Source organism: Brachypodium distachyon, chromosome 3 (genome assembly GCF_000005505.3).
Source record: "Brachypodium distachyon strain Bd21 chromosome 3, Brachypodium_distachyon_v3.0, whole genome shotgun sequence".
Classification (NCBI taxonomy): domain Eukaryota; kingdom Viridiplantae; phylum Streptophyta; class Magnoliopsida; order Poales; family Poaceae; genus Brachypodium; species Brachypodium distachyon.
Window position 1 is genome coordinate 43,527,110 of NC_016133.3, and position 128,412 is coordinate 43,655,521.

The window sequence follows — 128,412 nt, forward strand, 5'->3', positions numbered from 1 at the left end:
TACCCAGTTAGGAGCTAGCTACGAGCTTCCACCCACCATACGCGTACGCACAGTTTGAATTCGATCTAATCAATATGCGATAGGTACGTATATACGGACGGACGTAGCGGCCGCTCTTCAAGTACATGCTACGTACGTACATATATGATATATTCATGTACAAGTTCGAGTTCACAACGTGGGTGTCATCTGTTCTAAGTCTTTAATGGTGTTCTTTAGCACCAGAAAAGCGATCTTTCGTGTTTCCGTCCAAAAAAAAAAACAGTGCATCTCAACGCCATGGGAAAAAAGATCACAAAGCCTTTCAATTTTTGAAATACTTCCTAGGAGTAACATAAAGTATATTAATGGGATTATATAAGTTCTAATTGCGAAATTTTAGAGCATATATGTATGTATATGTGCATGGTTATTTTATCTGGTGAAAAGGTGTTTAATTAAGATTTCTATGCATGTCTCTTATTTGGCACCACTTATACACACAATTTATCGCTACCACTAATTTGTAGGGTTATTCATGACTTAATTTGTTGTACACGTCTTCCCTTAACTTGGTCTTTCTTTTTCATGTGCTTAATCACCTGTTAATTGGATGTGATGGCTGAACTACTAATAATCTTTCGGAACGGAGACATTTGCAATCATTTTCGCCCGATCTAGCATCTATTCAGGACCTATTATGTCGCTAACACGTACATTGCCTGTTGTCGAAAATACATAGGAAGCTCATCAGTTAAAGACCTATATATAGTTCGTGGCAACGTTTTGTTTGGTCGACTCAATCCTTCTGGAAAGAATATCTATATATAGCTCATATAGGGGTGCACATGCATATAATTTTTCTGGTTTTCCTCGGTAGCCTAGAGCTAGCTAGTATCATTAATTGTAAGTTGACCAAAAGTTCGCATGCACATCATATATAAAATATAAACTTGCAAAAAGATAAATAAATTTGTGCATAATTTTAGGTGAATGCATAATATATGGCATGCATGTCTACATACACACGTTTGTCACCTACAAACGTACTTTTTAAGAAAAGAAAAAAGGTTTTACATTGTCATGCCAGTTGAGAGATGAAAGTATATTTTTCGTGAAAAGCGAAAAGATTGAACGTACTGTAGTTCAAAAAAAGAAATGTCCGACCTGTCTATTCTGTCGATCTATTGGAGCCACACCATAAATGTTGCCCATTCAAGGATTAATTTCTTGTACTACTGATCACTGGTACTCCGTATTAATTTGTCATGTATCCTCTTGGAGTGTGTACAGGTGCAGAGTCCGGCCAGCCGGTGATTTAATTGAAGGAGAGACTACACGTTAGGCAAAGCATGGCTCCCTCCTGATGTGTCGTTTCTTATGGCTGCAGTCTGCAGAAGGATCGCACCACTTGGTCACTCCGGAGTGTACAGTGATTAAGGAGATCGACAATAAGAGAGTTATGTATTCTGCTGCATAGATATCCTTATCAAGTGAAGTAAATTACAGTGCTACTTTATGTAGAACAGCAGAAGAGTTGAGGGGGAGAGGCAACGGGGAAAAAGAAAAGAACAATAATGATGAATAGTCCATTTCATGAAGAGATGGTAGTATCTCAGTAATCCAATCATGGGTCTCGTATTCCTCAATCCTAATTAACTATTGAGAGCCTTCTTGATCGTATAGACATATCCCTTGAACATCGACCCGTAATTTCCCTACTCGATCCAAATTGAGCTTGTCTCCTATTTCTTCCATTTTTCAAGTACGGAAATATTCAAATTAACAACAAGAAGAAGAATTTTCCTAGATGCTAATGCAATGCACATGCATCAGTCTCTCTCGTCTAATCATCGTGCCACGTAGCATAAATGGAGTGGGTTTGCCGACACGGAGGAGCGAAAGAAAACATACTATTGCAAGAGAGACAAGACAAGGGCATTAAGTCCTCCCAGCTGTACTACACGAGACGAAAGAAAACTTACTCCATTGTTTTGACACATCAGCAATTAATTAACTTCAATCGACACTAGTAGTACTATGGATTTTGGAGTTACATTACAATAATTTGGGGATCGATTGGATTGGATAGATTTTTTTTTTCGAGGAGGATTGGATGGATGGATGGATCGATCGATTGCTAATTTGGGGACTACGTATATATTTGGGGAGTACATGCACTGGGTGAAAGAAGTGCTGATTTCGATGTATTGATGATTCAGAGATCGAATCAGGGCCATGCATGCACTGCATCGAAACCAGGCTAGCTAAGCTAGCATTGATGCACCGGCCGGCATGGCATGGCCAGCTGGTCAGGGTGCAACGATATATGTTCCGTTATTGCCACATGCATGCAGTGCAGTTATATCTCTTAACCGTCAAAAGATAAGGTTAGGATAACGTTTTTTTTCCTTTCGGGGACGAAAAAAAAAAACCCCCAAAAAAACAGATTTGGTTTCAAATTAAAGTTTAATTTCTACGATTATCCTATTTCTATCTCTTTGCAAAGCAAGATAATTTTGATCCAAAATGACTGTCACCATGTCATATGGATACATCCACGTCGACCAAAACAAGATTTAGCATGGATCCGATCTCAGATCCTGTCCAATATTATTTTTTTGAAGGGTTTCTTTTCTCTGCCCGAAAATTAAGCAGTCGTCGCACAACCAAAAAAATGATTAACATGGGACGATGATGAGGCAGCTATATACGCACATATCTCATCTCATCTCATCTCGACTTGTCTCATGCGTAGTAATGGCCGGCCGGTGTGGCGTTGGGCCGTAGAACTCCTGGCTATATATACTCAAGCTAGAGATCACGCTACTCCTCATTTAAACGCACATACATTACTCACGTATATATCTCTTCCTCGTCTCGTTTGGTTCCTAGGCAGCTACGAACTACTCCATGGACAAAGCTTAGCTATAGCTTGTCACCCACCACCGTTGCTCGACCGATAATCGCCGCTTAATTCACACGCCGGAGGCGAGGACGAGGACGAGGACGACGACGATTGATATGGAGAAGCAGCAGATTAGCCTGCAGGAGCCGTCGGCAGAAGATCAGCAGCCTCCGGTCCCGGTGCCGGTGATGACGGCATCAGGGCGGCTGTGGGCGCCGCCGCTGACCCACGAGGACAACCGCGGGTTCCTCCACATGCTCCGGGAGAAGAAGGAAAGGTATGCATACATACGTACTCCCTCCGTTTTTAAATTATTGTCGTTGTTTTAGTTCAAAATTTGCACTAAAACAGCGATAAAAATTTAGGAACGGAGGAAGTACATACGTATTGATTGTGATTTCTATGCATGCATGTCTCGATCTGTCATGCATTTGATTCATGCGAGTTGCATGAGTGCTAGTTTCAGCTCTCGCTACCAGGCTCTGCTCAAAAGAGTGTTTCGAGACGAAAGGTTTTACGTACGCCCGACCTGTTAATTTGATTCCGTCGTGCAAGAAGCTACATACATATATGCTACTTCAACTGAAGATGAGTAACTAGTTATAGACTGCTGTTAGAATAAAATTGTGAACTGGTGAATTGCGTATCTGCATATGTCTATGACTCTATGTTGTACTGTAGTACTAAACAGTACTCAGGTGTTTCTAAAACAAGAAAATAACACCTCATGTCCGGTGCTGTTAGATTGGGGGTAGGCGCGGTGAAGGTGGAGGTGCAGTTCAAGGATCTGACCGTGGAGGCGGACGTCCGCGTCGGACGCCGGGCGCTGCCCACGCTGCTCAACTCCGCCCTCAACGCTGCCCAGGTACACTAACTGCAATTTAATCTTCTTCCTTTTTCGTTTGTTTTACTCAAGTGTTTTGTCCGAATCATTCCTCTGTTCATCTCCTGCTCCGATCGAGATCGAGGCATGCGTTCATTCCTTCTTGGCCGACCGACAACATTCGGTGATGCATTCACAGATCGATCCATCCATTTTTGGGTTTTGTTCACTGAGAGAACACCAGTATATGAGTTGGCAGGTGCCCTAATGGGTGCAGCTCTTCTTTTACAAATTACAATTCTTTCTTTTGGAATCAGGAGGGCTCCTGGATCTGCCGCTAAATATGGATTGGTAGGTGTAGACAAGTCATCCATAAAAAGAAAAAAGAACAGTATCTAATTAATACTATAAGGTTGTCCTTCACTCTCTAGCTAGTCGTGAGTTACTTTTAATACTACTCGTAGTTACTTAGACTAAATTGAAAGGTGATGATTCAGGTAACTAAGTCTTCTCCTTATTTTATCAGACAATCGAGAGAGACAGGCCTACCTTAGACTGAGCAGTGTCATTCCACCAGGTCTCTGAAAAATCGACCAGGAACAAAATCTTCTTTTTCATTTTTGATGATCTTTGTTTTCCAACTCCAGCCAACAGCCCACGGGCGCCGCTTGCAAGCAAGCTTCGCCGACACCGCAGTAGGAGAGAGGCCTGGGCCAAAAGTACACATGATTCATTAGAGAGATCGAGAAATTAATTAAAGCTTTTGCCGGTAGCTTTCAGAAATCCAGCCACTAGGATGATCATATAGCACACAGATTAAGGATCCCTTAGATGTAGTGACAGCGCCAATACAGCAGTTATAGATATATACCTTGGTGGGCATTTTCCTTTTCTGAAGGGGATCGATATCTTCCCCCCAATTTTGCATTAATTAATGTAGTCCGCGCCTACTATTCACAACCGATGATCGATAGCAGCAACGACGCCGGAGTGCCTCTAGACGATGATTGATGACGGCACCAGCTTTTAATATGATCTTGTTCTTTTGCTGCATATGACAAAAACAGCTCAACACTGGCCACATGTACACTACACGCTCTTGATCTGATCTTTTTTGACTGAACTCGTGATCTGATCTCATCTGATCACATCAGGTCTTCTCACTCAATATTGTAGTGGTGTGCGACCACTTAGCCGCCTTGTGTAGTCAGTTGACTTGAGAGTTAACGCTACTTAACTAATTGCCTGCTTTAGCTTAACCGGGGCTTGTTGAAGAATTAGCCTTTTTTTTTTGTCAAGAACGTCCAGGCTGCAGTTATTAATTGGGAGTAGTTGGCACGTACAAATAATTACAAAAGGTATCATAGCACATCAGATCTGGTCTTTCATAACTAAGATCAAATTCTCTTTGGTGCTAAAATTTCTTGTTCCTATCCAAATCCAGGTTGCATCGGTAAAGTAATTAAATCCAAATTCCAGTTGCTACAGCTATTTAGAGCAGCATTAACTACCTAACTATAATTAAGAAGGTCCGACTCCTATAACCCCAGTTTTATCCAATCGTGTTTGTGTAGACTCTGACAAAGTATGCATGGCATGGCCTAGCTGTGTCAAGCAGTTTAGCCAAAGATTCATTTTGATTGCAGCTGAAAATTACCTAAGCAGATCCGGTATATATGACCATGTTTTTACCTTGTTAGCAGTTGATTTCTCAGGACAAGTAATCCTCTGCCTCATCCTTCGTACATAGAGTACACCTGGGTGCGCATCTGGTACACCCAAACATTAATGAGTCTGAGACACGCGCCTAACACAGCCCCAATAGTGCACGGTTACCTGCACATCAGGTTCAGAAGTTTGGAAATTGCACTGCAAAACGACAAGCAGATATATTGATTGCTTGCAAGCCAGAGCATCCCAAACTCGAAGAAAGAAAAACGACCGGATATGCATGACAATTGATAGAGAAAAAGAAAGAGAGTGCAACACTTGTTCTCAGGTTAGGATGAATGGCATAATAAAATGCTAAGCAAGATGATAGAGATTAGTATCTTAGGTTAATCCAGTTCAAATTGATAAAAATAAATTAACAATGATGGGGAGGAAACTACATCTCTGGCCTCTGCATTCCAGGAACTAAACCTAATGCTTTTGAGTTGATTTGTTTCCAGAACCAAAACGACAATGTATGTCGCCATGCAGTTTAACAATCTCTAAAGCGTGCATATATTGTTTGGCAAGCCACATTCAAAACGATCTCCCTAAATTATGTTATGCAGGAACTGGCAGCATCTTCGCACATGTGTAGTACAAGGAAAAGACCCATCAAAATTATAAATGGAGCAAGCGGGACAATTCAACCATCAAGGTAAGCAGTCTACTTTTTACTAAATGGGGGATGATTCTTTTTTAGACCCCATTTCTCGCATATTAAGTGTTTCGCTGGAACACACATAACTAAGTAAAGTGCGACAACCACAAGTTCATCGTTCATTAATTTGCATACCTAATATACTGAAACTGTGTGACCCCATTTGTAATCAGGATGACACTTCTTCTAGGAGCACCTGGTTCCGGGAAAACAACCTTTTTAAAGGCATTGGCAGGAAAGTTGGATTCTTCGCTGAAGGTAGACTGAGTTATCTACATGCCACCAAAAGCAATTACTAACAAGAAAAGCATTGGCTAACCAAAAATTGCACTTTTCTTGATGTAACGTCTCTTAATAGCTCAAAGGAAAGGTCATGTACAACGGAGAAGAAGTGAATCCCTGGACACCTCAATACCTGCATGCTTACATTAGCCAGTATGATCTTCACCATGCTGAGATGACCGTCAGAGAGACTATTGATTTTTCTTCCAAGATGTTGGGAACCAATAATGAATTTGGTAAGGCACCCTCTGGTGTATGGTGTGGATGTGATATTGCTCTACTTCCATGAGCTAATTTACGACAAAAAAGACGTTGTAACTCAAGAAACCCTCATGGAGATATTCAAGGTGTCCTTTTTTGTGTGACATGAATACTAATACAAAGTTCTGTTTGGATTGAACACCTTAGAGATGCTGGGAGAAGCAATAGGAAGAAAAAAGGGTGCCATCAACAAAGTGGACCAAGATCTTGACTCATTTATTAAGGTGGTTAATGTTATTTTTCCTCCAAATTTGCTAAAACTGGATTCCATTCCCCCACATTCACTTAAGTCTGTTTTTTTGCAGGCTACGACCTTTGGAGAAGGAGGCAACCTTACAACAAACTATATTATCAAGGTAACTTTGCAGCTTTTCAGTTTACCACTTGTCTTGACTCTTGACAACATAATCACAAAATTTAGGTAAATGCAGATACTTGGTTTGTCCGAGTGTGCTGATACCTTAGTGGGGGATGAGATGAGAAGAGGCATATCAGGAGGACAAAAGAAAAGGGCCACAATTGGTAAGCAATTTATCCTTTCTACCATGTATCTTGTTCTCATCGCCCCCTATTCTCACTTCCTAGACGAGTGCATTTTCTAATCAGACTATATGCCATAATGCATAGCGCCACTAAAATTTTAGCACCTCAAGAACTTCCCTGTTGTATGTAATTGCTCGACAAAACAAAAATCTAGTTTGTACACCATGCATGTGAACATTCTGGAGTAATAAAATGTCAAATACGACCACAGTTGTTGGACATATTCAATTAAATGACCATGAAAACATTGCATTTTGTATTCCCCGCAAAAAAAAAGAAGTAAAACTGTGCATTCTGTGAGCCAGTGAAAATACTATAGAATGTTCTCTTACTGTTTTACTCTGTTGTTCTCCAGAATAATAAATTCCATATTAGGTTGGCACTTGATTTTTTTTCTACTCAATCAGAGCAACCTCAACTTGTTAGATGTAAGCACGAATTATGTAGACTACAGATCAACATTTTTTTTGTCAATTCATCAATGTTGCTGTATTAAAGATTAATTCCTTCATGCAGGAGAGATGCTAGTTGGTCTAGCAAGATGCTTCTTTATGGATGATATATCAACAGGTCTAGATAGTTCCACCACATACGAGATTGTAAAGTTTGTCCAACAGATGGCTCATTTGATGGATCTCACAGTGGTTATTTCCTTGCTGCAACCACCTCCCGAGACATTGGAATTATTTGATGACATAATCCTTTTATGTGAGGGGCAAATTGTATATCATGGTCCTCGAGAAAAAGCTACCGATTTCTTTGAAATTATGGGATTCAAATGCCCCAGCAGGAAGAATGTAGCTGATTTCCTTCAAGAGGTACTAGTACTACATTACCAGCTCTAGTAAGAAGGAAAAATTAAATAAAACAATAGGATAACAACTGATTGTGCTTACCAAATTACTGCTCTGAAATCACCGAAGTAGCATGCAGTAGATGAGTCTCAACTCGTCCACAGAAATCATTATTCTATAATGTGTACTTGCCTGTTCAAAATAATGTAACAAAACAATTGTTCTCCAATTGGTCAGGTGACCTCAAAGATGGACCAAAAGCAATACTGGATTGGTGATGAAAATAAGTATCAATACCGTCCAATTGAAAAATTTGCAGAATCCTTCCGTTCATCGTACCTCCCTCGGCTTGTAGAAGACAATCTCTGCAGGTCAAACAATACAGAAAAGAGCAAGCAGGCAAAAACAAGCGCAAGCCGCAGGATCTCCAGATGGAATATTTTCAAGGCATGCTTTTCAAGAGAAGTACTGCTTCTGAAAAGAAACTCCCCAGTGCATATATTCAAGACTGTACAGATAACTCTTCTTGCTTTGGTGATCTCAACGGTTTTCCTTCGAACAAATATGAAGCATGGTTCTGTACTTGATGCCAACAAGTATATGGGAGCACTCTTCATGGCTGTTGTCATAGTAAATTTCAATGGCATGACTGAAATTGCAATGACAATAAAGCGACTCCCCACTTTCTACAAGCAAAGAGAGTTGCTAGCATTGCCAGGTTGGGCACTGCTTTGTTCAGTTTACCTTATCAGCCTCCCGATGTCACTTGTAGAGACAGGTCTTTGGACTAGCTTAACCTACTTTGTGATTGGCTATGCACCTTCGGTTATCAGGTACTCCTCTTGTTCAATTAGATATCTAAAGATCATAGTAGTTGAATGAGCTGGAGTAACAGAAAAGTGTTGCCTTGCTTCTTGCAGATTCATCCAGCACTTCTTGGTACTCTTTACCATGCATCAAATGTCAATGGGCTTGTATCGCTTTTTAGCAGCAATAGGAAGGACACAAGTAATGGCCAACATGCTAGGCACTGCAGCTCTTATAGCAATCTACATATTTGGAGGCTTTGTCATATCAAAAGGTTAGATGATTTAGTTCAGAATAACACAAGCTATATGACAAACCTGTAACACCCAGGACATGTTTTACAACTTGTGTGCAGCTAAAAGCCTAAAAACGCTCACCAATTTTGTACATTGAAACAGATGACCTCCAACCATGGTTGCGCTGGGGATATTGGACATCCCCATTCACCTACGCTCAGAATGCAGTCAGCCTAAATGAGTTCCTTGACGAAAGATGGGCTACAGTAAGCAATCGTTTCAACCAATATTCTTGAACAAATGTATAAACCACTAGTAAAGACCTAATGATGATAATCTTGGATGCTAATAGGAATTCCATTACGCAAATGCTAATACCGTTGGTGAAGCTATCCTCAAGATTAGGGGGATGCTCACAGAGTGGCACTGGTACTGGATTTGTGTCTGCGTTTTATTTGGATTCTCGCTGGCCTTCAACATCCTCAGTATCTTTGCATTGGAGTTCATGAACTGTATGTATACGAAGCTATCAAAAACCTGATAAGCATTGAAAATAAATACAGTCAATGTTTATCCTGCTTGTGTATCATTTGCAGCTCCACACAAGCACCAAGTTAACATCAACACTACGAAGATGATGACAGAGTGCAAGAACAAGAAAGCTGGAACTGGAAAGGTGTCTACTGCTCCAGCTGTCCTCCCATTTCGGCCTCTTTCCCTTGTATTTGATCATATCAACTATTTTGTCGACATGCCTAAGGTAAGCTCTTCAGAACACAGTACCTTACTAAATAGTTGCAGACTTGCATCCATTCCAGTCACTTGTTGACCAAAACTATGCATGACTTCCACCAGGAAATGATGAAGCATGGAGTAACAGAGAAAAAGCTTCAGCTGCTACAAGATGTCAGTGGCGCTTTCAGGCCAGGGGTGCTAACAGCTCTGATGGGGATCACTGGTGCTGGAAAGACAACATTGCTCGATGTTTTGGCAGGAAGAAAAACTGGAGGATATATTGAAGGTACTATTAAGGTAGCAGGATACCCAAAGAAGCAGGAGACATTCTCAAGGATCTCAGGCTACTGTGAACAGAGTGACATTCACTCCCCTAACCTCACTGTGTATGAGTCACTGCAGTTCTCTGCATGGCTTCGCCTGCCTTCAAACATCAAATCACGCCAAAGAGATGTATGTGCATTGACTTCTTTATCAATGTTGGAAGCTAATATGTGATACAAGATCTCACGCGATTTCTCTTCAAACATGTTTCAGATGTTTATAGACGAAGTCATGGACCTAGTTGAACTAACTGGGCTAAAGAATGCCATGGTGGGTCTGGCAGGAGCAACTGGCCTGTCAGCTGAGCAGCGAAAAAGGCTAACAATAGCTGTGGAACTGGTAGCTAGTCCTTCCATAATATTTATGGACGAACCGACCACTGGCTTGGATGCCCGTGCTGCAGCAATTGTCATGAGAACAGTACGGAAAACAGTAGACACTGGGCGAACTGTTGTCTGCACAATTCATCAGCCAAGCATTGAGATATTTGAATCCTTTGATGAGGTACGAGTAAGTGTAGATCTTAAATAGGTAAGAAATTACCGGAACAAGCAAGAAAGAAAACAAAATAGTCATGCAGTATCAAGATCAGGCTCAAAACAACACAAAACTATCAATTAAGTAGCATGCTTTTCGCCGAAATGAAACATCAAAAAGAGTTGGCACTCAGATTCCTTTTGCGTTTTTAATACTCCCTCCGTCCCATATTACGTGACTCAAATTTGCTCAAATATGGATGTATCTATACCCAAAAAATGTAGATACATGTAATATTTTGTCACTTAATATGGGACGGAGGGAGTAGTAGCTTTCAAATAATTGCTAACGATAGTCGATTGGCCTTCTAGATTATGGGCAAGTACTACAAAATTACCTTTCTCAACTTGAAATCAATTTGACTATTGCAGCTTCTACTTATGAAAAGAGGCGGCCAGATCATATACAGTGGTTCACTAGGTCCGCTATCTAGCAACATGCTAAAGTATTTTGAGGTAAGATTGCCTGATATAGAATGTCTATTTACCAGCTGGAGACGAAATTTTAAATTTGCTTTGTCACAGGCTATACCTGGTGTTCCTAGAATAAAAGAGGGACAAAACCCAGCAGCATGGATGTTGGATATCAGTTCACAGACAACAGAATATGAGATTGAAGTGGACTACGCAGAAATTTATCGGAGCTCCTCCCTATACAGGTAAGCATGATGCAATCATGAAGCTATAGCTACTGTACTGTTAAGTGTTAACTGGTTTGAGTAATAAGAAAAGGATAAACATAGTGAATTCATACTGCCTTTCTGCAGGGAGAACCTGCTTCTGATTGATGAGATGGGGAAACCTGCACCAAACACTGAGGATCTACATTTTCCTCCAAGATACTGGCAGAACTTTAGGGCACAATGCATGGCTTGCCTCTGGAAACAAAGATGCGCATATTGGAAAAATTCAGAACACAATGTTGTTAGGTTCCTAAACACATTTGCTGTGTCAATTATGTTTGGAATTGTATTCTGGAAAATTGGCTCAACCATGTAAGTAGGAATGATAACAGTAATGATTTTCTATAATGAAAACTTATCATGCCTCAATTAGATCACAACTCAGTTTTCCTGTGCAACAGAAAAAAGGAGCAAGATGTATTCAACATACTAGGAGTTGTGTATGGATCAGCGCTGTTTCTGGGCTTCATGAACTGCAGCATCTTACAGCCAGTTGTAGCAATGGAGAGGGTTGTTCTCTACCGAGAAAAGGCAGCAGGCATGTACTCTACCTTGGCCTATGCCATAGCTCAGGTAATAAATATTACACTAACAGCATGTTCAAAAATAAAATAAACAATCTGTGCCAGTATTACTTTAGCGGTTTGGCATGTTTTTTAAACACCAACGCTGGATATCTGTTTGCAGGTGGCAATTGAATTGCCTTACATGCTTGTCCAAGTGTTCGTTTTCGCAGCAATTGTATACCCAATGATTGGGTTTCAGATGACAGCCAGCAAGTTCTTTTGGTTTGTCCTTTATATGGCGCTAAGCTTCATGTACTACACACTCTACGGGATGATGACAGTGGCGCTAACACCTAGCACTGAGATAGCTGCCGGATTGTCCTTCCTTATCTTCATTTTTTGGAACGTCTTCTCTGGCTTCATCATCGGAAGAGAGGTATTACTCTCACTCTGCCGATTAACCCATTAATCTTCATCACTTTAATTACAATGCTGACTTGAGAGAACACATGCAAACTAGGCTCATGAAAATATCTAAATTGACCCCTCATAGATTGCATATTTAATTTAGATTTTGCTTTTTTCTCAAAAGAAATAAATTAGCAAAAAAGGGAGATGTATTGTGCATGATTAACCTGATATATGATCAACAACAATGTGGCAATGTGGATGCAGCTGATCCCGGTGTGGTGGAGGTGGGTGTACTGGGCAAACCCAGCAGCGTGGACAGTGTACGGGCTCATGTTCTCGCAGCTGGGAGACCAGACTGAGCTGATCCTTGTGGCAGGGCAGCCAGACCAGACAGTACGGGAGTTCCTCGAGGGCTACCTTGGCCTCGAGGACCGCTACTTCAACCTTGTTACCTGCCTACACTTTGCCATCATCGCCCTCTTCGCCTTTCTCTTCTTCATCTCCCTCAAGCACCTCAAATTCCAGCGGAGGTAGCAAAAAACAATTGAATGACGTCATGTGGACTGCAAATACGCTAATCAGTAAATCACTTAACTGTATACAGCTAAGGGAAAAGCAACACCCAGCTATAAATAAGCACAAGGATTCTGATGCAAGAGAAAGCGTGTAAGTAATCAAATGATGTGTGTGAGCATGTGTATATGTAATACTAGTACAGCCTTACAGGACTGTTATTACTGCAGGGATGATGAAACAATTACATTCCAAAGTGTACATGTTATTGGAATGTGTAAAAGCATACCGAAATTTATTAAATTCAAGTGGCAGTGGCAATGCAGCATATCAAGCCGATGAGTAAATGCTTACCGACTACCGAGTTGCAGTCTTCGGTTTCCATCCATGCCACGTCCAACCAGCCCTGTTCGAAACTCAGGAATGTAATCACACAGGATTTATTTATTTTTGGAAGTTCTATCCATGGAACAAGAATGATAGCATTTGATAAGCCTCGACACCGAAAGCAGATGATACTGATTTGGCAAACACACAAATGTCCAGATTCGCCTACAACTCCATGTTTCCACCTGACCCCAGAGGCTACAGAACGATTATTAATAAACCCATGGACCAGCTATACATTGCTACTGCTGCTCCCCATCCCCATCCCACCATCCCCATGGAGTGGTGGCGGTGACTGATCCCCATCCCCATCCCCATCCCCATGGGATGGTGGTGGTGGTTCTAACTGGATCGTGCGGAACAGGTCGAACGCGCGGCCCTGGCGGCGGAGCGCGTCGTGGAGGCCGATGTCGTGCTCGATCATGTCGCCGAAGACGCTTTCCAGGAACATCATGACCACGGAGTAGGTCTGGTCGAGGGCCGGCAGCGACAGGTGCTGCACCCCGGCGAACCGACACATCGTCCACAACGCGAGCATGCGCAGGCCCATGCGTATCGGGCACACGCACGCGGAGGAGGGCGTCGCCTCGACGTCCTCGGCGCCGCCCCCGCCGCGGCCGTTGATGCCCTGGGAGACGTCGCCGGTGCCCTGGGTGAAGTCCCCGCCGATGCCCTGGGTGTTGACGTCGACGCGCGGGGCCTTCCGGTGGCGCTTCTTCGCTCCCCCGCCGCGCGCCGGCAGGGCTGCTCCTGCGGCGCGCTTCTTCCCGAGCCAGAACCTCGCGGTGGTGGTGATGGCGGCGCCCTGGGGCGGCTGGGAGCTGCCGCGCCGCCCGCGCACGGACATGGCTGCTTGCGGGGGAGATTAGAGACGAGAGGAAGCCTGCGCCGAAATGCGAGATGAGTATTTAGATCGATGGAAGAGGGGATTTGTTCTAGCGAATTTGGATGCGTTGGCGGGAGTCGAGAGCGGCAAGGAACGAGGGGAAATTTTGGATCGGAAAATATTTATGTTTAGCCATCTGGGTGTTCAGTTTTTCTTTTTTACCAAAATCAGGACAAAAGAATTTAGGATCGGAGAAAGTACCCCTCTAATACTAAATTTTTGATTCAAATTTGTTCAAATATGGATGCATGTATTCTTAAAAAGCGTCTAGATACATGTAATATTTCGATAACAATTTAGAATCGGAGTGAGTATATGGCAACGCATGAATACCTAAAGCCTTCTTAAGTGGAACTACCTATCCGCACGTAATTCGGATTCCTCTGACGGATACGCCAATCCCACGCATGCAAAAAAACCGTCCGCAATCCCACGCATGCAAAAAAAAGAACGTCCCATAATATAACCGTTACATTTTAGCGGAACTACCTATCCGCATGGAATCCGGACTCCTTGAGTCTATTCATTTGAGTTGATATATCCAGGCGGAGAACCCCACCCCCACGCGCTCAAAAAAAACGTTCCATAATATAGCCGTTACCCTTTAGCGGAACTGACTATCCTCGTTTAATTCGGATTCCTTGAGTTGATATATTGGGACCGAAAAAAGAAAATATCCGGAGCAATAAAACCTTCGGAGAAAGAAGGAACAAGGTTGGGTATTAGTAGTAAAGTCATATCAAAATTAGTTTTGAATTTAAACACCAACAAATACTTGTCTTCTAAACAAAGGCTCGAGCGTTTTGAATGTCGTTTTTTACGTACCCTAGTTTATGTCATCGAATTCACGTTTTGCAAGTTAGTACTTTAGATCTCACAATGATGGAAATAATTGCAATTCATTTTTTGTCAGTAAAGTGTCAGATCATGACATGACACCATGCATTCTTCCAGCCTAAGCAGCAACAGAGATACTACTCCTACAGGAGGAGACGGTTACAACTTTTTCTTTTAGGACAAGGAGACGGTTACAACTTGCCAGGACATACAACAAGAATAAAAATAACCCAGCTTCCTCGTCCTTGTCAAGGAGTTTATAGTCAACACAACACAGAGAATGGCGGTTCAGGAAAAAAATACAGAGAGTACAGACGAACGCGATGATTTGGGCTGGACGGAAAGCGCGCGGCCCATCGACGCGTGGATCAATCGAAGTTGGGCCGTGAGCCACCGAAACCCGGGTTAGTTTAGTTTAGTTATTAACCCGCAAAGGCAAATGGCGGACACGAATCGGACCAGTTGGGCTGCAGTATGAATGATTCGATACTGGCTAGCCTAAAAGAAAGATTTCCCTAAAAAAAAAAGAGACCGATATGCTACCGCCTACCAGCATACCAGTACGTCCGGATCGTTCTTGGTCAAAAATAAATAAATAGCGTGGCTGAGTTTTTTCGACGGCCGACGACTTGGCTGCGTTGACGACTTGACGCCGTAGAAATTAATAGGCGTGGGGGATGATGATCAAAGGAAGCAAAAACACCCACCAACATGGCCATGTCCTGTGGGCTGTGGTACACTGGTACGGTAAGCCCGTATGTACCAATCGAGAGATAGCCGCTGATTACCTACCGGGTCGCGTTTTCACGTGTATTACCGATCGCCGTCGCCGGCTGCATATATTCCTCCGGGTCCGGGGCGGCCGGCGGATACAGAGGAAGCGCGTTGACGGGACGGGAGAGAGGGACGGCCGTCGTTGAACCGGTCCGCTCGTCTCGTGGTACTTGTGCTTTGGGGTCGCCTCGTTTTCTGCCCTGTCCACTTCACTTCTGTTCTGTGTCTGTCTGCTACCCTCTGGTCAGTTGCTCAATCGCGCTACCACGATTGCTAGTCCAATATTCAGTCGTCACGAGACAAGGGAGTGCAAGCAGCAGGAGTGGGGATATGGACGTGCACTGTTTTGTTTTGTAAATGACCTCCCCACACGTACCACTGAGATGCATCCTCCACACATTTGTTGATGTTGCAATCTGTCTGAATATTACGGATGGATTTTGAATTATATCCCGAGTAAATAATGGTACTCTGTAGTAGTACTAGTACAATCGAGACTTGTGTGTCTCGAGTGTCGACGTCAAGAGCGATTGGTATTTGGATTCGGTGCAAGCGATCGGCGATTTTGTGTCAAGAAGCGCGCAATTAATCACTCAAGTAAATTACGGGGCGCCGTAATTCCGTACGGTTCACACACGCGTATAGACGGCGACACGAAAGCGGGCCGATAGGGATGGGTGCTTCTTATTTTACGCGGGCGTTTACAGACAATTTACCCCGTAGTAACTTCACCGGTTGAATACTCCACTCTGTATACCGGCCGGTCAGCCGTAAAGCGCCGTCGCCGTAAATGGCGGAAGGACCAAACAGCGCAATATCCACGAATCCTTGCGAAAAGTAACCATTTGGTCAGCCCTGTTGAGCACGGTACTGTATTTTTTTTTCCTTTCTCTAAACCTAGTCCGATTATCTGGGACCGTTTGATTGCTGTCCGTTTCGTAGCGGCACCGGGCGGTCATCTCCAACACCGGCTTGGCGTTTCTCGACGCCATCAGCCTAAGCGCAGTCCAATCCACTCTGGCCAAGTGATTTCGACCGAGCTTTTATACGTTGATGCTGCATCATCTCTAGATTGGAGCAACAGCGACGATTCATCGGTCGGGTAATTTCACACGGGCGGTGAAATTGCTACTACCATTTCCTTCCAGAAGACAATTACTTCTCTTGGGTCAGCCGCATGTCATTGACTGGACCCAGATGGCTGGATGGATGGTTGCTTCTCCCCTCCCCGCTCGCTTGCCTACAACGTTGATGTTGCTGTCAGTAGCTAGCTAGCTATAGCTCAAGGAAATTAAACAAAGCTTTTCCCCGGCAGCAGGAGAGCCACTGGCGCGCGCGCACAGCACAATCACATCTTCTCGTTGTTGTTGAGCTCCAGCTACCTCGGCCGCGAAGCAAACAAGGCAAGGCCACTGGCCGCCCAGCGCCGGCCGCCCGCCCTGTCGCTGTCCGGCCGCCGACGACCGCGCCCACACGCAAAGGAAAGAAGATGCGACGAGCTCAGAAACAGAGTTATCATCATCGATCCACTTGAGACCTTTCCATGAGGCAACCATGCTCTTCCTCATCGCCAAGTACTTATCGTCATCCTCATCAAGACGCCGCGGCAGCAGCAAGCACACGGCGGCGGCACCCGGCGACAACAACAGGGAGATGCCGGCGGCGGCGGCGGTGGAGCGAGAGCGAGAGCAGGGGTGCATGGCGGGCTGCGTGCCGGTGGCTATGCGATACAAGCGGACGGGGGCGTCGGCGAAGGTGGTGACCGTGACGGCGTCGTCGGCGAGGACGTCGAGGCACGGCTTCGTGAGGTCGGCGGCGTCGGGGCTGTTCCGGGACGGCGCGGCGGCGCGGGGGCGATACTTCACCAACCACGAGTCGCTCCCGCCGCTGCCGGAGGCACGCGCCGAGTTCGCCGCCGCGTTCCCGCAGTACTCCGCCGGCGCCGGGGACGGAGAAGAGGCCGCCGCGGCGGCGGACGCCATCAGGGCCCGCGAGTACCCGCACCTCGCCCGCCACGCGTGCCTCGACTACACCGGCGTCAACCTCTTCTCCCACGCCCAGATGGACTCTTCCTCTTCTTCCCTGCCGTCCACGTCGTCGTCGTCCCCGGCGCCGGCGCCGTGGCAGCCTCCCTTCTTCGACGTGGCCTACAGGTCCGCGACCCTGCGGTCGCAGGTGGAGCAATGCGATTCCGGCGGCATCGGCGGCGGAATCGGCCGCGCGGTGGCGAGGCGCATCATGGCGTCGATGAAGATGCCGGAGGAGGAGTACGTCATGGTGTGCGCGGCCAACCGGACGAGCGCCTTCCGCCTCCTGGCCGAGTCCTACGCCTTCTCCTCCCCCAACTCCGGCGGCCGGAAGAAAAAAAAGCTCCTGGCCGTGTACGACTACGAGAGCGAGGCGGTGGGCGCGATGTCCGCGGCCGCCCGCCGGCGCGGCGCGGAGGTGCTGCACGCGACCTTCACCTGGCCCGGTCTCCGCCTCCACGCCGCCGACCTCCGCAAGAAGCTCCTCCGCCGCCACCAGGGGCTCATGGTGTTCCCGCTGGTGTCGCGGATGACGGGCGCGCGGCACCCGTACCTGTGGATGAGCGCGGCCGCGGAGCGAGGCTGGCACGTGGCGCTGGACGCGTCCGCCATGGGCGCCAAGGACCTCGACACGCTGGGCCTCTCCCTCCTCCGCCCCGACTTCGTCGTCTGCAACTTCTTCAAGGTCTTCGGCGAGAACCCCTCGGGCTTCGCCGGGATCTTCGTCAAGAAGGCCAGCCTCGCCGCTCTCGTAGAGGATTCCCCCGCCGCCGTGGCACGCAGCATCGGCGTCGTCTCCCTCGTCCCGCCCCGCCGCTGGTCGCTCCGGGACGATTACTCCACCGACCTCGACCTCTCCCGCAGCTTCACCAACCCCGATCCGCCGCCGCCGCAATCGGCCGAGATCGACATCACGTGCTCCTTCTCCGGCCCCCTCAGCACCGCCGCCGCCGCTGCCACGCCAGAGATCTGCGAGGAGGAAGAAGCCCCTGCCCCACCACCGCCGCCGCCGCTGCCGGAAGCAGAGGAGAAGGAGGTGGCGGTGGAGCTTCGGGGGCTGGACCACGCGGACGCCCTGGGGCTGATCGCGATCGGGAACAGGCTGCGGTGCATCAGCAACTGGCTGGTGATCGCGATGCAGAAGCTGAAGCACCCGCACCCGGAGGACACCGCCGCCATTGGCGGGGGCGGGGGGCAGCAGCTGGTGAGGATATACGGGCCGCGGGTGAGCTTCTCGAGGGGCCCGGCGGTGGCGTTCAACGTGTACGACTGGAAAGGGGAGAAGGTGGCGCCGGGGATGGTGCAGAAGCTCGCCGACCGCCACGCCGTCTCCCTCACCTGCGGCTTCCTCCGCAACGTCTCCTTCGCCGATAAGTACGACGCCGACCGGACCGCCGTCCTCGAGCGGCGGCGGAGCAACGAAGGGGAGGAGGAGGTGTGGGGGATCCACGTGGTGAACGCGTCGCTGGGGTTCCTGAGCAGCTTCGAGGACGCCTACAGGCTGTGGGCGTTCGTGGCCAAGTTCCTCGACGCCGACTTCGTCGAGAAGGAGCGCTGGAGGTACACGGCGCTCAACCAGAAGACCGTCGAGGTCTAGCACGCTAGCAGGCCACGCTACACCTGGCCGCCATTGCTTCTGTTTCTGTTTCTGGTCTCATTCGTCTCCAGCTTCACTCCCCTTTCCATTCTTTGTCTCGAGAGAGATTGTAATTGTTGTAGCTCCTGCCTGCCTGCTTCTGTGAGTGAACTGTAAAATGTTGTAGACACTGTCTGCTGCTTCCTTGGCAACAAGAAATGCGCACGTCTTGGGAATGAATCCTGACCTGTGCCCAATGTTCAACATTGGTGTCCCATAGATGAAAGTTCTTCTGTACTGCAATTTGGTAATAATGCAGAATCAGCAGGCTTTGGTCGATGGAAAGGGGAGCTCAGAGCAGCCAGGCATAGAATGCACACGAGTGCTCAATGCTTTCTGCGGCACAATTGGTTGATTCAATGATAAAATATCACAGAGCAGCATGTTGTTCACTAACAACAAAGCAATTAACCAAAGGTACCAATGCTAGAGGAGAAGAAGGCTGCTTGTTCTACACAAAGGGTTTTTTCAGTTCAGCTCAGCCCAAAATAAATAAGCTGAGAGTACATGGGGGAAAACAGCTTCAGAGAATGATGGCTCTTATTTGAAAGATAACTAAGACTGCGGATTCTAGACATAAATAAATACAGCAAATTTCAAGGATGATGGTTGCTAAATAAATCGCAAGGTGAACGAACTAACTGTATCTGACACTAGTGTCCGTTTGCGATGCCGTTGCTGCACTTGGTTTTGTCATCGGCGGCTGCTTTCTTTTCATAGAACCTCCTGTACATTGAATCGACTTTCGTAAGGTAGAACGTTCCGGGTGGCAACAAGGCTGTGTCTTTGTTTGTTTCAAAGTCTTTTGCTCCATATCGGTGCTCCATCAGCTTCAGCGTCGCGATGAACTTCTCAGGCGAGGTCTGGTAACATGTGTAAAAGAACACGTCAGCCTGCTCTAAAGAAATTACAGGGCAAATCAAGGTATTTTCATGATAGCAACCAATGCCTAATCTCACACAAACTACAGTTCAATCAATATGCACAGCAAATAGATTAATTAATAATGGTATGTAGCTATCCTCGAGAAAGGCTATTTTCAGAAGGACATCATAAGTAAAATTAAAGAAACTAGACCCCTTTTCTTCAAAATAAGCTTAGCGAAGTCCCTAGACCCTGATTTTCTTGGTGAGTGATGCTCATATAATGAGGACTGAGTAATCACTGTAGATTTCTTTTCTTTTATTAGGTGCAGAGCTTGCTGACAAAATAAACTAGGAATAGTCCAGTTACTACTACCAAAAATCCAATCCCGAGGAGTTCCCCACCCGTAACCATTTAATATTAAACACAGAAGGTTTTAATCTTCAATCCTGAGGAGTTCCCCACCAGTAACCATTTAACATTTAAGTTGTTCCTGGCAGCAGTAAGCTGGAAATGTGTAGTAATATTCCATCAGGCTGGCTGAGGGTTGTAAGAATGAAAGACCATACCACATGTCTTGACTCAAGCTTCGCCGTCACATCAAGCACAGAGGCAATGTTTGTTAAGCTAAAGGGATGCTGACCCTCATTAAGTCTGAATGAGAACATAGTGGATGTCAAGCCACTGCCATACGAGAACATGACAATTCGTTGGCCGCTCTGCGAGAGTACAGAAGTTAATTAGTTACAAATAATGAAAAGAGATACAAAGACTTACAATGGAGATATAAAACCATATCCTCACCAGGCTAGCATGCTTGTTGTAGAGTACAGATGCCAAGGCAGCATAAAGAGATGCAGTATACATGTTACCAATTTGTTTTGGAAGCAAAGTTGACGGTTGAACTTTGATGTCATACAAATGCTTTGCAAGTTGTTGAGAGCCCTGAAACATTAGTAGAATTGATATAATGCTTACATCAGTCAAGAAATTAAGCACTGTAAGAACTACTATCCACCTAACAAGAAAGAACCTTTTCCAAGTCACGGTTTTGGTAGCTTTCTTCACTTGTCAAGTTTGCAAAAGGCTGAAGCTTCTCTTTAGCATCGTTATCAACCGAACTGACATAAAATAAAATAAAATAAATAAGTATCTCAGTCCGGGGACTAAAGAGTGCCAGATGGGTATCATATAACTATAACCAGAGAAAGGGGCCAGTCTTTCAGAACTACAGAACATTATTGGTCGACAGATTAAAATGTTACTTCTTAAGAAACAATAGGGGCAGAAGAGAGAGATCACAGACCTGCAATTGCGCATGAAATCATTGAAGTAAAGTCGAGCAAAACTCTTCTGTACGAGCTGTGGTAATAAAAGGGAAATGTTTATATTCTCCAGAAGTTAAGAGAATAGAATGAACAGAATTGATGAACTGCGAAATCTTATTCATTCCTGTGGAAGCGTGCAGTCATCATACCTTATTGTATGGAGAATGAAACACACAGTAATCTGCATCGGAAAGTGAGAATTGTTCTCCCACTAGCTTTTCATACCTGATTCATGATCATAGTGTATGAAGTTATTGGTTGAGAAAAAAAATATGCTAGTACTACAATTCAGTGTGTAAATAATGGCAGTGAGCTCACTTGGCACAATACTGTCTATAGCATGAATCCAGAGCCATCAGATAGCATGTTTGAGACAGTTTTCCATCAACAACCTACAATGGTCCAGGAGGAAAAAATGTAGAGGATATGATACAATGGGGTAAAGGCATGGTATTTAATAAGAGAAATTGTTAATTAACATGCCTAACTGAAGCAATAAATTTAGCAACACAAGTATAAATTCTAACCGGATATTCACTTGCAAGATCAGGCTTGTAGAAATCATAAACATGAGCCATGTGAGAAGCTCTATATTTACTTTCAAAAGAAATAGGTGCATTTGGGCCAATAAGCATCGCAATAGCAGCAGCTCCCCCTGTAGGACGAGCTGGTCCTTCGGCATAAACCTGAAAACATTTGCATAAGATGGGCCGGCAAATGAGTACTGCACAGGGACAAAAGGGGGAGAAACTGAATTTACTTAGTGCCAAAACTAGAAAGTGATATTGGGTGACAAACCGCGCTATCTGTGCAGACAACAAGGCCATAGCGTCCATCCCAGCATTTACTTTCCACCCAATTCACACAATTCAACAGGGCAGCTGTTCCACCATAGCAAGCGTTACTCGAGTCAACTCCTTCTATGTCAGTATTACCACTTTCCTGCATTTGCCGCAAATGTTGACAATAACAAGTTATTGGGTGGGAGTGAAACAGAGCTAACAAAACAACTAAACGTTGAAACTTGCAGATTCATCGAGATCCAGGTTTACATGAAAAGGTAAGAAATAGTGAAAGAACGTTGAAAATACTGAACAACTAGGTTAGGTGGGATCCTACTTTGTGATTTACCCAAGTCAGTAGGACAAACCTCGAAAATTTGCATCAGCCACGTTTTGATGGATTTGCTTTTGTCTATCACTGTCTCGCTACCAACCTCCAGGCGGCCAATTAGCTTCGGATCGATGTGGTACTTTTCCAGCAGGGATTTGACAACTGTCAAGCTGAAACAACTTTTCTTCTTGAGCAATCACATACCAAAGAGAGCATTGCATGAAAATAATAATACAGAATGAAGCTAATTGCTTAGTAAATTCTAGCCATTATGAAGTTCAATCCCAATAAAAGGATTCCGTGCTGCGGCATCTTGGTATATGGGTGCACTCTGCACTCGATGGTTATCGGCTGGTGTTTGTGGATATTTGGTGTGAGCAGCAAGGGGAGCGGTGAGGTGTGGTGGTGCAACATTCAGGACAGGAGCGGCCTGAGGCCTCCGAAACCGACAAGACGCCTTGCAGGCTTGCTTTGAGGATTTCGCGAGGCCGGCGGGCCATGGCACCGTCGGCCTGCTGTCTCCAAAGCGGGAACGGCCCAACATTTTAGAGTTGGATTCTCGTTTCCTTCAGCGGAGTTGTAGGGTTGTCGCGCCATGTACGTTTGTCGGTTTGTGTGGTTGACATCTAGGCCTGGGGTTCTCTGGTGGCGCCGGTTGTGATGTCTGTCTGGCAACCGTTGGTCATGGTCATGTCTTGAGTGGTCGGTAATCTCAGCCTGGTCTTCGTCTTGCAGTTACATTCTTTCCATCAATGCATCGAGGCACAAGATTTGCATTTTTCTCCAAAAAACATAAAAGAAGGTGCTGATTGACAAGGCTGTAGTCGAAGCAATTAATGGTTACAACAGATATACCTCATGGATATGACATCTTCCACTTCGCTGCAAAAGGCCATGCAGTCTTGCCCTAGACCAATCGTGTACTTCCCCTTGCTGGCTCCGTCATGAGCCTCCAGCGCCTCCTGCATCCATTAGTCAGTTCAACGCATCAGCATTGCACTTTGAGCCCAGTAGCACCGAACAGATAAAACAAATTATCCCCGTCCTTAAACCCTCTAATTCCACTCCAGATTTCACTCGCATACTCGTCCTCTCAGAGACGAAACACAATACTATACAAGGGAAGGGATATACAACATCTGGCAGCAGGGGTGGAACGAATTCAAAATACTCCCCAACAACAAAAATTCAGCGCCTGTGATCCACAAATCAGCACAGCGACGATAGCACCTCAGAAGTCAGAACCGAGGTCTCTTTGACCGGAAACAATTCCCCTTGTAGCGATCTCACCCATACTTCCTAAACCCGAAACCCCACGCGTCCGGCGGCTAAACCCCCCGGCGGCGATCCCGAAGAAACTGGCCGAAACCACCCGAATCGTCCGTGATCTCGACGCAGGGACGCCCGGAGGCTCAGATCAGCCCCGCTCCCGACCTGCCCCGACACGCCGCCACCCCCACCCCGTGAACAAATCGAACGCAGGACGGCGGATACAGAAACAACAGCTGAGGAACGAGACTAGAGAGCCAGGCGGGCGGCTGACCTGCTGGACGCAGGTGGGAGGGAAGTAGATGTCCATGGCGAGGATCCCGACATCCTTGCACTCCATCTCGCGATCTCCGGCCTGGAGCTGGACTGGAGGCGCTTCCGCGGGCTGACGGCCTCGCTCTGTGGGGGGTGTGTGTGTGTGGGTGGCGTGAAAGACAGAGAGAGGGGAGTTCGTGTGACTTTGGCAACGTCGGGACGGTAATATACGAGTTTTTTTTTCCTTTTCTTTTTCATTGAGGGAATATACGAGCCCTGCTGTCTCGTGGAACCGGTCCTTGTGATTCTGTGGGCTGCGTCCGGCCTGACTGCCACGCTGGCCTGGCCCAAGGGCCCACATGGCCGTATTTTACTACTACCAGAGATCTTGGTTTTCTAAAAAAAAAAAAAACCCAGAGATCTTGGTTTTTCGATACATCAGATTCAGACATGCTTCTCGTCCTCGTTTTTTTTTTCAAGAACGGGTCAAGATGCTACATACGGAGTATATGCTTGCGGTACACTCATAGACGGCGGTTCACTGTTTTTTTTTTGTTCACTGTTATACCGTCTGTTCTGGAAGAGCAGAACAAAAAAAGCCCGGAGCCAGGTACACTCGCGTGTACATGTAGCATTGAACCTTGGTGCAGATCGTGGCGAGATTCCTGCACGTGAGGAGCCATGGCAGGCAGGCCAGCGGGGAGTGTGGCCCATTATCTTCAGACTTGGGCCCCTCATTAATATTATTTCTTTTTTGTGAATCTTGGAATTTCTTTCTGCGCGGAGAGCGAGAGAATCGTGTGGACAGGGAATCCGTTTCTTCTCGGTTCCGCTGGGCCGAACCGGTCGTTCTGGTCAACCGCCGCCGGCCTCTTCTGACGGGCCGCGGGCCTCTGAAACATCATGGCAAAAACGATAAGACCGTTTTAGGTTGCATTTGGCCCAGCTGCGCAGAAGTACAGGCTCAACTAGCGGATCTCTCGGCGAGCGCTTGCATGGAGTCGGCCCATGGACCTGCGGGTTAATCTGGCAGGTGAGCGACCCATTACAATCGACTGCCGCAGGCTGGACACGGGCCCCACTGTCCGACAGCAGTTAGAACGACTCGGGCCCAGTGGCCCACGGAGTCATGCGTAGGAGTAAAGACAAAGCGAAGAAAAAAAAGGAGGCTCAGGTCGCTGTACTGACTGCTCCCCCACCTCAAACCTCCGAGAGCGACGGACGGAGGAGAGGGACAGAGCTGCGCGCTCCCTCCCAACGCAATGGCCGCGCCGAGATCTCCGCGCCGCTGAGCAAACAGCCCCCCGCGCGCCTACTGGGTTGCTCACACGCTCGCTCGCCCGCCCGGCCGACCGCCGACACGGAGTTGCCGCCGCCGTCTGGATCTCTGCCCCGAAGGAGAGCAAATGCACAATTCCTGACGGAGGTTTTTGGTCGGTGGCTGTGAAGCTAGGCGCGGCGGACGGCGAGAGTGCCACAGGCGGGGGAAAGGTCTAGCGCCAGCAGCTCTGTAGTCTCTAGTCTCTACCCAGGGGGCATTATTCATGGCGCACGTCTCGTTCAAGGCCAAGGAGGCGGACAGCAGCGCGCCCAGGTGGGCGGAGTACCTTGCAGCCGACGCTTCCTCCTCCTCGCCGTCTCCCGCGACATCAGTGACCTGGAGGACCATGGGCATCGACGGGGCTCAAGCCTCCGCGGGCGGCGGCGGGCAGAAGCACCTGCAGATGGAGCCCGTGGTGCAGCTCACCAAGGTCGCCGAGGGGTTGCTGGCCAAGATGTACAGGCTCAACAGCGTCCTCGACTACCCAGATCCGAACGCGCACTCGTTCTCGGAAGCCTTCTGGAAAGCCGGCGTCATGCCGAATTTCCCCAAGGTCTGCATCACCTTGTCCAAGAAGTTTCCCGAGCATCCCAACAAGCTGCAGCTCGAAAAGGTGAAAAAAGATTTCGTTTGCTATGCCTGCGTATGGCATTGCCTTTCTCCGACCTGGAATTTTGCTTAATCTTAGGGGACTCTGCTTTGCAGGTGGATAAGTTTGCTCTTGATGCTTTGAATGAAAACGCCGAAGGCTACATGCAAAACCTAGAGCAATGGATCATGGTATGTGCCAACTGCAAGATTATCACTTAAGTGTACCTGCAGGGTAAAACTTCTGCTGGCTAATTTAGTCATGTGCTGCAATCCACTGGATAAATTCTGGTTTATATATGAACTGACGCTGCGCCAACTCATGAAATGTGGGATTACTTTGATATAGGGCCAAAGGGCTCTATTACTGTATTCTGCACTCCTGTAATTAAGCATCCTTGTCGGGACTTATATGATATAATATCCAGCTTCTTATTTCAAATCGCGGGTTCATGTGAATTTATTTTTTACTGTATTAACCAGATAATATCAATGTTGCCCCTCTGGAGAGTTAATTTGTACCGTAGCTATGTTGGTTGTCCTAAATCTTCCTGACCTTCAATCATCTAGAATATTAAGCAGGAAGAAAAATGAAGCTATGTTGATGATTTCTGAAAGACTTGCAAAATACTAGCCAAACTTTCGTTGTTTCTGTAACTGGAATGATAGCTTAAACATGGTGCTAGGTTCTTTTGATTATTTTGTGTATCCAGGGGCAATTGATCTTTAGTACTATACAATACTAATACTATATTGCATTACATTTCTTTATATTGAAAATATGCAGCATACTTATATTCTCGTTTCCAGATTTGGTTAATTATATTTTGATTTTCATACTGTTAGTTGCTTCTTGATTTGCTGGAATTTCGTGAACAAGTTCTTCGACTAATTTTGGATTTGAGCAGTACGGTCATAACATTGCTGGTACGGAAACACTGTCTTGGCTGAACTTACTGCCTACCATTTTTTGCATCTGTGAATAATGCCATTTCCACTATTTTTCACAGCCACATCAGAACTCTTTAATTCTCCATGCTTTTATGGATCTAATTTGTTCATTTGTGCGAGTCAACCTTTTCTCCGACAAGGTAATTACATCCTTTATCTCATCTTTTGAAAATGTGATTGTGTGGCTGCTCCTCTATGTACGGATTTCTTTTGTACTAACATAATCTCATGCCTGATGTTCCAATTCGCAGATACCAAGAAAAATGATCCTCCAGGTTTACAACATCTTGCACATCATGCTAAAGGGTGGACGTGATTGTGAGCTTTATAATCGGTAAGGTGGTAAGGCTACCAAGTTCCACAATATACCAGTGCTCTCCACCTTTCAAAACCATTTTTTTACTATGGTGTACTTTTGCTATTAACATAAAATTATTCTTCAGGTGCTAATGTCTAGTAGTATTATATAGAGAACACATATAAACCCTCTTTTAGTCCTCAACCAACCGTGTGAGTTTATGATAACTGATTATTTCTCGAAGGAAAACAAACACGTCGGCAATTCAAAATTTGAAGCCAGAATGTACTGCCTTGAGTTCTTGACAACTACCTTAGCTTATCCACAAATATACACATTTGAATCTATTGTTATGAAACTTAAAAGTCATTAGCGATGCTTGTTTTTAACATATTAGTCTGCTATTGAACTGGATCCCATCACTACTAGTTGTTCTAACCAGTAACCTCACCAATTCTATCATGCTAACCGAACAAATTCCTGCTATATAACTCTTTTTTTTGCGGGGATGCTATATAACTCTCTTTAGTTTCTTATTCCATTATTTTGTTTGCTGTTATGAACAGATTGGTTCAGTTTGTAGATTCTTATGATCCACCTGTCAAGGGATTGCACGAGGATCTAAATTTTGTGAGCCCGCGTATTGGAGAGGTGATACTATCTCCTATGTTTCAATAGTAATAACTAGGAAGTGAAGCTTCTGACTTACTATAAGTGTTCACCCTAAGTTGCTAGCCGTACGAGTCTACTTGCTAAATACTTAATGCTACAAATATACACTGTGAAAGGCATTGCAGAAGCTGTTCTTGGAGTCACAGCCAGGTTGCCGAGAATATATCTGTAATGGATCTTATTTTGTTTGATTAGGTTCTTCTGTGACCCTTTCATGTTAGCTGTCATTCTTTCCATCAAATGTGTTCAGCATTTAATTCCATGTCTCTTCGCTATTGAACATTTGTTGCACATGCCTTACTTTGTGTTGATGCTTTTTATGTGCTTTGACTAAAATATTTTGCCATTCAGGTTCTAGAGGCTGTTGGACCAATTATCTTTCTTTCAACCGATACAAAAAAGTTAAGAAATGAAGGGTTCCTCAGTCCATTTCATCCGCGGTATCCTGACATCCTTACGAACTCTGCTCATCCAATGGTTAGTTGTTTCATTGACACCGCCTAAAGATGAATCATAGTGACATCTGGATGTGGTTCCACTGTTTTGCCAAATACCATAATGCAAGAGATGTTTAAATTCAGAAGCTTAACACGATTCTGTTTCCCCCCAGAGGGCCCAAGACTTGGCTAACGTGACATCATATCGTGAATGGGTTCTTCTTGGATATCTTGTTTGTCCCGATGAACTACTTCGTGTGACTAGTATAGATGTCGCGATGGTACGTTCTGTGCTTTTTTTTCTTCAGTTATTTGCTGTGTTCCTGAAATGTGTAGGGCACATGCAAAACTCAATAATTGATATGATTTTCACCTTACATTAAACTCACACTGGCACATACCTGGTCTTGCTTTTTTAGAGAACTTTATCATGATAATACTTATTATGTTGGTATATTTTAATTCCTTTATTTTGTTGTGTTCTTCAGGTTGTTCTTAAAGAGAACTTAGTACTCCCGCTGTTCAGAGATGAGGTAAAATTAAAGCTCATGTGATGGCATCTGTTAATTTTTGTCGTTTACTAATACTGATTAGGGAATTTTTTTTTGTTTATGCAGTACATCTTACTTCATGAGAATTATCAACATTATGTCCTTCCGAAGGTCTTAGAATCAAAGAGAATGGCCAAATCTGGACGTGCTAAGCAAAAGGAAGCTGACATGGAATACAATATTGCAAAGCAGGTTGAGAAGATGTTAACGTATGTCGTTCTTCACAACCTCATCTCCTCTACTTTGACCTCTGCTCTGAGATAGCTCGGAACAAAATGTGATTGGCCTTTTTGCTGTTTTTGAGCCATCTACCCTTTACCTTCAACAACTTACAAGCTTTCTGCATAATCCTGTTTTTTTTTGGGTCTGCCAGTCTGCCATAAATTCAGATATCCTCTTTGCGTTGGAGGAAAATTATTTTATGGGGGTTGTTTTGATCTTCCTTCACGAGGAATTATTCAACTCTTTCCGAATAAGATTTCCTCTCATGTAGCATTATAGATCTCCTCCGTCATGTAGCAAGTAGCATCTCCTTTTTCCTCACACCTATCTCTGTGTTGTATCGACTTGCTGCAGGGAAGTGCATGAGCAAGCATTGGTAGCATGCGATTCTATACATCATGAAAGGAGAATTCTTCTTAAGCAGGAAGTTGGAAGGATGGTTTTATTTTTCACTGATCAACCTAGCCTCCTGGCACCCAATATTCAGGTTTGGTGCAACATATCTCTGTCCTAACATATAAGCTCGAAAAAGCTATATATCATATTTCTGATTAATACTTGAATGTTGATGCTTTACACTATTTTTATATTAGTTTCTTTGAGTCTTAACGTTTCTATATCTAGTGATTGAAAAAGAAGCAAAAAATTATCGCTTATTCAGGGGTAAAAGACATACATGAATTATCTGGAGCTATAAATAATTAGTTTATCGATAATGGGCCGTACAAACTTTCAGCTAAATTTAGTCATGTCATCAGTATATCTCATGATTCCAAAATTATAATGCATATATGAATGACAATGATAAACTTATGCAGATGGTATTTTCTGCTCTTGCTTTGGCACAATGCGAGGTGGTTTGGTACTTCCAGCATGTAGGGATTGCTTCATCAAAATCTACTCGAGGGAGAACCATTGACATTGTCAGTAATTTCACTCATTTTGTAATGGAGGCCTTAATCCTTGTTTCCTTCCATTCTAACTTGGTCATCAAAACTTTCAGGATGCAACTGACCCAACAATTGGTTTTATATTAGATGGAATGGGCAAACTCTGTTGCCTGGTCCGTAAATATATAGCAGGTTCTTCCAGGCCTGTTTCTATTTAAATTTTCCTCTCTCCCCCGTTTTTTCTCTCGTGTTATAGGGAAATTACACATTAAGATTTATCTTAATAATGTTACATCAAATGAAGCCAACATTTGTGCACCTTCTGCTTAATAACTTGAACATATTTGACATAAACTGGTCTGACAACACCAGAAATCTAACATGTTACAATATTTTTCTATCAGTTTTTGCTAAATCCTTTTCCATAAATATTTTGCAACAAGATAAGACAGTGGTCCTTGACGCATTCTTTACCATGTTCTCTTTGCAGCAATAAAAGGTTATGCATTATCATACTTATCATCTTGTGCTGGAAGGATACGGTTCTTACTTGGTACCCCAGGCATGGTTGCTCTTGACCTAGATGCGACATTGAAGGGCCTGTTCCAGCAAGTTCTCCATTGCCTGGAGAACATTCCGAAACCTCAGGGGGAAAATGTCCCTGCTATTACTTGTGACTTAACTGTAAGTATTTCCCTGAGACCATTTCGTTAATAACACAGCTTGAGCACATGGTCTAACAGTCTAACATTCCTAATACTTGTATAATTGATGGGCAATTGGGCATATGAACATTCTTAAACCAGTTAATCTGATGGTGCAGGATTTGCGCAAGCACTGGCTATCCATTTTGATGATCGTCACATCTTCACGATCTTCTATTAATATAAGGCACTTGGAGAAGGCTACCATGTCTACTGGGAAGGAGGGCCTGGTCTCAGAGGGCAATGCTGCGTACAGTTGGTCTAGGTGATCGAAATTTACCAATTTGAATTGAAAAGTTCAATATGCTGATGTAGATTTAGTCATTTCTTCTTAGTTTTTAACTTTGTGTAATGACATAGTTTCCTTTCCTGAAGTATCATAATCAGTTGCACTGTTAAACATACATTAATAATCAGGACAAGGTAATGGCGATCCACATAATAGCTTGTTTTTCCTAACATGCACCCACCTTCATGTTGCTCTGTACTAATATTTTAGGAGTAAATTTGTTGGTTGCTTGGAAAAAAGAGATCATGTTATATAAATTCATCTAGAACCGTGTATCTCACTAGAGTGATCTTATTTCACAGATGTGTGGATGAACTTGAGAGCCAACTTTCTAAACATGGAAGTCTTAAAAAACTGTACTTTTATCACCAGCATCTCACAACTGTAAGTATGCGTTGTTCATATTTATTACGCTATTCTTATTTTTTGCAATGTTCTTTTCTTTCAAGTAACTTGACTTTTTTTACTTTAACAAGTTGAATTTTGTTGGAATCTTGCAGGTCTTCAGAAACACAATGTTTGGTCCAGAAGGTCGTCCACAACATTGTTGTGCATGGCTTGGAGCAGCTTGCAGTTTTCCAGAATGTGCTTCTTCAATTATTCCTGAAGAGGTGTGTGTTTCAACACTATGCCATTCACTTTGTGCATTGCCGTTTACAGAAACCTAAAGATGTGTGCTTTTGCTTACATGCCAGTTATGGAAAATAGTGAGTATGCGAGATACAAAGCACGCCGCTTCCCCATTTTGAAACATAAAGTCTTGAGATTGTAATGGACATCAATAATTCTATGCATGCTAATTGGAATTCCTTTTCTACAAAAACAATTCAACTATGACGTTAATATATGTTGATCCCTCCACTATATGTACGGCGCCTCTTTTCCTCGATTGAGATACTGACTGCAGAATGGTCCTTTGTTTAAAACATAGGTTAACAAGATTGGCAGAGATTCTATCTCATACGTGGAATCTCTTATCGAGTCTATCATGGGTGGATTGGAAGGTTTGATAAATATTCTTGATTCAGAAGGTGGATTTGGCTCATTGGAGATGCAGGTAGAGAAATTCTGAGCTCATATTTATGGTTTCAGCTATATAAGGGTTGTGTACTTAACGCCCCCCCCCCCCCCCCCCCCCCCCCCCCCCCCCCGCTTCCAAACTCTTCAGCTTTCGCCGGAGCAGGCAGCTGTACGATTGAATAATGCAACGAGAGCCAAAGCTGTTCCAGGCTTGTTAGCACCAGGGAATGAAAGCTATCCTGATAATAGTTCCTCAGTTAAGATGTCAGTCAGTTTGCTATTTCCCTTCACTATTCAAATACTGTTTGGGTTCCACAACTTCAATTAATTTGTTGGATGTGACAGGCTGGAAGCTGCTATGCAAAGACTGACAAGTCTATGTTCTGTGCTAAATGATATGGAGCCAATTTGTGTTCTCAACCATGTTTTTGTTCTTCGGGAGGTGTGTACAATTTATTCTTCTTTATTTCTGGATCTTTGTTATCCCACAGTACATAGATCAATTACTTCTTCATTTTTATATCAAGGACTTGTTTGAGTTATCTCCTTTTACGGGAAAATTTGATACGACAGTCTATGTTTACTTTTAGATTGGAAGTGTAAATATGTTACCGTATGTGGTAGTGATAAGACTGGTGGTTGTTCATGACTATTAAGTTAGTATCTTTTTTTTGTTTCTGTCACGGATGTGTGTTATGTTATTAGTTATTACTCGTGTAACATAATAATCAAGATGAAAAAGGTTGCTTCGCTTTTCGTTTGAATGATTTGCCTTTATTCTCATAATAAAATTGTTGCTTATGTTTTCTATTTCTGGCACTAGGCATGAAAAGTCCTTGTTTGACTTAACTTTTATACTTCATATTTCGCAGTACATGAGAGACTGCATCATAGGAAATTTCAGGAGAAGGTTTCATAGCATGATTCGAACTGACAACTGCCTTCAGCGACCATCAATCATAGAATCTCTTCTAAGAAGACACCTGAGCATTATCCATCTAGCAGAGCAGCATATCAGTATGGACCTTACGGAAGGTATACGGGAAGTACTCTTAGCTGAAAGTTTTACTGGACTGTTTTCAAACCTGCAAGTATCCGAGAGACCAGTAGAAACACAAGGAGGAGGATCTGCCATAGAAATAATATGTAATTGGTACATTGAGAACATAGTAAGGGATGCATCTCGCTCAGGAGTTGTTTATGATGGAACTCATAATTGCTTCAGGAGCTCACAGCCCATCGGAGGTGGATATTTAGCGGAATCATTTACAGATAAAAGAGAACTGAAAGCACTTGTTCGTCTTTTTGGTGGTTATGGAATAGATAGAATGGATAAGATGCTAAGGGAACATACTTCAGCTCTATTAAATTGCATCGACTCAGCACTGAGGTCAAATCGTGATGCCTTAGAAGGGCTTGCTGGAAGTGTAAATTCCGGTGATAGAATTGAAAGAGATGCAAATCTAAAGCAGATAATTGATATTGAAACATTGGCCGACTTCTGTATCCAGGCAGGGCAGGCAATAACTTTCCGTCAGCTGTTGGTAGAAGCTGTTGGCGTGGTCCTCGAAGAGAAAGTACCTCTCATATTTTCTCTACTTAAGGGATTAGCTACGCAGTTGCCAGATGAGGCACCTGAAAAAAACGAGATTGTTAGATTGAGAAGGGTTGCAAGCAGTGTTGGTGTTGGTGACAAACATGATGCTGAGTGGGTGCATTATATTCTGGCAGAATCTGGTTCTGCTAATGATAATTCTTGGATCCTACTGCCATATCTTTGTTCTGCATTTATGGTGTCCAATATGTGGAGTAGCGCTGTTTATGATGTCAACACAGGTGGCTTCAGTAACAATTTGCATTGCCTAGCAAGGTAAGAACTTGATTCATATCCATTATTTGTGAATGATTCCAACCGTTTTTCTATTCGGAAAACAGGACATCTCATTTCTATCAATAGTATGATTAATATATCCATGTTTTACACACAAGCATGTGACTATTGAGTAGAGGGCGTACAAGTTGCATCTAAGTTATGACTATCCTCTCATGTTTGTACAGGAGCATAAGTGCTGTGGTTGGAGGAAGTGAATACACTAGGATGGAAAGGGAACAGCGGATAAATTCTCTTTCAAATGGTCATGCTGATGAGCTCCAAGATTCTGAGTTACTGAGCCGTGCCTCAGCTGAAGCAAATATTAAATCTGCAATGCAGCTGTATGTCAAATTATCTGCAGGGATAGTACTGGACTCATGGAATGACACTAGCAGGTAATGTACTTAGTCCATTCTATTTTTTGTAAGTTGTTCCTAGGTAAAATTGGGTATACATTGTACTGATTTTTTTTTATACATTGTACTGATTAGTCATGTTGGAGCGAGATATTGGCATATTGCTTATTGTTTGGTGCTGGTATGCTGCCCAAACGATAAGCAATATGCCAATATCTGTACACCTGGTTACAATGTGCTTACAGCTGATCATTAAATGCTGAGTTCTGATGATTTCTATATGACCTTTGATGCAGACCACACATCGTTCCAAAGCTAATATTCCTCGACCAACTCTGCGAGCTGTCCCCCTACCTCCCAAGGAGCACCTTAGAAGCTCACATACCTTACACCATTCTGCGGTCGATCTACCACCAGCTATACGGAGCTTCACGGATGGCTTCAGAAACAATGGGGCCGTCCCCAAGACAGTCACCTCTGATCTCTCTGGCACACGCATCCCCATCAGCAAGACCGAACCGACTGGACACGACACCCAGGTCTCACTCCTTCGAGCCCGCAGGCTACCACAGCTCATCGGGCTCCCAGCACGACGACGGCTATGAAGTGGACCGGAGGACCGGGGAGAGGCAGTTGCGGAGCATGAGGCGGTCCGGGCCGCTCGACTACGGCGGTAGCAGGAAGGTGAAGTTCGTGGAAGGCTCGAGCTCCGGAAGCCATGGGTCAGGTGGCTCGCTGCAGAGGTTTGCTGTTTCAAGATCTGGCCCTCTGTCCTACAAGTAGGGGTTTTGTGTTTTTTTCCACATAGTACCATTGTGTGTGTGCTTGCCCATTCTTTGTAATTTTCCAACTCCTTGACAAGAACAAGAGGAAGATGTTTGTATTCTAGCTCTGTATGTACCAATAGTACTTACCTAGTGTTGTTGTAGGAGAAGATATTTGTTAACTCCTCTTTGCTCCTGTAATGTTTTGTTCCTACCGTCGGCGGAAAAAAAAAGATGTGATTTAAAAACAGGTTTGTGTGAGGAAAACTGTATTATTGGTAGCACTACGTTTGTCAAGTGTCAAAGCGGATATATCGTGCAATGGAATGAACATTTTTACATGAAAGAAGATAATGCGAGAATGGAACTCGATGAACATTGGAGGATTATTGCATCCATCTGTCTGTTCAGAGTAGCAGTACTAGAGGTAGAACAGCGCAGCAGGTATTGTACAAACGCGATGAAGTTGCCCTGTTTGTTAGAATTCCAGTTCCTGATTTACTCCTGGCAAAGAACACCTGCAGCAATCCAATCCAATCCAAGCAGGGTCTAAATGTCTTTTTTCCTGAAGAGAAAAAACAAATTGCAAGTAAGAGAAAAGAATAAATAAAAAAGGAGTGGTTCGATGTGTGTCACGTAGCAGTAGTAGCGGACACCGGCGGGGTATCCAGTGGAAGAGCCGGGCCTGCAGTCTCCTCGTCGTCGTCGTCATCCGGCTGCTGCGGCTCCTTCCACCACCGACGGAATAATGCACTATTTATCTGGTCAGAGCTTTCGATCATCAAGATCCATATCCAATCCAGCTCGTAGTATCGTGACCACCGATATGATATGAGTCACACAGCACTTGTTGTCCTTTTCTTTCCCTGATTGCGAGAGTGACGGTAGCTTAGATTAGCTTGGTCCATCTATGGGAAAAAGAAAACAAACAAACAAACAGAAAGCGCCCACGGCTTTCAGTGGGGCTATATAAATCGCCGCGTCAGAGCGATAAGCATCGCGAGCCTAGCAGGTTCTGGAGAGTCTGGGCGAGAGAGAGCGAGTGAGTGACTGCGAGAGGAAGAAGAAGAGATGGGGAAGGGAGGGCAAGGGAACGAGGTTGAGGGGGAGAACATGGCGGCGTGGCTGGTGGCCAAGGACACGCTCAAGATCATGCCCTTCAAGCTCCCGCCGCTAGGTCCCTCCCCTGCCCTCTCAGACCTCTCAAAACTTACCTTCTTCCTCCTCTTTCTTGTTAATCTTTTTCTTTTCTTTTTTTGGCTCAAGAATTCGACTTGCTCTGTGCCTCTGTTGATCTGTTCTAACTGAAAGTCGAGCTGCCAATCCTAATCTTTGGTTCGAGAACTCTCAATCCTGCCCCGTGTTTCGTGCTAATCCGTGATGATGACCGTTGATGCCCAGACCTGCCAGGCTGCGATTACTTCGCAAACTGTTTTGACCGACCAACTGTTTGTAGCAGTAGTATACTTAAACCAAGGTAGCGAGCACTGACAAGACAAGTTGTTCTCTTCTTTTACATTATCTTTAGTCTCCTTTGCACGGCTCAGAAAAAAAGAGAGGATCAAATACGCCCCAGAAGCAGTGAGTCCATTTTTTGCAGTACTAGTAGCGGTTTCAGTTTAAGTTCCGGCCTGTGTGATTGTCTCTTGTGCTATCAGAAAACAAGAACCGGCATCCCAGTAGCAGGATCTTCCTTCCTTACTTCAATAAGTCTAAGATAAGAAACAAGGACATCTTCTCTCCAGTTTAAAAAATGGATGAGAAGATCTTCCCCTCCTGTTTTCAGCAAGTTGTTTATGTTACTCTTCTACTCCCTTCAATCTAAAATTCTTGTCGTCGTTTTAGTTAAATATCATGTGCAATTTGGATAGCGACATTGATTTTGAGAAAGCACAGCACATCATCACAAGGTCTGTGTTGCAAAAGTATTAAATCTCTCTGTCTATATATATCTACAAGTCTTGAAATTGACTCGGTGTTAGGTCAGTACAAAAGTGTTCAGTGGGTAACAGAAAATGCTGGATGAAAGTAACAGAAACACATAAATTGACTCGCTATATCCAGATCCGCTTGAATTGCCGATCAGTATTACTGCTTTCAGCCATGGATGTGCCAGGGCCGCCACGGCCTGAAGCAAAAGTAACTTACTATTGAGGTCTAAGGGAGGTTATTATTATGCTGACAACAACAATTTCCTGGTCAAAACTCATAAAATCTCCAATGAGCCCTATGGCAACATTGCCTTCATGGTGTGCACTTGAATCTGTAACTAAAGATAGAGCAAGGAAAAAGTACAGAACCTAGTGGCCACAATCATCTGTAGTAGATTAAGTAAAGGAAAAGTAGCAGCAGCACCAACCTCCAAGCGATCGTGCTCTTCTTATAACTTCATGCTTGAAAGCTCTAACCAAAGCTGCTCAAGTCAGAAAATTTGCATCATTCAGATTCAGCTGGTGTTCCATATAGCTTGCCCGAGCAAGCCAATGACACCACTTGTCCAGTCCTACACAAGACTCTGATTTTAACCGTTTATAACTATTTTCAAGTTAAAAATATGTATCAAGAAAACTAACAAGGGGTACAAATTAAAGCGTAGTCAGTCACCATTATTGGAAGAAAACAAGGGAGGGAGACAGACATTTTTTGAAGCAAGTTTTTCACTTAGCTCAGTCCAGTCACCTTGACCAGTCACAAAAGCTGTATTCAAAAAAGAAAGCTCCTTGCAACTTTGTCAAATGAACAGATTTGGCTCCCGTTTTCAGGCCCCTATGATGTCCGGGTCCGGATGAAGGCGGTGGGGATCTGCGGCAGCGACGTGCATTACCTCAAGGTTTCATCATCTACAGCTCAATCCAATTTCTGTCTCAAAATCAATGGTCTTTGCATTGCAATCAACATATAACATTGTTGGATGATTTCTGTACTCTCTGCAGGAAATGCGCATCGCGCACTTCGTGGTGAAGGAGCCGATGGTGATCGGGCACGAGTGCGCAGGGGTCATTGAGGAGGTCGGCGCCGGCGTGACGCAGCTCGCCGCCGGCGACCGCGTGGCGCTGGAGCCGGGCATCAGCTGCTGGCGCTGCAGGCACTGCAAGGGCGGGCGGTACAACCTGTGCGCCGACATGAAGTTCTTCGCCACGCCGCCCTACCACGGCTCCCTCGCCGACCAGATCGTGCACCCGGCCGACCTCTGCTTCAAGCTCCCGGACAACGTCTCCCTCGAGGAAGGCGCCATGTGCGAGCCGCTGAGCGTCGGCGTCCACGCGTGCCGGCGGGCGGAGGTCGGGCCGGAGAAAGGGGTTCTCATCATGGGCGCCGGCCCAATCGGGCTGGTCACCATGCTCTCCGCCAGGGCGTTCGGCGCGCCGCGGATCGTGGTCGCCGACGTCGACGAGCACCGCCTCTCCGTGGCCAGATCCCTCGGCGCCGACGCCACGGTCGTCGTCTCCGCCGCCGAAGGGGATCTAGCAGCCGAGGTGGAGCGGATCCAGGCGGCCATGGGCGATGGCGGCGGCGGGGAGATCGACGTGACCCTGGACTGCGCCGGGTTCAGCAAGAGCATGTCGACGGCGCTGGAGGCGACGCGGCCCGGCGGGAGGGTGTGCCTGGTGGGGATGGGGTGTAACCAGATGACGGTGCCGCTCACGTCGGCGGCGATCCGGGAGGTGGATGTGGTGGGGATTTTTAGGTACAAGGATACATGGCCGCTGTGCATCGAGTTCTTGAGGAGCGGGAAGGTGGATGTGAAGCCGTTGATCACGCACCGGTTTGGGTTCTCGCAGAAGGAGGTGGAGGACGCCTTCGAGGTCAGCGCCCGCGGCCGCGACGCCATTAAGGTCATGTTTAATCTCTAGATCGAGCCCCGGCTCCGGCGAGCTTGACTGTGCTCATGCTGCCGCTGCTGCTAGCCATGGCATGGATGGATCATGGATGGAGATGGTGTGTTTCAGACTTTCAGTGTGTTGAATAAATGAAGGGTGAACCTGATGTCAGATAAAAGGCTCTCCCTTTTGTCAATATAAGCATGTTGGTCGTCTTCATCCTACAGCAGAAACAAAATGTATGTATGTTATGCGTCTACTTAAAAAGATGGTCATACTGAAAACACACACACAATTAGTAGAACAGATTGGTGCCAGTGAATATTGCACAAGCAGAACAGGCAACAAGTTGTCCATTTTTTTTTTTGTAGATTATGGAAGAGAATACTTCTGGCTTTTGCATCCTTATAGGATTGTAGCTTATTACACGATTGCGAATGGTTTGGTTTCGACCGAAACAAACAGGCTCAAATGGAAGCTACAAACAAATTGCCGAAACAGATCGGCGTAAATGCATAATTTGTCCAAAAGAAACTGGAACGTAAAGCTGCTAATCGGGGTATGCCATCCCATGAAACCAAGCCGCTAACGATCACAAGAGAAAATTCTGCCCTGCTGAAGACAGAGCTTCTGGCGATCTTCTCTAGCTGCATCATTCTGAAGCTATGTTGGTTCGAGGACTAAAGCACACTTGTACTTGAAGATTATTAGGCGACAAACAGCATGGAACTTTTTTTTTTGCGAAAAACAACAATTTAAACTACGAAAGACCGAAAGACCGACGACAACGTAGACTGGTAAAAGCCGAGCCACACTCTCCAGGGTTTCTGTTGTGATTGTATTTTGGATTTCTTCAACCTCTATGAAATGCCCTGCAAATCAGTTTGTGAAAATATAGTTTTGTCAGATTAGTGGTAGGCTATGAGGAATAATAACAAGTGATGAGCTCATGACCAAAACTAGTAGAATTAGAATAGAGAGATCTATTGCCAATATCGGTATCATGCAAAATTTCCCGTGCTGCATTTGGATAGGTAGCATATTAACCCTTTTAGGTTTCATGTCATACAGATAAGAGAGAACCAAAATGCAAGAGCAAGCTTTGAGCGCACCATTTTGCCTTTGGCACTTCCTTCCATCTCCTCCACTTGACTGCGCTATGATTTTACACATATTTGATGCTAACATCAGGGCCACCCGGATGCTTGTCGATCACCTTCCTTACCTCGGTCTCCAGAGTCTGTAGGTCCCACTTTCTAACCCCCTCCACGTGTGCCTTTGAAGAATAACTGGAGTGAAGAAACCGGGACATGAAGGTATCCCGCTCGTAAGCAAACATCTTGTATACCTTGAGACTCCCCAGGTGCTCAATGCCATGATGCAAATCATAAGCATGCCGCTCAGCGTGTACATGACACTCCACAGTGAGGCTTTGAATCCTGGGCATGGCTCCTGCCTCAAACATGAGGCAAGGTACTTTACATCTGAACCAGAAATTCTTGAGATATGGGAACATGGCACCACGGATGATAACACCTTCTTCGGGAGCCTGAGCTCTAGTATGCAACCTAAGGTGCACCAGCGAGGTCAGCCTGGCAAGAATTTCGGCACCATCCCTTGGCAGCAACTGAACCGTAACTTCCAAACTTCTGAGCCTGTCCAGTTGGGTGAGCCAATCTGAGACAGTCGAGAAAGGGCATTCCAGCACATGCAGTCTCTGAAGATCAAGTGGAGGAGGAGACCAACGAGTCAAGGCATCAGCCATGAGGGACCCACGGAAGGCTAGGGACTTAAGGCTGCTGAGCCTGCAGAGGGAGGATACTAGAAGATCACAAGTGTCTTCCACACCATAGGTACAACGAAGTAGTTTTAAGTCCCTTAGATTGCTGAGATCACCGAGCCCCTTCATGCTCTCCACATCTCTGAGATTTACCTGTAGAGTAGCTAAAGTATGGAGGGATCTCATCCTGCCAATCCCACCAACCAGCTTCACATCTGCTGTAACAATCAGATGCAACAATGTCGAGGGTAATAGACAGACATTTAGCACAAAATAGTCATACTGTCCGTCTATTCCATCATCTTCTGCTATCTCCAATGTCTTCAGACGCTGCAGGTTTTGCAATTGCGTTAGGACTTGCTTGTATGGAATGCCTCTGGTCCTCAAATATCTCAGCTGGAAAAGGTTGCCGATGGAAGACAGATAACAGTGCTCACGTTTGGCACCAGAAACATCAAGATATAGAACTCGCAGAAGTTGGAACTTTGAGAAAGAAGGCATCAATTGAGCAGGCCCCCAAAAGTAAAATGACCTAACTTGGGTGAGAGGCATGTTCTCCAGCCTGTTGTTGGGTTCTGAATTACTGAGATGGACGGATACCTGACGAGGCTCCAAGGTGCCCTTCGTACTACGCTGACCATTTATTACGGTCATAAAGTTCTCCTCTGTGGACTTGGATATGATAAAGTCAAGCATTAGATCATGCACTCGACAAGACGCCACCTCTCCACAATCATCGTAATCAGCTATCTGGATCATGTTACGGTTAATTAGCTCATTAAAATAACTATCTGCAATTTCCTCCGGTCCATATGTATTCTTTCCACTGACAAAACAGCCAGCTATCCATCTTCTGATCAAATCATCTTTCATTATTACAGAATCTTCTGGAAATATACCAATGTATAGCAGACAAGTCTTAAGGTCAAGAGACAAATCATTGTAGCCAAGGTTAAGCACATATCTCATCCAATTCATGTCACTGTCTGTTTCCAAAGGATCACCTAAGTGATCTCGCATGGTCTCCCAGTTTTTCTTGAACATAACCCCTCCATGACTACTCAGGGTGCTAGCTACACTGAGAATGGCTAATGGCACTCCTTGGCACTTCTTTAAAATTTCATCAGAAACATCCTTTAGATGCTCGGGACAAGCATCATTAGAAAGAAAGATCCTTCTATGAAATAATCTCCTTGAGTCAGGAACATTAAGAGGTTGGATCTTGTAGACATGGTCATGGAAGCGAGAACAACATGCCTGAGCTACTCTTTCAATATGAGTAGTCGTTATAACTCTACTGCCACGGTTATTCTCCACAAAAGAATTTTTAATGCTCCATGCCTCCGTTGCCCACAAATCATCAATCACAATAAGGTACCTGTCAAATATATAATATACAACTTTTCATGCTAATAGAATAATAACATGGCAGGATCCTCCCCTACTGTTTCTCCTAAAACTATTTAAACTGTAAAACATAGACGATTGCTGTATTTACATAGTGTTAAAAATAAATTTGAGCAAAAAAGCATCATCCTTGACTATGCATATGTAGCATCATGCGTATGCATCATTCTTGAAATATACAACTAGAATAGACTTAAGAATCTCTAATTCAAATATGTAGTTACAACTGAGGCTGGAGTATATTCACCAGCCGTCACCAGGTTACTTTTCATGATTATTTTGACCTACTGTTACTTGCTTATACAAGTTTGAAGACCTAAATTTATACTTCTCAAGTTAAGGAATATAAGTGACATAGCTTTGTAAGTTTAAACTCCTAGAGTGCAACTGAGGGTGTACCCAATCTAGATTGAAAAATGCTTCATTTGTTATTTAACAATTCTACTCCGAATGAATATATTAAACAGGATATCAGCCTTTGGTAAGATACAAACTTAAACCTACATTTGAGCTGGTATACCTATCCCTTAATCTGTACCAACAATATAGTACTGCTTTCAGGATCTGAATTTACTATGAATATACGATGCTGATTCTGTTTTATGAAGCAGGAATGAATAATGAATACCAAAGAGAAAATATCAGCACTATATACCCTTATGCACATACCAATGTCATGATAAAACCAAGCAGTTTGATACTCCCTTTTTAGATAAAAAAAAGTAGTTTCATACTAGTGTAGTATTGTAATCGCAAAATGGCAAGATCGTCTGAAAGAACATCAGTTTCTAATAACTAAATTACTCATGTCAGGATACCTTTTGTATTGGAGATATTCCCTGAGTTTGTGGATGAGTGGGCGCTCATCATTACAGCCTTCAGGCAGACAGGCGTGAACTTGCAATATTATATCTGACAAGATCTTGACTATATTGGGATTTTGAGACACCGGTACAAAAGCTGTGCAGTCAAATTGGCCTTTGATCTTAGTGTAAACTTGCTTGGCGAGAGTTGTCTTGCCCATACCTCCAGATCCAACAACAGCTACCACTTTAAGCTGACCTGCCTTCTCCATACGCAGCAACTCTACGAGCCTCTTCTCCCAAGGCTGTCAGCCTCTGCATACAGTGCCTGTAGGCGAGGATCCACAGCTACAACGCCAAGATCACAAGGACGAGGAGGCTCATTAAGCTTATATCTTCCGTGGATTTCACTTACTTGCGATGCGTGAGCCTTTAGCTCTTCGATCCGTCTCGACATCGCCACGATCAATCTCATCCGTGTAGATGTCGATGCAGTCCTCAATGTGCAAGGAGCTCCCGCACCTTGTCACGCCAGTCCTTCTGTCGCTCATCGAGCTGCTCCATGCGAGACAACTTCGTGAGCAGAGCATTCATGCTGCTCATCTCGTCTCTCATGGAAGCGATCTTCTTCTTGACGCCTTTGGGTAGGCCGTACTTCTTCTCCAGCAAGCTGGCGAGCTTGGGCAGGAGCGCTTCCATCGCTCCTGCCACACAAGCACTCACCACGACCGCCTCCATAGGAGGGAGGATCTAGTCTAGTGGGAGTAACAACGTTGACTGTGCTGTTTATGAGGCTTTTCAGCAGGAAGAAGCGTCAGGTGTTTATGTTGAGGAAGCAGCAGTGTGTGTGTGTGAAGCAGCAGGGTGAGTACTATAAACTACGGAGTAAGGAGTAAGCCAAGAGTTTGTGGGGCAGAATTCCCTGCAACAATGCATCCGCCTTTGGCCAAAACGACTTTGCTCCAAGTCTCCGCCAACCATAGGCCATGATTGATTGATTTGGATGCGGTATTTGTGACCACGGCCGATGTTTCGAGGAACCAACTTGGGTTAGGGTCCTGGCGGGGTGATTCGATTACTGTCGTCGGTGGTGAACTCGTTCCCCACGTTGTCGGGCGCAAGACTTTGAGGCTGGGTGTCCGAAATGAAGGTTCATTTCAGTGCAAAAATCACAACTCCAGCTGGTCTAACAACACATCATCGACTGATTGATTCGCCACTCATTCAATAGTAATACCTGCCTGATGTAAATTGGGACATATGACATGGTAGTAGTATCTATCACTCACTCAGGACTGCGCTGTTGCTGGCTTGGAAAGTGAACACCCCCCCAAAAAAAGTAAAACGGGGAGATTCCGTTCAGGACTCACGGCGGAAGTGAAGTCAAGGTCGCCGCTGCTCGCTGCCTGCGCCAGTCCTGTCCTGCTGCCGCCACCGCCGCTGGTCTGCCGTCTGAGAGTCGCCACGCCGCGAGGCGCGAGTCCGCGTCCGCGCTTGCCGGCGGCGGCTACCCCGATCCTGCTCTCAGTCTACAACGCTCCGGCGCTCCGCGTCTCGCCGCGCCGCCGTCGGGGGTCGCCGGAGCTTGGTTCGTCGGGTGGACTCGGCAGTCTGGTGGATGGAGAGCGCGTAGTTGGGCTAGACGGAGTAATTGACAAAGCCTGATGGGCTGGCTAACGAGCATAGTTGGGCCCTTCGCCGTTGGTACAACGGGCGGAAGATGGGCCCGAAGGCGGGAGCAGTATATTTCTCGCGCAATGTGGGCTGAATACCCAGTTTTGTAAGCAAAATACTTCTTTTTAAAAAAAAATCATAAACTTCTCGTATATATGTTTGCTTAGAATTTTTTTGCGGGTCCACCTCTACGGTGCAAACTCCATAAAAATCATGTTTAGAATTTTTAACAAAATCGAACAAAAATAGGATACGTCGGAGGTGCGAGTTTTCCAAACGTGCAAACATTTCAAATCAAAACCCAATTGTATTCAGAAATAATTAGACAGAGAAACATACAAATGACCAGTGTTCAATAGTGAAGAAACACTATTTGAATTGTTTTCTTTTCTTGTGGCTAAACGTAGTCGAGTTTGGAATTGAAGTTTGACACGAATGTAAAGCATCATTCCCCTAATATATGTAACTCTTTTTTTTTAGATTTTTTTTTAACTCGTATCGATGATTTTCACGGAATTTTTACGGTAAAGATTTTTTTTCCACCTAGGGTTTTCCCTTTCCATTACTTAAAACAGAAATACACAAGTTCACAGCATTCAGAAGATTTTTTTTTTTTGAGACTTCTTACCGTAAAACGGAATTTTTACGGTAAAGATGGTTTTCAAATGATGACTATTGCAGATTGGGACATGCGACGCGTGAGTCACGGATTGTTCGATTCCAAAGCACGAAATTCACGGATAGGTCGTTGTCAAACAGAAATGTTGACGAATTGTTATTCATCGTGTGTCTCTTTCCTCACTCGTGCTGAGCTGCATTGGTCGACCGATAGACCAAGCAATCAGTGATATAACTGTTGTCGATTGGGACATGTTGACGAATCAATCGGCAGCGCGGCAGCGGCTTGCCCGCCCTTGCTCTCAGTCAAATGCCCGGCCACCATCTCGCCGCGCCGCCGTCGGGGACGCGCTCTCGGCTAGCGAGCAGAAATGGGCCTATGGGCTCGCGGTACAAGGCGCCTTCTTCGGCCCTTCCCAGTGCACGAAAGGCCTGTGGAAAGGACGAGAGTTCTATAGTGGGCTCTTGGCCCAATCCAAGCGAAAGGCCCAATCTGCTTCCCACGAAATTCACAAAGAAGTGAAACGAGCAGAAAAAGAGAAGAAGAAAAAAAAATCTATTCGCGCGTGGCGCAAGCGAGTGGCAACGAGCCCATCTACGCGCCGAATCCCTCGCCGGCCGGAGCCCATCGCACCGCCGCCACCACATACCCTCCATCCCCCTCGCGGAAGAAACACCCAACAATGGCGGCGGGCCCCACGGCGGCGTCCATCCGCCCACCCCTGCCGCCGCCGCCCCCCTGCTTCGACTACCGGTCCGCATCCCTCGCCGACACCCGCGCCGCCGCCGCCGCGGCCGACCTCCCGGCGCGGCTGGTCGAATCCGGCGCGCTGGTGCGGGTTCCCAGGAGGCGGTTCGGCCCGGTCCCGGCGTGGCGGCCGCCCGACTTCGCGGAGCCCGAGGAGGTGTGGATTCTCGGGACCTCCCACCTCGCCGCGGACTCCGCCGCCGACGTCGCCCGCGTGCTCCAAGCCCTCCGACCCGACAACGTCGTCGTCGAGCTCTGCCGGAGCAGGCAAGATAAGACATCGAATCGAACGACCCACGTGTCGCCATTTTTTGTTTTCTTCCTTCTTCTTCTTATCGGCGCCTTTGCAGAGCCGTCATGGCAGGGCTGGGATCATGTACGCGCCGGACTCCGACGACGGCTCCGGCCCCGGCGAGCCGCTGCTCAAGTCCAACATGTTCTCGCTCGGCGGCGCCAAGTTCTTCGGAGCCGTCAACCGGAGCATCAACCTCGGTACCTGACGCCCCTCACTCGCCATACTCTTGAGATCTTACTGCGTCTGCTCTGGCTCTTGAGATTAACAAACAGAGTATATATTTCTTTCATAATCGATGCAGGTGGGCAGAGTGCTCTGGCTCTGCGTCTCCTCCTGGCCGTCTTCTCGTCCAAGATCTCTTCCGGCGCCAACCGGCCGTTCGGTGAGGAGGTACATGTTCATCTTCCATTTGCTTCTTTCAGATATTGTGCAGCAGTTCAGAAACACATTCACTTTCATGTTGCATGCAGTTCCGAGCGGCAAGGAAGGTGTCTGAAGACATTGGTGCCCAGCTCGTTCTTGGGGATCGCCCAATTGAGATAACTGTATGTGCAAATCAGCAACTGAACTGATGATGCCATGATGGATTTTTCGTAGCTATATTAACATGCGCCCAGTGTGTGTGTGTGTGTGTGTGTGTGTGTCACTGACAGTGTCACGCTGTTCTTGCAGCTTGAACGAGCCCTTAAATCCCTCAGCTGGGACGAGAAAACAAGGCTCGTGGTCTCACTGTTCCGCGGGATCACTTCCACGACAAGAACCGTGGACACGCCCGTAAGCTGTTTTCAGATTTACGCGTCGTCACGTACCGCAAGCCAACCATCTGCTGTTCTTGACATGCATTATTTTGCTACCAAATTATCTGATCCAGCAGGAGGACGAGAAGGCCGCAACGGTTAGCCCGTACGAGCTGTACAACAAGCTCAGCTTCTCATACCCTTCTCTGCTGCAGCCTCTCATACACGAGCGTGACATGGTATCGACTGAACTCGCTTCTCCACAACTTGTCGACTAAACATCCTTACAGACTTTTAGAACTATTCATCTGAAAAAAACATTGGATGTTTGCTTGTGGACCGATTAGTTCCTTGCATGGTCGCTGAAGAGGAGCAAGGCGGTGAACGGGAGCAAAAGGGTGGTCGGGGTGATCGGGAAGGGGCACATGAACGGCGTGGTGCACGCCCTCATCTCCGACCAGGGCGACCTGCGGTTCCGGGACCTCGTCGGCAGGGAGTCGTCGGAGACCTGGGCGAGCTCCATTGTCAAGGGCCTCATCAGGGACACGGTCATTGGGGTCGCGCTTTGGGCTCTGTATGAACTGCTGCAGACTGTGTTATAGGCCGTCGTCAGCACTCAGCAGACACGGCGGGCTATTTATTGTCAAAGATGGTCGGAAAGAAATGAACCAGAAGATTTACGATATACGAAACAGGTCACCCTATACGAACACCATGCATATTGCAGGCAGCTGAGCTCAAAGACTAAAAGTTTATGACAGTATTAAGAGATGTTTGCACAGATTGAGATTGGAACGTGTCAACTGTCAAGTGCAGTGTTTGTGTAGTCATATCTTTGCTCTGATTTCTCTCTGCTGCCATGACGGTCTGGGCCACATTTTGTGAACAAATCCTGTCCGAACTGCAAGATCCAAAAAAACACAGATGTTCGAAGAGCCCAGATCAGTCTCCAGGAATGCATCCTTCGGTACACTAAAGTGTAAACCCAAGAAGGCCCAAAAGGCCGAAAGAACCAGTTTGACAAACCTGCTGAAGATTCAACCCACCGATGGAGCTCGTGAAGAAGAAAAGGATTGGCTGCATCCTGCACATGCACATGAACTGAACTGCCCCGGCTTATCTGGGTAAAGTCAAACTTAGTAAAGTAACTAGCGAGCCAGCTAAACAAGCCACTGTTAAGACTGAAGTGTTAGTCAACCATCCGTTTAATCATCATCCATCCATCAGTGGCCAATATTAGCCACTCAGCGTCGACTGGGCACAGGATCCCAAGTACAAATACAGTACTCCCTCCGTCCAGTGTCAAGTGCTTGTATTACTAATGCAGCTCAGCTCGTGAAGAACAAGCCTGTTTCTTTTATCAGCCCTGCACATGTCAGGCCGGTCGACGGAGCTATCTACATAAGAAAAGGAACGAGACCCGGCCAGCTGCACTCTTTCGCAAAGTCAAGTCAATGGCGACGTGCGTTTGCTTCCACGCGTTACCTGACCGACGGAGCAAACTCCTGCGACACGCCTCGCACCTAACGGGCTAATTAAAGCCGTGAGAAGCCTCAGTCCTAACTGCAAAACGTATACGAAGCACGAACGTCAGAACGCGTGTGTTGAGGAAGAAGATTAATGGAGCAAGCAAAGGGACAGGCTATAACGGAGGCTTGTAGTTGTAGAGAGCAAAGTAATAGCTAGAACTAATGGTGTTAAATTAAGCTGCTTTGTCGCCATCCATGGCGCCGACGGGCCGCGGGACGGCGACCACGCAACCGCAGCCCAACTGATGGCCGCCTCGAACCCAACACGGCGTGATTAATTCATTCAGATTGGATTATAAGTACATTTCTATCTTGTTTATTACTCCACTTTGTCATGTGCCCAATAATTAAGCTCTATAACTACTCATGGCAGAGTCCTAGAGTTTCTTGTCCTAGGCTAGGCTAGGCTAGAGTAGCTCATCTCCTACATTCGGACACGAAGCTTCCAACCAGGGGGCATCGATTCGATCCCGGTACACAGCATCATCATCAAATTGTCCTCATTATCGCCCACTCACAACATGCAAACACTGTCTCTTGATTCTTTTTTGATAGGATATTGTCATACATGGCCGTCTCTGAAAGACTGAAACCTACCACAAAACAACACATACATCTGATGCTCTGCAACAAACCCTACACCCCTTTTTCCCCACATAAAGGACAGATTACTCTGTGGACGTATATAGTACTATAGTATATCTGATGGCTGTAAGCTAGCAATGTAGACATTCTCTCTCTGTTTCAAGGCTCTCTGTTTTTTGAAGGAACTTAAGGCTCTCTGTTATTCCTGGCTTCTTTCTCTTCAGGCGAACAGACAGTAGAATGGCTAGCTAGCTACAGTGGTGAACACTGAACAGAACAAGGTTATGCAATGATCAGACCATTGATGCCAGAAGATTGTTGTAGGTAGAGAGTTTTTAGCAGTGTGTTGTCTACTTGTCTTTGCTGAACCACTCAATCACCTTCAGGCAGCTGATGCCAACACTGACCTGGCAACCACATGACTGAAAAGCACAAAAGGCTTACATACATATACAAGCCACACAAAGTTATAGTCCATTATATATCACCAGTGCCAACAGCTAATACTGTTGCTTGTTAACCACCTGCCATGCCAGAACAAATTAAGCAATAGTCCACTAGGGGGATCACACCTCATGCAAGAAAGGTAGAGGAAACCAGAGCAGAGAAGAAAAGGGATGCATGGGCAGATAAAGGCGCCACTAATAGTGTAGTATACTCCGTATAAATAATCTGTGAATGGAACCTTTTTGAACAGACAAGGCTAACTAACTACCCCTGGCTTCTCTGCCCTGGCAGATGCCTGAAATAAATAATTCTGGTCAATCAGTGCGATGCAGCAACTTAATATACTCCTCCTACACCTGCTGCAACAATAATAATGCAGTATTGGTAGTAGTATTCCGTCGTACTACTTGTAAGAAGCATTTGTTTGTACAATCTACAATGTAGCTAGCTGAGTAGCTGGTATGGAATTATGGATCATACATTACGTTACGTACAGCATGGAGAAGACAGGCACATATATTTGCTGGTACTTAATTGATGATGATTTGATGTAGTATATACAGTACTGTCTATAAACATACACGAATTTGCCTTGAAAAAAAAAACAGTTCCTTTGTGTATCATCATCAAACAGGGGCCCGAAAACCACTTATTTGCATGGACATTGATATGGATCATTGGAGATGTGTATGACTTCTTCCTAAAGAAGGAAGATTTGGCGTTGGGAGTCGCCGGAGCAGTGTACAATCAGGAATCATATCACTGGAGCTGTTGCAAAGCCTTTTTGTGTCTTCTGTAGAGATCATCAATATACACTCGAAAAAGGAAGCAAAGAAATGGAGAAAGGAATTGAGGAAGAAGAAACAATGTACGTGAGACAGTTGACGTGCGCGCCATGACTGATCGAGAGGAACAAGGAAATGAAGGTGTATACACACACAGAGACAGAGATAGACAGAGGCATGTGTCTAGAAGAGCTCCCACTCGAACCTCGGCGACGGCGAGGCGGAGACTGCGGGCGCCATGGCGGTCACCGGCGCCGAGGACGGCGGCGGCGGCGCGGAGGACAGCAGGTCGAAGGAGTCCCAGCTGGCCGTGGCCGTCTGCGGCTTGGGCGCGGTGGCCGTGGTCGGCGCCGCCGGCTGGAACTGCCGCCTTTGCTGGTGCTGCTGGCTGGCCCTGGCCGGCGGCGGTGTCGGCCGCGGCGGCAGGTGCGGCTGCCTGGCCTTGGCGCCTCCCACGGAGCTCTTGGCCTTGGCGCGGATGCCGTCAAGTGTCTCGACGAGCTTCTGCACCCGCTTCTCCTGCACCCGCCGCTGCGCCCTGACGTCCCCGTCCCCGGCGACGGCGTCGAGCTTCACCAGCTCGTTCATCAGCGCCTCCGTCAGCGCCACCGCCTCCGCCTCCCCCACCACCTTCCCCGCCATCGCCGCCACCTGCAAACCAAATCCACCATGAATCAGAACCCCCAAAACCAAAAAACCTCGCGCACGCACAGACGGCATGGCAGGCGGCGGGCGGCAAGGCAAAGGGTCGAATACCTTGGCGGCAAGCTCATCCACCTGCAACGAAACACGATTGACAGCCAAAGCAGCCTTGCGCTCCTTGTTGTTCTTCCTCTCCTCGATGAGCCGCCGGGCCTGGGCCTCAGGGTCCTCGAGCAACGCCACCCGAGACCGGTCCTTGACGCCGACCATATCAAGGAACTCCTTGGCGTCCCGCTCCTTGTCCTTGTAGACCACCTTGAGGTCGTCCGGGTGTCGCCCCGTCTTCTCCGCCATGAGCTTCTTGAGCTCCCCGAAGGAGGCCTGCGAGTTGACGTACACCTCGTGTGTGACCCCGGCGAACTTGACCTTCACGCGGATCGTCGGCACCGGCGCGCCGCCCGGGGGCGGGTCGGAGTCGGGCGTGCGCTTCTGCACCAGCATCCCGCTTGGGCGCACCTCCCACACCTCCTCCTGCACCACCGGCGGCGATGGCTTGGTCGGGGAGAAGGATGCCGCCGTTGTCGGGGATCGCTGGTGATCCTTCCCGCGCAGCATTTTGAGCTTCTTTGTCTTTGATCAAACACAATTAATTAGTGTGCGTGCCTAGCTGCCTAATCTTAAGTCTGATATAAATCCTGGTCTATGTAATGCAAGAGGAAACCAAAATTGTGAAGCTCCAATGGGAGATGAGAACCAAGAGGAAGAAGAGACAGTTTGGTGTCAGGCCGGAGGTTGTGGTGGGAGCTGGGGGGCGGGGGGTAACAGCTAATAAGGGCCGTGGCAGGGGCAGGAAGACAGAAATATATTTTTTATAATGATAAACAAAGAAATTAAACGATCTGAAAGCAAGAGGCCACCTAGCTCGAGAGACTTAAACAAGTGTAATATACTACATGTGGGGTTGGGAGCTCGATCAGCTCAGCTCAGCTGGGGGATCGAAGGATCGAGTGGCAACTGATGGTTCGACTGGATCCATCTGGCCATGAATTCTGAAACGGGGTTAGTAATCAACGGGCGAGTTTGAAGTAATTAAACTTGGATAGATGGACGCGTCGGTTGGATATGGATCAATCGAGTTGGTGAGGGGTTCGAGTTTGGGTGGATCCATCAGGGTTGGTGGTGCGTGTGGTTGGTTGTTTACTGGCTTGCTCGAGACGGCTCCATCTCTTCTTCTCTCATATCGTCGTTGCCGGCCTTCGCCTCCAAGCAAACGCAGACCCAAAGACCCAAAGAAAGCCGTGTGGTTGCGCCCGGCTGTCCAGGGTCCAAAATGTCCTCATTTTTTTTTCCAGCAAGGATTGATATACACATGTTTCAATCATGTGCACACTATTGTAAAGAAAAAAGTATTTTTATCTCGCCGTAACGCCCGGTGCTACCTTTGGCGTGTACGTACAGTCAGTCAGCTGGAACGTGGCAGCTAGCTTAGCTTAATTAGCTAGCTAGAGAGGCGCGCAACAGGGGATATATAGATCGATGGAGGAGCTGTACTCCTCACTCACTCACCAATCATGCATGGGCCGGCGAGGCTCTGCTGGAACATTGGCACACCACAGCACTTGGCGACAGAACGTACGTACGATGGAGATTATTAATTGTGTACGTAACGTACGCATTGTATATGCTGTTTTCCTGTAATAATCTGTTAGTATCGTCGTGCATGACTTGACCTGCCGGTGATCGATCATACGTGTAGAGACGGTTAGATAGACAGACCCGTGATCAAGGTTTTAAATCAAGCGCTTATGCGGCGCTATCAAAGTTTAGGCGGGCCGCCGCAACGCGATGATGAATTTTGCCGCAATTCCGCGATAAGAACGCTATTTTGCGCGGAACTGCCTCCGCAATCTCGTCCGTGATAACGCTATGGGGCTCCATTGAATCGGAATCAAAGCCCAAGGTAACTTAGGAAAAAAAAATCTCTTGAGCAAGAACTTAGGATGAGGGGTCATCTTCAGAATCTGCAAATGACGTTGATATGCCTTTTTCAGTTGTTTCTGAATAATTTTGACCTTTATGCTTTCGTTTCGGTATTACCTTTGTTGTTAGGAAGTTCGTTCTGAACTTGCTTTCAAGTGTCATGGTTTCTTTTTTAATCTAAATTGTAAACTTGTTAATTGTTATGCTGCTCATGAACCGTAGGATGCAGCTGTCATGGTTAATTTTCATGTGAACTTGTTATATGTCCTGGTCCTCAACTTATTTTGATCATATGATATTATTCTCTAATGGTTTGTGTCAAAATTATGTTGAATTTCTCTACTGAACAAGGCATGTATGTCATTTCATATTTAAAACGCGAAATGCCTTAAAGGTCCGCAATCTAGCGCTTTATAGGATTTATAGGTTTTCTAAATCCTCCGCGAGATGCTTTCAAGCGCGATTTAAAATCTTGCCCATGATCCACAACCAGGCCGGTTTGTGCCCGTTAGCTGCAGTTTCCACAGTGCGGTGCGTTGCATTACAGGGCGTAACATACTCTCACGCCAAGCCCGCCGGTGCCCAGCAATGTACGTACCACAAGAACATAATGTGTATCCTAAATTGTTGTCCTTGTTTTTAAGTTCAATTGTATAACAACGACAAGAATAGGATCGGATCGGAGGGAGTACGTACGTCTCCCGCCCATGCCCCGTTTGCAGAAATTAATTAACGCGTGCGAACGAGCGAGCAGAGCACTGCAACATGTTCTGCTGCTAACTTAATGTGTCAGCAAGGAAGTGCAGCGGTACCTACTCCTCCCCCAAAGTAGCGTTCCACGCAGACGTTCTCGGTTCTCCCAGCTGCCACCGACAGTGGCTACTTTCAAGCTTACGTCTTCGCCCCCGATCCTGACCGCAGCTGTGTTTCCCTAGTACGTCATCCGAAAGGGACGGCGTAACCTACCTACCAGCGTACCACCGCGACCCGCCGGACGGCTCGATCCGGCTGGTCATCTTATTTACGCATACGTATAGTATACACGGTGGGAGTATATAGTGCTCTGAGCCTCTGAAGAAAGAGGTTAGGTGGAATGCTCATTCCTTGTTTATACGTATTCTTCAGTTGATCGCAAGAGGCTGTTGATCAGCTGAGTTGCTGTCGCGACGCTCCCACCCGTTCCGTTCCGTTTTTCGTCGGTGGTCGACGACTCGAAGCCTCCAACGTTCCCATCTGTACCAGAGCTGACGAGCACAAGTTTCAGGCAGCGCCAAATTAAAGCTACCTGCCCCGGCCCGGCCGTTTCACCAACCTGTAATTCTCACACGATCAACTGAAATCAATTTTACAGTTGTACTAAATGCAAAGGTCGATATCAGTTAATTATTGCTAATAGCTTGCGCACGATGGATTGTTGTTTGTCTCTACTCTAGCCTGCCTGCGTGGTGGCTGCACTGCACAGGCTACCAACAGTTCTAATCCAGACTCCGTAGGCCATATATATTATAGACAGAGATCCTTCATGATGTCTAGACGATACCAGCTACTAGCTAGCAATTCCTCCGAAATTCAGATTAATTATCACTTTTAGACCTGCCTATACCGTGCGCACTTAATTCATCACAGGATTCCGAAATGCCCCTCCAAAATATGGCATCCGGATAAAGTCAAGAGATTTGCATGACTGTCTCCAATGCATTCCATATTTCTTTTACAACTAAAGACTAAAGTTCATCCAGCCAGCCAGCTAGGAGCTAGCGTTAAACGCGCTCACAAACATATATATGCTTCTTCGTCTCTTTTCTCTGTCAAAGACTAAAGTTGATACTCTACTGTTGGGTCTTAATTATTCGGCGATCATTGATGACTCGCACACAGTAGTAATGATCGACCGATCAATGGCAGAGACTTTGAATTGGGATTGCCAAGAATGGTCTGACTGCACACTGATCAAATATTAGTAGTACCAGTTAATTACTACTCCCTCCGATCCTAAATTGTTGTCGAAGTATTACATGTATCTAGACGTTTTTTTAAATAGATACATCCATATTTGGGCAAATTTGAGTCAAAGAATTTACGATCAGACTACTGTCATGTTGGCAGATCCTGGATCGTGAGAATTCTTTTCTGGTCGGTCATGTATGCATATGCATGGGAATGGCTAACAATAATAAGGTAATAATACTCACACCTAGCTACCTACCTAATCAGTGATCAAGTTGATGCCCCGGCCTGGCCCCCTGGCTAGCTAGTGGATGCTTTATTTCTGGCTTATACAGAGGAGTATATCAAATTCGGGCCCTCGTGTTGCATGATGCCGATGCGGTCCATGCGGATCGGACGATCGATGGGGAGTTTCTTCCCGGAAAATACGACCGAGCCAGGCGACGACCTGAACTGGTTATAATTCTGAGTTCTGACCGCCTGGAAGGCTGGAAGTAGCGCTGGAGTGCAGTGTTAGAGAACGTGCCAAAGAGATTCCTGCTGAAGGAAAGAAGGGTGAATTAATTAAGAGGAGTCGGACAATTAATACGACGGAAGTTCTTTGACCTGATCACTGCTATAAAATCCGTAGGAAATTGCGTTTTTGACGACGCCTTTTGTTTCCCGCGTGCTCGATCAAAAAGGCAGTTAATAATTAATTCTCACGCGCTATATATTTGCTACCACACAGTAAAAGTGTATCCAGTTTTTCTTTTTAAAGATGATAAGGCATTCTCACGCGCCATATATTGCTACGACACAGTAAAAGTGTATCCAGTTTTTTTCTTAAAGATGGTACTCCGTACCCAGTTTAGTTGACGCAGAGCGAGTTGTACTATGGAGTATATCATCATCAGTGTTGTTATGTTTTGGTCAGCGTTCGGAATCAACCTTTTTTTTTTTAGCAACGTTCGGAATCAACTGCACAGTCCAACCCGCGTGGGCCTGCCTACGGCTAACACAACAGCCCTGTACTTTCCGCCGGTTTTGACTTAACGCGCCGCACTGACCAAATGGGCTCGTGAGGCAGGCCCATGGGTCCCCACCCCCATTTGAGCAAGCGCAAGCGTCCGTCAAAGTCCATCCTCCGCACCGGCACCGGCCGAGACGAGGACGATTGCTGATTCTGCTTCGGGCCGCTTGCAACCGGGGCCGGGCCGTCACGACGCCGGCCCATTGCAGAGAAAGCAGCAGCTCGTGGCGTGGTGTCCCGTGTCCGGCTCCGGCCGGTAGCTAGCTCACACCAAACTTGCAGTTCTGCTCGCCGAAACCATGCGTGGCCGCCCAGCTCCAGCCTCCAGCTAGGTGAGCCACGCGAACCCCGCCGCCTCCGAACCGCGGCGTCTATATATGCACAGCACGCCACAGTAGATCACCGGAGTGGCACGTCGATCAACAGCTAGCAGCAGCAGCATTATCTCACTACGTGCAAGAGCGAGATCGAAGCCGCGGTCAGCTACTAGCTCGATTGACGGCGATGGCGCCGCCGCGGATGAGCAAGGGCATTCAGGTCATGGTCGCCGTGGCGGAGGCGCAGCAGCGGGAGTGCGTGCCGCAGCTGAACCGCCTGCTGGCTTGCCGGGCTTACCTCGCCGCGCCCGGGGCCGCGGCGGCGGCGCCCAGCGCCGAGTGCTGCGGCGCGCTGGCCGGCATCTCCCGCGAGTGCGCCTGCAGCACCATGGCCATCATCAACAGCATCCCCTCACGCTGCGGCGTCTCGCAAGTCAACTGCACTGCCTCTTCCACCTCCACCTGTGCGTAGTTAACTACGCCCTTAACTGCTTGATTGGTGTGTGAAATGTTTGATCTAATTGCACTCCTCTTTTGCCTTTCTTTGGCAGAGCGACCTGAGGCGAATACGAGAGTGGGCAACTACTAATACACAAGGATGCAAGGATGAGAGGGAATAATAATAATCACGGCCGCGAGCTAGGCTGCCGGAGTTGCGACCCGGCTGGCCGCCGTCTTTCTCCCTTTTTCGCCGCTTTTTGTTCATCTCTGTCCCGTCTTTGCTGTTGATCTCGACGGGAGTAATAAAATGGGAAGACTTCACACAAAGATTTTTACCTTCTAGTTGTGCGCGTTTCCCTCGGATAACTGCATCTCTGTTGAAATCCACGTTAGCAGCGTAGATATTTGTTCAAAAAAACAATACAAATATGCCATTTACTAGGAGTCCAACGCAATATATGAACGCCAGTTGGGATATATCAGTAACCAGTTAAGCACCTTAAATGATGCTGGGAACTTGAAATACAGATAAGGCAAACCAACACACATGCATACCGTTTCGAACATTGTAGGACTGATGAATCACCGCAACAGTAGTAGTGTATATACATTATAATTCTGATTCTGACTGCAAGCCTAAAGTGGGTCCGAGATAGACTAACTGCCACCGTTCCATGAAAACAAGGGATGATAACGAGTATCTTTTTTCCGACACTAATAACGTTCCTGCCATGCCTTACTAGTACTAAATTTTTCATCAACATACGCCAGACAGAAGTCTAAAAAAAGAAGTGGTACCACTAGGTAGTTTTCCTCTATCCCGAGATTTTTTCTAGAAACAGGGCCTCCTGTTTGCTGGTGAGACCAAGGTCACTCAGCGACATCTGACACTCCTCGTCCGTGAACACACGCCTGGGGTAAGACCTCACCTGTGCATCGCAAGATTCATGTTAATATTTAGACATTCAGTAATGATTACAAAATTAAATCAGTGACGATCGAAAAATGTTGCAGGGCAAAAACTAGATGAAATTTCTGATGCACTCTTGTCATTTCTGATGAACAGCAATAGAATGGCCAGCTAAAATGCATTTCCGGTCAACTCATGTACAAAAATGCCAGAAAATCCTAGTGATTGCGAAATGAAAATCAGAAGCCTCATGAAACATAAGTTGGATGAAAACTTCATCATCCTACATATTGCCATGGTAAAGGGTACCAAGAACTATCTCAACTTGTTGAGTAATTGTATGGAAGTAACCAATAGTTGGTATTACTTTACTTCATAACCGCTGAAAACTAAGGAAACATCCTACTGAAGCTACATGGTTCATTTGGAATGGATCTATAGAGCAATATTTAAGTTGGTGCCGGTATATGATCCAGTATAGCAAGTTAGTGGTATCTCCATTAATCGTTCTCAATATAACTTCACTTGTGAAACTAAATTCGCCAAATGGAAGAAAAATGGTAGAATTACCAGTCTGTAGCTTCCTGGCTTGAATGTCCTGCTGATGTCTATGAAATCAAAAAGAACCTGCAGGAATCCCAGAAAATTAGAAGCAGGTACAAGTGTATAATGCATGATTTCAGGCAACTGAATGCAGCTTACCTGAAGCTGGTCAGATTTCAAAAAGCGCCTTCCCTGGCGACTACCATCAGGCATGCGGACTACAACTGTGACTGCTCCTTCAGCATTCAGCAGTGGCTCCTTTGGTAATGATGCTCGCTTGGCTGCAAGCATGGACTCCAACTCCTATTTTCATAAAGACATGGAAGCATAAACAATGTATCACTGCCAAATACAAATCAGTTCTTAGAAAAATACAGATTAATCCAGCTTTGACAGAATCTGCAGAAGAAAATTGATGTTTCAAATCATTTATTCGGTGGTAGAGACAGTCGCAGCAAGAAATACTAATAGCCCCAAACAACTTTTGTTGTGCATGCTTCTGAGGACACCTCTAGGACTACACTGCTCCTAGTTAAGCCTAAGCTAGTTTGGATAGTATGTCAAGATAAGAACCAAGTAGAATATACCAAGTGTAACAATCTCAGGCATATCTTTATTACCAGCATTGATATCCACAGACTCATGTTTAAATTAACAATAATGATTGTTGTCATCGAAACACCAGCAAACTATTAATGAATTACACAATAGCAATTGAAGTACCTCTTCCTCAAGTTGTTTCCTCAGCTTTTCGTCGTTCTCTTGCTTTTGCTTTTCAATAGCAGCTTCTCTTGCAGCAGCTTCTTCCAATCTACGGACCTCAGCCTCCTCCACAGCCTTCAACTCTTTTTCTCGATCAGCTTGGAGGGCTGCAAGATACTCATCATCCTACAGTTGAAAAATATCAGGTGTCAAATCCAATAGTCGTCATATTCTAGAGCAGATAAATACTGCTCCATACCTGCTGCTCCCTTAACAATCTCTGTGCAGTTAATGTTGGTGATGGAGGATGTGCCACTCGAGGATAGCTAGTTGAGATTCCATGAGATGGGCGGGGAAATTGAAATGCTGTGTGTTCAGGAATCCCACCAAACATTGCAGCCTCCAGCATAACAGCTTCGTCATGCTCTTCATTAGAAATGAGACCCCACTTTTCATAAAAAATAAATTAGACTTTGTGAGTTGCAGAGAAACTAGTATAGAAAATTTTAGCTTCTGAGAGGCATGATGGATTAAAATATACCTCCTCTGGGGGGAAACCTCCATGGTGTGCGTAAACACTTTCGGTGCCATGAGGTTGAGGGCTTGAAGGAGGACTGTCAGTCCTTTGCACTGCTTCTGCTGGCTCAGAATTTCTAGATAGTGCACGCCTAGAACGCTGTCTAACTAAAGGTTCTTCCTCAAAATCTTCAATGTCATCTTGGGAGTTCTCCGCGCCTACTGATTGCCTAGAAGTTCCAACTTTCCCTGCGGTTAGTCCTTGCCTTCAACAAATATGAGGAATCAGTTATTACTGGATAGAAGAAGGTTAGTTTGAGACTATTATGCTAGGACACACAATGCTCATGCCCCAGCTGCAAGAATACAATGCTTTTAGAACTGAAAACTGATGAAACAAATAGACAGTAAGCAAGCGATAAGACATTCATCGGAAGCAGATATATGATTAATTCAATAGTTAGCTAATGGGTAGCAATATTTGACAGTCACCTTTCAACTGCTTCACTTGCTCCTTCAATGTCCTCCTTATCAGATAAATCAGAAGAATTATCAACCACAGGCATTCCCTCTTGGCGCAGAACTCTCTCTCGCTCTGCTGCCTGATTAATCACATGAAAGAAAGCATAAAGACATATGCACACAAAAAGAGCTCCAATTCTTGGAGAACCACCTCCAAGGACAGAGAAACTGCTCATGCAATATCATTTTCTCTGCCATCTAAACCCCATAAATAGTTAATGCATTTTCATGTGCACCACTATTTAAACCCTCAATACAATGTATTCTACCAAAATAGCGTGCCAAACCTAAATCCTTAAAAGAACGAGATATCCAATAAGCAGAAGCTTACATTTGTTGGTCCTTCCGTGTCTCTTTTTGATGCTTCAATTGCTGCACGGATCATCTCCTCTTCTATGTCATTGTTATAGTCATTAACATCGGTCAATGGAGGAGCACTTGGTGCAGAATAGTATGTTCCTGAAGTATTTCTTTGGATATTAGGAGCATGGGCAGGCAGCAAGTCATCATCATCATCATCTTCATCAACAACAACAGTGCCATGAACCTCCGGACCATATGAAGACTCACGTCCAGTAACATCTTCAATAACAGGACCCTGACCAGAACTACCTGTATGAGGATTATCGTCTTTAACTTCAATAGGTATCTGTCGCACCTCCCTGGGATGCGTAACCTGAGGTCCCCGGCCAAAGAAACCAGCAGCAGCTCTCTCAGCAAAACCTGGGTCCAGGATATCAAAAGGATTGCCCAAAGGCCTGCCAAATGTGGGATCAAATGGTTCGTCCAGATCCATCATATCGTCATAATTGTGAGCTATAGGATTCCGATTGATTACGGTGCTGCAAATCATACACCACGGTTATATTTTGTGAAGGAACACCATGGGTGTCAGGACAATAAGCGCATATCAGAAAGATAACAGATGGAAGAGCAAAACACTTACGTGGACCTATCTCCCTCATTGAAGTATGCATTCACAGCTTCATTTAGGTCACCACTATGTTCCTGAATATATTTCGAATTGTATTACTACCTCCGATCGGAATTACTTGTCGAAATATTACATGTATCTAGACGCTTTTTAAACATTAATACATCCATATTTGGACAAATTTGAGACTAGTAATATGGGTCGGAGGGAGTAGTATAAGTCGAAGACAGTACATCCAATAATACTGTGATTAGCCTAGCCTATAGGGTCCAACTGAAATCCAATGGCAAATAAGGTCACAATACTCTTTAATAGCAGTATAAGATGAACAAATACAAGAATACTAAATATACATAACTCATATTCATGATCAAGGTCCCACTAACTCATTCAGGATGTAGGCTGCCAGTAGCATGACATCAGAACAAAGAGAAATCAACTGCAAGTTCCAGGCTTATGTTATGTTCAAGACAACCACAGGGAATGCAAGTCACAGATTGCAGTGTTTCAGTCATCACAGGCTTTAAAGCTTTGCATTTCCAAACAGGGCAAATGTCTCCCAGCAGCTACTCCAACAAAGAATAAGATTGTTCACTCACTATAGCAGTCCAGAATGCTCATACAGATCACAAAGTGCATTCGCTGTAACAGTAAAAAATCCACACCGAGATCACATAACTTAATTTTCATCTGCTCAAAATCAACACAAACGTTTCTTGCAAAGGAACTACTGGTTGATAAAAAGATAGTAACTCATCTGCAAACATTGAGCCATCCAGTAACAACAAGTCTTTCCACACATCCACAGCCCCAAACATTTCTCGAGATCCAGGACATGCCCCCAACTTTAATCTACTGATGATTCATCATTCCTGAAAGCGTATATACAAAACCAGAAACTAAGCGCGTGCATCAACCATAGCACCACCGCTAAGAGATCGCGGGCATTGCACTCCAGAATCCCCAATTGTCGGATAATTCTCCATCACAAGCACCCTAAAACCCGACGCCGCGTACTGATCAAACCCCGGATTCGGAATCACACACATACACACAACCTATCCGCCATCCCATCCCAGCGCGTCGCCATCTGGCGCGACCGAGCAGGGACAGGGAGAGGGAGAGAGCGAACCCTAACTGGAAAGCCGAGAGACGACCAAATCCACGTGCACGGATCCCCCGAAACGTATTGCAATTGCGTGAAGGAAGGGACAGCGGAAAGCGTGGACGGGGGCGATGATGATGATGGGGGTAATAGTACTAGTAGGTTTCACCTCGAGCTTGCGGACGGCGACGGCCTCGTCGGCGCCGGTGATGCCGACGAAGGTGTCGATCGCCTCCTGCGTCGGCCGCGCCATGGCGGGAGGTCGGCGGCGGCGGCGCCCGTGCTAGGGCTCCCCGGCGACGAGGCGGGTTGGGGCGGAGTCGGAGGAGGAAGAGAAGTGTGGAGGAAAAGGAGAGAATGGGAGAGGGGAGTTCGTGAAGCAACGAAGCCGTGCGTATTAATTCGAGTACTGCGGTGTTCCTTTCTCTTGGGTTTTGGGCTCTATCCCTTTGCTTTGCTGGTGGGTAAGCTTGAGTGGGCCGTGGTTACAGAAGCCCATTAGGGCTGGCTGACGATTTTACGTTCCTGCCCTCCGTGGACCCTCTATGGTTAACATGGCGAGTGAGGTTTGCCCTAACGGAAAACAGCCAGAGCAGCAAAGAGTGTCATGGCTTCGCTGTGGTCAATTTGGATGAGGTATGCACCCGTCTCGGGCTATCGGATCTTATGACGAGGGCGGGAAATGGTGGCGGATGAGGATGACATTGCTGAGCATGATTAAAAGGAATGTAAGGCACCTCCCTAGCGAAGGACACTACGGGCCTTTTTGGTTCTCGCCCAAGCCAGCCGCGCCAATTTTGACACGCCAACAAATTGGTGAGCGATTTCGCCACCGGGACTTCGCCAGCACGTGGGCGTGGAAACTGAACAGGGTTACCAAAATGTTGGCGTGGCTCGAAATATCTAGCTCCAATCCAAACGGTTGCCGTAGTAGTAATAGTCAACGACCAAAATATTGGTCAGGCAAGCACCGGCTGCATTCCAAACAGACCCTACATCGGCAACAAATTAGTATACGGAACGTTATATATGGCAGAGGGAGTGCGCATCGGAGAATCAACACGGTTGCGACGACAGGAGGGGTAAACGAAGGGAGTGCATGGTTCAAACTGTGCCACCCTTTTTTTTTAACGGGCCAGGCCTGGTAGGTTGGCCCCAGGATAACGACTGCTTGCCCATCCCATAGAGCCACTAGTTGATCACCCACACATGGGGACATGAATGTAAAATCCCACTGGCCGCTTTCCCATCTTCTTGCACAACAAGTATGACACTCCACAGAAAGAAGAGAAAAGAAAAGTTCCTTAAAAAATAAGAGCAGAGAAAAGAATTTGGTCTTCTCCCCCAAAAGAAGGGAAACTTGGTCAGTCTGTGGCTGAAAGTAGTGCACTGCGGTGGCATATACCTTGTGTGAAACCATCACAACTCACGCGTGCCCTTCTGATCTCCATGATTCATTTCTTGCACAAAAAAAATCCAGAACGGATTCAACAGATTTTACGGCAAATCCAGGAGAAAAGTCAACACAGGATTACGCAGACACCAACAGATAAGAGCTCAAATTACATTGTGGAGAAAGATTGCACTCTATAGATACAGCGCAAATTCAGCTATGTGAAGCACAAGTTTGATGTAGGTGCCTAGCATAAATCAGTTCCCTGTAGAATATATCTGTATTTTGGACAAAACCAAACAGGAAACTTGACCATGCTCCGTTCGGATGTCGGTACGCAGTTCAGGTAGCAGCACCAGTGGCAGCCATCGTTGCTGATCTTTGCCCATTGACAAGCATCGCCAGGGCAGCCACACATCTGCATCAGAAGTCACCTCTGTCAGGTTCCATCAAGTATGGCTTGACAAGGAATTGCTCAGGCAAGCTATGATGTCAGTTTGGAACATTTCATATCTTGACACTATGTGGATGTTGTGTTGCTTACTACTGCAAAGCGAAATGTGGACTATATAATAGCATATCGCAGGGTCTTCAGATGGTGGAGAGACTTGTCCAGCTAACAGCAAGAGGAGTGCCACGCCCCACAGAACATACTGCTATGTTTTGTACTTTGGAGGCTGATTAGTCTGAGGCAACTCGTGCCGTTTCATCCAACCAAATTTAGGCCTTGCCAGCACAGCACAAAGCCAACGAAGAATCTAGCCACAAATCCACCAATGCACGCAAAATATCAGCATGCGGTACTATCTAAATTGCCAGGTTGATCAATACTATAAACAGAAGAGTTATGATGACAGGGCAGCTGCCTGCAAGAGCAATCCAACTTCAACTTGCAGCAAAACAACAGAATATGAAGAAAACGCTTAGAACACTGTCTTCTACTGACCTTGTTGGAATAAACAGTCCACTTCACGATAAGGTCAGAGAGCATAGAGCAAAGTTAAAGCTCCAGAGGCACCAACAAAGATATAGTGATTCTGTAACAGTACAGACTGCACGCTACCACCAAAGCCAGATAGCAAGTAGATGATCCCATGCGATCTTGCAAGTGAGACAACTGAAGCCAGTGCATAGGATTTACTCTGGTGTAACATAAAGGTAAATCCAGCCTATTCTCAAATCCACATGGGCATAAATACATTGACATAAGAAGTCCAGATTCCAGAAAGACTGCCCACACCTGTACATTACTTCTCAAATAAAATCAGTATCAAATCTGCAAAAGCAATGGCCTTTGTGTTGTAACCCTGGGAAAACTATATAACGAGCTACCTAACTAAGTGGCTCTAACACAAAGGCGATGCATAGAATCAAGGAAAGTAGAATCAAATACCCAAACTATTCAGATTCACAACAGTTTCCAATATGTAGAAAGGCAGAACCAGCTCAGAGAATTACCATGGTTGAACCATAAATTACATTGAGGGGGGAAAAAGGACTAGTTTCGTAGATAGCATACAACAACAGTCAACCGAGGTACTTCAACCAGGAAAGAATGTCATGCTGTGAAAATGGCAAGATTGACCAATTCAGTACTTGTGTGAAGCTTACCAAACCCAAATTACTGCTCAAGGTGGATTCCGATGAATAATAAGCCAGCATGTTGACAAACAAACGGATTAGGCCAGCATGGAGCCAGATACAGCTGATGAGGTGCCACCCTTGGTGCTGATGAAAAACTTTGGCCCAGTCAAGAGCACCCATCTTCTCCAAACTGTAAAATGGGGTGTGGACTTCTGGTCAGGCCTTTCAGTATCTTTACTTCTAACATTTTCAAGATGAAGAAAACTACACCATGATATACCTTACAATATGTCATCAAGACATTGTAGTCCTGATTCCAGATTAGCCCGTGATCAACTGCAGCAGGTGATAGAATCACGAGCTATAACCGAAAAAACTCACTTGGATCAAGCTTCTTCAATAGAAACGTATGATCCTGACAAGTGTCAAACTTTAACGACAAACGCCTGTGTCTCTGGTTGCCTGATTTTCGCTATACTTGCTTCACTCTTGTACTTCTTGCATCACAAATTCTCCAGCATTGTAGGAGCTTAGGGATGGACAAAGGGAATCTAGTTTTCTTCTAAAATCAAAGATTGTAGTTTTCTTCTGCTGGTTATCTCTGCGCTGATATTTTGCAAAAGCACATTACAACTAATTTGCAGTTTACCAACTAAAATCCAATTTATTAACCACATCACAGCTGTCAGCAGCTGCTGCTAACTCTGAATAAACATAATTCAAAGTTTAGGATTAAGTGTGCGGTGCTCTATCTTTTGTATGAATTGTTCAAAAACAATGTTGAACAAAAAAGCTGTTGATCTTGAGAGGCAGCTAATTAAACCCTCTTTCAACTGCTGCTGGTGCTGCTAAGTACAGATAACTAGCCGTGGGCATGAGTTGCGTAGTCTTTTTGTTTTGTGCTAATGTAGGGAACACCTTGGTTTTGGTCTGGTGGTTGTCAAGTGTTATCTGTAAGCCGGTGATCCCAGCAGAATCCTTTATATAGTTCGGTACACTTTCTATAAAAAACATGGAGCCAAGGGTCTTTTGTCTAAAAAACAAACAGAAAGTGAAATAAGAATGTAGAAAGCAACTTCAGACAGAGACCCAGTTTTCTTAGGAGAACCTCCAGATTACTTGCAGTCATATATTTCTCACAAGTCACAACAACATTGAACTACTCACCCATAGTCTCGCTGCATAGTGTACAATGCTGATTTTTGTTTTCATTCTTTTCCCTGGTCAGAGAACACAATCTAAAGCCCTAAATTTTCTCTTTGTGAAAAGAACATTAAAAAATTAATTTTAGTTTCTGTTGTACATCAGGATTAGTAGATTGAGTAACTACACACAATTGTTACCAACAACTGGATCAGGGACTTTTGCCACTTGGATCTCCATCCAGAGGAGATATCATGTGCATCAACAGTGTATGTTGCCCCTGTCTTGTCATCCTTAATTTTAATGCTAGAGGAGCCTGGAAAGGAAGAATCTGATGATTAATACACAACTTAGGGAAATAGTAAACCAGACAAGAATTTTCAGAATTTAGAACGTGCAATGCGCGCAACATGTAAGCAATCGTCTACTGAACAACCTTAGATTAGCTCCAGAAAGTTTTAATTGCCTGATGCAATGTTGACTCGTTCCAACATTGTGCAAATTATTCAGGAATTAGTCAAATCCTCAGAAATAAGATCCTATTTTTTTAATGAAATTTACTGTTGGCACAAAAAAGAGTTGAACACTTAAACTGCAATGTACTTACTTAATTCTTGTTTATTTTGAAGGTCCGGATTGGTCATATTCTTGAATGAAAATTTACAGGTACACACATACATGAAGTACGTCCCCCAAAAAACACAACTTCTGAAAACATTGATGTGTCTCAACCTATGTCATGCGCGCAGCACACATGTTGAATGTAACTTTCTCATGAACTCGGAGTGATTTTAATGAGCTAGCACTTACAGTTGTAATCAGTCCATCCAACGACTTGGTTTTCCAAGTCATACACGACCACTTTATTTGAAAGGACCAGATCTGAAAGAAAACAGGCAGTGGCATGAGAAGAAGAATTCAAAAAATATTTTTTCATGTGCAGAGAAATACTGACCTCCCAAAAGCACCATATCCTTCCCATCCTTTGATTGCAATCCACCATTTTGGAACCCAAAGCAATACAGGTTATCCTGCGCCAAACATAGAGAACAAAAAAGGGTATGTGTCATGACCAGGGTTTCTCAATACTGGTGATGGGTATAGTTGGACAGGCTGAGTACAGGCCCCTTGGCTCCTTGCCCATGGCTGACCAACCTGGGTCCCTTCCTCGATGTCGTTGATACAATGTTCTAAATACTAGGTTCTTTTGTTTATCGCTTCTTGCCAGATACAAAGAATAAAATGCTCGCCTATGTACACAAGTGTTACCCTAATAACTTGATCTTGACTCCAGGGAAACCAATACAGTGACGTGTGCCCCTTACTAGCTGCAGGGGGGCACACCATCACTACAATTAAATTCGATCCATTTAGGGTTTGGTTGGGAGTCATTCAGTGCTTCTGCAGCTTTTGGAGCACAGCAGTTTCTGACAAAGAATCATGCCAATACAAAGGATAGCTTAAGCTTATTGAAACTACAAAAGGACAAAACAATGCAATGGGGGAATAAATGTAAATTCTATCATTGCTAGAACAACAAGATTAAAATATTATATTACCCCATTTTGAAAAAAGTAGTCATGTGGATACACGTTCAATCCAAGATCATCCTCAAAATGGAAGGTGATTTTTGGAAACCCATCATCCACACTGCAAAAAATTTGAACAGATTAGTTAGAATCTTACCGAGAGTGAATCTTTGAGTTTATTCTTCGTCTTTGTTCCAGTTTAATGAGGATGTGGTTCATTCAGTGCACGGGGTTATTAGCAGTATATACCCGTATTGTAGCTTAATTAGTTGTATTGTTTTAACATATCAGGGTAAGACTTAATAAGCACCCCCCCCCCCCCCTGTTCCCATAGAAAATTTTGCGACAAGTACCAGTTGGAGGTAGCTAGATTCTGTGTTATAGACTATAGAGTATACCTTTGAAAATATTGGATACAGAGAAAATCTTGAACACTGTGAAAGGTTGTGTCCGGATGCTTCGCAAAAACCTACAATTGGTTGTGAAATACAACATAAAGGGAATGCATGCAAAGACCCACTCCAACACAGAAACTGGAGAAGGGCATTTGGCATACCGCAGCCAGGACATCCTTGTAAACCAGCTCTGGAAGATATGTCAGGGTTGTACCACTATCAATGATGGTACCTTTCTTCTCACCCGTTTCAAACATATGTGATGGAAGTTGTAGTGTAGTACCACCAACATTGATTGACTCGAGATTCACATTGTAGTGCGGCCTGAGTGGTACAATCATTATAAGATGTTAGTATAGTCAAGGTAGGATAGAAGTTCAGCTACATTACAACGGAAAAAACGAAAAAGACTCAGCAAACAACAAGATTACCGCCAACAGGAATTTGAGAATATTCTGTATGATCTTCTTTAAAATAAGATATGATCTTTAAGGAAAAACAAAGTCCAAAAAATGCTTGTCTACGAATGTTCAAAACCAAGCTGTCATCAAGAGTTCCCATTCCTAGAGATCTACAACCAGGGAGATTGCATGGTCACTTGCAGTTTCAGTTTTATTTATAGTGACATCAAAATTTGAATGTTTTATTCGGTTTTCTAGAAAATAGGGCCACCCAACTTACCAATTACCGACTGAGAAAATTCTCCCTCGATTACATGAACTGTATGATCGCCACCAAGGTAGAAGCACCTCGATGAGAATCAGGAGCGCCTTCTAGTCATCTGTCGTGGTGGTGTCACGGCAGATGCCATAGGATGGCTTAACTTGGGGCCGATGGACGCAGGAGGATCCGGATGAGGGAGGATGTGAAGGGAAACACGCACAAAACACACAAGCACACACAGATTTACCCAGGTTCGGAGCCCTCTTGTCAAGGTAAGACTCCTACTCCTGCTTTGTTGTATTAGCCGAGATAGGCAAGCTCTACAATGGTGCTCCTTGAACTTATTCTTGAGGAAGAAGGGAAAAACCCTAAAAGCCTAAGTGCTCGTCTCCTAAGTGCCCCCCTTCTCTACAGAGGGGTAAGATTCTATTTATAGGCCGCCCATGTCACAATGACATGCGGGCCGAGTCTAACGTCATCTTCCTTGGGCCCCACCGGGCACGCGGCTTGGTTCCCTCCAGGCAGTACCGTAGGGGACAAGACAACTTTACTTTTCCCTGCCGGTCTGCAACGGGTACAACTATCCTCTGACGGCTTCCGTCATAGATTCTCTTTCGGTGCTTCTCTAGCGTGGTCACCTGACACCGGTACGCAGGCGCTGACTGCTTTTCTGAGATGATGATGGCGCTGCTTTACTTTGCACCGTGTGGTCAGGATAAGACCGTTGATATCGCCGAGATCAAAATGCTCGTACTTATCTTGCAAACTCATAAGACAAGATAGCCATGCCGGCATACGCCCAGGATGCCGGCTTAGTGTTAGTTTAACTTTACGATGCCGGCATACATAATTATGCCGGCTTTGCCTTCGTCATCTCGGCTAGGGTTGTGCCGCTATGACCCTACCCGGGGTCATCCCCCCGACATCATCCATCCCAGTATTTTCTACTATCCTCACTTCTCATTCCAGAAAATAGCAAGCAGAGAAAACTGGTTTAGATAGTGGGTTTCCGGGTATTGCCCGAACCCGCTCTCTTTCTTTCTAATCCCCCCCCCCTCTCTCTCTCTCTCTCAGTGCTTGAATTTTGTGTTTATTATGAAAGTAATGGAAAGGGGAGTAGCCCAATCCCAGTTCGAAAAAAATAGCAAGCACAGACAGAGAGATTATCCCGCTAGAGTTATTCACATTTATTGAATTGTTTTCTTTCATTTGGCACATTTTAATTATGTTCAACAGAAAACCTGACACTCAGAAGGTCAAATTTGAGCTATGTATTGATATGATATGATGAACATACATATCTGGTACCAATGGAGTTGATTTTACTTTTGGCTGTACCACATCTCCGATAGCAAAGATCCCACCTCCTTTTATGGTATCCAAGCAATGAGAAAATATCTTCTTCACTTCCCCTGCAGCAGCTAGTTGTGACAGCATTGATGTATTTGATTGGCCAAAACCAATAATTCCATCAAGGGCCTGGTTTGTACTGCCTAAATCCCCACCTTGCTGAGCTCCGCACCTACAAAGGAAAGAAGAGCATTTATCCACATTAAAGTCTTCAACTCACGATATTTACAGCCAATTTTGACATAATTGTGTTAATCTTTTACTGGCATGTTAATTACTCCCTCCGTTCCATAATTCTTGTCTCCAATTTGCCCAAAAATGGATGTATCTATTCCTAAAAAGTGTCTAGATACATGTAATATTTCGACAAGAATTATGGAACGGAGGGAGTACTTATTATCCTTGTTGCCTACGCTCTTGAAATAATACTGGGAAGAAAATGTGATAATATTGCAAACAAAAAGCAGAATTTGATACCTTCCTTGATATCTTCAGCTACATAGAAATAGAAAAAGACTGTCACAAGGGAAACAATCATGTAAACCTTTTGGGAAGAAGTAAAATGCTACTCAGAGGTGTTGCCATATGATGTGATTGCACAACATTTTAAAATATAAACAGTCAGCAATTGACAAAAGCTATTTAACAACACCATTTGTAATGAACAATTATTGTAGCGTATCGACCGATGATAGCTTATCCAATGTATGCCATCCAATAATAGATTGTGCAGAAGGTGTACGTTGCACAAATAAAAAAAAAACTCACCCGAATATGACACTGGCGTTGGCATGACGTGTTTGCCCATCCCCAGAGACTTGATTATACTGCAGGGAGTCGCTGACAAAGTAACCCGTTGTGGAGCTACCATCACCATACATGACGCTGTACTCACAAGGGATGTTCTTGGCACACCCAGGTAGCTTACCCCCATATGTTGCCGCACAGAACTTCTGGTCGCATGACACCGTGCTCCCACTAGATGATCCCTTGGGGTCATACAGCCTCAGATCTATCTGCAACCGAAAAGTTCACACCGCAAATTATAACAATTCAGAACATCATATCAACACAAACTCTACAATTTCCCTTATGAACATGAGTGAATCAGGCATCCTACCCCGAGGTCGCTCTTGCGGGGGCATTTGTTGCACGAGATGCAGTTCACCCAGAGGATGTCGCTGCCGGTGTCCACCTGCACATGGTACTGCTTGGGCGGCGTCCCTATCTCGATCTCCGTGTAGTACAGTCTGCGCCATCAGACCTAAGCAAACCAACCAGCAGAAAGCTTCGCCGAAATCAATATGAATGGAAGCGAGGCAGGAAGGCATACCCGGTGTCAGTGGGGAGGCCAAGACCGCCTAGGGGCACATCGGCAGCTGCAAGAAGGCGGCCACGGCGGTTGCTGTCGTGGGTAAGGTGGGCGGTTATATCACCCCCTCCTTTGCTGCCTAGTCGAGGGAACTTGCGGCGCACCTGGAAGACGCTGGTCGCACCCACGCCGTGGGAGGAAACCACAGCTAGCAGCATGGCCATGAGGACGACGGCTGCCCAAGCGTTGGGCGGCGGAACCATTATTGCCGCCTTGATGCTCCACGTCTTCCTGGTGTTTCTTGCAGCAATTTATTATTCGTCTCCTCCTCCCTCCTCCTCGGCTCCTCCCCGTGGCCGCGGCCAGGACGTGTGATTTGGGGAGTGCCCCCTGGTCATTAATAACAACATTTAGTTTTAGAACTGCAAGCTTTTCTGTAGGAGTACAGAGTACTGAAGCAAAACCCATGCCCTTCTAAAGCTCTTCAGACATACTCCTAGGCCATAAATAAGAAACGGCTCTAACAATAATCAAATAATAGTCTATGAAGTGCTCTATGGTGTAAAGAACTAAAGATCGAACTTAATCAATCAGACTTGTAGACTTTGTCATCCCTTCCAAAAGGGTTGGCAGCCTGCCTCAGTAAAAATAATTCAAAGCCCGTCATATAAATAAAATTTATCTTCAGCGAGCAAATTAACCACTGTCATTCAGATGAGAATTTTAGGAAAATAACACCCCATGCCAGTTAAGTTTCTCGAGGGTGACCCATGCAAATTAATTTTGCCCATGTTGGTGAGGGTAATTTGCGGGGCCAAATAATGCCGCCAGGACATCTGTATTCCTGTCCATAACTTACCTACATGGTTTGAGTTGCGTCCAAAGAACTTGACTAACTTAGTTAGGCAAGCATAATTTGCAGGGTTTATTTTTAGCGCACCCATGTGTTATGTTATGTAGTACTCCGTACTACAGTTCTTCGGTTCTTCTTCAAGCATGAAAAATTATCTTAAATCATCTTTTCACAAGCTTATGCAATCACAAAAACTTGCAGATATTATGCACACGATTTGATTCGTAAAGTCACAAACCCTGCTAGATCAAGCCGCTCTGTCCAGGTTCCCACAAAACTGCAGCCATGGCGTCCCTCCCAGAGGCTGACACCACAAATCTAGGCTATCTACTTACACAGTTGAACTAAACTGTTGCTCGAAAAAACATTCCATGGAAAGCACGCACGGACGCAACTCGCCGCCGACGGCCATAGCTTTCGTATCAAACCATTGCCCCTAATCAATAAACCCAAAAGGTCGGAGGAACTTGGACCTGTGAGAAACTGGACCCCCGCAGGAGCGCATCCCCACTTCGCCCCTATGCAGCAGATCCCTCACAGGGCCCCCGGCCGGACCCGCGCGAACGAGCCCGCTCCGAATCGCAACCGGAAAAGTCCCACAAATTCCAAAACTCCGCGCCTGGTTCCGCAGCAGATTCGAAACGGAAGGAAGTTAAAAGGAGTCCCGCAAACAAACAAACAAACAACAAACAAACAAACAAACAAACAAAGACACGACGGAGGAGACGGTGATACTGGAACGGAGAGGAGGATTCGGGGAGTCTTGGGGGAGATGTATACTTACAGGAGAGGGAGGAGGACAGGAGACGATGCTCTGGTTTTCGCGAGATTTCGGGAGAGGTCGGGCCGTCGGAGGAGAAGGAGAAGAAGATGGAGGGAAAGAGTAGAGCCAGAAACCGGAGAATGGTGATTCGTGAAGCAACGGAGCCGTTAATTCGAGCAGCGGTGTGTCTCTGTATAACTAACTGGGGTGTTCCTTTCTTGCTTTTGGGTTTCGGCTCCTATTCTTGGCTTTGCCGGCGGTTTTAGGTCAAGGCTTTTAACAGCATAATATTTTTTTTAAAAATTGGTTTTCCCTTTGTCAGTAGGACATGAACCAAACAATGGCTCTAGGTTAGGCCTTTCCTAAAGTCCCTCCCCGTTTCGTAGACAATAATCGTGTTAGCATTTTGCTAGTGCAGTGGCACTGGCACGTTCCTACTTGAAACCATCAAAGGTCTATAGGTCACATGATGAACTGCAGACACATCACAAACGCCCTTTCTCCAACACGAATTGCTTGCAATGATCTTTAGAATGAAGTCGACAGATCAAAAAGATCTACGGCAAAGGAATATACAGTATATAGGTGCACAATTACGCTGAGATCAACAGGTTTACAAGCTCAAATTACATCATCTCGCAATAATGTACTCTGTAGATACAGGGATAATCTAGCTCCCAAGCACAAGTTTGATTTATGTGTCTATAACCACACGAGCATAAAAGATGGTTCCTTGTAGAATATATATGTATATGTATGTATGTATTCTGGAGAAGACCCGGCAGTAGAATTCGACCGTCTAGGTGCCGCACTTCCATCTGGATGTCGGCACGCAGTTCAGGTACCGGCACCAGTGGCAGCCATCGTTGCCGTTCTTGCCCTTGAAAAGCAATGCCAGGGTAACCACATATCTGCATCACAAGCCACCTCTGTCAGGTTTCATCAAGTATATATAGCCTTGTCGTTAATTGACAACAGATTACACATCCAAGCTATGATGTCAGTCTTGGAACATTTCATGTCTTGACACAGCAAAGCGAAAATGTGGACTACATAGCGGTGCGTCGTCACATTTTCAGATGGAGTGGGGAGACTTACCCAACTAGCAGCAAGAGGAGTGCCACGCCCCACAGAACATACTGGTATGTTTTGTATTTTGGAGGTTGATCAGTCTGGGGCAACTCGTTCCGTTCCATCCAACCAAATTGAGGCCTTGCCAGCAGCACAAAGCCAATAAGAAATCCACTCACAAATCCACCAATGTGCGCAAAGTTATCAGCGTGTGGTAGTATCCCGATTGCCAAATTGATCACAATTATAAACAGAAGAGTTATGATGGCAGCTGCCTGCAGGATAGAGCATAGAGCTAACTGAAACTTGCATAGAACAAGAGAATAGGAGTAAAACACTAAGCATATTGTCTTTCTCCGACTGACCTTGTTGGAATAAATGGTCCAGTTCATAATAAGCTCAGAGAGCATAGAGCCAAGTAGGCCAAACAAAGCTCCAGAGGCGCCAACAGAGATGTAGTGATTCCTTAAAAACAGTGCAGAGAGCACACTGCCACCAAAGCCAGATAGCAAGTAGATGATCCCAATGCGCACTTGCAAGTGAGAAAACTGAAGTCAGTGCATAGCAATGTGCTCAGGTGGAGGTAAATACAGCCTATGCTCAAATCCACATTGGCATAACAAGGAAATACATTGACATAATAAACAAATGAGTCCAGAAAGACTATCAGCACCTTTAGATCTGATTACTTGCTCGTTTCTGAAATAGAAAGTAGAAAATAGTATCGTTGTCAGACTGGCGAAAGCAGCGGCCTTTGCGTTGTAACCCCGAGAAAATTATGCATATAGTTATGTACCTAGCTTGTGGCTCTAACACAAAGGTAATGCATGGAATCAACACCTCAAACTAATTATTCAGATTGACGTCAGCTTCTACATGAGGCAGAACGAGCTCAAAGAATTACAGTACTTAAACCACGAAGAACATCGAGAAATTCAAGGCGACTAGTGTTACAGAATAGCAGGCAAAGACAGTCAACCGAGGTACTTTTTCTTTTTAGTTCAACCAGGAAAGGTTGACAACGGCAAGATTGAATAATTCAGTACTTGTGTGAAGCTTACCAAACCCAAATTGCTGCTCGAGGCGGATTCCAATGAATAGCAAGCTCAGCATGTTGACAATCAAATGGATTAGGCCAGCGTGGAGCCAGATACAGCTGATGAGGCGCCACCCTTGGTGCTGATGAACAACTTTGGCCCAGTCAAGAGCTCCCAATTTTTCCAAACTGCAAAATGGGGTGTGGACTTATTTTGTTAGGCCCTTCAGTCCATTTACTTCTAACATTTTCAAGATGAACAAAATTAAACCATGCATAAGGTGCAACAGGTGATGGAATTCACGAGCTAGAACTGAGAAGACTAATACAATTTTTTATCACAGCTAATGACAGGAGAAAGGAAGTCCACGTCTATCGTTATCTTAGATTGCAGTCAGTACGAATACAAAAGCCAATGCTGACAGCATTCTGCAGTGTGCCAATCACAACTAGTATTATAGTCACATCATATCTAGTAGAAGTCTTTTTATATACTCCTATATAGAAGCAGAAGATAAATGCTATTAGAAGAATGAAACAAAAGATGCCTATGTGCCTCGAGGTATTTTGCGTTGCTCCAAAGCTAAGTCAACATAATTCAGTGGAAAGATGCATGCTAGGCGAGACTACTTGCAACAGTTCATATTATCTACTAGTAGCCAATTTAGCAGGAGTAATATAGATCTAAACAGTCTACATTGCCAAATTCTCCCGCAAGCTAAAACTCCGACCGGTGCAAAATCTCCAACATTTACTAGCGTTGATACTTGAAATCTAGTCAAGCTACAAGCTTGCAGTCCACAGTAACCCATCAGAAACTCCGGACAACTTCCTCTGCAACGAAAGAACAAGAAGAAGGGAATAATATCCCCAATTTGACTCCCAAATTCGCACGAAACCCAGCAATCCAGCGAGAAACCGTGAGGGAGGGAGGGGAGGAGGCGTATATACGTGGCGGAGGAGGGGCCGAGGAGCGGGTTCTCGCGGAGCGGCTGGAAGGCGAAGCGTCGGAGGAACCCGGCGACGCAGGGCGCGTCGCCTCCGCCCAGCGTGCTCCCGTGGCGCGGGCAGTCGTTGTTGTACATCTCGACGGCGAACACCGTGACGCACGCGCCGAGCACGGCCGGCACGAGCCACGGCCACCACTGCCTCTCCTCCCGCACCACGCCGTACGGCCCGTACTGGTACCCCGCGCCCGCCTTCCCCTCGCCGCCGCCGTTCGCCATCTTCCCCTCTCGCGCCTGCTAGGTTCCTAGGCTCCTCAGCCAGCTGCAGTTATAGCAGCCGCGGGGGAAGCGGAGAGAGTGGGAGTGAGTGTGGGAGGGGAGCCCAGTAGTGGGACGGTGGTTGCCGTGGCGTCGCTCCCGCGGCTTGGCTTGGAAGCGAGGAGGACCGCGGGCGGGGGGATTGATAAATGGCGCGAGCTGCTGAGGAGGCCGCCGACAGTGCGCGTGAGGCTGGCGCGTGGGGGCCGGCGAGGCTCTCGCCGCGCCGTCGCTCTCGGTGGCTGAGCTAGTGCTGCCGTGCCAGCGATGATTTTTTAGTTAGCTAGCTAGCCAAGGAAAGCCTCCCATATATCGCTGCCTTAATCTGTGGTTCGGGGATGGTTAACCAGCCAACCGACGATTTCGCAAATTGCAAAATGCTTCTCCTTCGACGCAACGGCAAACTGGATTTGGACTAGACAGCGTTGTTTATGTCAAGCTCTGAGTTTTGGCTTCCTTGTTGCGTTTAGAAGAGACAAGGGCATCTGGCCGTTGCAATCTCTATTTCGTTTCATTTTTAGATTTTACCTCCCTATAATTAATTTAGTGCCGAGTCGATTCTCAAAACAGGTTACTTTTACCTAAAACCCCACAACCTCCCTCTACAAACTGGGGTCGCATTTCATGTGGTTTAAAAGTTAGATGTGCACTTTACACGTTCCATGTGGTTTAGAAGATAGATTTACATTTTCATATTTCGGGTTTAAAGATAGAAATCATGTTTAAAGGCCCCTTTCCTGGTTTCTCTACGGGTTTCCAAAACAAGTGAGATAGCTCTACTTCTCGTTCTTGGATCTGCTCAAACATGGTTTTTGGCTTTTTGTGACGTGCGCCAACTACCTTGACAACCACGTGAACAACAGTGTGGAGCAAAGCGGTGGCTCATTTGGTCGCGAGTTCTCTATAGGAAAACCGTAAAATAAATCTCCAAACTCCAACTAATGGGTTAACTCGTGAAGCAGAGGAGTTGTGCACCTATTAGTCCAACAAGTGTATTGATGTGATGTTCCTTCCTTTTGGGTTCCAGCTCCATCCTTCACTTTGACAGTGGCTAAGGCAATGGGGTGAAGCATTGGTTTCTAGTTCAATTTGAACCCCTCTTCCAAACAAAGCCTTAGGGGGGCATGCTTTTACATCTCTGTCATCCGTGGATTTACATTATGTGCTGCCCAGTGTGAGTTCACATGTCTAGCATGGAGGTTTGCTCTTACAAGCAATTGGCAGAGCAATGACAAGCGAGTCGACATTGTTAAGGTTCATTTGGATGAGGTATATACTCACCCGGTCACCCCACCCTCCTCGATGTACAAGAAGTGCAAGATGTAGTGGTGGAATGGGATGACATTGTTGGCCACGGTCACAAAAAGGTATCTACAGATCCGACGGGCACCTCTAGAAGGAACGGTCCAAAATATTTTTCGAGGAAAGGTGCAACTGGATGAGGTATGTAGCTCGCCCTTCTCGGTGTACAAGTTGTTCGGGATGTGGCGGTGAAACGGGGCGACACCGTCAGCCACAATCAAAAGGGGCTTTGCAAGCTCCGGTGGAGGAAGGCACGCTCGAAACCGAATGTTAGAAGCTGCAAGGTGGGTGATAAGATTGCCCTAGGACAATGGTGTGATGAAGACAAGAGACCGAGGCGAACAGATGAGAAGGGTCAGATCACCGTTCAACATGCATGGGGGGAGGAAGGATGAAAGTAGTAGATCAGTAGAGCATGCAAGAAAGGAAATATTTTGGGCCTTCACACCAATAGATTAGAAGGGATCAAGACTAAAACACTTGGCTCCCGGCACCAGAGCCCTGCGGCCGATCGAAGCCATGAAGACGTCCTTTGGTCATCTCCATGATGAGTTGCTTGCAAAGAGACTTAAAATTCAGCATGAATTCAAACAGAAAATCCACGGTAAACAAACCAAATTGCAGAATCACGAAGACATCGACAGACAGACAAACAGACACACATTATTACCAGTTCAAACCACAGCCGTCACATCATATGCAAGACTGCATGGACAGCATAGACATACAGGGAGGATTCAGCTCTCTGTGAAAGTACCAGGTTCGATACATAAAACACAAGCACAAGCATAGAAACCAACGGTTTTTCCCTGCAGATTACGACGGTTTTATTCCAGACAAGACACGACACGGACGGTCGATCCAAACGGATCAGGATTAATCCTGACCGTCTCTAGGCGCCGCTGCTGCACTTCCATCCGGACGTCGGCACGCAGTTCAGGAACAGGCCACCGCCGCCGCCGCCGCCGTTCTTGCCCTCGAACAGCACCGTCAGTGCAACCGCAAACCTGCATTAGTTCATCAGATTCAGATTAATTGAAAAATGATCGATTAAATGCTCATCCAAGCATAATGGTAGTAATGTTTCTTGCTTACCCAACCAGGAGGAGGAGGAGTGAGGCGCCAAAGACAGCATAATGGTAGGATTTGTACTTGGGTTGTTCACTGGTCCTAGACTGAGGCAAGAACCCAATGCGAGCAGGATCCGCCAGCACCAGGAACCCGAGGAGGAACCCAGTCAGGAACCCGCCAATGTTGGTGAAATTGTCAGTGTGCGGGAATATCCCCATCACCATGTTGATCACGGCTATGAGCCCAAGAATCGCCAAGGCAGGCTTCTGCAGGAGCAGATTATAACCAACCAAGCTAAGTAAATTAAACAACAGAACATACTATAGTCTATACATAGGAGTGAATTAACAGGCTAGTTGAGTAAAATAAAGTGTGCATGCTAGCTGACCCTGTTGGAGTAAGCGTTCCAGTTTATGGCGATCTCGGAGACCATGGCGCCGATCAGGCCAAGCACAGGTCCAGAGGCACCAACAGAGACTGAGCCAGCCGGCAAGAAGAGCGCTGACAGCACGCTGCCGCCCAAGCCGGACAGAAGGTAGATGATCACAATACGCACTTCGCGATGATTAATCAGACAAGAAAGAAAGAAAAGTTAATTAGAAACTATAATTGTATATATTTCAGCCAGGAAAAGGAATTTGACATGCTGCGGAAATTAATGGACAGATTGTTTAGTACTAATTTCCATTGCTTACGGAAGCCAAATTGCTGCTCGAAGCGCACCCCAAAGGAGCAGAGGCTCAGCTGGGTGACAAACAGGTGGATTAGGCCGGCGTGAACCCAGAAGCAGGTGAAGAGGCGCGAAATTTGGTGCCCATGGACAACTTTGGCCCAGTCAAGAGCCCCCATCTTCTCCAAACTGCAAAAAAATTGGTGTCATGCATGTGGACAGACCTAAACCCATGCATGCTATATTAACCAATTTCCTAACAATGTAACATGTCATCATCAAGACAGTGTAGTCCAGCCCATGATCAAACCGCCACATGCCAAAGAAGAATTTGATATAAGAAGGAAAGTTTGTAATTACAAGCATGACATGTTTGCCAAAAAAAAAACCGCACCGCATGAGAAGTACTCCCAACTAAGTTAACCTACTATCGACACCAACACGCGGCTCGTACAATGCCAAAAACCTCAAAAATGCACAAACAACCGGCATGTGCCTCGCTCAAAGACCTCCGGGTCACGCAACACCTCTACCTACCTTCGCTGGCATCCAGCGGCTTCCCCCTTTGCATGCCCCTTAATTATGTTTACCATTTTTGCAAACTACCACATGCAAGAGAATTTGACATAATTAAGAATGAAAGTAAGTAATCACAGGTGTCATGTTTTAGCGGGTACGTTGCGGGAAAAAAACTCATACCGCACGAGAAAATATCCCGACTAAGTAGCCCACTACCGACACCAACACGCAACCCATACAACGCCAACAACCTGAAAACAAACAAATCGGCAAGCGGTGGCTCGCTCAAAGACCTCCAAGTCACTCAACAGGTGTACCTGCCGCCGCCTGCTTTGAGCGGCTTCCCCTTGGCATGCCCCTTGGCCATGTTTACCAACTTTGCGAACTCTTTGCAAACGGTATATAGTGCCATCACATAGTTCGTTAACTTTTTTCTAAAATAAAACGTAAGTACTTCTTTTTAATATATTTATAGTAGGATATCCTACTATATATAGTTATAAAAAAACATATATCACTAGAATGAACTAATTGAAAGATCACGGTACATGTATGATAAGAAACATAAAAATAGGAGTGCCTATTTCTAGGTCAATAATCATGCATGTCTGTTTGATGAAAACCTTCTCATACATATCCTTATACTACTACTTACACAAATCTCAATGGTCAGATCAGATAGCTATTAGCGTCGGCTTAAAAAAAAGTTACTTCCATAACATGAAAAGAAATAATATATAATAAATAAACAAAACGGAGGAAAAACTACAAGTAAACGAGTAAGCAAGCAACTAGGCGGTGCAAAATTAACGATCTCTTCTACGTCTACCATCAATTACACTTGGAAAAATAAATCTAGCTAGTCAATTAGCTGAAGTAGCTAGGAGTGTATGCAAATTGTGTTCTTACGTTGCATAGGAAGGGCCGAGGAGCGGGTTCTCATGGATGGGCTGGAAGGAGACCCGGCCGAAGCCGGCGGCGACGCAGGAGGCGGCGGCGCCGGGGGTGTTGCCGGGGCAGTCGTTGACGTACATGACGATGGAGAAGACCGAGACGCAGACGCAGATGACGTAGGGCACGAACATGGGCCAGAACCTGGCCAGCGGGTCCGACAGCATCTCGATGGAGAACCCGTTGGGCCCGACCTTGATGATCCCGGGGCACTCGACGCCGTTGGCCATGGTGAGCGCCATGGCGCCGCCCGTGCAGTGGATGTCGTTCGCCATCACCACGGCCACGGCGACCCCGGGCCCGTGGGCGCCGTTCGCCATGGCCTCCATGATCTCCTGCCCGTCCACCACCTCGATGATCGCCATTGTTGGAGAAGAGAGCTCTTGGTGTTGTTGTTGTCAGTTGGGGGGGAGTGAGCTTGTTGAAGGTGGAGAGGGATGATAGCTACGGTGAGCGTATTTATAGGCTGGTGACGTGGCCCGGACGCCGACAGCTGCCGTGCCGCGTGGTGCGTTACGTGGCTCTAGCTTTCCATAATGCATGCCGTGCCGGCGATCGGCTTTGTTGGTAATCGTCCCTGGTTTTGGTGTTTTGGTTAGCTGGGGAAGCTATTGCTAATTTGGACGTGTCTATGTGATTTCAGCTTCTTTTCCCGCTCAATTTTGGTTATGCTTTTGTTAGTAAGATAATGGTCGTGCGCTGGAACGGGCCGGATCGAATTACACCGGCAAGTGTTTGTGTTGCATGTCGTCGTCAGTGGCACGTCTAATTAACAGGCGACGGCGGCTAGTTATATTGTAGCGGCCGGCCGCTGGATTAGGAGGAGGCCGGATCGACCAGCCGGAAGCCAAGCGGTCAGATCAGTAGAGTTACTGTGCCAGAGAGAGAGAGAGAGGGGCAAAGGGTATTTTGGGGTGATGGTAAGAAATGTATACGTGGAAATTAAGTGACGTGTCCGATAGCCGACGGTTTGCGCTTGCGTCGATGCGAGGCTGGCACGCACGTATTACGTGGCTTTTGTTTGCGGGCGGCAGCGTCGGGGGCAAGGTAGATTAGATAAGTGCGCCGTTCTTGTTTTTGAGCGGCATCTTCAGGAGAAAGGTTTATAGGTGAGTGCATTGCCGCGTCGGCAATCGACCTACTGGTAGTTCTGATTTTGTCGTGTGGTTTGGTTTGTTAATTAGCTAGCAAAATAAGCAATCGGAGCATATCTGGCGCGCACATACTACATGGCTCTCTTTTTTAGCGGCGGCGTCGGGGGCAAGGTAGATTAGATAAGTGCGTCATTCTTGGTTCTGAGCGGCATCTTCTGGAGAAAAGTTTAGGTGAGTGCACTGCCACGTCGGCAATCGATCTACCGGTAGTTCTGATTTTGTCGTGTGATTTGGTTTGTTAATTATCTAGCAAAATAAGCAATCGGAACATGTTTGGCATGCACATGCTACATGGCTCTCTTATTGAGCGGTGGCGTCAAGCGCAAGGTAGATTAGATAAGTGCGTCGTTCTTGGTTTTGAGTGGCATCTTCCGGAGAAAGGTTTAGGTGAGTGCGTTGCCGCATCGGCAATCGACCTACTGGTAGTTCTGATTTTGTCGTCCGGTTTGGTTTGTTAATTAGCTAGCAAAATAAGCAATCAGAGCATGTCTGGCACGCACATACTACATCGCTCTCTTTTTTAGCGGCAGCGTCGGGTGTAAGGTAGATTAGATAAGTCCGCCATTCTTGGTTCTGAGCGGCATCTTCCGGAGAAAATTTTAGGTGAGTGCATTTCCACGCCGGCAATTGACCTACCAGTTGTTCTGATTTTGTCATGTGGTTTGGTTAGTTAATTAGCTAGCAAAATAAGCAATCGGAGCATGTCTGTCACGCACATACTACATGCCTCTTTTTGAGCTGCGGCGTCGGGGGCAATGTAGATTAGATAAGTCCGTCATTCTTGTTTCTGAGGGGCATCTTCCGAAGCAAGGCTTAGGTGAGTGCATTGCCGCGCCGGCAATCGACCTACTAGTAGCTCATATTTTGTCGTGTGGTTTGGTTTGTTAAATAGCTAGCAAAATAAGCAATCGGAGCATGTCTGCCACGCACATACTACATCGCTCTCTTTTTGAGCGGCGGCGTCAGGGGCAAGGTAGATTAGATAAGTGTGCCATTCTTGTTTCTGAGCGGCATCTTCCGGAACAAGGTTTAGGTGAGTGCATAGCCGCGTCGGCAATTGACCAACTGTTAGTTCTGATTTTGGCCTGTGGTTTGGTTTGTTAATTAGCTAGCAAAATAAGCAATCAGAGCATGTCTGGCACGCACATGCTACATCGCTCTCTTTTTTAGTGGCGGCGTTGGGGGCAAGGTAGATTAGATAAGTGCGTCGTCCTTGTTTCTGAGCAGCATCTTCCGGAGCAAGGTTTAGGTGAGTGCATTGCCGCGCCGGCAATCGACCTACGGGCAGTTCTGATTTTGTTGTGTGGTTTGGTCAGTTAATTAGCTAGCAAAATAAGCAATGGGAGCATGTCTAGCACGCACTTGAGCGGCGGCGTCAGGTAGATTAGATAAGTGTGTCGCTCTTGTTTCTGAGCGGCATCTTCCGGAGAAAGGTTTAGGTGAGTGCATTGCCGCGGCGGCAATCAACCTACCGGTAGTAATTTGTCGTGTGGTTTGGTTAATTAATTGGCTAACAAAATAAGCTATCGGAGCATGGTAGATTAGATAACTGCGTCTTCTTGTTTCTGAGCGGCATCTTCCGGAGAAAGGTTTAGGTGAGCATTGCCGCGCCGGCAATCGACCTACCGGTAGTTCTGATTTTTTCGTGTGGTTTGGTTAGTTAATTAGCTAGCAAAATAAGCAATCGGAGCATGTCTGGCACGCACATACTACATGGCTCTCTTTTTGAGCGGCGGCGTCAGGGGCAAGGTAGATTAGATAAGTGCGTCGTTCTTGTTTCTGAGCGGCATCTTCCGGAGAAAGGTTAAGGTGAGTGCATTGCTGCGCCGGCAATCAACCTACTGGTAGTTCTTATATTGTCGTGTGGTTTGGTTGTTAATTAGCTAGCAAAATAAGCAATCGGAGAATTTCTGACACGCACATACTACATGGCTCTCTTTTTGAGCGGCAGCGTCGGGGGCAAGGTAGATTAGACAAGTGCGCCGATCTTGTTTCTGAGCGGCATCTTCCGAAGAAAGGTTTGTGTGAGCATTGCCGTGCCGGAAATCGACCTACTGGTAGTTCTGATTTTGTCGTGTGGTTTGGTTAGTTAATTATCTAGCAAAATAAGCAATCGGAGCATGTCTGGCACGCACATACTACATGGCTCTCTTTTTGAGAGGCAACGTCCGAAGCAAGGTTGATTAGATAAGTGCGTTGCTCTTGTTTTAGGGCGGCTCTTTTCTTGAGCACCACCGTCCGGGGTAAGGTAGATTATGTAAGTGCATATTGCTCTTTTTCGTCGGACGGCTCTCTTTTTGAGCGGCAACGTCCGGTGCAAGGTAGATTAGTTGAGTGAATTGTCGCAATCAACGTATTGGTAGTTCTGATTTTGTCGTGTGGCTTGGTTAACTAATTGGCTAGCAAAATAATCAATCGGCGAACATCTGTCACGTGACTCTTTTTGAGCATGGTGTTCGAGGCAAGGTATATTAGGTAAAGTGCGTTGTTGTTGTTTCAGGCGGCAGCGTCCGGGGCATAGTAGAATTATCCGACAAAATTAGCAATCCGCGCATGTCTCGCACGTAGTACATAGCTCTTTTTTTGAGCGGCGGTGTTCGGGGAAACGTAGATTAGCCGACCTCATTCCCATGTCAGGCAGTCGATGTACTGGTATTTTTGGTTTGACACGTGACTTGATTAATTACTCAGCTAGCAAACTAAATGACCGGCTAATCTAGCAGTCTAGCAAAAATTGACACAAGATCCGACACATGGATCCCACTCGTCAGCGTCTATAAGGACATCTCCAACGAGAAAGATAGTACCGGTACTACTCATCTTTCTCATGCTTCAAAGCCAACGTGGATGTGGAGAAAGTAAGGTATCAGTTTCTTGCGGAAGAAATGGCTAATGCACTGCTACCAAAATTGGAAATAGAAAAGTATAGGAATGCAAGAGAATGATGTGTGGCCCTAGAAAAAATAATAAAGATAAAAAATAATGCAAGGTCTGCATAGTAGAGAAGAGTGATGATGAGGTGAAAATAAGTACCGCCTCCTCGTTTATGATGCCCTAAGTTAAGTTAACTTGGTTTCTATGCGGCCCGGTAGATGGCTTGGTCGAACCGAGCAGCTCGACCACGTCCGACGCCAAGTTTGGGCGGTTCATTTTTCGAGCCATCCAAGGCAAGCTATAGATTATTTTTTTACCAGTCAAGGTATAGATTAGGCTAAGAGCATTGTAGTGCCAGCGATCGACGTAATTGTAACTCTGGTATACCGCACGCAATCAGGGGTGTAAACAAAATTGGATTAGCCATGTGCTAACTAGTTTACCGCATGCAGAATAGGTGCAAGTCGTCACCCATTGAGTGTGTGGCTTTGTTGGTGGCTAGCTAGCCGCGTCGATTGATTGAACAGTTGTGTCCTTAACCTTAATTTGGAACCGACGTGATCTTAATCTGGCTTAATAATTAGAACAATGGAGCTGATAATTAAGAAGGGACTGTCAACACGCTACAACGACGCAAGGAAAATGTCTGCAAGAAGACAAACCAAGGACACACGAATGCATGATATTCCAATTAAGTGATAGTGCAATGATAGTATGATACATACACACATAATACAATGCTCGTTTAATCTGATCCTACACAGCTCAGGTGGTCTTTTTGCAAGCTTTTAGCATATATTTTCAGGAAACTATAGCACCCGGTTGATCGAGAGCGAACTAGTGTCGAAATCTCATCGACTGCTTCATGGTTCACATCATAATCAGCAGCAGTTTTCCTGCCATGACTTGACATCGATCAGCAGCTGGAGATATATTGGGACCGCGGCTATAGATGGAATAAGATTTGCTAACAGAAGGCACGACGAGGATAGAGCTGATGATTAAGAAGCTAAGCTGGTGGACGTACTCCTGTTTGCAGCTGGGGATGCTGACGGCGACCCATCGAGCCACCGGCCGGCAGCTAGATCGGGACATCGGTGGGGTGCCCCAAAGTGACTGACGGTGCAGCTGAGACGCGGGCTCCGTGTCAGTCCCACACTCCCACCACCGTTGGCTGCTTAGCTTAGGAGTTAATTGAGTGTCATTTAGTTGTGGTACGACTTACTCCAAGTTAGTAGCTATGTTTGATGCAGAGAACGGGAGTGCTTCACTTAGTAATAACATCGTCGTCTATGTAATTACCAGCATCTGAAACCGGCTGCATATATGTGTTTGGTGTATGAAAACTGCTCACTGAGAAGTCCATTTTGTTAGAACAATGCCATATCGGATCGGAAGCTGGACACAGTGATAGACACGGTGATACTTCCTCCGGCCTTCATGAAATCTGGGACGTGTAATTTCGTCCAGACAAGAGTATTATATACTCTTGTCAGAAATTAAGGATGTGTTTACTTGCTGGGCTGGATGGGACGGCCCATTTTTTGGGTGGTGGGGCGGCCCGAGCAGCCGTTTGATTTGCTGACCAACTATGAACCGTGCGACCCCCACCAGTTGGGAGCGTATTTGTATCGGAGAATCCGGTCGCGGGCCGCGTGTCCCGCCCGACCGATTTCTGAGGACTGCTTTTCTGCGGACCGCTCCGCTCGAGCCAAACCTTATTTCCAAACACAAATTTAGCTGTGTGGGGCCGCCCCAACCCACCCAGCCCAGCAAGCAAACCCATCCTAACAGGCCTGGCTGCTTGCTCTCAAAAAAAGAAAAAAAAACTTGTTCTGCCTGCCTTTGTTCAACACATGGGAAAAATGGAAGCAAAGCGGGTTTCATTTTCAGCCATGGCACACACTAGTACAAAACGCTTGGATGGAGAAGCGAGCAGGTTTGTTTAGAGAGAGGGGAGTTACGATCGAGTAGCAAAGCATCAAGAGCTGCAGTTAAGCACTCAATTAAGCGCAATGCATTGTGAATGTTAGCCCACGCACGTTTAAGTTTTCGGAGGTTACGATTGTATGCACGCCCAATGCTACTGTACTAACGCTTCAGCATGTTTACATAAGATGTATGCGAAGCTTCCTCTTCACATTAGTGTCTAGCTCGGTTCTGGAGCTGCACGTCTGAACTTGGAATTTCCAGTCGCGTGACAGTAAATTAACCCATATGGCGACCGTCCTAAAGGCCGTCTTCTTCGTCGTCGTCGTGCTGCTTTACCGTGGCCATGACGTACACGGCCAGAACAATGGCGCCGCCGTCCACGACGTGACAGTGTACGGGGCTTCGCCGGGCAGCAAAGACAACAAACGCGTAAGTTGGAGACCCATCTGTCCACCAATAAAAGCAGACACGAAAAAAAGCACTGCGTAGTAAGGTCTCGAATCGTGTCACCTCTTTCTGTCTGTCTGCATGTCGATCCAGGCATTCCTGACGGCATGGCGCGCCGCGTGCGGCTCGACGGCGGGGAACGCGACGGTCCTGGTCCCCGAGGGCGCCTTCGTCATCGGCGCCGTCGAGTTCTCGGGTCCGTGCCGGGACGACGCGCCGATCGCCGTCGTGATCGACGGCGTGCTCCGGCCGTGCGCGAGCGACGGTTGCCACCTGTCATCCGACGCGTGGATCACCTTCAGCCACGTGTCCAACCTCCTCCTCACCGGCGCCGGCACCCTCGACGGCGCCGGCGCTCGGCGCCGAAAGCACAAGACAAACGTATACAATTCATTGCGATGGATCACTGAAGTCTGATGAGTTCTTTATCTCCTGCGAGTAACTTATTTCTCTTTGACGCAGACTCTGGTGCTGGACGGCGTGGCGAGCGCGACGGTCCGGGGCCTGGCGTTCACGGACAGCCGGGGATTCCACGTCAGCATCCACCGCAGCACCCACGTGTCCGCCCAATCCCTCCGCATCAGCGCACCCGCAACCAGCCGCAACACGGACGGCGTCCACGTGGGCTTCTCGAAACACGTCAGCATCCTCGGCTCCGCCATCGGCACGGGCGACGACTGCGTCTCCATCGGCCCGGGCTCCACCGACGTCCTCGTCTCCGGCGTCTCCTGCGGGCCCGGCCACGGCATCAGCATCGGCAGCCTCGGCAAGCACAAGCCCAACAACAACAACGGCGGCGGAGACGAGGTGCGCGGGGTGGTGGTGCGCAACTGCACGGTGAAGGGCACCGCCAACGGGGTCCGGATCAAGACGTGGCCAGGGCCGCCGTCGTCTTCCTCGGCGCCGGCGGGGGGGTTGGCGTACAACATCACCTTCGAGGACGTGGCCATGGCGGGCGTCCAGAACCCGGTCGTCATCGACCAGCACTACTGCCCGCACGGCAGCTGCGGCGGCGCCACGGCCCGCGGCCGGCCGTCGCTGGTGCAGATCAGTGAGGTGGTGTTCAGGAGGATCCGGGGCACGGCGAGCGGCGAGGTGGCCGTGCGGCTGCGGTGCAGCGAGGCCCGGCCTTGCAGCGGGGTCAGGCTTGACGGCGTTGATCTCCGGTGCTTTGCCGGCGGTGAAGGGGAAAAAGAAGAAGATGGAGATGGAGAAGGGCGGCCGTGTAAGGCGTTGTTCGAGAATGTGACCGGCAAGACGCCGGGGCTGCAGGCCATGGCGCCCAGGGTTAAACCCGTCGAGGACGACGACGAAGAAGGAGAAGATCTGAGGCCGTCGGACAGCTGAACAGAGGCTAGCGTGATGATCGGTGGAGCTTCAGCGTTCAGTTTCTTCTCTGAAACTCTGAATCTGATCAGGACGAGTTCAGAGTTTCAGAAAGGCCTCGTCTCTTGTCTCTTTTTTTTAGCTGGTTTCAGACAGGTCTCCTGGCATTCCATCGATCACTCTATTGCAGGGGAGTGCAGATCCGTTTTGCTGCATTGTAGTACTAGTTCTGAAGTTCATTTCGAGGTGAAATTTTGCAGAAAAATAACCAAATTTCCAAGCTGAAATTTCGCGTGCTCCTTCTTAACTAGGCGTATTCAATTATTTTTTCCTGTTACTGAATCTAGACGAAATGTCACTATCCGATCTAAACGGAATGACACTGATCGATCGATCTGCCGGTCCTAAGCAACCGTCAGCCGTGCTGACACGAAGCAAGCGTCCACACAAACTAAGCACAGCTGTTCACTGTCGATTCCGCCGGTCGCTGTCAGAATCCCGATCAAGTCCTGCATCGGTTAGAACTTGGAAGAATTAGTCGGTTCTCGTACCTTCCAGTAGGCGCATGCATGCTTATTATGATATAATATCTCCTTCCAGGAACAAATATCCTAATCCATTCGCAGTGTTCCAAAGAAACATCTTATCTGAGATACCGGCATAATAATCATAACTAAAGTAAATACCCAAAAGAACAGATTTGGATCCCGGCCTAATCACATTCAGTAGGCCATCCATGTCAGTTGGCATCAGTCATCCTTGTACTGATTGGATTCCTGTTGGGCTTGCTAATGTGAACAGAGGGGGAATCTGGAGAAGATAAATTTCGAGTAACATACAACTTGCACCTGTTTCTAGCTATTGGTAATTAACTGGAGTAGTAATAGATTAGTGGGTTCTAAGGCCGGGCCCAGGCCCGGCTCACTTCGAGTTGGACCCGGCGTGGCCGTCGCTGCAGCAGGCATGGAGGAGGTGCTGCCGGTACACGGGCCTGGGCCGGTACACGGGCCAGCCTTGCGGCTCCATCGGCGGCGGCGGCGGGGACGGCCGCCCGTCCATCGGCTCCGGCTTCACCTCCGCCGCTCCACCGACGCCGTGGCCGTCGTCGTTCCGCATCCGCTTCCGCCCAATGCAGACGCCGAACAGCATCGCGCTCATCTTCTTCTCCTCGTCGGCGTCGGCTGGCGGGCCCGGAGACGAAGAAGAAAGCAGGAGCTCGAGCGATGGCGGCGTCGGAGGGGGAGGCGGCGGGAGGGGCGACTCGCCGGAGCAGTTCCCTCCTCCGGCGGAGGCGGGGGCGGGGGCGTCGAGCGGCGCGGAGGCGTACTTGGACATGAGGGCGAAGATGTTGTTGCAGAGCTTCTTCATGTGTCCGAGCTCCCGCGCGAGGCGCGCGTTCTCCCGCCGCAGCCGCTGGTTCTCGTCGCCCAGGTCGCCGCCGACGCCCGAGCCCGAGCCGGAGCAGGACGGCGGCGGGAAGGCGGAGGGCAGCTCCCGCTCCGAGGACGAGCTCGACGACAGCACCTGCTCCTCGGCGGAGAGCACCGGCGATGTCGTCGCCGTGGCCACGGGCAGAGCCATGGGGATCGCCGCCGCGGCAGGAGACACCGTGACGGCGGACGTCGGCGGAGTGACCTTCCGGCGGTGTATCTCGCAGAGCAGCCGCTTCTCCCCTCGCCGGAACAAGTCGTTGGCGAACTCCCACCGGTCCGGCACCACCTTCCTGAACCCCTGCAACACCCATCCATCTCAATCCATCAAAACCTCGACACTCCGGCCACACCGACCAAAATCATCAGGGAACCCCGGAACAAGAAGAAGAAGAAGCGTACGTAGGTGTTGAGCTGTCGGACGAAGCTGGAGAAGTTGTTGTGCTTGAAGCAGCTGGGGAGGATGTCCCTGGCGAACTCGGCTGGCCGCCACACCACGAACGTCGCCCCGCCCTCGCCCCACGATATCACGTCGTCCACCGCCGGGTCGTCCACCAGCTGGTACGTCTTGGCCAGGAACGGCGTCGGCGCCGCCCCCCTCTGCCCCGCCGACGACGACGCGGCCGCCATGCCGCCGGCGCAGAAGCTTCCGGGTGCGTGTTAGCGCGTATCGTCCAAGCGTCCAACGAACGGAGGAAGGAATTGAACGAAGGGGGAGCTGGAGAAGACGAAGGAGCGGCGCTTGCGGGTGTGCTACGACAATAAAAGGAAGCCAAGTCACCAAGGTGGGATGGCTCGCGGGCCGTTGGATGGGGTCGTTGGGGACGATCGGACGGACAGCCCGTGGATGGATGGATTGCGGTTGTGGTGGGGCCGGTCCGAACGCCCGAGAAGTTTCGGCGGATATTTTGGAGGTTTCTATGCATGGGAAACGGGAGCCGGTTGTTCTGGAAGGTTCAAGGCGTAGGAACGGAAGGAAGGAGGATTCCATCCGGGGACACGTTTCTGGTACTGCTGGCTGGGGCCTTGACGAGAAATGGTTTGCTGTAACTTGGGGACTGTTTTGGAAGGAAATCACGGAATGTGATCGGGCAAGTTTCCAATCTCAGGCTCACACGTGATGGCATTTCGATAACTAAAAAACAAACAGTAGAAGTGTGTTGGGTCAAAGGGAAGAACCGAGGTCGAAGCGGGAAACATGGCACACGCAAGAGCAGCAGAGGTAGATATGTATGATGGATGGATGGATGGATTCCCGGGTTTGACTTGACGATCAAACGTCCAAAGGACCGGTCCAGAAAGCTCTTTTGCTTTGGTTTGCTGCCCAGAGAGAGAGGGAAAGAAAGGGCGAAGGAATATGTGCGCCTTGGCGGCAAAGGTTTGAGTTTCGGTAGAAATTTTGACACATACGGAGGTCGCGAGAAAGATGGGGAGAGAGAGAGAGGGAGTAAAATGCGTGGAATCTGCTGGCTCTTTGCAGTTCTTTTCTGCTTTCACTGATGTAAGGTAGGGCAGCTTTCTTTGACTGCCGCTGCTGCAGCTTGACCATTGGCGGATCGGCAGTGGTGAGCTGTCCAAGGAGGAGCCCAATTCTTTGGCGAAAAACGATTCGAGTTCAGCTGCAGTGCTGCACACCCGTTGAAAGACCCTTTGGTTGTCAGGTTGCTGGTAGAAAAAAATTGGCGCCAGAGATTGGAATTTTGATTGAGTTACTCACGCTCGGCGGATATAGCCGGAAGCGAATGGATCGATTGAGAAAAAGAGACGCAAAAAGGAACGCTCGTACCTGACTGCCTGGCCCACTTCCCAGGTCAGGCAAGGCGCGTCACGCAGCTGGGCGTTAAACAGGCCAGAGCACAGCAGCACCACCACTGCAGCTGGGCTCACTCGACAGGCCATAGCATAGCGGCACAGCCAGCCCCGGCCTTATGCAACGAGGGTGTGTACCAAGGAATTCTGAATTGGGCTGGGCTGGGCTGGGCTGGCCTTGAACGCCCAACTTTCGGTCCAGTTCTGGGCTAAATTATTACCCATGTTTTTTGATCTGTAGCACATTTGGTCTCTGCACGCAACACAAGTGTTTTGCAGCACACTTTAGACCTCTCTTCTTCCCTAGACTAGATTATGGTCATACACACCATGTGTAAGCCATTGCTCCCGATAACTTTACAGGGTTTCCCCTGCACCTGCTCCCCAGCATCCATCCAGATACATACGACTGAACCCTCTGAGTATAACCTGCCAACCAACCAAGCAACGAACAACCACCAACTTCCCCCTTAATCACATGCTCGATCGATCAATCCCCAATCCAACAACACAAACCAGTTCTATATATACTTCACTCACTGACACGCCTCGCCAGGGATTTTAATTTCCTGACTGCTCCTTCACCAGTCTGTAACTCTGTAGTCTGTCTGTACCGATGGTCCATCGATTGATCGCAGCTCTCAAACAGATCTCGGCATGGATGTCCACCACGGGGCGCCCTTGTTTTATCGGTAAAATAATCGTGGAGAAAAGCAGAATCTGAGGTCGACAGACTATTACAGAGTGATGATCGGCCGAGAGGGGTCTACGAGGCCAATGATTATAGTAAAAGAAAAGGTCGGGAGAGGGGACACAGCGGGCATCTGATCCGAGTAATTTCGGAAGAAACAACCGACATCTTTACCACGTTCCAGGACTGGATTCCTCCGTCCCTTCCAGATCTCCCTCCCTGCCGTAGTCTCACCGATGATCACGTGGTGGGTTGGGTGGGTTAATTAAGTAAGTTTCGCCTGCTGCTTCGCTCGCGATTCTGCTGTCAAAGCTGCCGTTTTTTCTTCTTTTTTCCAGGATCATGTGGCCTCGACGATGGATTGATCTGCTAGTATAACTCCACCGAGACGTGTAGTGTTCAGTGGCACCGACGGGGGTACTGAAGCCGGCCTGCCGGCTGCCCCCGATCCGGTGGAGATGGCTCACCGTGCACGAAACGCCCTTTAATTGATTTATTGGTCTAAAACGCGCACAGGGAGAAAGAATCAGAGAAACGAACGTGACAGCAAGGACAACAACAAGAAAGAAAGGCACAAGAAGGCTTCATTATACCGTATAAAATTCGGTTGAAAACGTGGCGAAATTCAGAAAATAAAACAGAGCAGGGGTAGTGGTACTAGTATGCTAATCCTTGGGAGCACTCCGTACTCTGCTACGGTACTGACAGTGGAGTGAAAAAGAAGGCGACGCAGGTCATCGCCAGATCGCGCGCGAATCCCCGAGGACTGATTGCGCCCCGGATGGCGCACGCTCGCTCACATGCCGATGCCGATCGAGGACCTCTGTCTATTGTACTACTCCTGCTACCTGCTTATTAATTCGCGCTTGACACTCTCTCAGCTCGCCCCAGCTCCAGCTCCAGCCCGGCCACCGAGAGAGAGCCTTCTTCTTCCTCGCACATATCACTCTCTCTCCCTCCTCGCCATCAGCTCCGGTGATCGCAGTCCCCAGAGAATTATCTGATGGGGCTGCTGTCGCGGCGGGTGGAGCGGTCTGAGCTCAAGCCCGGCGACCACATCTACACCTGGCGCGCCGCCTACGCCTACTCCCACCACGGTACGTACGCACCACGATGGCTCAATCAGCTCTTCCAGTTAACTAAACATCTCGCCGCCGGTCATCTTCTTCCATCGATCGAGCCAAACTTGCTCGCCGCACTCTCGTTCTGCGTTCCTGCATTCCTCCAACTCTGTTCCACTAGCTGTTCCTGCTTCTCTGCCTAGCTCCACCGATCCCCACTGCTCCCACAATTTTACTACCTGCAGCTGCTACCATTAAGCTCTGTATTTTTTTTTCCTGCATTCTCTAGATACGTCTGTCCTCGATCGTCTGCAGGCCGAGCCCGTACGTCTACGTGCGTCCAGGAATCTGTGCTGCTCCCTCCGTAATAACTACCTGTCCTGCTACGGAGTAGTTAGGATCTTCGATCTTCACACCGACAATCCATGTACATCCGTAGCACGAACGATCAGGTTGTTGAGAAAACATTGAGTGCTGTTTTCTACTCAGGGTTCAGGTGTCGGTCGCAAACCAAGGAACCTTCCCTTCGTTATATTCAGATAGCGTCATTTACTCGTGACCAAAGCGACAACCCGCTTTTCACTTTGCTACTAGCATCTTCTTCTCCTTCCAGCTAGCTGCAAACTGCTGCTGCGTTCAGTTACCATGGGCCTTTCGCTTTGCAAGCATCTCTCTTTCTATTTCCTCCCTCCCCTTCTTCCTTTCACCGGCCATTAACTGAGATTGATCCACGCCTCTACCTCACGCTGGAAGCGTAGATAACAGGACGTCAGGGTACTTTTCCCCCTTGCGTTGTCTCTGGCCTGTGGCCATTAAATTATGAACGTCCTCCCTGGAGATATGCAGGGCAGGACATGCATGGGGTCACTACTCTCCAGTCTCCACATGACCAAACATGCATCCAAAAGATTCCATGTCTCTCAGCTCTATGCTCATCTCACCGTATCTCTCTTTTCTGTTTTTTTTTTACCGAAACTGTATTTGTGTATCTGAAATTCTGAACACACAAAACAATTGCATCTCTTCAGATCTTTCTTGCATATGAAGATCTGACTTCGTGGTGGTCCGTTCACTCCGTTGGTAGATACATATCACAATCTTTTGAGATTGCCAGAAAATCAATGTAACTGAGATAGAATTGGTGTTCATCAAAACAAAAAAAAATAAGGGCAAAAACACATTTACGCAACTTATGCATTATTTCGTAAATCCCGTAGCAACACACCTGCATCTAGCTAGTCTTTACCAAGAAACTGTATGTTTTCGACAGGTATTTACGTCGGCGGGAGCAAGGTGGTCCACTTCACGCGGAAGAAAGAGGCGGGGAATGCCGGCCTAGACTCCGCCGTCGCCGTTTCCACCCTGCTCATCTCCCCGGGCTCTCTGCCGGAGTGCCCGACGTTCCCGGACTGCGGCTTCCAGCTCCCCGACAGCGGCGTCATCCTCACCTGCCTCGACTGCTTCCTCCGCGACGGCTCCCTCCACAGCTTCGACTACGGCGTAACCCCCGCCGCCTTCCTCGCAAGGCTCCGCGGCGGCACCTGCACCACCGCCGCCGCACCGGATCCGCCGGACGCCGTGGTCCGCCGTGCCATGTACCTGCTCCAGAACGGGTTCGGGAGCTACGACGTGTTCGAGAACAACTGCGAGGACTTTGCGTTGTACTGCAAGACGGGTCTGATCCTGCCACCACCCGCCGGCGACGACCCTGGCATCGGGAGGAGCGGACAGGCAGCCGCTGCGGTCGGCGTCCCACTGGCAGCGCTCCTCTCCACACCGTTCAAGCTGTTGTCGGCGGGGCCGTTAGGCATGGCGGCTGTTACCGCGGGGATGTACTGCGCCGGCAGGTACATCACCGACATTGGCGTGAGGAAGGACGTGGTGAAGGTCGAGGTGGAGGACCTCTCGGCGCACCTCGGATGGCGCTGCCATGAGTCGGCGAAGGCGAAGACGAAGGAGGAGCAGCCGGCCGGTGGCACGGTGACCATAAGGCTGCTGCCATTGAAGAGGAAACGTGAGAGCTGATGAAACTGTGAATTGGAAGGGATGAAAAATGCTGTTGCTGGTTGCTCATTCTCTTTTTCTTTTTTTCTTGCGTTGATAGTTTGGAGGTTTGTTGTACTTGACCAAAATAAGGCCAGATAGCATATAGGGGTATAGACATAGATATCATGTGTAAGGGTAAAGTGTGTGCTTTGATCTAGTTAATTAATGGATTCACTTAAACTTGTATGATCAGTTCATCTTCTTATTAAAAAAAATTCAAGTTCACTAACCTTCCACCGGTACACATTTGAGGTGCCGTCTTCGCCGATTTGAGCTTGGCAGCGAATATTCTTACTCATCGGAGATGGGTCATGTTCCATGACGGTATCATGAGATGTTGTGCCGATTTTTGCCCTTTTTTTCTTAATTAACGGGTTCACTCTCTATATCTTCGAGAACAAGTTTATATTTTTTTAAATACATGGTCTACTACAAATGGCTTACGTGACTCGTTTTTTTCCCTACAAAACTAGCCGCTTAGAGATATTTAGTTGCCTGCCGTGCACTTTGCTTGCATCCACATGCAATTCTTTGGTATGATTGGTTTCCTAGTCTGCATTGGACACCTGCAGCCTATGTGCAAAAATTGGCTCTCATCCACGTTATCAATTCTTGCTCGTTTAGAGGCTCGTACGGTATGTTTCTCTCGGATATTGATGCAGCGAGGAAGGAGGCTCGTACTTTTGCTTTTGAGGGGTGCGAAGCTCATGGCGAGGTGCGTAGGCCGGCTAAGATGGCAACACCGTTAGGAAGGGGGGGGGGTTGGTAGGCTGACATGCGCGGCTCCCTATTCCTCCCGGACATTTACGTATTTCTTTTAAGTTAAGCAATTAATAAAGTCAGTCCGGAGTTTTATAAAAAAAACCAAGATCTCGGAAAACTCCCGGATAAATCATTTTTCCCATGCAGACGCGTCTTCCACATCGCCATCGTCCTGTCTTCCTCCACCTCCTCCCTCTCCCAAAGCCGAGAGCCTTGCTCCGCCGCCGTTATTGCTCCGCTGATCCACCGACCTTGCCTCGCCGATCCTCCGCCCCTTCCCGCTGATCCGTCGCCCTCGCTAATCCTAAGGCCACCGTCAGTTGCTCCGCCATCCACATTATCTGCTCGGATGGTTTCCGCCCTTCACCGATATCTGCTCCGCCGCCCATTGCTCAAACGATCGCCGTTAACTTCCTCCGACGTCCCCCGCCGACCGCCCTCCGCCGTCGAGCGCCCGCTCCTCCCACCCAAGCCGCAAGCTAGCCAAACAATGGGCTGCAACTGATGTTAGCATCCCCCGAGCTTGTTTCCGAGATGCCATGGAAGGCATGTCCATCGGTGCAACCAAACACGCTGTTACTAGATTCTGTGGGTGCACCGCAGAGATTGCCTTTGGACCGGGATTCTGCGGCCCGGACAAGAAATCCGGCCCGCTTCTGCTCCACAAGCCCGATCGTCTGACACTCAACAAACCGCTTTGACGTGACGGGCTGACGGCCTCCGGCGTCCTTTATTATCATCCCCCTCCTCCCACTCTCTCTCCTACGCTCATCGACCAAACCGAAACCCCCCCGTCTCGTGCCCCGAAACCCTAGCCGCACGAGCGAACCCTCTCCTCCCCCTCACCCAAGGCGATGGCGGCGGAGAACTACTGGAGGTACGCGGACGCGCGCCAGCAGCAGCAGGCCATGGTGGCGGCCGCGGCCGCCGCGGCCGGGATGGCGCCGGCCGCCACCGCCGCGCAGGCCGCCACGGTCGCGGGGGCCATGGCGCAGCAGCACCACCACCAGCAGCAGCAGCACCAGCAGGTGGCGCAGATGGCCCAGCAGCAGCACCACCAGCAGCAGCACCAGCAGGCCGCCGTCGCTCCGTCGCTCAAGCGCGCCCGCCCCGACTACGTTGGTGAGTTTCTCCGCCGCCTCCCTCCCGCCCTTGGATGGATCTGTCGCCTTCAGATCTGATGCTTACTGTTTGCCTCGCGGCGGTTGTTTATCTACGTGATGTTCGTTTTGCCTGTGCCGGTAGTTTCGGTGTATAGATGTAGTAGACGAGGTATATTGCTTAGATCTGGTGATCTGATTGGTAGTTTTGTATGCATCCGTGCGGTTTTAGCCTAGTTTTTAGTTGCGCTTAACGCTCGGTGTATGATTCTAGCGTAGTGATGGAAGTAGATCGAGATTGGAACCCTCGGTGGTAGAAAGGTGAGGTTTTTTCCGTTCTCTGAAAACACACACGGTGAGATTCATGGTGGCCCAGCAGCAGCATGTGTGGAGTTCTTATGTGTGGCCAGATCTGCTAGGGTTGTTCTCGGTGTTCCGTGTGGCACCTTGGAGGCTCGGATGTTTGTTTGCGGCTTTTGCCCGGTTTTTCCGCTGACTAATTGGGCAACTCTCTTGTGCTTTATTAATAGATCTAGTCGTTCGGACAATGGTTCGGGAAAAAGGGTCAGATTTTCTGTTATAATTATCTGTCCCGTCAGCAGCATGTGGGGAGTTCGTGTGGGTCGCTAGGGTTGTTCTAGGTGGTCCATGTGGCACATCGGACTTTTGTTTACGGTTTTTGCCCTGTTTTCTGCTGATTAATTGGGCAACTCTCTTCTGGTTTATTAATAGATCTAGTCGTTCGGACAACAAGGGTTTGATTTTCCGTTATAGATATCTGTCTGGAATTAATTTCCGAGAACGAGAGCGTGAGAGGCTTGCAGAATTGGAAAAATGAAAAGATTAATGTATGCTAAATCTGTTGATTGGTCTCGGTGTCAACTTTTGTCTCATCTCATTTTGCCTACCTGCACGGGGCTACTGCAGCAAACATATTAATCATAGTCCTTGAGTTTGGTGGATACCCTGTCAGAGCCCTTTTGCTGATTGTTTCCATTTTATTACACTTGGCTTTCATTATTGGTAATAAAAATGTGATAATTGTGGATCGATGGTGGGTAATCATTAGTGTTGCCTTCTTGGAAAGAATTCCCGGAGTTTCCACGAGAGCAAAATGCTTATTTGGATCTGTTCTAACTTCTTACTGTTAATAAGCAATTATGCATCCATGCAGTTGTCTTGGTAATGTTTCTTCTTCATCCGTTACATATGTTTTTCTGTATATTATCTAGTAGCTATAACTGTTTGTTATGACTTGCTTAATTGGCTAAATACTCTGCTGCTTAGTTGCTTATATTAATTAAAGAGATTACTGGCAAGTGGGATTTATTTTCCCTGTTTTTGTTGTTTATTCGCAGATGGGCCTGGAGGACAAGATATGGCTGGATATTACCCGCGTGAAAATGCTGGTTACCATTCACTTAGAGACAATGAAGTACTTGGAGCATCTTATGATCGCTACTTACGCAATGGGGTATGATATCAGGTTTAATCATTTAAAACTCGCCTCTTTTCTAGGGACATGCTTGCTGATACATTATCCTCTGTGCTGTGCTTTTAGGTGCCTGCTGTTGCCGTGAATGAGCCAAGTAGAGCTGTTGTTGGTGGGATGGGTGGTGCTGGGATGGGTGGCGCTGGGATGGTTGGTGCTGGAATGAGTGGATATCCTGGTGATGAACGCCGTATGATGGGTGTTGTTGGTATGGATAGCAGAGGCATGGGGTATGGTGCAAGGCCTGAGCCTCCTCTGCCACCAGACGCATCCAACACTTTGTACATTGAAGGCCTGCCTGCAAACTGCACACGCAGGGAGGTTTCACGTATCCTTACATAAGACTGCTTTGTTAGCGGATAACTCACTTTACTTTTCTGAGAGGTTCATGTGTCCTTTGTGGTTACACCATTCTTCTTCTACTCTTCATCTTATTTCCTAACTCTTGGTTTATAACGCTCTTGTTTCTGCACCCTTCATCCCTTTATGTGCCCACATGAGCAGCATCTTCAAATTTAAACATATCATAGTCTTGGTTTATAACGCTCTTGTTCCTGCACCCTTTATCCCTTTATGTGCTCACATGAGCAGGATGTTCAAATTTAAACATATCATAGTATATATAGGAGGATAGTTTTTCACTTGGGAAGTGCTTTATCACCTTAACCTTCTCCTCTTCAGATATATTCCGCCCTTTTGTAGGTTTTCGTGAAGTGAGGCTTGTCAACAAGGAGTCAAGACATGTATGTTAATATTTTTTGGGTTTATATAAGCTATCTATTCTAATGATGATGCATATTAACCCATCAATTTTGCTGCAGCCTGGTGGAGATCCTCACGTCCTGTGCTTTGTTGATTTTGATAGCCCTGCCCAAGCTACTATTGCACTTGAAGCTCTGCAAGGTGAACATACTTATGCATTATGTAGTTTGATAATATTCAGTTCTCATGTTTTTTCAATTTTGACCTGTATATGTTTGCATTCCACTCTATGTTTCAATTGGTCATCATATTTGATTTTCTTCTTTACTCCATCTGTCCTGCATTATGTCAGTGTTGCTTTCTCCATGCAAATTTTGCATCATAGTTAGTTTCTGCTTTAGGAGTAGCTGTCGGTTGATTGTTAACAGGGATTATTAGTGGTTACCCTTCTTCGCGCAGCGACGATACCCAACATTTATTTACGCACTACGTGTTTCTATTGGCATTTTTTGGAACTAAACAAGTTTGGTGCTAGAAGTTACTAATAAGTGGCGAAGGTTATTGACAATCTAGAACATTGCTCAACGATTAGCTGCTTCTAGAGTGCTCTGCAAGTTAAACCTCCCATGTCGACGCGTCCTTGCCATTCAATCCTTTCTGTTTCAGTTGTTACTGTATCCATTTTTCTCCATGGGTTGGATCTATGCTTGCACCTGCATCCTTCATGGCATGGGGCGACCGTTTGAGGTTCGATATATTGTTCTCCGACGACCTAAACAAAATAAACCGTCACGATTCGTTTTGCAGGTTATAAGTTTGATGAACATGATCGTGAATCAGCCCATTTGCGGCTTCAATTCTCGCGCTTTCCTGGTCCGAGGTCAGCTGGTGGGCCTCGTGGTAGGCGTTAAATCGTGCGGGTCAGGCGAACCTATCGTTTATACGAGCGATGAAACCTCCGTGGCGTAACGCTTTCCGCTGATATCTCCGCCGGTGGTTTGTAGGGTTCGTCAGCTCATGTTGCCAAATTGTGAAAAGGACGACGCAATAATCTCGATATTCTGTATCCAGTAGATTGTCGTGTTGGATGTTAGAACTGGAACTTCGGGTTTAATCCTCTATACTGTATCTGCCTTAGTGTTTATGGTCGACTATATTTTATTATCTCGCGGCGTGGCCCAGACAGTATCAGTTTATTATCATGTGGAACCTTGACTCTTTTAATGACCTGCTCGTTTGTTTTTAGCCCTGTTTAGTAATGTGGAGTAATTGCTTTGCTTTTCGCATCTGCCAATATACCTAGGTTGATATATAACGTTTGAATTTGTCCTGTTTCTGACGCTGTAGAAATGTCTCCACCTTCAGTAACATGTGATGCACACATTTATGTTGTTTTCTTTTGGTAGAATCAGGGGTCTCTCAAATGGTGATGCATAGTTACTTGCACTCTTATTTTAACACACTCCATAGAACGTTCGTGATCATGTTGATTGTGGAATTGATCACAAACTCCACTAGTCAAATGATCTCTGCATAATTGTCCTGTCAACCAATTTTCCACACTATTTTGACGCATTGCCCATCCAAAATTAGGACATGCGTATGCTCTAGTGTAGTCTTTGCATCAGGAATTAGTCAGGAATCACCAGATAGAACCATCAGCCTGTGTCCGTAAATGGAGTGATTAGGAAGTTTAGCACAGACAGTGAAGTGGGCTTCAAGGTCTGACCTACTGTTTCTGTTAATTGCCTTAAAGTAGACGTGCAACACCATTTTCTCTGGTCGCATCTGTTAGTCTTTTGAAAGAAATGCTCACAAGTTACCCTGTTATGCTGTTCTTGCAAGCAGTTTTATCAGTGTGCCAGTTGTGCAAATAGCAATATCTGAACCTTCTGGTTGATGGCTTTGATTTACTGATATTATGTTCGTTTTTTCTTCCAATATGAGTTGCTGTGGTCCTTTTGTACCATGTCTTTTTGTTTGTGCGGTTGTTGTTGGCAGCCTTGTGTTGGTTTCTCTTCTCATGGGCATGCCCTGGATGATCAGTATAACTCATGTGTATTCTGAAGAGAAGTATCAGGGCTTCTCTAAAGTTCACGTTGGAGCAGCAAGCTTCATAAATAAGCTTCTCATCAACTACTGACCCCAATGTTAATTGTATTTTGATGCTTCTCTGCGCCAAATGGTAAGCATTCTGTGGAGCGTCTAATTTTGTTGTAAATAACAGCGTACATACAAAGCTTGTTGTCCTATGCTGTACGGTGCAGTGCTGGACGTAATCATGTTCTTACTTGTGTCGAATGTTGGCACTGTCAAGTGCGGTGCATATTCATTTGTTTACACGAGATATTAGTACCTGACCGGCACTGAGAGAAATGTTTTGAATCTTGTAACTGTACACCGACTCTTTGATTTATTTCTGATGGAAACGATTGGTAAATTGTGTGCCGATCATGGGCTGTGTTTATTCTGTTCAACTGCCGGCTTGTTGTTATAGTACTATGATTGCAAATGCAGGTGCTTGCAGTTGCTTTACTATGTAAAACCTTGTCCCTTTTGTGTAAGAAGATTTCTGTATTACTTGTTCAACGTTTCCATGTTGTCTATGAATGTTTCCTGTTGGGTACGATAATCTCAGTGCGGACAATGCGTTTGCAAGAATCATTTGACGCCTTTAAACTGAGCTTAGTCCAGGCTCTTACAAAGCACCTACTGGATATTGGATTCCGTGAGCTCTAAGTAAATTGATCCACCCTTTAAATTCCTCAAATGTCGTGCAAATGAACTCCTGCCGTTCCTACATCACGTTGGCGAGGCTTGGCCCTGAAGTACTTTCCACACGGTGTAAATCGCATGAACTTTGGTATTACCTCCATCCTGGTTTTATTTTATCAAGGATATGTGATTATGCGATCGAAATCATAACCGTAAGCAAGTGTGTTTGAAGGCGAATGAGTACATGTTATGGACTTAATGGCCTGCACTAGAGTAACGTCTGGTTAACAGGTAGTATAACCCAGGGTTTAGATGATAAAATTGGACTAATTTAAGCACTCCATCCAAACCATAATGATAAATGTCGTTAATTTATTATTCCTTCCGTCCAACAAAAGATGTCTCAACTTTGACTAAATTTGAATGCATATATATACTAAGTTATGTCTAAATACATTCAAGTTTTGACAAACTTGAGACATCTTTTGTTGGACGGAGGGAGTACAGGTTTGTATAACATTTTTTTTCGGAACGGATATAGTACTACTCCCTCCGATCCATCGGAAACGTCGCTAGTTTATTACAACTTATTTTGAATCGGAGTGGGTGAGTAGTATATGTCCCAAACATAAAATGTCTTACATGTATTAAAATAAGCATGCTTTGAAAATATATACCGCGTTGGATATAATAAAACCTTTTTAGAAACTAGTTTTATTATTTTTGTACAGTAGATGTTCGTAGATCCTTTCATGAACTTACCATGTTTAGAAAGTCTGATGTAAACACCTTCGGATTTTTTTTTTGCGGGTATCTACAAACATGGACCTCTATATTTCCGAAAAGAGCACTAGCAAAAAAAAAGAGCTCGTAGGAAGTCACTGTCAGTGTAGGCCCGACGCTTCGGTTTTGCAGGAGAAAGAAAGGAAACAAGTCGCCGCTTGTCCCCATCAAGAGCGGCAAAACGAGGGGGTTCCTATCCTAGCCGTCCATCCCGATCTGGACGGGCTTAAAGCGGCCCACCTATCCCAATCCATCTCAACTCCCCAACAACGACCCCCCTCCGCCTCCGGTCTCCTCCTTCGCCGGCGCACCTCGCCGCCATGTCCACCGCCACCGCCGCAGCCGCATCGACCTCCCTCTCCTCCGCCGCACGCCGCCGATCTTCGCCGGCGTGCAGAATCCCGGCGCCCCGCCGCGGATCCCTCCTCCGCAGACCCTTAGCCTCCTCTTCGCGGCCTCTCCTCCGCCCGGTCTCCGCCATGGCCTCCCCCGGCGTGGATGGCGAGGCGGTGGCGTCCAGAAAGAAGCTTCTGATATTCGACGCCGAGGAGGCCCTCGCGGCGTCGCTGGCGGAGTACACGGCGGGTTTGTCGGAGAAGGCGACGGCCGCCGAGAGGGGCGCCTTCACCGTCGTGCTCTCCGGCGGCTCCCTCATCAAGGCTCTCAGGTTGTTGATCCTTTTCAGTACTCAAAGACTTGCTTTTTTGTTGATTTCCGCGGGGGTTTGGAGGTCTGATTTTTTTTTTGTGGGGGACGTCGCAGGAAGCTTGCGGAGCCGCCGTACCTGGAGGCGGTGGACTGGAGTAGGTGGCACGTGTTCTGGGCCGACGAGAGGGTGGTGCCCAAGGACCACACCGACAGCAACTACAAGCTCGCCATGGATGGGTTGCTCTCTAAGGTACTCTCCTCTAGGTAGCCTTCTGATGAATTGTTAGGTGGTTGAGAGTTGGGAGACATTGCGGAAATGGGATCATGATGGTCGTCTGAGTGGTAGGAATTGGATATGTGGATGTTTTGTGTAGATGATGATACATATTCTGCGTTGTTTATGGATGATGATACTGTCGATGTTCGGTTCTTCGCGTTGCAATTTGTATGGTGAATAGTTTGTGCAAATTTAGAACACTATGTTAACTTGAATTAAACCTAGCCGCACATTTCTGTGCTGAATCTACTGTCGCATTGTACTTTTGGTGGTGTACTCTCTGCCGTAGAATGAAAATGATTATAGCATTCGTGGAGAAAGAATACTGGAGAGAAAATATCACACCTGTTGTATCTTATCTTTTTGTTATAGCTTTCAGTAAGTAGAAAACTATAGTTCATTTGTTTGTGTTTGATTTAAGTTAAATCTAGAAGCCAAGGGGAATGGAATGGTCCGAAACTGAGAATTTGTGAATTTGATCAGTGTGTTGTGTTGCCATTCGAATACGTTTTCTTGGGTACTCATATTTAGAAGATACGATTAGCTTTGGTGACACACATTACAGCCATTGAGTTATCTTCCTGGAATTTCGACTATTTATTCATAAAGAATATGTGTATGCACTATGTAAATTAAAACAGCACATCACATCATTTTTGTACTTTATACAGTTGAATTCAACTTGACCTCATCTACATGTGTAGCATAATTTGTGAACATTCATATTTGTATATCATTATACTGAGATGACACATAGTCATCATGCTCTCAACAAGAATGTTTTACTTTTCAAAGAATGATGGAATTATACTCAGTTTTTCTTATTCTTCTGTATGTCCAATGTAGGTGCCGATTCCTGCTAACCAAGTTTACGCCATGAATGATACACTGTCAGTTGAGGGTGCTGCAGATGACTATGAAACTTGTTTAAAGCAACTTATTAAGGATGGTGTGATTGCAGTGTCACCAGTTACTGGGTTCCCAAAGTTTGACCTTATCCTTTTGGGGATGGGTCCTGATGGCCATATTGCCTCCCTCTTCCCTGGTCACCCTATTGTCCATGAGAACCAGAAGTTAGTCACCTATGTCAAGGATTCTCCGAAGCCACCACCAGAGAGAATAACATTTACATTCCCGGTGATCAATTCGTCCGCACATATCGGACTGGTGGTCACTGGTGCTGGGAAAGCTGGTGCAGTTCACAAAGCTCTTTCAGGCGATCAGAAGTCATTGGATTTACTGCCTGTCGAGATGATCGAGCCGCAAGATGGAGAGGTCACTTGGTTCACCGACAAGCCAGCGGTGTCGATGCTGTCAAAGATTTGAAGCCCCATGATTGTGTTATATACTCTGAAATTCCATTAGCTATTCGTACTTGCATTATTCCTATGTGGATAATTTGAGCTCTTTTATTTTTGGCGTGGATAGAGTGCAGCGTGGGTGTCCCTCACACTCCGGTTTCGGACAATGAGTTGAGTAATTGCCATTTTATGGAATACTCATTCTGCCGATATTTAGATCGTTTGCCTGTAAATGGTATTCAGTATTTTGACTGCTGCCATTGGAATATTGGTACCTTTCTTCAACATAACCGCTGTATGTCCCTCAGTGTCTTGCAAATTGCAATGTGCATTGCTGGTTCCCTTTTGATACATTCGGATGATTTTCAGAATGCATTTTGCAGCAAATTGTAGAGCTTGAAGAAAAGAAAGGAAAAAAAAAACTAGTGCATCTGGTATTTTGGACCAGGAAAACAGATCTAGGCAGAGAAGCTGCACATGTAGAGGTCACATGAACACGGGGAGAGCATATGAACATAATAACATGGGCGGCCACTTTCTCACACATTTTGTCTCCTGCCCCTTATAAATATAATAAAATCACATCGCGGTCTCTCGCTGGGGGAACACTAGGTCTAGATGACACGAATGGCCGATGAGATCGTCGCGGAATTAGCCCAAGCGGACGGCTAGGATTGAGTGTAGAGTGCGGCGCGAAGGGCGTCTCCGATTCTCCAAGGCGTCTTTTCGTGATACCGCTTTCAGCTGGTGATCCAATGAATAAAAAACCGTGTATTTAGCGCATGCATCCATAATCACATGTTGTTAAGTTATGGCTACAGGATCATACAGGATCAAAGATGGCATTATGCCATTAATGGTCCCTCAACACGCACCATTATGATATTAATTAGCCCCTTTACTAAAGATCATAATAAAATGTCGTCAATTGCGAGCCATTAATTCATGCATCTGGTCCACAACTCCATCGAACATTCGAGCATTATTTTTCAATGACCTTTTTGTGCTTGTTCGACAACGGAACGGCCGCCTGTTCAAAAAGATGGCCGGTCTTCTCAAAATTTCTAGCTCACTCAGAATTATTCCTTAGGATAAGCTCATCTACAATGGAATAATAACATTTATAGGCAAGATGCAGCCCCGTCTTCTCGGGATGAACTCAGCAGCGACCAATTTGTCGTGCCTTAGAAACATCCTCCATTGACCAGCAATGAACTTAATTTCTAGCTTACCCAAAATTAATTTCCAAATTTATTCCCAAAAGCATTCTTTAGCTATAAATAATTGTCCAGTATATATACCCAAAGTTGCTTCCATATTCTTTGGCCGTTATAATTACTAATTACTGCTATTTACGAGGGATGATGGCACCATCACGAACTGCCAAGAAAAGAAATTGCCTAATTTTAAAAACGGAACGATGGAGAGCTTGCAACAGACAATGAAAGCAGACACATACCAAACACTAAAAAAATCTCTACTTTATGAACAAGAGAGACCATATTCAATCAATTCTCAAGATACTAGTAGCAGAAAAATCAAACAAGATTACTATAAATGCCTTTTTTTCTTCCTCCTTACCCAAATATAGTCACATACATTATGCACGCGATCAATGTCTTGTAGAACATAACCATTAAAAATCTTTAAATTCCAAATTTGAAATTAATAGCCGCGTTACTTTATTTTCATTTTCAGCACTGCCAAGAGGGAATATAAAACAGAAAGATACTCGAGAACAGACACTGACGTATGGGCCAGGATTTGGATGTCCCCCACATGTCTGTGGTTGAATTGGACTGTTTTAAAGCGCTGCCCATCGCACCGATTTTTTTTTAACTCCCCTTTGTCTCTCTTCGGAGACCGGAGAAGAGAAGAGAACCGGAATCGCCAATCCACCACATCCCGCAGTGTACCCGCCGCCGCCGCTCGCCGGCGGCGAGGCCCGCGCGCTGGTACGGCAGGCGTGTATGGGTAACAAGCTCGCCGCCCTCAGGCGGGAGCAGTCGTTGGTGTGGGCTTCGTGGTCTGGTCAGAGTAGTTGGAAGCGATAGGTGGAGGCAGCGAGCGCGTCGAGGATGAAGGCCCTGCGGCGATCCAGCACCTCGTCTTCGTCATCTTCGTCTTCGTCCCCGAGGACCCCGTCATCCCCGCCGCCGCCTTCGTCGTGGCGCCACCGCCGGTCCCTTCTGCTCGTCGCCTCCTCCTCGTTGGCGGCGGCGGCGAAATCGGCCGCGCCGGCGCCGGCGATGCTTGCGGCGGATTCCTCCGCTTCCTCGCAGGCTTTGTACTCGCCGAACTCCGACCGGTGAGCTCTCTTGCTCGGGACTACGATTTGGTGATTGGTACAGAAATGGAGTCGCTTACGAATAGGGGGATTTTTTGGTTCCATAGCTTTTTTGGTCCTTTTAGTGATAGCTCGATTGATCAACTATGATGCTCAGGATGACGCTTCTTGCTTGTGAATTGATGGAATTGGTTGCTTGTTCAGTGGTACTACTGTTGCAGGTGCAGCTTTAGACTAAAAAAAGTTACTTTTGTTGGAGTTCTCAGACCAAGTTGTGTACTTGTGTTGCACGCTTTGATGCAGATAAGTCTTAATTAGCAGTTCACACTAATACATAGAGATAAGCATGAACGCGTGGCTTTCCTTATCGTGTTAGTTCCGTTTCCGTGGAATGCGAGTAAATGCGCGTCGGTTGTTCGATATGTTTAGTATACGATTATATACGAATTAATGCGTTGTCTTTATATACCGACCGGATACGCGACTCGGGGTGTATTGGTATCATCTACTTGCAGCGAGAGAGTTCACAATTTTGTTTCGCAAAGATGTGCGATCGATTTGTTCAGTTCAAATGAATTGGGCATGTTGAGCATTCGTGTGAGTGGTTAGTTCAGATTCGATTTCAAGTTGAATATGGGGTATTGGTGCATAAAGAGGTACATCTAGCATCTATGGATAACATTACCTGTGATGCTATTTTCTTGTACAAGTTATATTGAGAATTCTATGCTAAACTGCAGTAAGCAATCTGTTTTCAGAGGCGGAACTAAATCTCCATGGTCTCGGAGGAAAAGAAAAGGAGCACTATCTTGTGAAAGATGGAGACAACTATTTTCTTCCAATGGGAGGCTTCGTGATGGAGGAAGAAAATTTCTGAAAAAAGTTCGCAGTGGGGTGAGCCTTTTTCTTATCCTATTCTTATTTGAAATGGCTGGCAGACATACATATGGGATCATTAGCTATACGCATTTCTGTGCAAGTAAATTTTCGGCATCTTAGCCACTTTCAAATATTGTTGTACTAATTCGATCATTCTGTGCAGGGAATTGAACCGGGTATAAGAGCTGAAGTTTGGCCCTTTTTACTTGGAGTGTAAGTTACCTTGCCTCTCTAGTTTGATGCATATAGTATGTTTTACAGTCATCTTGTTAACAGGGTTTGAAGTTGTAAGCTTGTACGTATGATTTTAATTTCAGTACCAATCATCAAAGTGAAGTGATTTTCCTGTAATTTACAGAAGTCTTTATTGTTTTCAGTACTCTTTCCTCAACTGTAATCTGCCTTGCAAGTGCTGCGCAAGCATGCATTTACTGACTGTCGCTTAGTTTTCACTTAAAAACCCAAATATTATGGCAGTAATGCCTGACTGAGTTCAAGCAGAAAGCCATAAATTATTGATTAACATGTGTTTTGAACTTCCATACATGCATTTAGATATAAACTTGTTCAACTAGCGTCCAAAGAAGTCAACTTTATGTAAACCTGTTACGGATCCCCTATGTTGATAGCGGGTAGCAAACAAGTGCAGTTCCATGGTAGGGAAATTTCTCCGTGAGGGTGAGGTCGAGGTTTCGATCATGGATGGCACTTATTTTGCATTTAATAGTATTTTCTGAGTTTTCTCATAAACTGATCCAATTGCTTAAGCTGACTGGACCTGGCCAGCAGCCTTTGATTTTTGAAACCATGATTGGCAACTAAAACTATGAAAACCTATAAATATATACACCCAGTTAAGGTGGGGTATGATTGCATCACGTATAAGCGACGGGATAAGCTTAGATAAATGTTCATTTGCTGAGATACTGGATACTTACCGAAAGAGTGGAATTTCACGTAACTTTTGATTTTGTTCACGCGGTGATCTTCTCTCTTCCCTTGAGTGCTACTACCCTAATACGTAATCTATGTCTGGGGAGACATGTGCAGTAGATAGGTCCCTCACTTCGACTTCTGTCCCGTTAGCATCAGAAGTCAGAAACTGTGTCTGACACGGTAAATTTTTAGCTTAATGTGAAGTTCTGAACAAAGTTCATTTAAACATCCAATTTTAGCTTTCAATAGTGGACTTCATACTTAATCGGCTTGCTGCACTAACTCTGTAAATTGACCAAATTTCTTGTCATATACAGCTATGATTTGAATAGTTCTGAAGAGGAAAGGAATACCATCAAGATAAAGAAAAGGTAACTTTTTCATGACTTCATTCCTTGTTTTTCATCAGCCTTTGCTTTCTAGATTTAGCTGTACACACTGCTTGCATTGTTAGTCACTCTTGAGATAGCATGGAGTGAGAGTAAATAAGTAATGTATATAAGCAGAGTGGAACTTCCAGGACTTCTATATCAGAACAGTAGAACACGCTGCCAGTTTTCAGAACAGGATGGCACAAGAACACTTGTTTCAGTGATTATACTGCTAATTTATTCACAAATTTACGGGCCTATCTTGTGTGCAGGAATGAGTACGAAAAGCTGAGGCGCAAGTGCCATCAAATTCTGAACTGCTACAAGGGATTTGAGCTAAAGGTTATAAATGAAGTTACTAATGAGGGTTGTTCTGGTGGTGCAACTTATATGGAAGACGTTAGTACAAGTGTTTCTGTGTCACCCAAGGAATTTAGTTGTTTAGTCAGCAAGGCGAACAGCCCCGAGAGTGCTGACCGTGCTGCTGCAGAATGCATGGATGAAGATATAAGTGAGTTAATTCATGTAGACCAATGCATGGCAGAATCAGAATCTTCTGAGTCAGAGTCTTCGGATGAAGATGACCATGGGCAGATATCCATGGGTGCCAATATAGAAGAGAACTGTGCTCCGGAGCCTAAATTTGTCAGGAGTGCCTCATCCAAGTCAGACTTCTTTAGATCCAACAAAACTCCAGAGGATTTTGCAACATGGCAGCGTATTATACGTCTAGATGCTATCCGCGCAAACACAGATTGGGCTTTATTCTCCCATAACCAAGCTGAAGTCTGTAAAGAGAATGCACTGCAGCATGCATTATCGATTGGGTTGAAAGATTATGACCATTTAGAACCTTACATGATCTATCATGCGGCCCGGTTAGTTGCATTGCTCGAGGCATATGCTCTCTATGATCCAGAGATTGGCTACTGCCAAGGTATGAGTGACCTCTTGTCGCCTATAATCGCGGTGATGGAGGAAGACCACGAAGCATTTTGGTGCTTTGTGGGTTTCATGAGGAAAGCGAGGCACAACTTCAGGCTCGACGAGGTTGGGATAAAAACACAGCTGAAGACTGTCTCCCGGATTATCAAGCGCAAGGACTCGCACCTCTACCGGCACCTGCAGAAGCTGCAGGCCGAGGACTGCTTCTTTGTGTACAGGATGGTGTTGGTTCTATTCAGGAGAGAGCTCACCTTTGAGCAGACCCTGTGTCTGTGGGAGGTGATGTGGGCCGATCAGGCTGCCATTCGGGCCGGGATCAGAAGGTCCACATGGGGAAAGATAAGGCTCCATGCTCCTCCCACCGACGACCTGCTGCTCTATGCTATTGCGGCCTGTGTCCTTCAGAGGAGGAAGCTGATCATCGAGAGGTACAGCAGCATGGATGAGATACTGCGGGAGTGCCAAAGCATGGCGGGGCAGCTTGACGTCTGGAGGCTTCTGGACGACGCGCACGACTTGGTCGTTAACCTGCATAATAAAATCTGATGGCGGCGGTTGCTGTTTTCGAATCGATCGTCTGTAGACCCGAAAAAAAAAATGCCTGAGGTATGTTCTCAGTGAAAGTCATCTTTCATCTGTTGTCTGTCACCCGGCATATAGAGAAATGTTGTAGCTTTGAATTGAAGTGGATCAAGTTCCCTTAAAGAAGAAGAAAAATCGTAAGGATCATCAAGTATGTCCTCAGTCAGAAGATACATCTTTTAATTTGGTTGTCATAGTCACCAGGTTATACTGGGAGTTGTAAAACTATCTGTTGTTTAATGTAGGGGGGAATTCTGTTTTTTTGCCTCAAGTGTTCCTTGGCAAAAACAGCAACTTTGCCCCCCTTTTATATATGCAAAATCAGATTTGTTTCCCTGGTTCTTCAGCAATAACAAGCTTATGTTAAAACTGTTGCCTCAGTCGTTCTTTACTGATATTGCACTTGGCTTCATTACACTGTCCTGTGGTCTGTACATGTATGTTTGAGACCACAGAGAGAAAACTGCTGCCGTGTTACTGGGCGTTGTAAAACTATGTGCTGTTTAATGCAGGGGGGAAAGTTCTGTTTATTGTCTCAAGTGTTCCTTCTTGGGCAAAACAGCAACCCTTTCCCCCGTTTCATATATGCAAATTCAGATTTGTTTCCCTTGTTCTTCAGCAATAATTAACACCCTATGTTCAAACTGTCCCCTCAGCTGTTCTTTACTGATATTAGAGCTTAGTTTAACTACTCTTGTCATGTGGTCTGTACATATATGTTTGAGACCACAGAAAGAGTACTGCTGCTGCTGTGTGGATCACATGCAGGCACATATCTGGAGCTCCACTGTTGGCTATAGCTGCAAAGGCCACATGCAGCTGGTACTGAAAAAGCAAGTGTGTACCTCTTGTTGGGTCTTGTTTCCATGGAAATGTCGATGAGATTTGTGGTGCTGGATCTTGCCGGGGGTACACCTGCGCTAGAGTCCAAGGCCTTGATGCGATCTTACCTGAAGCCCTGTTGCAGCAGGTGCTTGTATGGCTGAGCAGCTCTCCAGCTTGCTCTCAGAGTGCAGTGCAGTGGCCAGTGGATCACTGTGTGCCGGCCGGAGACTTGCTGTCTGAGATCGACGGCGATGGCGACGGGTCCGTGATCTGGCTCAAAGGACTACCCCATGCGGCCGCGACAGGTTTGGATGGGGTCGCCATGGATGTGATCTGACGACCGTGCTAGCAGCTACTGCTTTTTACAGCTGCCCTAATTTGCCTTTCTTGTGCCTGCACGTGCAGATGCTATACGTTAGTAGCATATGCTTGCTTGCTGGTATGGCTGTCAAATGCCCCCTGGCCGAGAGAGAAAAAAAATTAGCCTTTGTTTGGAACTGGTATAGGTGTAAATTGACCAAACACCGGCCATCTCCACCAAAATTACATAGTACAGTACATTCCAAGGTTCTCTTTGATTAATTTACACCAAATACAGGCCATCTCAACCAAAATTACATCCATTTCAAAGGCCTATCTGATTCGCACGATAGGAAAAACACAAGAATAAAAAAAGCATGACCATTTGAATTCTATTGGACAGTTGTTGCACCAAGGTTGTTTGATTGAATATGAAAAAACAAAATGTTGGGGTAGCTGTAGAAATTTCCTATAAAATACAGTGTAAATAAATCCGCAGATTTTTTCCCCATGGGATTTAATTCTTCCAGTCAAATAATGATACAGGAAACTAATCATAAGGATTCAAAGCCTCCAGATTCTTATGAAAATCTTTTGAATCAAAGAGGCCCTACAAGGGGCCTAACCGAGTTTGTTGTTTCTCAACTGCCCGAGACATTTTGTTGGTGTCCATCAAATAATGTTCAGTAACTTTAGGTTCACACACTTACAAATTTAAGGGCCTCTTTTCTTCACAAGATTAGAGAATGTAGGAATAGAAAAAAAAAATACAGGGTTGCGATGTCATGTTTACACTTGTTTTTTACAAGAGTTTGTTTAATGGCATGATGGAAAGAAAGAAAAAGATTCTTTTCAAGATATTGGAGTGGATGAAAAGCCCGTATGAAATATAGTACATATGAAACCTTAGAAAAAAGATCTTACATGATTCAATTATATAAATCAAATGACCCACGCAGGGAAAATTCCCAAGAGTTATAATCCTTCAAAATTCCTATGAAATTCATTTGAATCATAGGAGGCTTAATATTTGCGCGATTTTGGATAGATAAGGTGTTACTCCGCATCTTTTTGCACAGATCTGAATTCAACAATGGGTGCTTTCAGGATAAAAATGTTTTTTCTCAACTATTACCAAAATTCTTATTTCGATCCCTCAATAACCTTAAATTCTAGGAAAACCTAGTCCCGCAACTGTCGATGCCGTATAGTTTTCGTTCCTTGCTCTGATTCAAGTGGTTTTGTAGCTGATGTGGTCAAAACTTGCCACCATGGTGAAATGTTGACAGATGCCATATCTTCTGTCCAGTGAGCTCAATACCTAAAAAGACCGCACTCAAAATAGTAAATATGATCCAATAAAGAGATTTTTATTTATTAGCATCTAATTTGACCACTATAGTGCGCGAGCGAGTGAGCGGGACTGGCACTTCTAAATCTTGGGCTGCCCCAGTTTTCCTTATCAATTCTTTGTTCTAATGGAATCGGAACTGACCGTTGTGTTTTACAAAACTTGGGTTCGTTGGCAGGGGAGTAACGTGCCATTGGTCAGCATTTTGCCCATTGCTGTAAGTTTTCGGTCGAAACCACTTGACTAGGTGATCTGAGTTGAGAAGAGAGGCTGAAACAACAATGTTATCAGTTGGGGTTAAGGTTTTCCTACTTTAAGATTAAGAGATAAAATCAACTTTTGTGGCAAATTAAGGGTCGAATGATACATGGTTTTCTACTTTTGTACTCGTCGATGCTAAATAAGGGCGAATTTTTTTTTGAGGGATAAAATAAGGGCGAATTAATTACACGTGCGTACGGAGTGACTAGTGAGTGACGTGTAAAAGGTGACCTGATCTCTTAGCTACCGGATCGTGCTCATGCGCGCCGCTCGGGCAGAGTTGATCTGATGCATCACAGCATCAGTGCATGCATGCAGTGAGACCCATCATCGATCCAGCATTGCAACTTGCTCTGCATACCTGTCTAGCTAGCTAGCTAGCTATCTCCTAGTGGAATGCATGCTAGCTAGTACGAGCTAGACGAAGACACTAGCGAGCTGCAGCAACTAACTAACTGGGGCTGCTGGTAATTAATCAAGCAACTCATAGCAGTGGAGGCAGTACTAATCCGGCCGGCTCGTGCACGTTTGCGTCTGATGTATACTCCTACTGTCACACATGCAGCTGCTTGCAGATCAATTTGAGTGAGTGAGTGAGTGAGCTAGCTAGTGTCGATAGCTAGCTGTATAGCTGGCACACGAACCTGATCGAAGCTAGCTGACCCGTCCCTGCTGGCCGCTAGCTCCTTTTTAACTATAACGTGTGTCACGAGGGGGATCGATGGAGCTAGATGGAGCTAGAGCTAAGCTCGAATTGGATCCATGGATTGATCGACTGCACCGTCGTGTCGCTTTAATCTAATCATCGATCGCCAGCTGCTAGCTCTCCGGCCGGCCGTACGTCGTGCCGATGGGCCCGGCCTTTTTCGCGGGCGTTAGCCTTATCTCCAACGTCCCGGCCCATCGAGATTGATCCAGCACCAGCACCAAGACCCTGTTGCATGCATAATGCGCTGGCTGGACAGCAGAAGCCAAGCCAATGCACCAATGCATTATGCTATTCCCTCGGATACAAGGACTAGATCAGGCACGTTTATTATGAATCGGAAGAAGTAATAAGCTAGCCTTCTCAGCAGTGCATGGGGCTATCAGTCAGCATATGCTTTTGCACAGCTATTTTGCTAGATTGGGTCGATCTGTATGTACCTCCGGCCATGCATCATGCATGCACCAGGTGGCAGCGAGGATCATCTCACACGCATGTGACGAAATCTAAGCTAGCTGTTGCTAGAAATATTTCCTTGTCGACCTGTCCTAGATTTGATCGATCGTGTCTTCGCAGTGTGCAGATGATTAGTTCTCGATCGTCATCAGGTGGACGCCAGCGCGCAGCCCGGTCGGCCCCTTTCTTTCTCTGAACCTATTTTAGTGTAGCACGTAGCAGCACTCTTTTTTTACCTTGTAAATTGATCTAAATTATAAGATATGCTACTCCAGCTTTGTTCTACGTTGATCAGATTTATTAAAATAGTAATGGTATTTTAAATTCAAATTAGTTTTATTAAATCTTCTCTTAGTAGACTTATTTAATCGTATAAATATTAGCACATTTTTCTGTACCATTTTATAACCAGAAACAGAGATCGTCCACGGGGAATTGTACTGATTAATGTAGCTATGGCAATGTACACATACATTATTTATTTTAAAACCAAAGGGTATAGTCGTAGTCATACTTTAATATATGTTCGCCTCACGTGTTGCGTCTAGCTAGGAGAAAGGAAGCTAGCACAGTTTTCTCGCAGACAACAAATTGTACGCTCCATCCCATCATAAGCAACTCAATGCAATCCTGATGCAAGAAAGTTTATTAAAGTAGTAAAAGTATATGTTGACTACCAAGTGCGTTTCTAGATCCATAAAGCCAACCCCCATTATCTATAGCTGGCTTGTGCACCAGAAAGTGCTTTTCTTTTGACCCACCTTTCAAATCTAAAAACTAAAAAAGTAGTTTTTTTTTTACATGTAGCTATAGATGTCTAGCTACTAGTACGTCCCAACGAAATCTCCTTAAAAAATATTTTTATGCGTGCACTGCATGGATCGATGCACTAACGTTCCTAAAAAGATGTTCTGGTTTTATTCTAAGTCAAAAAGAAACTTTTAAGAAAAATCTACGGATATCTACGGCTCTTGATTAGTTTTATTAAATCTATAATGATATAAATCTTCATATACTAATTAGTTGATATTGTACATTTTCACATTCTTTTAGAAATTTGGTCAAATTTTAAGAAATTTGACTTGGGAACGAAGGCAGCATTGCCGATTCGTACTTCTTTTGTGTAGCACACAAATGAACGTATTTCTTAATGAAAGATTACACATATGTACGAGATATGTAGAGGTACATCTAGATTTTTTTTACAAAAAACAACAACATTGAAATTTATATTTTGTAAATAAAAAACATAGGGAGATCATGGTACCTACGGCCTTATCCCACTCGCTTGCCATTTTCTGATCACGAAAATATAGAGAGTGGACGCTCACTCCTTGGTCTTACTGAGCAAACGACTCACCGTAGAGGGAATGTGGGATACAGAAGTTTGACGGGCGAGATGCTAGGAAGAATAAAAGAAGGGGAGCAACATGGGGATGAAAAAAGGAACAACTTCATCGATGACTGCCGGTGATGGAGTGATTGGTGAGAACCCTTGGTAACCCCTCTAATGATATGTTAGCACCCTCGTCTCCGCTTCCGCTACCACTTAAGCTTGGGCATTGTCATGCAACACTTACTCATTATTTAATTCCTAATGTGGCATCATTGTCCTGGACTCCACCTAGAAGTGGACAGACGGGTCGCGGTCGAGGTACTTATTGAAGAAGCTGGATTAAAAAAGAAAACACCCAACTAGTTAACAAAAGTAATAATGAAAATAAAGTATTACCCCATTCATATCGTATTGGTTTGGAACGTTAGACGCTACTACCTTTTGCTACAAACTTGGTCGATAGAACTTACATGACTTGTATTTTGGAACGAACGAACTGTTATTTAGGGGGGGGGGGGGTAGCTTGAACCAACAAGTAAGCAGCGGAGTAAACACAATCACATGCACAAGTGACACAATGATTTACGTGGAAAACCTCCTCAACGTGAGGAGTAATTAAAAACCACGGGACCGACCGGTCCACTCCAATTTCCACTATTAGCAAATGGATACAATGGAGTCTTCTCTAGAACTTCTAGTGAATTACAACAGCACCATTACAAGTTACAAACTTGCTATCACCATCAACAACAACCACTCTTAACAGGAGCAAAAGGATATAACTGAATATCAGCTAAACAGAGAAATGCAGTTTCTGTCCCCTTATGTTATCAGATTATTGTTCTTAAACGGCTGGACCAAAATGAGTGAAACTTGGCAGATATGTAGTTCTATGAGTCCTCAACACACTGTCAAAATTTCAGCTCAATCCGACATCGTTTGACCCCTCAAACTGACAATATCCCAACACTGCGCATCTCTGAAGTTCCATCAAACAGATCTGATGAAACCACTCACTAATCCGGCTCTCTGACCACTTAATCCTCAAACCAATGGACCAAATCGAAGTGCTCTGAGTGTGGAACGAGTTCACCAAGTTTGGAGCTGATCCAACCACGTTTGAGCCTCCGACGAACAAGGTGAAGATCAACACGGAACTCGAATCTGGACAGATTTTCTCTTCCTCTCTTCTCTTCTCTCTTTGGTTGTAGGTGTGTGCTGCCTCTTCCGTTGCTCTCTCGCTCTCAGCTGCAACAAAGGAACTCACTCAGCTGAGGAGGCAAGGGTTAGGGTTTTTGTGCATCTCCTCTCTCAAGGAGCAACCTCAGCCGTTGGATGCGACCAAGATCAATGGTTCGCGTGAGCTGGACTTCTTGGTTTTCATTGGGCTGCAGCTCACCACCTCCATGTGGAGGGATCAGCCCAACAGTGGAGGGGGCATAGACCTTTTTTTTCAAGAGAAAATTAGTCAAGAATAATAAAAAATTGCTAGTACATACACTTATTTCGCCTATTCCAATCTCAAAATGCCCTCTCTCCTCTCTTTATCACCATATGATAGCTAAAGTCCTAGCTTTGGCTAGCCTACCGGATGAGATATTCTTGGTAGCGCTAATGTCTATCCTACCAAGCTGCGGCTCTCAGCTGTCTCGTGCAAAACCTACTTGAGAAAAATAATCAGAATGGAAACAACCGATCGTGCATATATATTGATGCCTGTACATTGTGTGCGTGATAAGCCGGAAGTGGCGCGTCCACGTACGGACAGGGACACGTCAATCGGCTTGCATTTTGGCGCGCGCGTGCGACAGGGACACACGCTTCCGGCAGCTATTAGCTGCCGATAGCGATCACTCACTCCGGTGTTGCCATCATGCATCCCCACCACTTCAATTATGGATCAGTACTCACTAGACTCACAAACATGCACCAACAAAATTCGACCGTCGAGCGTAAGAAGCGCGCGCAAGTGTGCAACATATAGCATACAGACATATGCACGAATTAGAATTTGCTACGCGCAAAACGGAGCTTATTGGCAACCGATTTGCATTGATCCGCAGATATGTAACCGCCGTTGTCCTGTATTCACCGTGATCGATGATTGAGCGAGCTAGGTGATAAAAATAGTTTTTTAAATTTTTTTGTAGAAAAATATATATTCAGTAGACTCACAAACATGCACCAGCAAATTTCTGTGGTCGATCTAATAAGCGTGCGCAAGTGATGCAACATATAGCATACAGACATATGCAGGAATTAGAATTGGCTACGCGCCGAACCGCGCTATCGACGATTGATTTACATCGATCCACATATGGATTACCGTCGTTATCATGTATCCACCATGATCAACGATTGATCGAGCTACGTGATAAAAAATCTATTCTAAGTGATAAAAAACTAATTTTCTAAATTTTTAGAAAAATCTACTAACGTTAACGACACTAAATTAGTTTTTGTTAAATCTGTCGTCATATATGTCATCACGGTATACTTATTTCATAACGTAGAAATTAGAATAACTTTCTATAACTTTGATCAAGTTTTAAAGAAATTACTTTGGTACAAAATTAGAGTATCGTAAAATTCAAAACAAACGAGTAGGTCATCATAAAATCGATTGCCAACCGTAAAAAGCACGCACAAGTGCAACATATGGCATCTAGATATATGCACGAAATAGAATTGGCTACGCGCCAAACAGTTCTACTGACGACCGATTTGCATCGACCCGCGTATATATAACTGGTGCTATCGATCCCGTATCCACCGCGATCGACTATTGACAGAGCTAGGTGATAAAAATCTAGCTGGCTAGCTGCTCACTCTGTTCCGTAAAATATCAGTTTTTCTATGTGTGTGTGCGCGCGCGCGTCATCTTGATATTGATACAGTGGATATTAGTACGTATATATATTTCTCTATAACTTCGGTCATTCGATCAAGTTTCCAACATTTAATTTAGTACGAAATTAGAATATCTTCTAATTCAAACTAAAGGAGTAGGTCACAAATAAACAGGTTTGTCGACCGTCTTTGTCAGCTCCAGATACGGATCGTCAACCGGTTAATTCAGAAAGATCATTCCGCTGTAAAAAGAGAAATCAGAAAGATCATCGATGTTGATGACCGATTTATTTTATTTCATTTTTGCGAGTATCGATGATCGATTCAGGTATGTGTCTGATCGTTTTCTTGACTTGGTCACAAGGCAACCGACAAGCAACAACCAAACGATTCTGCGATCTATGTTCTGCAGCCTGATATATACAGATGGCCTGATTGCTTCCGGCAAACTCAGCTGTTTTTCTTTTACACCTGAGTTGTACCCTTGCAATTGTCACGGTCATACGGTCCCATCTCATGCATAAACGGCCAAAGGGGAAGAATGGACACAAATGGGATTGCAGCAGTTCTTCTTCTTCCTAACGACCATGCAGATACATCGGTATTACTTCATCAGTTCTCTGCAGAAAAAATATCTTAATTCTGTTTCTAAACCGTTTAAAAAAAAATTAGCATCTACACTATCAATTTCAATGCTAGTATGTTCACCGTGCAATATATTTTTCATAGCGCATTTATTTGGTACAATGGCGTCTTAAAACGAGATACCACCGTTTTAAGACGCCCCTAATATGGACAGTAAACCGTACATGATTCATTGTTTGATACCTACTATTTTTTTGTTATTACTTCCAAGTTATTGTTGCTAATAATAGAACAGAAATGGTGTGCAGGGGCTTTCCATGTTTGTAAAATAGGATTTATTTGGTATTATAGAGAATTTTTCATTGACATGTTCAAACTTCACAATATTCGACTTGCGACGAGACTAAGATACCATCATTTTAAGATGCCCCTAATGGACAGTAAACCCTACATGATTCACTGTTGATACCTACTATTTTTTTGTTATTACTTACAAGTTATTGTTGGTAATAATCATGGTTTTAAATAGCTTGCTATGACATTTAGCGCCGATCTCCTCCAGATGCTATAGATGCTATAGTGTGGTATAGCGCGCGCTATTTCAAATAGCGTTTTGCAAAAGAAATAAATCAAATATATCCCAAAATTAAAGGTTTCAGCATAAGAACGTACTAAAAGTTCTCCAATAATTTACAAAACCAAGTAAATGACATAAACATAAATTTGAAGCATAATCGAAACACTGGAGGCGCCACTATTGGTGGCGAGCTGGAGGAAAGGCGGCCTGTTGCGAGCTGAAGGCAGGAGTCGTCGCCCCCGCTGCCGATCACGAGCTATAGGATCTGCCGCTTCCGTCCTCATGGTGGAGCCGTTTAGGTCTGAGAGACTGAGACGAGAGATTTTGAGCCTGGTCTTTACGCCGGCATGGTACTATTTGGATTTTGGATGCTAAACTATTTAGCGACGCTATAGCAAATAGCGTTTAGCACCATTTAGCGTGCTAATAGCGAGAATAGCGACTTAGCGAGAACAATTGCTTAAACGTAGCGTCGGGTATTCAGATATGCTATAGCGACACTATAGCAAGGAAATAGCGTGCTATTTAAAACCATGCTAATAATAGAGCAGAAATGGTGTGCAGGGGCTTTCCATGTTTCTAAAAATAGGATTTATTTGGTATTATAGAGAATTTTTTGTTAACATGTTCAAACTTCACAATATTCGACTTGCGACGAGACTAAGATACCATCGTTTTAAGACGCCCCTAATATGGACAGTAAACCCTACATGACACTATTTATACCTACTACTAATTTTTTTGTTATTACTTCCAAGGTATTGTTGCTAATAATATAACAGAAATGCTGTGCAGGGGCTTTCCATGTTTCTAAAAATAGGATTTATTTGGTATTATAGAGAATTTTTAATTAACATGTTCAAACTTCACAATATTCGACTTGCGACGAGACTAAGATATCATCGTTTTAAGAACCCCCCCCCCCCCCTAATATGGACAGTAAACCCTACATGATTCACTGTTGATACCAACTACTATTTTTTTTTGTTATTACTTCCAAGTTATTGTTGCTAATAATAGAACAGAAATGGTGTCAAGGGGCTTTCCATCTTTCTAAAAATAGGAATAAATAGTAGTGCATCAAAGCAAATGGCAAACAAGGGAAACTTTAATGTTATGGGTGGCTCTTTTTGTCCCACTTGACTATTCTTTATGTGCATATAATGATCTTTAAAAGTTTCCCTTTTTATATCTATGCATGGCAGCTATCGACTGAATTGGAAAGACATAATTGAATCCATTAAAACCTTCCTTTGCAAGCACACCGTCAATATTACTTGCTACAGATAGATATGTATAATTCCAGAGTACATCGCGACTAATTTTATATTGATCGATTAATTGACGTCAAAATTAAATTTCACCACTCTCATCTAAAAAATGGTGCTCCAGCTAGCATATAGGATCACCGCCAGTGGTAGCTGAAACAGTGAAACTTAGCAAACAAAGGCTTGCATTGGGAAATATAAAGGTATTTACATGCATAGAAACCTCTAGCTAGGCAGCAAAGGGAAAACACACAAGAAAACTGTCACACTCATTTCCTTATAATACTAGTAGTTCATAAGTACCTAATTTAGCATCTCTTTTAGCTAAGCTAAGTACAGCAAAAGGACTAGAGAAGTACGACCAGGACCGGACCTATTATAGCAGCAGGCACGTTTCCAAACCGGGACATTACTTCTTTTTTTTCACTACAGGCATCGGTAGAGAGAAAATAAGCAAAGAAGATAGACAGGACTAGTCCGGTGAAGAAGTGGTCGGTGGCTCCGGCATATCATCACACAGGGCGCCTTGGTGTGAGCCTCGCCTTGAGCGGGGCGGCCATCTCGCATGACAGCCTCAGCACCTCCGACAGGTCGACGTCACCACGTGGCGCCGAGGTCCACTTGAACTCATGGAGGAGCGTCGCGACCCAAAACCCGATGCTGGCCATCGCCAGTGGCTTCCCGGGGCAGATCCGCCTGCCCGATCCGAATGGCGCGAGCCTGAGATCCGAGCCCATTATGGAGAACTCAGCGCCCGGAACGGCATTATGATGACCTTCCGACAACGGAACGGCTCCGACAATGAACCTGTCGGGGTTGAACTCCAGCGGATCCGCCCACACGGTCGGGTCATGGGTGATGGCCCACATGTTAACCATGGCGGTGGTGCCAGCTGGCACGAGGAACCCGCCCACATGAACGTCCGATGTGGCGAGCCGGGCCCATGAGAGCAGGGGGCCTGGCGGGTGCAGCCGCATCGTCTCCTTAATAACGGCCTGGAGGTAGACGAGCCGGGCCGCGTCCGATTCGGAGACGGCTTGGCCCGGCCCGACCACCCGGTCCAGCTCCTCCTGGACCCTGGCCTGCACGTCCTGGTGCATCACCAGCCGGGCCAGCACCCACTCCATCACCACCGCCATCGTGTCCGTGCCACGGAACACCATCTCCTGGAACAAAATAATTTTGGTTTTGTAAAGATAGTTCATCGAGTTCGATCAACATGTTAAGCCTTGCAATTAAAATACTAATTTTATTAGCAACGGGTAAGAGTGCTTTTGATTCGTTATAAGCCGGAAAAAAGAAAGTTTATACTTTCGGTGTGTAATAACGTTCCAGAGGATGAAAAGAAGAAGAAGAAGAAAAACTTAACGTACCCAGAGAACCGCGATCATGTCGGCGTCGGAGAGCTTGTCGGCGCCTTGAAGGGATAGCAGAACGTCGGTGAAGTCCACGACACGATCGCCGGCGTCGGCGGCAGCAGCGGCGCGGTGGTCGTCGACGATCTTGCCGACGAAGCGGTTGACGCGTGGCACGAGGGCGGCGCACCGGGCCCGTATCCCCTGGAGGTCGAAGCGGGCCAGCCATGGCAGGTGGTCGGCCCAGTTGAGCTTGCCGAGGAGCTCGTATCCTTCTTCCACCATGCTCCTCAGCTCTTCCTCCTCCTTCTTCCCCAGCTCCGGCGCCGCCGTGCCGTCGTACCTCCGGCCGAACACGGACCACATGACCCCGTGCAGCGCCGCCCGCTTCAGGAACCGGCGGACCTCGACCTCGCCGGAGCCCATGGCGATGGCGGAGACGGAGCCAACCATGCTGCGGGCGATGGCGGCGCGGTGGGCGGCGGAGGCGGCGACCTGGCGCGGCGAGAAGAGGTGCGCCGAGGCGACGCGGCGGAGGGAGCGCCAGTAGGCGCCGTGGGGCGCGAAGCCGATGGCGCGGTGGAAGAGGAGCCCGTAGGCGGACTCCTTGACGGGCCGGTCCGCGAACGCCGGGCTCGACAGCAGCTCGCGGGCCACGGCCGGGTCCGAGCTCACCACGGCCCGCGTCTCGCCCATCGAGAACGCCATCAGCCGCCTCCGCTGGGACCTCTCCTCTTCGTCGTCTCCCCCGGCGGCGACAGCCGCGGCGAGCTTGCGGTGGGCCAGGCCCGTCATGAGGCCCATGCTGCCGACCACCGGCAGCCCGCGCGGGCCGGGGATGCGAGGGCTAGTGCTAATGGCGGCCCGAGAGGTGGTGGAAGTCCAGCGGTAGCGTCCCCAGGCCGGGCCGCCGGGGGTGGAGGCCCAGTGGAGGAGCGAGGTGAGGATGAAACTGGTGGCCAGCAGGGCCATGGCGAAGACGGCGGCCCGGTAGGCCTCACCGCCGTCGTTGCATCTCGCGGCCAGGGACGCGTACAGCAGCCACCCCGCGCAGTCCTCGGAAGCAGAAGTCGCCGGCGCCATGGAAATCAAAGCACGAGTGCAAGAAGAAGACTGGACCAGGGAAGAAGAAAGAAGTCAAGCGCTGGTTGAGTTTTTGATTGGAGGAAGGAGGAAGGGGGGGTTTTATAGCGGCGGGAAGAAGCTACGGCGGTGGAAGGAATTAAAAGGGGGAAGAGGAACGGCCGATCCGGGACGGGACGTGCGGGGTAGTTTTTTAATGCAATAATGGCCCGGGGAGCGGTTAATTACCGGCCGGTTATTGATCCGTTATCATCTACTACCCCCCGTATTATTGCTTTTCTGCTTCCAGTTTTTAAAAACCAGAATCAACCCTGCTGCTGTACCCTGTGGGCGCGCGTGGGTCCGGCGTGGCGAGGCACACTGCGGTGGGCCATGGGAGCACGTGACCCCAGGGGTGTGTGGTGGCCCACCGCGCAGGCAGCCAGCCAGCCTCGGCAGCGTGCTCTGGGTATATCTGACGAGACGAAACGAAACGAAACGGGCCGAGGGGGCGTTTCATGGGCCATGGCATCGATTGACAGAGTTAAGTATAAGGTAGGTAACGAGCACTTCTCTCTCTCTCAAAAAAAAGGGTAGGTAACGAGCAATTAGAGAATTCATTTGAATTCGATTATTTTGCAGCTCGCTTTGTCGGAGGGAATTAGTGAAAGGGTATGGGAGTCGAAACGGTTGGTGATATTAAGTCATCTGAGGTTAGCGAAAGGGAATGGGAGTTGAAACGGTACGTGATATTAAATCATCCGAGATTAGCGGAAACGGTACGTGGTATTAAATCTTCCGAGAACTCGTTCGGTCAGAGAAACCCATGCAGGGATTGGAGAAAATTTGACCTAAAATCTCATCAAGATCCCTTCCGATTCCCACCAGGATGGAAATAACCGAACTACATCTGAAGGGGAAGATCTATGCATGAGTTACTAACAATAGGAGGGGTGGGAATTGTTTCATAAGGATGATCTCAATCATTTCATCATAACATATCTTATCCACTCTATGCTAATTACGCATGAACTCCCACCAACGAATTGACACTGGAATAAATATTCCACATTAATTCTCACGTGTATTTCTCATCCCATATCAAACAAGGGATTCTAGCGAAAGGGAATGGGAGTTGAAACGGTATGTGATATTAAATCATCCGAGGATGATCTCAATCGTTCATCGTATCTTATCTTATCCACTCTACGCTAATTACGCATGAACTCCCACCAACCAAACACCGGAATAAACATTTTGCATTTGATTCTCACGTGTATTTCTCATCCTATACCAAACAAGGGATTGGGACTACTAAATATATATCAATCTCACATGTCTAATCTCGTCTAATCTCCCTCCTATGAACTCGCATTTCTCTTCCCACATATTGCCAAACACGTTGTTGGTCCATGGTAACATGATGTGTCCGGTGGTTCAGTTGGGACCTCGTGGCTTTCCCCTAAATTTCTATGATGTCAAAAAAAAATCTAGAGAGTCGTGGAGTTTTGAGATAACATATGGAGTCAGGATTTAGATATATGAGAGAAAAGTAGAGGACATTCGAGTTTGGAGTGAACCAGGTAGATATAATACCATTAACCTTTTATTTTTCATTTTTATATTTTACTAATTTTTCTCATTAAATTTTTTTTATAGGGGCCAATCGGCCGCTTCAGATTCAAGAAGCCACCGCCGACGCTTCGTCCATCACCACTATCATCAAAAGAATGTTCTTCTTTTATAAAGAAACATAAGTCATCAAAACTATGGGCTTGATCTCTCGTGTGGTCGAAGTACAACTACCCTCCTAGGCTCCTAGCCGTCCAACCAATGCTTTGGATTCACAAAGATGCCGTAACAAAAATTAACAGTCATAATTTTGTTACGGTGTCTTTGTGAATCCAAAACAATTGTGTAAGAGTGAAAGTACTTTTAGAGATCGTTAACTCATACATGCGATCTTTATGTATACCGGCGCATGCGTCTATGTTTGGAAACCATGAAAAGCCGCCACGAGTCGCAGAGAGAGAGAGAGAGGGGGGGGGGGGGAAGGAAGGGTGAAAAGGTGTCAATGAACAAATAAAGTGTGATTGAGTCTCGCACATCGGTTCCAATCCAAGCCCACATTTATAATACTTGAGTAAGAAAACATGGGAGGTAAGTTCATGTGAATGAATTTCTCTCGAGTATAATGGCCCCGCGAAGGCGGCCCGAGTAGCCGAGCTGGTCGGGCTTAGCCAGTATGGGTGGGCCCCTTTCCCCCCATCGGATATGCCCAGGAGGGATGCGGTTCCGACATGTTAGCTGACTCGGTGCACCACATCGACTTGCCAACAGGGCCCACCTAATAGCTAGCTAGTATTGCGGAATTTGTTAAAAAGGGATCAAATCTAAAACAAAAATGCTTAGCTGGGGTAAATTTTCGTAGAGTTTTCACCAAATTAATGGAGTAATTTACAAATGCCGTTATACTCAAGGGGGCCAAAAGTGGAATTCACTCTACTTGAATATATCGCGATTACACGGATAGACGAAGCAACAACTTACGAAGAAGTGATTTGGACGTTGGTCTAGCTTGAATCGATGTCGGCTAGAAATTAAGAAATGAATCATGGATGCATCAGCCCTGCGTGTGTTGATAAACAAACCTTTACTCATGGATGTTGTCAGCGTTAACTGCGCGCGCAAGGGACATGCGTGACCCTTGACTGCCTTTCTGATGCATCAAAAGGCCGGTCGCCTAGTCCTGGCCATCGATCATTCGATCGACAGTGATCGATGTGATCTAGCTAGCTATAGTACAGAGATCGATCGATTGATGGGCTTTTAACCCGATGGATCGATGTAGTATATATATTATTGAAATTATTTGAAGCACTAACTGTCACCGTCAGTCGATCGATATATACATCGAGTGTGTGCTTAATTTGTGTTATTGCCTCGCCGTGTCGATCGCTGTCACGGCTACTTTGCCACTAGCAATTCTTTGCTGATAAAAGCTTAATTTACTTATGTAAGTGTCTAGGTAGGTAGGTAGGTAGGTAGGTCGTATCCTCCTTGAAGATATGGATTAGGTTTACTAACATATTCGATTGTCTCTGGATCCTGTCTCTAGCTAGTCGATGTCAAATCCCGATCGGTCTGTTCCGTAGCTCGTCTGTCGCATGCATCAATGCATGTAAGCAAGACGTACAAGATCGAGCCAGGTACATGCACCAAATGCACGTATGCATGCATACGTGCATATATACATAGAACCTGCAACACTTGTGAGACAAGGATACATGCATGCATGTCTGATAAGATGTCTCTACTTTTCCTTGTCTATGCACAAAATTACAAGTCAATCATGCGTGCATCAATGCACCTCCGGTTAGTTAAAACAAAAGGGAGTGCCTGTTTCTTGATCGGCTAAGAAATAGTTATTTCTCAATTGACAATCGTAATCATCCAATTAAGATTTTTTTATCCATAGGACCTGCATCATCATTTTTATACAAATCTCAATGACTGAATTAAAAGATTGTTATCATCGACTAAAAAAATAGCTATTTCTCAAGAGTCTAAGAAATAGCAAAACCGAAAACAAATCGGGCGTTGATGTATGGAAGGATGGACGGATGGATATGATGGACGATGGATGCGGCGTGTACGTATGTATCCAGCTGTCTGGCCGACGTACTGTCTGTCGGCTAGTGCCGGGGGAAGGGCCCTGCGTGCATGTGTTTGCATGCATGCATGACACCGGCGATGAGCTATGTACATAGCGTCTACGTGCGTGCGTACTCTGCCACGTCTGTTCTTCAGCTCACACACAATCGACAAAAGAGATGATAGGCGCATGCATGGAGACTCCTATGCATCTACATATATGCTCCTACGAATGAGGGCAATCAGATCGCCCATTTTCGATCCATCGCTAGCTCCATGATGATCAGGTAGCTAAGATCGAGCTAGAGCTAGCTCATGGATTCGCCGGTATGTACGTACGGGCGTCTTTTGGGTTGGCGCCATTGGGAACTAGGTTACTAGGTAGGCATGCATGATGCATGGCTGCTCTGTTTGTCATTGTCCGTACAAAATGTTATGTTTTCCAGCTGGTTGTACATGCATCCTAGATTAGTTTGGAATGTTAATTTCATCGGCATCGATCGGCATGCATGCATAAAAACGCCAGATCAACTACTTGACTTATCACCAAAGTCAGATTTGATTTTGCTATGTCTTGGTTGT

At 46.2% G+C, this 128,412-nt stretch overlaps 20 protein-coding genes, 2 long non-coding RNA genes and 1 pseudogene across 32 annotated transcripts; 11 read left to right on the forward strand and 12 right to left on the reverse strand.

Moving 5' to 3' along the window:
- Positions 1–2,800: 2,800 nt before the first annotated feature.
- On the forward strand, positions 2,801–13,046 carry LOC100826774 (ABC transporter G family member 45). Of its 2 annotated transcripts, XR_002964668.1 has the most exons (23): positions 2,801–3,164; positions 3,632–3,752; positions 5,990–6,078; positions 6,255–6,339; positions 6,440–6,599; positions 6,772–6,848; positions 6,930–6,980; positions 7,056–7,146; positions 7,684–7,985; positions 8,199–8,794; positions 8,882–9,042; positions 9,167–9,270; positions 9,357–9,516; positions 9,601–9,764; positions 9,860–10,192; positions 10,277–10,567; positions 10,972–11,055; positions 11,125–11,258; positions 11,367–11,594; positions 11,684–11,855; positions 11,970–12,224; positions 12,464–12,865; positions 12,943–13,046. XR_002964668.1 is itself a non-coding variant. In XM_010237067.3 (22 exons), the coding sequence occupies exons 1-22, from the start codon at positions 3,004–3,006 to the stop codon at positions 12,731–12,733; spliced, it is 4,089 nt and encodes a 1,362-aa protein (XP_010235369.1). In that variant the 5' UTR covers positions 2,801–3,003; the 3' UTR covers positions 12,734–13,040. The 2 variants fall into 2 exon arrangements, 1 of the variants encoding a protein (XP_010235369.1); XM_010237067.3 differs by having other exon boundaries at positions 12,464–13,040.
- On the reverse strand, positions 3,503–8,374 carry LOC112271556. The gene is made up of 7 exons (XR_002964669.1): positions 8,259–8,374; positions 8,064–8,153; positions 6,217–6,353; positions 5,403–5,546; positions 4,582–4,758; positions 4,260–4,418; positions 3,503–3,939 (listed from the first exon to the last, which is right to left on the reverse strand). It is a non-coding gene; the product is annotated as an uncharacterized LOC112271556 (long non-coding RNA).
- Positions 13,047–13,174: 128 nt separating the features above from the next.
- LOC112271555 lies at positions 13,175–15,967 on the reverse strand. Its single transcript, XM_024460888.1, has 2 exons — positions 15,530–15,967; positions 13,175–13,982 (listed from the first exon to the last, which is right to left on the reverse strand). The coding sequence occupies exon 2, from the start codon at positions 13,944–13,946 to the stop codon at positions 13,332–13,334; it is 615 nt and encodes a 204-aa protein (XP_024316656.1). The 5' UTR covers positions 13,947–13,982; positions 15,530–15,967; the 3' UTR covers positions 13,175–13,331.
- Positions 15,968–16,839: 872 nt separating this feature from the next.
- LOC100833503 lies at positions 16,840–19,463 on the forward strand. The gene has a single exon (XM_003574826.4). The coding sequence runs from the start codon at positions 17,151–17,153 to the stop codon at positions 19,218–19,220; it is 2,070 nt and encodes a 689-aa protein (XP_003574874.2). The 5' UTR covers positions 16,840–17,150; the 3' UTR covers positions 19,221–19,463.
- A 164-nt stretch (positions 19,464–19,627) lies between these two features.
- Positions 19,628–24,287, reverse strand: LOC100833811 (hydroxymethylglutaryl-CoA synthase). Its single transcript, XM_003574827.4, has 12 exons — positions 24,108–24,287; positions 23,420–23,526; positions 22,602–22,734; positions 22,250–22,393; positions 21,979–22,137; positions 21,770–21,843; positions 21,601–21,676; positions 21,430–21,485; positions 21,157–21,244; positions 20,928–21,068; positions 20,693–20,842; positions 19,628–20,122 (listed from the first exon to the last, which is right to left on the reverse strand). Exons 1-12 carry the CDS (start codon positions 24,171–24,173, stop codon positions 19,913–19,915), a joined length of 1,404 nt encoding a protein of 467 aa, XP_003574875.1. The 5' UTR covers positions 24,174–24,287; the 3' UTR covers positions 19,628–19,912.
- A 985-nt stretch (positions 24,288–25,272) lies between these two features.
- LOC100834124 (probable protein NAP1) lies at positions 25,273–35,272 on the forward strand. Its single transcript, XM_003574828.4, has 23 exons — positions 25,273–26,022; positions 26,115–26,189; positions 26,844–26,924; positions 27,008–27,088; positions 27,200–27,282; positions 27,813–27,897; positions 28,270–28,395; positions 28,529–28,636; positions 28,844–28,888; positions 28,973–29,115; positions 29,483–29,615; positions 29,947–30,051; positions 30,132–30,210; positions 30,509–30,702; positions 30,842–30,987; positions 31,314–31,395; positions 31,512–31,622; positions 31,943–32,068; positions 32,180–32,295; positions 32,377–32,473; positions 32,904–33,901; positions 34,090–34,299; positions 34,557–35,272. Exons 1-23 carry the CDS (start codon positions 25,633–25,635, stop codon positions 35,041–35,043), a joined length of 4,101 nt encoding a protein of 1,366 aa, XP_003574876.1. The 5' UTR covers positions 25,273–25,632; the 3' UTR covers positions 35,044–35,272.
- Positions 35,203–35,909, reverse strand: LOC112271557. The gene is made up of 2 exons (XR_002964670.1): positions 35,679–35,909; positions 35,203–35,589 (listed from the first exon to the last, which is right to left on the reverse strand). It is a non-coding gene; the product is annotated as an uncharacterized LOC112271557 (long non-coding RNA).
- A 94-nt stretch (positions 35,910–36,003) lies between these two features.
- LOC100834423 (sorbitol dehydrogenase) lies at positions 36,004–39,177 on the forward strand. The gene is made up of 3 exons (XM_003574829.4): positions 36,004–36,201; positions 37,787–37,854; positions 37,958–39,177. The coding sequence occupies exons 1-3, from the start codon at positions 36,096–36,098 to the stop codon at positions 38,876–38,878; spliced, it is 1,095 nt and encodes a 364-aa protein (XP_003574877.1). The 5' UTR covers positions 36,004–36,095; the 3' UTR covers positions 38,879–39,177.
- Positions 39,178–39,180: 3 nt separating this feature from the next.
- On the reverse strand, positions 39,181–44,199 carry LOC100827082 (annotated as a pseudogene).
- Positions 44,200–45,683: 1,484 nt separating this feature from the next.
- Positions 45,684–47,694, forward strand: LOC100834730 (traB domain-containing protein). 2 transcript variants are annotated; one of them, XM_010237069.3, is made up of 7 exons: positions 45,684–46,142; positions 46,240–46,367; positions 46,472–46,560; positions 46,641–46,715; positions 46,843–46,944; positions 47,042–47,146; positions 47,255–47,694. In XM_010237069.3, exons 1-7 carry the CDS (start codon positions 45,811–45,813, stop codon positions 47,507–47,509), a joined length of 1,086 nt encoding a protein of 361 aa, XP_010235371.1. In that variant the 5' UTR covers positions 45,684–45,810; the 3' UTR covers positions 47,510–47,694. The 2 variants fall into 2 exon arrangements, with proteins under 2 accessions (XP_010235371.1, XP_010235372.1); XM_010237070.3 differs by having other exon boundaries at positions 45,686–46,142; positions 47,045–47,146.
- Positions 47,695–49,891: 2,197 nt separating this feature from the next.
- Positions 49,892–51,947, reverse strand: LOC100835036 (BAG family molecular chaperone regulator 2). The gene is made up of 2 exons (XM_003574831.4): positions 51,010–51,947; positions 49,892–50,904 (listed from the first exon to the last, which is right to left on the reverse strand). The coding sequence occupies exons 1-2, from the start codon at positions 51,508–51,510 to the stop codon at positions 50,437–50,439; spliced, it is 969 nt and encodes a 322-aa protein (XP_003574879.1). The 5' UTR covers positions 51,511–51,947; the 3' UTR covers positions 49,892–50,436.
- Positions 51,948–55,834: 3,887 nt separating this feature from the next.
- On the forward strand, positions 55,835–57,265 carry LOC106866532 (non-specific lipid-transfer protein C4). Its single transcript, XM_014900974.2, has 2 exons — positions 55,835–56,615; positions 56,703–57,265. Coding segments are annotated over exons 1-2 (279 nt in total). The 5' UTR covers positions 55,835–56,338; the 3' UTR covers positions 56,705–57,265.
- Positions 57,077–62,195, reverse strand: LOC100835557 (plant UBX domain-containing protein 8). The gene is made up of 10 exons (XM_003574833.4): positions 61,994–62,195; positions 60,732–60,793; positions 60,117–60,627; positions 59,756–59,865; positions 59,289–59,529; positions 59,007–59,195; positions 58,769–58,933; positions 58,205–58,348; positions 58,073–58,129; positions 57,077–57,521 (listed from the first exon to the last, which is right to left on the reverse strand). The coding sequence occupies exons 1-10, from the start codon at positions 62,075–62,077 to the stop codon at positions 57,408–57,410; spliced, it is 1,677 nt and encodes a 558-aa protein (XP_003574881.1). The 5' UTR covers positions 62,078–62,195; the 3' UTR covers positions 57,077–57,407.
- Positions 62,196–63,308: 1,113 nt separating this feature from the next.
- On the reverse strand, positions 63,309–73,030 carry LOC100835865 (aspartic proteinase-like protein 2). Of its 7 annotated transcripts, none has more exons than XM_010237072.3 (15): positions 72,831–73,027; positions 71,215–71,583; positions 71,002–71,131; positions 70,650–70,897; positions 69,829–70,053; positions 68,030–68,192; positions 67,872–67,942; positions 67,504–67,594; positions 66,900–66,975; positions 66,755–66,826; positions 65,082–66,260; positions 64,829–64,991; positions 64,164–64,457; positions 63,762–64,083; positions 63,309–63,635 (listed from the first exon to the last, which is right to left on the reverse strand). In XM_010237072.3, exons 2-11 carry the CDS (start codon positions 71,454–71,456, stop codon positions 66,112–66,114), a joined length of 1,467 nt encoding a protein of 488 aa, XP_010235374.1. In that variant the 5' UTR covers positions 71,457–71,583; positions 72,831–73,027; the 3' UTR covers positions 63,309–63,635; positions 63,762–64,083; positions 64,164–64,457; positions 64,829–64,991; positions 65,082–66,111. The 7 variants fall into 7 exon arrangements, with proteins under 7 accessions (XP_010235374.1, XP_024317471.1, XP_014756893.1 ...); XM_024461703.1 differs by having other exon boundaries at positions 64,164–64,467; XM_014901407.2 differs by adding an exon at positions 72,520–72,665 and having other exon boundaries at positions 63,336–63,635; positions 64,164–64,991.
- A 291-nt stretch (positions 73,031–73,321) lies between these two features.
- Positions 73,322–76,375, reverse strand: LOC100836172 (RHOMBOID-like protein 2). Its single transcript, XM_003574835.4, has 5 exons — positions 75,868–76,375; positions 74,942–75,105; positions 74,246–74,412; positions 73,908–74,155; positions 73,322–73,720 (listed from the first exon to the last, which is right to left on the reverse strand). The coding sequence occupies exons 1-5, from the start codon at positions 76,140–76,142 to the stop codon at positions 73,609–73,611; spliced, it is 966 nt and encodes a 321-aa protein (XP_003574883.1). The 5' UTR covers positions 76,143–76,375; the 3' UTR covers positions 73,322–73,608.
- A 1,782-nt stretch (positions 76,376–78,157) lies between these two features.
- On the reverse strand, positions 78,158–81,106 carry LOC100827999 (RHOMBOID-like protein 2). Its single transcript, XM_003572434.3, has 5 exons — positions 80,653–81,106; positions 79,250–79,413; positions 78,943–79,109; positions 78,579–78,820; positions 78,158–78,490 (listed from the first exon to the last, which is right to left on the reverse strand). Exons 1-5 carry the CDS (start codon positions 81,057–81,059, stop codon positions 78,376–78,378), a joined length of 1,095 nt encoding a protein of 364 aa, XP_003572482.1. The 5' UTR covers positions 81,060–81,106; the 3' UTR covers positions 78,158–78,375.
- Positions 81,107–86,626: 5,520 nt separating this feature from the next.
- LOC100828302 (exopolygalacturonase-like) lies at positions 86,627–88,515 on the forward strand. Its single transcript, XM_003572435.2, is given in 2 exon segments — positions 86,627–87,083; positions 87,195–88,515. Coding segments are annotated over 2 exon segments (1,398 nt in total). The 5' UTR covers positions 86,627–86,939; the 3' UTR covers positions 88,449–88,515.
- A 555-nt stretch (positions 88,516–89,070) lies between these two features.
- On the reverse strand, positions 89,071–90,594 carry LOC100828608 (heat stress transcription factor B-2b). Its single transcript, XM_010237074.2, has 2 exons — positions 90,260–90,594; positions 89,071–90,158 (listed from the first exon to the last, which is right to left on the reverse strand). The coding sequence occupies exons 1-2, from the start codon at positions 90,485–90,487 to the stop codon at positions 89,349–89,351; spliced, it is 1,038 nt and encodes a 345-aa protein (XP_010235376.1). The 5' UTR covers positions 90,488–90,594; the 3' UTR covers positions 89,071–89,348.
- A 2,517-nt stretch (positions 90,595–93,111) lies between these two features.
- LOC104583749 lies at positions 93,112–95,693 on the forward strand. The gene is made up of 2 exons (XM_010237075.3): positions 93,112–93,454; positions 94,689–95,693. The coding sequence occupies exons 1-2, from the start codon at positions 93,361–93,363 to the stop codon at positions 95,441–95,443; spliced, it is 849 nt and encodes a 282-aa protein (XP_010235377.1). The 5' UTR covers positions 93,112–93,360; the 3' UTR covers positions 95,444–95,693.
- Positions 95,694–96,982: 1,289 nt separating this feature from the next.
- On the forward strand, positions 96,983–100,684 carry LOC100836479 (RNA-binding protein 1). The gene is made up of 6 exons (XM_003574836.4): positions 96,983–97,348; positions 98,685–98,800; positions 98,888–99,146; positions 99,500–99,561; positions 99,640–99,721; positions 100,328–100,684. Exons 1-6 carry the CDS (start codon positions 97,081–97,083, stop codon positions 100,429–100,431), a joined length of 891 nt encoding a protein of 296 aa, XP_003574884.1. The 5' UTR covers positions 96,983–97,080; the 3' UTR covers positions 100,432–100,684.
- Positions 100,685–100,737: 53 nt separating this feature from the next.
- On the forward strand, positions 100,738–105,563 carry LOC100836789 (probable 6-phosphogluconolactonase 3, chloroplastic). Its single transcript, XM_003574837.4, has 3 exons — positions 100,738–103,685; positions 103,781–103,916; positions 104,790–105,563. Exons 1-3 carry the CDS (start codon positions 103,339–103,341, stop codon positions 105,267–105,269), a joined length of 963 nt encoding a protein of 320 aa, XP_003574885.1. The 5' UTR covers positions 100,738–103,338; the 3' UTR covers positions 105,270–105,563.
- A 1,509-nt stretch (positions 105,564–107,072) lies between these two features.
- Positions 107,073–111,617, forward strand: LOC100837099 (GTPase-activating protein gyp7). Of its 3 annotated transcripts, none has more exons than XM_024461949.1 (5): positions 107,073–107,552; positions 108,272–108,425; positions 108,574–108,623; positions 109,664–109,717; positions 109,990–111,617. In XM_024461949.1, exons 1-5 carry the CDS (start codon positions 107,323–107,325, stop codon positions 111,206–111,208), a joined length of 1,707 nt encoding a protein of 568 aa, XP_024317717.1. In that variant the 5' UTR covers positions 107,073–107,322; the 3' UTR covers positions 111,209–111,617. The 3 variants fall into 3 exon arrangements, with proteins under 3 accessions (XP_024317717.1, XP_003574886.1, XP_024317718.1); XM_003574838.4 differs by having other exon boundaries at positions 108,290–108,425; XM_024461950.1 differs by lacking the exon at positions 107,073–107,552 and adding an exon at positions 108,150–108,187.
- Positions 111,618–121,927: 10,310 nt separating this feature from the next.
- LOC100837406 (cytochrome P450 78A9) lies at positions 121,928–124,308 on the reverse strand. Its single transcript, XM_003574839.4, has 2 exons — positions 123,133–124,308; positions 121,928–122,925 (listed from the first exon to the last, which is right to left on the reverse strand). Exons 1-2 carry the CDS (start codon positions 124,195–124,197, stop codon positions 122,272–122,274), a joined length of 1,719 nt encoding a protein of 572 aa, XP_003574887.1. The 5' UTR covers positions 124,198–124,308; the 3' UTR covers positions 121,928–122,271.
- Between the last annotated feature and the right edge of the window lie 4,104 nt (positions 124,309–128,412).

Bases quoted from the DNA above. Each gene is read 5' to 3' on its own strand.
- LOC100826774 (XM_010237067.3), top strand. From the start codon at position 3,004: ATGGAGAAGCAGCAGATTAGCCTGCAGGAGCCGTCGGCAGAAGATCAG. The intron at 6,600-6,771 runs GTAAGGCACCCT...TGAACACCTTAG, and splicing joins GGGAACCAATAATGAATTTG to AGATGCTGGGAGAAGCAATA. The intron at 7,986-8,198 runs GTACTAGTACTA...CCAATTGGTCAG, and splicing joins TAGCTGATTTCCTTCAAGAG to GTGACCTCAAAGATGGACCA.
- LOC112271555 (XM_024460888.1), bottom strand. From the start codon at position 13,946: ATGTCCGTGCGCGGGCGGCGCGGCAGCTCCCAGCCGCCCCAGGGCGCC.
- LOC100833503 (XM_003574826.4), top strand. From the start codon at position 17,151: ATGCTCTTCCTCATCGCCAAGTACTTATCGTCATCCTCATCAAGACGC.
- LOC100833811 (XM_003574827.4), bottom strand. From the start codon at position 24,173: ATGGAGTGCAAGGATGTCGGGATCCTCGCCATGGACATCTACTTCCCT. The intron at 21,486-21,600 runs GTATGATGACTG...TTATTACCACAG, and splicing joins TTCATTCTCCATACAATAAG to CTCGTACAGAAGAGTTTTGC. The intron at 20,843-20,927 runs GTGAGGATATGG...GTACTCTCGCAG, and splicing joins ACAACAAGCATGCTAGCCTG to AGCGGCCAACGAATTGTCAT.
- LOC100834124 (XM_003574828.4), top strand. From the start codon at position 25,633: ATGGCGCACGTCTCGTTCAAGGCCAAGGAGGCGGACAGCAGCGCGCCC. The intron at 29,616-29,946 runs GTTTGGTGCAAC...AAACTTATGCAG, and splicing joins TCCTGGCACCCAATATTCAG to ATGGTATTTTCTGCTCTTGC. The intron at 31,396-31,511 runs GTAAGTATGCGT...GGAATCTTGCAG, and splicing joins ATCACCAGCATCTCACAACT to GTCTTCAGAAACACAATGTT.
- LOC100834423 (XM_003574829.4), top strand. From the start codon at position 36,096: ATGGGGAAGGGAGGGCAAGGGAACGAGGTTGAGGGGGAGAACATGGCG. The intron at 36,202-37,786 runs GTCCCTCCCCTG...TCCCGTTTTCAG, and splicing joins CTTCAAGCTCCCGCCGCTAG to GCCCCTATGATGTCCGGGTC. The intron at 37,855-37,957 runs GTTTCATCATCT...TACTCTCTGCAG, and splicing joins GCGACGTGCATTACCTCAAG to GAAATGCGCATCGCGCACTT.
- LOC100834730 (XM_010237069.3), top strand. From the start codon at position 45,811: ATGGCGGCGGGCCCCACGGCGGCGTCCATCCGCCCACCCCTGCCGCCG. The intron at 46,143-46,239 runs GCAAGATAAGAC...CCGTCATGGCAG, and splicing joins GTCGAGCTCTGCCGGAGCAG to GGCTGGGATCATGTACGCGC. The intron at 47,147-47,254 runs GTATCGACTGAA...TGGACCGATTAG, and splicing joins TCATACACGAGCGTGACATG to TTCCTTGCATGGTCGCTGAA.
- LOC100835036 (XM_003574831.4), bottom strand. From the start codon at position 51,510: ATGCTGCGCGGGAAGGATCACCAGCGATCCCCGACAACGGCGGCATCC. The intron at 50,905-51,009 runs GTATTCGACCCT...TTTGGTTTGCAG, and splicing joins TGGATGAGCTTGCCGCCAAG to GTGGCGGCGATGGCGGGGAA.
- LOC106866532 (XM_014900974.2), top strand. From the start codon at position 56,339: ATGGCGCCGCCGCGGATGAGCAAGGGCATTCAGGTCATGGTCGCCGTG.
- LOC100835557 (XM_003574833.4), bottom strand. From the start codon at position 62,077: ATGGCGCGGCCGACGCAGGAGGCGATCGACACCTTCGTCGGCATCACC. The intron at 60,628-60,731 runs GTAAGTGTTTTG...TATGATTTGCAG, and splicing joins AATGAGGGAGATAGGTCCAC to CACCGTAATCAATCGGAATC. The intron at 59,196-59,288 runs GTATATTTTAAT...TTTTATGAAAAG, and splicing joins GAGGTTTCCCCCCAGAGGAG to TGGGGTCTCATTTCTAATGA.
- LOC100835865 (XM_010237072.3), bottom strand. From the start codon at position 71,456: ATGGTTCCGCCGCCCAACGCTTGGGCAGCCGTCGTCCTCATGGCCATG. The intron at 70,054-70,649 runs GTGAGTTTTTTT...TTTCCTTTGTAG, and splicing joins AACGCCAGTGTCATATTCGG to GTGCGGAGCTCAGCAAGGTG. The intron at 66,827-66,899 runs GTCAGTATTTCT...GTTTTCTTTCAG, and splicing joins GGATATGGTGCTTTTGGGAG to ATCTGGTCCTTTCAAATAAA.
- LOC100836172 (XM_003574835.4), bottom strand. From the start codon at position 76,142: ATGGCGAACGGCGGCGGCGAGGGGAAGGCGGGCGCGGGGTACCAGTAC. The intron at 74,413-74,941 runs GTAAGCTTCACA...CTCACTTGCAAG, and splicing joins CGAGCAGCAATTTGGGTTTG to TGCGCATTGGGATCATCTAC. The intron at 73,721-73,907 runs GTAAGTCTCCCC...CTTGTGATGCAG, and splicing joins CTCCTCTTGCTGCTAGTTGG to ATATGTGGTTACCCTGGCAT.
- LOC100827999 (XM_003572434.3), bottom strand. From the start codon at position 81,059: ATGGCGATCATCGAGGTGGTGGACGGGCAGGAGATCATGGAGGCCATG. The intron at 79,414-80,652 runs GTAAGAACACAA...ATTTTTTTGCAG, and splicing joins CTCGGCCCTTCCTATGCAAC to TTTGGAGAAGATGGGGGCTC. The intron at 78,491-78,578 runs GTAAGCAAGAAA...GAACTAATGCAG, and splicing joins CTCCTCCTCCTCCTGGTTGG to GTTTGCGGTTGCACTGACGG.
- LOC100828608 (XM_010237074.2), bottom strand. From the start codon at position 90,487: ATGGCGGCCGCGTCGTCGTCGGCGGGGCAGAGGGGGGCGGCGCCGACG. The intron at 90,159-90,259 runs GTACGCTTCTTC...TGGGTGTTGCAG, and splicing joins TCCGACAGCTCAACACCTAC to GGGTTCAGGAAGGTGGTGCC.
- LOC104583749 (XM_010237075.3), top strand. From the start codon at position 93,361: ATGGGGCTGCTGTCGCGGCGGGTGGAGCGGTCTGAGCTCAAGCCCGGC. The intron at 93,455-94,688 runs GTACGTACGCAC...TGTTTTCGACAG, and splicing joins CTACGCCTACTCCCACCACG to GTATTTACGTCGGCGGGAGC.
- LOC100836479 (XM_003574836.4), top strand. From the start codon at position 97,081: ATGGCGGCGGAGAACTACTGGAGGTACGCGGACGCGCGCCAGCAGCAG. The intron at 97,349-98,684 runs GTGAGTTTCTCC...GTTTATTCGCAG, and splicing joins CGCCCGCCCCGACTACGTTG to ATGGGCCTGGAGGACAAGAT. The intron at 98,801-98,887 runs GTATGATATCAG...CTGTGCTTTTAG, and splicing joins ATCGCTACTTACGCAATGGG to GTGCCTGCTGTTGCCGTGAA.
- LOC100836789 (XM_003574837.4), top strand. From the start codon at position 103,339: ATGTCCACCGCCACCGCCGCAGCCGCATCGACCTCCCTCTCCTCCGCC. The intron at 103,686-103,780 runs GTTGTTGATCCT...GGGACGTCGCAG, and splicing joins TCCCTCATCAAGGCTCTCAG to GAAGCTTGCGGAGCCGCCGT. The intron at 103,917-104,789 runs GTACTCTCCTCT...TGTCCAATGTAG, and splicing joins TGGATGGGTTGCTCTCTAAG to GTGCCGATTCCTGCTAACCA.
- LOC100837099 (XM_024461949.1), top strand. From the start codon at position 107,323: ATGAAGGCCCTGCGGCGATCCAGCACCTCGTCTTCGTCATCTTCGTCT. The intron at 108,426-108,573 runs GTGAGCCTTTTT...CATTCTGTGCAG, and splicing joins TGAAAAAAGTTCGCAGTGGG to GGAATTGAACCGGGTATAAG. The intron at 108,624-109,663 runs GTAAGTTACCTT...TGTCATATACAG, and splicing joins TGGCCCTTTTTACTTGGAGT to CTATGATTTGAATAGTTCTG.
- LOC100837406 (XM_003574839.4), bottom strand. From the start codon at position 124,197: ATGGCGCCGGCGACTTCTGCTTCCGAGGACTGCGCGGGGTGGCTGCTG. The intron at 122,926-123,132 runs GTACGTTAAGTT...ATTTTGTTCCAG, and splicing joins ACATGATCGCGGTTCTCTGG to GAGATGGTGTTCCGTGGCAC.